This window comes from Bos mutus, chromosome 5 (genome assembly GCF_027580195.1).
Source record: "Bos mutus isolate GX-2022 chromosome 5, NWIPB_WYAK_1.1, whole genome shotgun sequence".
Lineage (NCBI taxonomy): Eukaryota > Metazoa > Chordata > Mammalia > Artiodactyla > Bovidae > Bos > Bos mutus.
Window position 1 is genome coordinate 109,992,468 of NC_091621.1, and position 140,089 is coordinate 110,132,556.

The window sequence follows — 140,089 nt, forward strand, 5'->3', positions numbered from 1 at the left end:
AATGCGTTACGCACACTGCGCATCTTCGCAATAGTGGGCCGGCTAACGACGCCAAGAATGTTACGTCGCTCTCCCCATCCCCTCCCCACCCCTAGTTCTGGTTCAGGAGGCGCGAGAACTCTACGCCCAATCCGTACTTTGTTTTTCTGCTACAGACCGCGAAGTGCGCCCGTCTCCGAAATTGACGTAAAACGCTTCCAAGAATACCCGTAGTACTCCGCGAAGCCCTCAGGCTATTCCGAGACGCTGTTTACGTATCGGCTCCGACGTACGTAGCGTTAAGCTGGAGCAGTCTCAGCGCCGGCCGCCATTTTGTGCAGTCGCTGGGAAGGAAGGAGACGCCTAAGCCGCGGCACTGCCGGGTTTGAGCGTAGCCAAACCTACCCACTGCTTTTATAACCCCGATTCTCTGTGTTTTGCTCCCGTCTCCGACGAGAGAGGCGGCGACGGTGGCGTCTGCGACGGGAGACAGCGCGTCGGAGCGAGAGAGCGCTGCGCCTGCCGCCGCCCCAACAGCGGAGGCGCCGCCGCCATCGGTCGTCACCAGACCGGAGCCGCAGGCCCTCCCGAGCCCGGCCATCCGTGCCCCGCTCCCAGATCTCTATCCGTTTGGGACCATGCGCGGAGGCGGCTTTGGGGACCGGGACCGGGATCGTGACCGTGGAGGGTAAGGGGGGAGGAGGAGAGGAAAGGCCTTGTGTGCGCGGGGGGCGGGGAGGAGGTTGCTTCCTGGGGAGACCGCAGCCTGCGGTCAAGCGGAAGACTGGGGAGCTGACTGCAGGCCTAAGAGCGAAGCTCCCGACTGGGAAGCGAGGCGACCGGGGACTTAATAGCAGTTTAGTGCGCGGGCCTCTGGTGGGCTTGGGCCCCCGGGTCGCTGGCAGGGCGGTGGGGGGAGGGGGCGGCGGCTTGGCGACGCCCCAGCCCCTGCTTGCGGACGGTCGTCGTGGCGCGGCGCGGCCGGGCCTCAGTCCCGCAGGCAGCAGGAGGGGAGCTCTGGCCGCCGCCGACCCAGCCCGGGCCTCCTCAGTTTCCCTGCTTTCGAGCCCGGCGGATTTGAGCAAGTCATTTGATCTCTCCAAGGCTAGTGTTCATCGTGAAATGCGGATGTTCTTGCTGAGAGAGAAGGATGAAGTCTCCCAGTTCACCCTGGGAAAGTCTTTTAACGGCAAATGGCTTCCCTGTTTATGGAACTGGAAACCTGGTTCGAAACTAGAGACTTTTAAGAAGCGGACTTGCAGATTTTAAAATATTTTAAAATTACGTTTAGTTGTACTTTAACTCGAAGGAAGCACATTGGAATGCCAGCGACATTTGCTGATATTATTTGCTGTCTAAAACTGTCGTTTGGCGGGAGGGAGTTTTTTGTTTGTTTTAACGTTTCTTTTTTCTTCTCTAATTGGCCTGAACCATCAACGTCTTGGTCTAACTTGAAATGTTTTGATCTAGTAATGCCACGGTTACTGGAAGTTAACAGGATTAAACGTGAAGTCCTCCCAGATACTGAGATTCAAATCTTAAGGTTCCTCTTAATCGAAAAAGTCGCTTTAAAAAAAGTTTTATCTATGGATAAAAATTTGGGGGACGCCACATCTTAATATATATAGATTTTGTGTGTGTGACCTTGGGCAAGATCCTGAACCTTTGTGAGCAGATTTTCTCTTCCGAAGGTGGGGATAGTAATTGCATTGTTCCCCAGAATTGAGATAGTAGTAGGCATCCTGTTAAAGCTGTTTTCGCCAAACATTTTTGTCTTTTGTGGTTCAAATACACAACTACCAGACCTAATAGTCACACGCTCCTCAATTATTATTTGATTTACTGTGGCTCAGCTGGTAAAGAATCCGCCTGCAATGCGGGAGACCTGGGTTTGATCCCTAGCTTGGGAAGGTCCCCTGGAGAAGGGAAAGGCTAGCACTCCAGTATTCTGGCCTGGAGAATTCCGTGGACTGTATAGTCCATGGGATCGCAAAGTCGGACACGGCTGAGCGACTTTCACTTACTAAATAAAAAGGATTATTTTGACTTACACTTTGTTCGGAAAGGAAATACTTGATTTTAGCTTTAAATTCAGAAGACTATAAGTGGAATGTTTGCTTAGTGTTTCACAGTATAGCCAAAGTTATAGTGAATTTCAATACAACCACTTAGGAAAAAGAACTTAATGTTTCCTAGTAAAATGAAAATGACCCAGAATTCCTCTCAAGCTTTATACCCTAGACTCATAGGCCTAGAAAAACCCTTGTACATGTTCTTCGGTATCCATGTTTATAACAGTGTTATCTATGACAATATTAGAAACAGCTCAAATGTCTGGATAAATTCGTCCCATAAAATACAATAAAGCAGTAAAAAAGAAAAATTTATATCAGCATGTATGATTCACAAACATAATATTAAGTAAAAATACAAGGTGTTCTAGAAGGATAACGTAAGTAAACCAACAGATGACAAAACCAGAATACAAGGGAATGGCTAAAATTCGAGGTACTCATTGGTATGGGGATTCTAAACTTGAGATAGGCACATAGAAGCTACCAAAGTACTGATAATATTATTTCTTTACCATGGATGTTTTGTATTTACCATATATATGGTTTAATAAAAGGTTTATTACTTGAAAAGCAGAAAAAGTGAATTGCTGATCCATACTTTGTTTATCCTATATTGACTCTTAAAGTATCAGATATTAAGAAAAGACAAGAAATAATGTTTCAAACAAAATGGCACTTTCATAAGTGTGCCCTAACTCCCCGTTTACTATGAAATTTTTTTTTGTTATTTGAATTGCTATTGTTCTTAACTGTACAGAGCTGAAATGTATTATTTTGAAAGGGGAATGAGTGAGGTAGTGTATGTACATGTACAGTCCAAATGCATTGTACGTGATTCTGCATGTTAATGTGTAAATCTTTGAAACTGGCATTTATTGCAAATCAAAATTAATACTCGAAACATTAAGGAGCAGCATAGTATGCAAGGGGTTAGGATATGTGGATATTTAAATGATTATACAAATGCACTCAGGTTCTACAAGAGGAAAGGCTCTCTTGGATATTGTAGTCAACCTTATAAAGGGGGTAGAAAGCGTATTTTTTAAGAATCCCATGTTTCAAATTACAGTATATCTTTAGAGAAGGATGATATGTCTTAAATAGCCAAGGCAATAGGGAAAAAGGAAAAACTTTGAAAAATAAGGGCTATCTTGAATAAGTCTTGGACATTTTTTTCAAAAGTTCTGTTTTCTTCTAGGTTGTTATTTTAAGATCTGAGTAATATTGGAGTGCAGCAGCAGCATTGAAATTGGCATTTTTTGGGAACCACATTTGTTGTTGTTCAGTCACTAAATTGTGTCTGACCCTGCAGCACTGTGGACTGCAGCACACCAGGCTTCCCTGTCCTCACTGTCTCCCAGAGTTTGCTCAGATTCAGGTCCATTGAATCAGTGGTGCTCTCCAACCATCTCATCCTCTCCCTCCCCTCTCGACTGCCTTGGATCTTTCCCAGCATTAGGGTCTTTTCTGAAGAACCACATAATTAGGCAGCCAATCTCTGAAAATTAGTATTTGGTCATTTTTCTTTGCAAGACTGACAGTTTAAAGACTTGGCTTTTTTATTTGTAGAGAACCTTATTTATTGATAGAATTGTGTTAGTTGCCTCACCTAAAAGGGAGAGAGGAGGAGGGGTCAGCCTCCAATTTGGTCTTAAGACTGAGGATGTATTGAAGGTGTTGATTGGTATTGATCAACAGTAATATGAAGGTGTTGATTGGTATTGATCAACAGTAATACAAATGGAATCTGCCAAGTTCTGTCTTTTTGAATTAAATACTTAATGGTCCCAATAAAATTACCTTCCATCAGTCTTTGTATATTTGTATTTAGAGAAATATCTAGTTGGCTCTTTAAGCCAAGAAATTTTAAGAGCATTTTGAGTTCCAGGAAATTGACATGCTTTAGAATGGTTACTACATTTACTGCCTGTTGATTAGTGGAACCACTTGCAAAATGATGTTATGAATGAGTTAGAGTAGAAAAGGAGAATTAAATTTGGTGTAATGTTTTCAGGAGTAAGGAAATGGGATGGAAACATTGTATATTTGTACACCAAAACAATGTCCTATGCCTTAGTAGGTTGAAATACAGAATTGAAGACCATCTTAATCTTAGGATTCTTTGTAGGAAACAGAACATTTCAAGTTTGGCTAATGGCCATATTTGTATTCCAGTTGAATTTGTCTGTTGTGAAAGCAAGATAAAGCAGAAAGAATGATTTTTAAATTGTTTTAAAGACCTCAGATAACTTTTTCTACCTGTCCACAGTTTTGCCCTAATTTAAACTTAATATCCTCACTTAGCTTCATTTCTGAATATTACGTAAGAGTAGCGATTTCTGTTCACTTCAGTATTTTTAGCACCACTTAAAACAGTACCTGGTTTATAGTTGATACCCAGTAACAATTTGTTGAATGAATACAATTATGCCAATTTGTGCTGTTTACTATGCCAGATACTGCTTTAAGTACTTTACACAAATATTTTTTTTGGAGGGGGTTGGTAGTATCTTAAGAGTTGCATCTTTTTACATGTTTTTATGGCACCTGAGATATTTTGCTTTAAAAATACTAATAAACTGAAAATTTTGATGTTTCTAGATTTGGAGCAAGAGGTGGTGGTGGCCTTCCCCCAAAGAAATTTGGTAATCCTGGGGAGCGTCTACGTAAAAAGAAGTGGGATTTGAGTGAGCTCCCCAAGTTTGAGAAGAATTTTTATGTTGAACATCCAGAAGTGGCAAGACTGACTCCAGTAAGTTTGAGGGGCGGTATTTATTTACCTTTTCTTCACATAACAATAATGAACCAAGTAGATAAATTACCCAAAGTTTACTCATATATAGCCAAACTTTACTCATATATTTATATACAAAGTTTACTCTTGTATTTTTTATTCTGGTGTGGTGGGGCTTTTCCTTTGGTTCTTAGGAAAGCTGATACTCATAAGAGAAAGCACTTGATTCTCATATGTTGTTGGTTATATTTCATCTTTCTGAGTTAACTGTTCTTGTGTGGAAAATGAAACTTACTGCCTGCTTTGTTGACTTAGAAAGTTGAACATACGTGAAAAGCGCTGTAAGAAATGTTAAACATATTTTCCATTGTAATTGTGAATTTGATAATTGTTATGCTATATTAGAACATAAAGTTTTGCACGTTTAGAATAAATTGGTTACTGATTTGTCTTACTTTGTTTCTTAAATAGTATGAGGTTGATGAATTACGCCGAAAGAAAGAGATTACAGTGAGAGGGGGAGATGTTTGTCCTAAACCTGTGTTTGCCTTCCATCATGCTAACTTCCCACGTAAGTGCTTTTCATTCTGGGATATTAATTGTTAATTTAGCTTGAATGGTCACTGTGGTCATAAGTTATTTAAAGGTTTTGACCCAGCTCAGGATTTTGTTGAAAAGACAAATAGAAACCTTTCACAAAAGTTCAAGTTTTTTTTTAAGGGGGTGGGGTTGTCTTTTTAATGCTCATGTGTTCTCAATTTAGAACTTTTTTTGGGTCTTTTGCAAGGTTTTTTTTTTTTAATTTGGTTTTCATCTTTCCTTGGGGTTTTGCCCTCTACGTTTTAGAAAAATAGCAAAATAAAATTGCTTTCTACCTGGATAAAATTTGGATTAGATAAACAGTATCTAATGGCTACTAGGTACCTTAGATACTTTAGACCAATGGTTTTCAAGTTTTTGAGAATAAGGGTAGATGGCTATGGCAGTAGCCTTCTTGAGAAGTAGTCAGCAGGTCAAATAACTGAATTTCAGTAACTGAAGACAAAACTACTGTTTCTCTTGGAGAGATGTAAAGCTGGATAATTCTTGCCTTTGGTGAGCTTAACAAGTTTTTGTAATTTCTTTTGGCTGTAGGTTCACTTCTTAGTTTTACCTAAAAGCAATAATATCTGTTCTTGTACAGAATACGTAATGGATGTGTTGATGGATCAGCACTTTACAGAACCAACTCCAATTCAGTGCCAGGGATTTCCCTTGGCTCTTAGTGGCCGGGATATGGTGGGCATTGCTCAGACTGGCTCTGGGAAGACGTTGGCGGTATGTAACCCGCAAGGGAAGACTTTTCATATTGTGGTAACTTATTTTACTGTTGTAAATATTACATATATTCTCAATGCTTAAAATTCTAATTCAGATAGTGGAAGTAATATTTCAGCTTTTTTAGCTATCTGAAATATTTGGAAGCATTTTATGTTCACATTTGCATTGTATATATGTGTAAGAGATGTGAATTCTGTTTTCCCTTTCCTGGTTTTACTTAGACATTATCAATTACTGTGATAACTTAGAACAGTTACTATAATGGCTTAGTTTTGGCGTAAGACTGTCCTTCTTTTCTCCTCCAGTATTTGCTACCTGCAATTGTTCATATTAACCACCAGCCTTACTTGGAAAGAGGAGATGGCCCAATTGTAAGTGTGTTTCAGTTTGTTTATACTTCAAAAAATAACTAGTTTATTATTATGTTTCAGGCACTGTACTTTACATGTGTTCTCAGATTTCATTCTCAACCCCACCTTCCATATCTGGAGGAAATATTGCCTTACTGGTAAATCTTAGGCACAAAGCAATTAAGTGACTGGCCCGGGTCAGACAGTAATTAAATTGCTGAGCTTGAATTTGAATCAGTCTTACTTTTAACTACTGTGCCTGTTACCTTCATATGTAGGCATTTTCTGTGCATTAAATGCAGATGCACTGCTTAATTGCCCGTTGATACTATGAGGGATACAAAGGTGTAAAATGAGATTCTTGATCTGTGGATATAAGTCAGGTTTGGGATGTGTATTTTTTGTGTTTAAGTAATGCTTTTGTAAATGTTTTTGAGCAGCACCATTTTCTGGTTTGATCATTTTCAGTTAATACTATTTACTGTAAGCTTTCAGTAGTGGTCTTCAAACATTTTGAATGCACTTTCTTAACATTTTTTTAATAGAGCTTGCACTCACTATATGTTTATAAGTATGTACATTATACAGTATATCTTAATGATTCACAACAAGAAGTAGTACATTAACTTTTCATTACATAATATGTAATGTATTTCATATGGCTAATGGAGTTAGCAATATTATCATTAACTAATGTCTAATGGATTGATATACCAAGTGAGAGTTATTGTTACCAGCATATATGATTCCTGTTTCAAAGTGTCTTAATTTTATTTGACAACTTCTTGTCACATTGTGTATAAATCAACCTTGTTTTTGCCAGATTTGCCTGGCCAAGAGCTTAAACTAGATGTCAGGAAAATGTCAGCTCTGCTCTTTTTTTGTTCTGGTATTTAAGTAAAGTTTGGGACTTGTTTTTGGGACTGGTTTTGTTACAGGAATATTGTAGCTACTTACTCATTTTGTGAGTTGTTTAGTTAAAACTAGGTAATACAGTCTATAAATCTACTTACGTAGCACACATTAATGAATCGTGTCAAAAGTCAACCATCATACTACATGGCAAATATTAGTTCTCAAATTGGATTGACCAAAAGATTCATTGAGGTTTTTCTGTAAGATGTTAGGGATATGATTTTTAGCCACATTACAGTGCAATATCTTAACACCTGCTGCCTTCCCAGGCCCCTACCCCAGATTAGACAATAGAGAAATAACCTTTTGCACTTTTTTTTGTTGCCCTTAAACTTGGAGTGATGTCTCAAATGATTTGTTTGCTTTAAGTGTCTAGTTCTGGCTCCTACCAGAGAGCTTGCCCAGCAAGTACAGCAAGTGGCTGATGACTATGGCAAATGTTCCAGATTGAAGAGCACTTGCATCTATGGAGGTGCTCCTAAGGGTCCCCAGATTCGAGATTTGGAGAGAGGTAGGGAAAAAAGAGCATTTAAGAATTTTTAGTTTTATTTTACCAGGTTTTGTAAATGAAATTGAAGAGGAAAATAGGGGATTCTGGCGGGGTGGGGGGGATCAGTATTTTAGTAGCTTAGAAATTCTCAAATACGGTTAAAATGCTATTTTAGGAAAGTCCAGTGTGGCTAGAGATTTAATGGGGTTTTTATACATAAATTCTTGTTACATCATGTTTTTTTCTAGGTACTTGCTGAAGTTTGAACAGCATTTAAAGAATTCTTAGTTGAATAGATCTTTGGTTTTGTTTTACAGGTGTTGAGATCTGTATAGCTACTCCTGGACGCCTGATAGATTTCCTGGAGTCAGGAAAGACAAATCTTCGCCGATGTACTTACCTTGTACTGGATGAAGCTGACAGAATGCTTGATATGGGCTTTGAGCCCCAGATTCGTAAAATTGTTGACCAAATCAGGGTGTGTAAAGCTTACATTTTTTTAATATCCTTTGCCTATAGTGGTTCCTTAATCTAAAAGAAACTCTTTCTTTTCCTGATAGCCTGATAGGCAGACATTAATGTGGAGTGCCACCTGGCCGAAAGAAGTAAGACAGCTGGCAGAGGATTTCCTTCGTGATTACACCCAGATCAACGTAGGCAATCTGGAGTTGAGTGCCAACCACAACATCCTCCAGATTGTGGATGTCTGCATGGAAAGTGAAAAAGACCACAAGTATGAGAGATTTCACTGTTTTGATAATGCTGATAAAACTTTTCCTCTAATAATCTTCTAAAATTAAAGTGTTATTCATAGAAGCCAGTATTGCCTAGCCTTGAACACATTAAAAGCATTGTTTTCCAACAATCCATTATGTATGTTTTCAGAGCATTGAGGTTAAAGGCAGGAATTCTGGATTCTTAAATTTGACTAGCTCTGATCATTCCCAGCTATATTGAAAGTAATTTGAAAAGAAGATACTAAAACTTTGAAGGGTTGAATCTGGAAACATAGCTTCTGCGTAATGTATAAGGAGGTCTTCTCTAGATGACTTCATTGTTTCGTGTTGTTTTCAGGTTAATCCAACTTATGGAGGAAATAATGGCTGAAAAGGAAAATAAAACCATAATATTTGTAGAGACGAAGAGACGCTGTGATGACCTTACTCGAAGGATGCGCAGAGATGGGTAAGTGCAGCACTGATGTAATTAATTTGCCTCGGATTTTATAATTCAGTAGGAATTTGTAAATTGGTACTGTTAATGTTGTATAGTATTTCAATAATTCCTAATATGTACTTGGCTTTTTTCTTCTGACAGTTGGCCAGCTATGTGTATACATGGAGACAAGAGTCAACCAGAAAGAGATTGGGTACTTAATGGTGAGTTCAAAACTAAGCATTGTCCTTACAGTGTATTTCAGGGATTGACAAACATTCTGCAAAGAGCCAGGTAGTAAATATTTTTGGCTTTGCAGATTTTATAGTGGTTTGTGTCACAACTGTTAGCTGCTATTGCAGCACAAATATAGCCACAGACATTATGTAAAGAGAGCCTGGCTGTGTTCCAGCAAAACTTTATTGCAGAAATGGGCTTTGTGCCACATTTGATCCTTAGACCAGAGTTTGCCTAGCTCTGCCCTGGTTTTTTGAATATTGGGAGCATTTTTGTCATCTCCACTGTACTTTTAATGTCAGTAATGCTGGGTCTTTATACTACTTTTTCACCACTTAAACCACTCTATCTAATGAGTTCTTGCCTTTATAGATACATACAGTGGCCTGGAAGCTCCTGGAAATTTTAATGGAGGCTTCATCGTGTTAACTCAGTCTCCACCTCCTCTCATGTCCTCTGAGGATTGAGAGTGGGGCTCAAAGTTCCAAACTTCTCCAATCACGGCTTGGTCTTTCTGGTGACCAGCTTCTGTCCAGGAGCTATTCTGGAGCCCATTAAGTGTCATTTTGTTAGAAGAGATCTCTTATCACCCAGGAAATTGAGGGATTTAGGAACTCTTTGTTCAGGTATCAGGGTCAAAGGCTTTTAAGTATTAGAATAAAAGATTCTCTTAGCATCTCTGTTTCATGAGGGTTTTAGGAGCTCAGTGCCAGGAACTGAGGGTAGAGACCTATAGATACACCTACATGTATGTATGAATATATATATACATGAACTGTATATTTTATTTCTATATATATATTCTATTATTTCACAGGCCAAAGCTATGGTTTCCCCTTTGATTTCATGTCTTTTAAACTTCCTCTCCCTTTCTCTATCCCTTCCCCTACCCTGACTTCTGGTTTTATTTGGGAGATTACTTTGCTGTCACAATTTAAGAGAAGAAAAATTCCGATTCATGTTAATTTTGTTGCAAACTGCCCCACCATTTTAATGTTACTTCATTGTTACGTAACTTTTTCATCTATTGCTTCTCGGCTAATGGTGAATATAATAAATATTTTCAAAAGAATGACTATTAACTTTAAAAAAGCTTGGTATGTTCTGACACCATTACTTGAAATTTTAACATAGTAGAAAAGGCCAGAGAGCTGGGAATGTTTATTTGGTCACTTTAAGATATATCACATATCTCTGATTTTATAACTTGGTTTTCATAATATCATCCTTGTTTTGCAGAGTTCCGTTCTGGAAAGGCTCCCATTCTCATTGCCACAGATGTAGCCTCCCGTGGGCTAGGTTTGTATAGATAGGTGTCTCTGTCAATGGTATATATATCTTTGGTTTAAAGATTTGCTTGTCATTTCACATTAGAGTTGCATATACATGTGTTTAGATAAATATTTAAAAGAGAAGAATTACATACAAAGTACGTGATTTCCCCCCACCCCCCACATTTTTTTTTTTTAAACCTTGGTGGGTTTTTTTGTTTGTTTTTTATTTTATTTTTATTTTCACAGTCTCTTCCTGCTCCTAACAAACAGGCTTTGGTCTGCAGCAAGGCCTAGGCATGACTATTTAAACAGTTGGAGGGAGAGGAGACATTCAGTTGAACAGCTCAACTTCTTCCTGGTTTTATTCTATTTTCTGGGTGAATAGAATGAGCCTGATTGAACCTAGCTACTAGAAGCTAGTTTCTTCAGTTACTTTTTTCCCCTCTACGAATATATCTGTGGAGGTACAATTCCATGAATGCTAATACATTCTTGGGATTTAGTAAGTCTATAAATATGATACCTTTCAGCAATTAAATCTGCTTTGCCCAATTTAATTTACTGAAGTAAAATTAACATGAGCACTCAGTTATCCCCTCTTCCCACCCATACTTATATCATTGATGTGCTTGCTGTCTTCCAATTTAAGATCTTAATCTGAAGCTGATGTTCTGGAGTTTAAACCCATTATGGTTTTATGCAGAGATATTTTGTGGTACTTTAGCCCTTTCTGAGAAAAATAGGTGTAATTCAAAACTTAATTTTAAAAAATAAGAGTATTTCTATTACAAAGATATTTTTAAATTATTGACATATTTCTTGCTGAGTAAGGCGAGAAGCAACCATATTCCCTATGATACTCAACATAAAGCAAGTATTTGAACTAGATTACAAAAGTAATGAAGGCTTTTTATACATTGCACTCAACGTATTCCCTCCTTCAGAGGTGGTGACTTGCAGCCATGACTGAAAAATTGTCTCTACCCTCTGAGGTCATGTCTGGATCTGTGCGGTTAGAACTTGGGCCTGTTGGGAGAAGAGGCTGAAGCCTGAAAGCAGTTTACATAAAAGCTTTCAGTGATGGTGGTTTTTAAACAGGCTTGCTATGTGCTGGTAGCTTCTTTGTGCATCTTGCCTAGACAATTTAAAATATTTGTTCCATGTCCCCCTGCATTTCTAAACCAAATCAATTGGCTGCCATTAGAATAACTTAGACTCTTCATCCCACCCCCACTCATCCAAGAGAGGGGAGAGGGAACGTATCTGAGTCTGTTTCTTGTTACTCAACATCAGTGCTTGTTTTGGGCCCCTTTGTTTGCTGCCTTGTAAAAATCGAAAGGGGAAACCCACCAAAATGGCAGAATGCTGACCAAGGTCCTACAAGATCCTGGAAAGTGAAGGCTTCTACCTCATAGACAGGGGTGCAATTTTCAGCTGAGTCACCAGGCCTTTTTTCACTTCCTGTCGAGCGATGGCCTCTTAAATATTCCCTTCAGGTAAGTTCTCTGATTCCCATAACTTTATAGTAGTCGTCCTCAGGAAATAATAGTCATCCTAGTCATCTTTATAATAGTCATCCTATTTATTCCCCTTCCAATGGGATATTTTTAATTTTTCCTTTTTTTTTTTTGTTTAAACTGCACACTGTTAAGCTAAAAGTGTTGAATTTATTTTGTTTTGTTTTTTAACAGAAGCTTTGATAGCAGCTGCAGATCACTCAATACATGGCCGAGGCAAATCTACATTGGCCGGAAGCAGCTCTAGATGAGCCTATTGGCTAGTCTCAGTCCCTCCCAATTAGTGATTGGAGATTCAGGCCATGTCATAGGGCTTGTCACCCAAAAAGTTCTTACCCTAGGCAGCTGGCTAAAACATTAACTTTTTGATTTCTTACTCTGCAACAGCATCTTTAAAGCCACCAAGGTAATATTGTGACAGTGCACAAATAACATCAGGGCAGGCTAGACTGGAGAAAACCAAATTCTGCACTTGCTCTTACATGCCCTTAGCCTGCTATATGTGTGCACGTACAAGACACCTTTCTAGTGTGAAGAACTTGCACCATATCTGCCCCCCATTGAACCTCTCCACAAATACTCCCAAGTGTTAGTACCTGAGCTGTTGACTCCAGTCCCCAGTGCTTTCTAGTAGGAAAGCACAAATCTGCGTCAGTGCAGTAATTCAGCCTGCTCTGCTGCCTGTGGTCATACACAATGAGACTGACTAAGGAGCATTCTAGCTCTGAAGATGCGATCGTGGAGCATAATTCCCCACTTCCCCCATCTCACATCCATCCTGGCCCTGTAAATTTTTGTTTCCCTTTTGTTACATCATCATCCCTAGCCGGAGACTCACGCTGCCCCCTGTGATAACTGCCTTCTCGTCTTTCTGGTGTGATTTCAGGACTTTAGGGGTCAGTAAAGACTGAGGAGCCTTTATTGTAATAAGAAACAGACCTAATGCCCCTTTCTTCACAGGCCTTTTAACAGCAGCTGAATTTTTTTTTTTTTTTTTTAATCATCTCCCCTTTCCCCTGAAATTAATCCAGTCTGGGCAATAGATGCAGTCTGACCCTTTGGATGTAACTTACATTTTTTTATTAATTATTTTTTTCTACAATCACCCCAATTATCCTTGGGGGAGGCGTTGGAGGACCTGAAATTTTTACCCGAACCCAGGTTCTCCGGCGCTTGGCAACCAAATGGGGCTACAGAGAAGCATCTAAGCCAGTTCACAGAGCGAGCGTGTGTGGGGACTTCTCACTGCCACGGACCCTTGATGCATGCTCCCCGCGCTCCAGTGGTCCCGTGTCAGAAGGCGGAGTTTTCGAAAGGAGGCCGCCAAAAATAAAAGGCAAAGAGACGGGATCGGCTGCAGCGGTTTCCCAAAGGAGGAGGGAGTGTGCATCGGTCTGGTAACAAACAGAGAATGTTTTTTAATTATTTATATCACAAAAATCTGTGTTTTATCTAGGATATTTTCTGAATATTCTTTGTAAAATGCAGATTTTTTTCCACAAAACATTAGGATTCTTTGTTATATTCTTAAATTTGTTTGTTTAAGTAGGTAAAAATATACATTTAGTTGGAAGCATTACACTAACATTTACATACTTAAAACTTTAGGAGGTTGTTCAATTCAATTCCCAGCAGTGGACAGAACATTAAACTTGTGTCTCAAGGTTTCATGATGTTTTCCCACACTCTTTGGCTATTTAATTTTCCAGGTTATGTAGATAATCTTTGATAATTGAAGTAAGGACTGAGTTGAAGTAACCTTGAGTTGAGAAAAAAAACTCATTTGGCAAGAGCTGGGCTTGGTAGTACAGTGAAATTTTAGTGTAATGTGCTCTTGTGGTAATTGAAAGAAGAAAGATAATTTGGATGTTTCTGCAAAGGAAAATAAGTGTATTTAACTTTGGCTCTGATCAGTTTTGTCTTTTTTAATATAAGCAAAAATTTCTTAATCTAAAAATTTTAAGTCTCCATGTAAATGTAGTAATAAAGTATATGAAGTTTTTGTTTTTTTGTTTTTTGTTTTCATTTTGCTCTGTGACTGGTTTAAAGGTAAGTTTGTTATATTACTGGTAGATTTTGCCAGGCTCTCCCAACAGAGTAGAAGTGATTTGGCCTTGTAGCTTAATGGTGGTATCACCTTAAACATTCCAGTTTTGAAAAAGATGGAACTGGAATTTGGTACAACTCCTGTCAGTAATGCTGGTTAAAATATGAAAGAGGCAGGAGTTTGAATAGTTGAATGGGATTCCCTTAGGATTTTACAGCTGATGCTTTCTCTGCATGTCCAAGCATCATTAATCCTCTTTTACTCTGTTGGGATGAGTCTTTTTTGTTCCTGTTCAGAGTGGTCACTAACTTAGTCTTCTCTCCTCTTGCTGTCATCTGCATTCGTGCTTCCCACCTGTTGTTGGCATGTCCTTTACCTTCTCTTTCCCTGCCACATCAACCTACACACTGACTCATCGTTGGCTTTGAAGATGTGGAAGATGTCAAGTTTGTGATCAACTATGACTATCCAAACAGCTCAGAGGATTATGTGCACCGTATTGGCCGAACAGCCCGTAGCACCAACAAGGGCACTGCCTACACCTTCTTTACCCCAGGGAACCTAAAGCAGGCCCGAGAGTTGATCAAAGTGCTAGAAGAGGCTAATCAGGCTATCAATCCAAAATTGATGCAGCTGGTGGACCACAGAGGAGGCGGCGGAGGAGGGGGTAAGGGTAAGTCCTGGAGTTTTCCAGGTACTGCCAAGGTATCTTTTTTGTGTTCATTGTGCCTTGTTGTTAATGCAGTGGAGGTTAATGTTACGTTGCTTAATAATTGTTCATAATCTCTTGAGTAAGACAGTAAGAGGTCCGAGTGACTGTCACAGCCTTAGGTAGTACGTTTTGAGTTTTCCATATGGAGAAATGAGTAATGTTATATAGGCATAGTTACTGGATCTGAATTGAACAGTTGTGAAATATACTAGCTAGGACCTGTGTTTCATGCCCTTTCCCTCAGCTTACTATATGTTGAAGCTCTACATCAAGATTCCCTTAGAAGTTTTTAAAAGTACAGACTTTTTTTTTAAGTGGGCTTGGAATTGAACTAGGAACCTGAACTTTTCAAAACCCTAAAGCTTGAGAGATTACTCTGATGCAGTTAAGGTCTGGAAAGTAACATTTGAGAACCAGTGTGCACTAGTAGAGGATTCCTTTTTAGTCATATGAACCTAGCTGCTTGGGGGTTTTTTGTTTTTAAATCATCCTTACCATTTTCCCTACATTTTTAAGTGTGTGTTTCTTGGTAATCCTCAAAAAAAAGGCAAAAGATGAAAAGTTGACTATCCTTTAATGTTTACTATTCTTTGAAGGTGTCATCTTAAAGAATCAAATTATATTTTTAAAGTAGTTACTTGGAAGCTGACTTAGCTAAAGATCAAGAAAGAATATTGAATACTTTCGTGTCTAGTAACATTTTTACATGTGGTTATGTTTGGATCATATATCTGGCGTTCAAAATTCTTGTGTCTTCATTAGGCGGCCGTTCTCGATACCGGACCACTTCTTCAGCCAACAATCCCAATTTGATGTATCAGGATGAGTGTGACCGGAGGCTTCGAGGGGTCAAAGATGGTGGCCGGAGAGACTCTGCAAGCTATCGGGATCGTGGTGAAACCGATAGAGCCGGTTATGCTAACGGCAGTGGCTATGGAAGTCCAAATTCTGCCTTTGGAGCACAAGCAGGCCAATACACCTATGGTCAAGGCACCTATGGGGCAGCTGCTTATGGCACCAGTGGTTACACAGCCCAAGAATATGGCGCTGGCACTTACGGGGCCAGTAGCACCACCTCAACTGGGAGAAGTTCACAGAGCTCTAGCCAGCAGTTTAGTGGGATAGGCCGGTCTGGGCAGCAGCCACAGCCACTGATGTCACAGCAGTTTGCACAACCTCCAGGAGCTACTAATATGATAGGTTACATGGGGCAGACTGCCTACCAATACCCCCCTCCTCCTCCTCCTCCCCCTCCTTCACGTAAATGAAGCCACTCAAGTGGTAGTGACTTGTGCAGACTTAACTACATTTAAAGGAACGCTATCTTTTCCTGTTTTTCTTTTCCCTTTTTCTTTCTCTTTTATAATTTTTCCCCAACCATTGTGATTTGTCTTTCATGCAAATTAGTTAGGATTCACTGCCAGGTTTCTTCTGCCTGCCAAAATGATCCAGTCTGTAATAACAGATTTTGTAAAAGTATATATATGTATGTATAGCCGACTGGAAGAGGTTTTCCCCCCAACTTCTTGCATGTTGAGGATATTTGAACTATTTTTCATCTTAAAAGAAAAAGTAAGGTATTAGGCCCTTTTGTGGGAGTTTTTTTTTTTTTTTTTTGTCCTGAGTTTGGGGTGGGGGGTGGAGGGTTGAACTCTGCAGAAGATGGCGCCTGTGCTTTAAATTGCTCTCGTACTGGGATAGAAAACCAAGAGGGAGTTCCCTACACATTTTCTGTATATTTTTTTTTTCCTTTGGTCTTTTTCAAGCTGGAACAAGGTTCCTTAGGCCTGATGAGTTGTTAAGACAGTGCTTTGCCATTGTCATTTTGGCTGATTGCTTCTTTAAGTGCATTTGATAGTTTAAAGAAAAATCCTAATTGGCTTTGTCTCCTTTACATTCTGCTTTCTCCCTTCCCAAGTACTGAAACAACTTTCTAATTGTCAGGTTAGAAATTAAATTGCTGAGATAAAGAGTTTTTTTAAGTGTATCTTTAAAAACCCAAATGTTTATTGCAGTGGTTAAATGTAGTGTCTCAGCATCTGGGTGGAAGCTGCCTGTTTTTTTTCCCCCATGACCAGGGACCATCTGAAATACATCTTCCTAACCAGACAGCTGCTGTGAGCAGAATGAACATAAATGCTCATTGGAAATTTATTAACCGGTTAAATATGCATTCACCTGCAGTGTAAGAACTATGTTTAATTATAAACAATATAGTCAGTGGGCAAATTTTCTTTTTAAACCCAGTATTTGTAGAGCTAGAGTAACAGCAACTCTTTATTGGCTACTCATCCCTTTTGGCCAAGTTATCTTGAAGGGTCTAAAGGGTTTATTGAGAAAGAACTCTTATTGTCTTCATACTGTGTTCTCTTCAGTGCTTTGTAACAGCTTTTGGATGCAAATTTTCCTCAGCATCCTTTCGCACTCAGCTTTTTACAGGTAGGTAGTGCTTAAGAAAAGTTAGAGGACTAAAGCCCAAGTCCTTTTACTTTTCCTCCACCTGAAAGGTAGGTGAGATTGTCCCTTTTGTAGTAATACCAACTGTTTTACTGAGACTTCCTATAGCAGATGGGCCTGGAAAGAAATTTCTGCTCTTGTGTTCACTGTAAAGAGGACAAGGAGATCAGACAGCTTCAGAAATCTCTTCATATCCAGTGTGGGAGTGTTAATTTTTTATTGGTGTTATCACTATTGTTGATGGTGTAGTTAAAAGGGGAAGGCTTCATTGCATTCTTTGGCTTAGGCCTGAGAGTGCTTACTGGTTTGTAAGATCAAAATATCTAAATGTTTGAGGTCTTTGTTTTCCTCTTAAAACTCTTCAGGGAGAGAGAAGGGATTGTTTCTGAGGGGTACTGGAAAGTGTGGTTGAATGTGCAACATACAGGTAGGTTGTCAGCGTAAGCTGAAATACATGCATGTGAGAACTTGACATCTTTTTTTCCCCTACTTTCCTCTTTCCTAACTTCTCTTTCTCCTCCTCATGGAAGTTGAGGCTGAGGGAGGGTGGTAGGCACAGGAGAAGCAACGGCAGCTCTTCTCTGTGCTTCACACCAAAGTGTCTCCCTGCGAGAGAAGTATGTCTCAGCACTGACGAGTCCACTGTAGATGTTTTTTTAATACACCAAAATCTGATTTAAACACAAAGGTGCCACCACGGGGGTGTCCTCTCTCATAAGTCTGAAAGCATCCCTTTGTGAGAAAGGTCTTGGGGCAAACAGGCAGTAAGTATTTGGTCTGCTTGCTTCCCTTTTTCCACCAGGGATTGTTATGATAAAGACAAAATAACAGCATATCCTGAAACTCAAAAGCTGTTGTGGCCTGAGCACAGCTAAGATCTTAGTATTACTGAGCTTTTCCTATATAGCTCCAGAGTGAAGTCTTCTGCCTTTGTGTCTGCCACTCATGATTCAGGTTCTGCCTTTGCTTCAGAACATGAGCAGAAGAATTCTCGTTTGATGCTAATAATTGCAGTCATGACAAACTCACCTAGGGGAAGGAGTTAGTTCTGCATTAAGCTGTGGGGCTGCTTCTCCCCATTGCTCCCTAACAATTCATTGTGTGGACTTCTCTCATCTAAAAGGTTGGTGGCTTTTGCTTGGGATCAGTGCTCTCTATTTATGTCCTTGCTGGTCTCTGAACACATTCCTGTTGCGTTAAGACTTGAAAGATTTGTAGATGTGTGATGTTCAGGCACAGGATGCTAAGAGCTTATGTTACTATTCTTAGTTTGTAAATTGTCCTTTTGATACCATCTTGTTTCTTTTGTAGGTATAAATAAAACACTGTTGACGATAAGGTGTGAGATTTTTATTGCTTAAAAAAAGGTGTAACCTAATGATAGTCTCTTATTTTTATTTGCTTCAAGACCATGTTCGATTGACTTGACACCTTAGCACCTAAAACTGTGAAAGGGAGGTGGGATTAATTGGTCTTAATGTGAAAAAAACTTGAGTCACAAACCATCAAGACGATACCTAGTAGGTAAAAAGCCTGGGGTGTTTGCTCACAACATTTCCCACCTGGTGGTGACACCTTTGTATCTTGACTCCCTAAGCATGATGGTCTCCTACCTGGAAAGTAAAAGTTCACCACAACAGTATACTCATTTGGGGCTTTTGACTCATACACAGTAGGGTGTATTTCCATAGGGGGATTGGCTGTTCGATAGCATGAGTCTTACTCCAGGGAACAGTAGTTGACTCCATCCATTCTAAGGTTTGCTTGATGGTTCAGTTGACATTGTGAGGATGTACCATACTTGCATGATTGGCCCATTTTAATTACCTCTATAATTTAAGGGAGATAGTGATGAGGAAATAGAAGGATCAGTGCTTTGCTAAATTCCACATGAAGTATTTCTCTGACGTCAGTTGTGTCTAAATGGCCCAGGAGAGCACGTCAGATGGTTTGCTTTGTGTCCTTGTTAGGGTGTAGAACATCTCTGATGGCCTTCAAATTGGCATTGGAAGACTTAACTTCTTTCCTTTAAGGACTAAAAGAAAATTAAGCTGAAATTAGGATTTTTCATGAAAGGACTCCTTTACAACTTTGTATGATCTTGTATCTAATGCCCTTCCCTAACCTGCAGGGAAGATGCCACTGCAGGTTAACTACAGATAGACTGACTCCCCCTTGGACACATACCACCACCCCCTCTTTTGGTAGGCCATGAATCTAGCACTTGGCCTTAATTCTGTTTCACATCTCACAGCACATCAACGGTTTTCATCAGCTACACTCTTGAGAAATGTCCCCATCTCCACTGATGACCACCTCCTGGGCAATTGGAACTGCCCCATATCTCCCTGCTTTGGCTGCCTTTTATCCTACACAGCAACTGGTTTTCATATGACCCAGTTGCTGCTATTTGTGATTAGAATGCATTGTGACTGTCTTACCCTGACTTAACAGAGACCCTACTCTGGATTGATATCTCTCACCATACTAGCCTTTTAGTCTTGTATCATGCCAGGCTGGTTTCTGCCTTGGGGCTTACAAACTTAGAAATGGATAATTGTTTGTCCTTTATTGCCCTAACCCAAGTGTCAAACGTCGTCTCACAGCTGTCTTCCCTGCACACTGTATATAAAAGTAGGATTATTGGTCTATACTTTTTCATAGCGCTTAGTTTCCTGAAAACATTTGTCTTTTGCGTTAGAATGTAAGCACCATGAAGCACACAGACTTCCCTGTGTTCACTTCCATATCCCCTCGAACACTGAGTGGATTGTTAATCCTGAGCTGGTGCCAGTGACACTGTTTTCCCAGCACCTACCTTTGGTCACATACAAGTAGAAGAAGTCACAGTAGAAGATGGTTTGTACTACCCCAGACACCACTGCAATTTGGTCATAGAAATTCTCAGTCTGGTATCGCCTGATCCAGTTAGCCAGGTAGAGGGCCCGGTATAGGCCAAGAAAGAACAGATAGTGAGTAGTAATGGTCTCGGCCTCTCCAGTCTTGCTGATCATGAAGAGCTGGGGCAGAATGGCCACTGATTCCAGGTAGATGGAGAAAGTCCAGAGGATCTGAGCCAAAGAGAAGAATCCAGAGGAGGCTGATCAAGAAGGGGCCACCTTTAGTTACCGAAACAATGTTTATTGGTGAGAATACAGTGATGCAAAACCAGTTGAAAGATAACTATTTCACCATTTTTTCAGGTTTTGTTTACTTAATAGCCGCTCCACACAGCTTGCAGGACCAGAGATTGAACCAAGGCCACAGGCAGTGAAAGATTGGAACCCCAACCATCAGATGGTCAGGGAACTCCCAGAATCATGTTCTTGACATTTTTAAATGTTTTCATCAGTGTGTCATTCAACCCCTTTCTTTGAAAGTAAAAAAATAAAAGACTCAAGTGTACTGCTTTTTCCAGAACAGTATGAATGTTGCTATGGAACAATTTTTTAATTGTTGCAGAATTCTATCATATATAAATGTTTATATGTATAACATATACATTTACATATGATAGAATTATATATATCATATCATATGATACATGATACAATTATATATGATAGAATATATAGAATGTATGTTATATATACATATAATTATATATATGTACAAATGTAAATTTATCATATATAAATTCTATCATATAAACTCGCCTTAATTGAGCCTATGGTTTCTCAAAATACAATCCATGAACATCAGTATCAGAATCTCCTCAGATGCTCATTGCCCCACAGATTCTTGAGTCAGGCCAGACCTACTGAGTTGAAAACGGTCTGGACTGTGCTTTAGTATCCATTAATCACCTGTTGAACAGAGGGTTTCAGCCTTACGTGGTACTGTGATGCCTGCTTTGTTTATGAACACGACTACTTAGACATGCCTATTTTTAAGAAGAGCACTGTGGATAGCTTATTGGTAATTTCTAAACTCATAACAAGTAACGGCCACAGTTGTAGAAGGCCAGCTCTGGTATTACCAAGGTGAGGGTTTTAGGGAATGTGTTTACGTTTGGAAATGAGTACTCTGGGTCCCTTCCCTTACCTCCAGAGGAGTGAAACTGTAGTTCTCAAGGAAGGAAAGGCCAATGACAGGGACCAGAAGAAACTCCAGGCGGAATGTATCATTCTCACTGTCAAACGTTTTCCGAAATTTCCCATAGATCATGTACACTGTGACATAGGCGCAGAGGAGAAAAACCATCTGAAAAGGGAGACAGACACATGGGAATCAATGAAGTCATTTTCCCAACCTACTTTTGGGGCTTCAAAGTTATCCTAAATTCAGTCGCTAAGTTGTGTCTAACTTTGCGACCCCATGGACTGCAGCAAGCCAGGCCTCCCTGTCCATCACCAGCTCCCGGAGTTTACTCAAACTCATGTCCATTGAGTCAGTGATGCCATCTAACCATCTCATCCTCTGTTGTCCCCTTCTTCTCCCGCCTCCAATCTTTCCCAGCATCAGGGTCTTTTCCAGTGAGTCAGTTCTTTTCATCAGGTGGCCAAAGTATTGGAGTTTCAGCTTCAGCATCAGTCCTTCCAATGAATATTCAGGACTGATTTCCTTTAGGGTGGACTGGTTGGATCGCCTTGCTGGGGACTCTCAAGAGTCTTCTTCAACACCATAGTTCAAAAGCATCAATTCTTGGGCACTCAGCTTTCTTTACAGTCCAACTCTCACATCCATATATGACTACTGGAAAAAACATAACTTTGACTACATGGACCTTTGTTGGCAAAGTAATGTCTCTGCTTTTTAATATGCTGTCTAGGTTGGTCATAGCTTTTCTTCCAAGGAGCAAGCAAGCGTCTTTTAATTTCATGGTTGCAGTCACCATCTGCAGTGATTTTGGAGCCCAAAAAGATAAAGTCTCTTATTGTTTCCATTGTTTCCCCATCTATTTGCCATGAAGTGATGGGACTGGATGCCATGATCTTAGTTTTCTGAATGCTGAGTTTTAAGCCAACTTTTTCACTCTCCTTTTTCACTTTCATCAAGAGGCTCTTTAGTTCTTCTTTAGTTCTGCCATAAGGGTGGTGTCATCTGCATATCTGAGGTTATTGATAGTTCTCCCGGCAATCTTGATTCCAGCTTGTGCTTCATCCAGCCCAGCATTTTGCATGATGTACTCTGCATATAAGTTAAATAAGCAGGGTGACAATATATAGCCGTGACATACTCCTTTCCCAATTTGGAACCAGTCTGGTGTTTCATATCCAGTTCTAACTGTTGTTTCTTGACCTGCATACAGATTTCTCAGGAGACAGGTCAGGTGGTCTGGTATTCCCATCTCTTGAAGAATTTTCCACAGTTTGTTGTGATCACACAGTCAAAGACTTTGGCATAGTCAATAAAGCAGAAGTAGGTGTTTTTCTGGAACTCTCTTGCTTTTTCAATGATCCTACAGATGTTAGCAATTTGATCTCTGGTTCCTCTGCCTTTTCTTAATCCAGTTTGAACATCTGGAAGTTCACGGTTCACATACTGCTGCCTGAGTTGGGACCTACCAAACCTGAGCACGCGTATTCTGCCTTCAGTTGGAAAAGATGAAGTGTGTTTGCAATTTCTGAATTGAATCTGAAGCTTTCTGTTAAGTGACTCCATGCTTCTAACTGGGACTGATAGTTGCTACCATGATGACCCCAAGGTGCCCAGGTGTCCTCTCACTGTGGAGCATTAGGCAAAAATAAAAGAGAGAACTGGTCTTTGTCGAGTGATTTAGCAGTAGCGTTCCAGGGCTCTTTTAAAGCCTCAAGTTCTTAGGTCTGCATCAGTGAATTGAGAGCGTACTTCTACAAAGACTAAAATTCCTTGAATCAGGTGATAATCAATGCTTCAGAAAAGTGCTCTTTTCCTAACTAGAGTAGCTGTCCTCCAGCATATAATGGTTTTATAATTGGCCTCTAACCTAGGCCAGAGGCTCTCAAACCTGAATGTGCATCAAAATATAGAGGGCTGCCCCTGCCCCTACCCTCAGGGGCAGGGGGGTTTCACTTAGTGGGTCTGAGTAGGCCTGAGAATTTTGCATTTCTAGTACGTTCCTATGTGATACTGCTGCTGGTGGTCCAGGACCACACTGGCCTAGAAAAGTGTTTGCACTTCAAAACTCAGGTTATTTCCTCAAAGCCTTTTTCTTACAGAACGAGGCACACGTGCTCTGTGTTACCATACCCCCATGTAACAAGACTCATCGCTGCTTGTGATCATATGTTCTGTAAATGTCTATGGACCAGCCTGTCTCCCCTTGGAGAGAAGATTCCCTAAGACGGTCCATGCCCTGTCTGCCTCTGAATCTAACTCAGGGCCCCAAACAAATGTTGGAATGAGTGAACGAATCAATGAAAGAGATCACTTCTTCGTTTCACACATTTGGAAACTGGCCTCTTTGAAGACTAGACCTCATTCAACCATGGCAAGGGCTGGGTCTACAGTTCCCGCCAGGACTGCCCAAGTCAAACCCTTGGGAAGAGAAATTAACTAAGCAGGCAGTGTTTGCTTACTTCCGTGTTGGATTTAAGTAAACAGCAATTTCAGGATCTCGGATTGACGTTCACACTGAGTTCAACACACCACAAGTAAGAGCATCCTCCATTCTACCAATTCTAGGAACAAGATGCCCAGAATCCCAAAAGGACATCTCTGATATGGAGAAAGAGAACTCACTTTTTAGTTAAATATCTTCTGGGAGCTAGGTATATTACATAGATTCCCATCTTATTTTCACAATAGCCCGGCAAGATAGTTAGGATTCCGCCCATGTAGCTTTTTTACCTTAAAAACAGGACTCCTATTAGACAATGTGCCCAACTAAAAACCACATATTCCAGCCTCCTTTGCAGATAAGGATGGTCAGTGACATGTAGATGGAAGTCACTGGAAAGCTCTATGAAAAGGGCTTACCCAGCTGGCAGGCACCCTATTGCTCTTTTTCCCCTTCCTCCTCCTTCCTATCCCGAATGTGATGTGATGGTAGGAGCTCTAGTACCTATTTTGTGACTCTGAGGCAACCTTAAGGATAGATATCACATTCAGGCTAGCTATATAATTTTCAAGGCTTCTTGTTAAAAAATAAGAATTTCAAAATGGCAAAAGCAAAGTATTAAACCAAGCAAAGGGCCCTTCTGAGCAACTGCATGGGTAACAAACTCAAGTACTGGTCACACTAAAGCTGGCAGAGCAGAAAAAGTTAAAAGGAGCTGCCATTGCAGGCTTAGACTACCCACTTCGAGATTTTGTGAGTGAGGTAAAAATAAATCCTAACCTTATTAAAATAACCCACATCTCTGCTACCAGCATCCAGTTACATCTCAATTTACTGACTCTGAAATCTGGGCTCTTTCCACTAAATTGTGTTGGATGATTGGTTAAAGCCTCAGAAAATGTCTCACTCCAACACAACCTCACAGCTATGACCCAGGGCTGAAAGATGTTCAGTTTCTCCTTCTGTAAAATAGGACCAAACTTCAAAGCAACAGCTTCCCACTGCAAAACGGAATCCAAACGGTTCACCTGCACCATCTGCCCTCACCCAGGCCTCTGTCGGCATCCCCACCACCAGCGGGCAGCCCTCGCCTGCTGTTCTCCCACTGAGTCTGCCTTCTGTCTGCCCTTTGAATACATCAAGCTTGTTCCTGTCTTGGGGGGGTCTTTGCACCAGCTATTCCTTCTGGTTGGAAATGTCTTCCTCTGAGCTTTGTTTCCTGTGTCATTCAAATCTCAGTTTACACATCCCCTCTTTGGAGAGGCCCTTCTTGACCACACTCTCTAAATAGCTCCCTCAGTGGAGTCACTCAGTCGTGTCCGACTCTGTGACCCCATGGACTGCAGCACGCCAGGCTTCCCTGTCCATCACCAACTCCCAGAGCTTGCTCGAACTCATGTCCATCAAGTCGGTGATGCCATCCAACCATCCCATCCTCTGTCAGCCTCTTCTTCTCCTGCCCTCAATCTTTCCCAGCATCAGGGTCTTTTCCAAATAGCTTCCTAGTCATTCTCTATCATGTAACTCTGCTTTTAAAACTTTTTGTCTTTATAATTAAAAGGAAACAGCATCCCATTTTAATTATTTGCATAGCCTTCTCCCTAGCCAGTTTTTCTTACTTGTTTCATTATCTGTCTCCCCAGTTATATTGTAGGTTCCATGAGTACGGGTGTCTTGTATTTCTCCTTCAGGTTCCTAGCTCACATGCATGCTCAGTTGCTCAGTTGTGTGCTCTTTTACCCTATGGATTGTAGCCCACCAGGCTCCTCTGTTCATGGGATTCTCCAGGCAACCTACTGGAGTAGGTTGCCATTTCCAACTCCAGGGGATCTTCCTGGAGATCAGAGATTGAACCTGTGTTTCTTGTGTCTCCTGCACTAACAGGAGGATTTTTGACCACTGAGCCACCTGGGAAGCCCTCTTAGCTCACAGTAGGTGCTCAATAAATATTTGTCAGATAAATGGACCAATAAGCTCTCTGAAAGCTCACAGCATCGTGTTTCCTTTTTTGCTTATTTTTTAACCATTGTAATAGTTTTTATTGAGTTTTTAATATACGATAACTATTGTATATTTACAGGCATTACCTTGTTTAATTTTCACAACAAAACCCTCTGAAGCAAGTATAACGATCTTCATTTTGCAGAGGAGGAAACCAAGGTACACAGAGGCCAGAAGCCTTGCCCAAGCCCAGGCCCCATAGCTACTAACAGCAAAGCCAGGAATCAAACCTAGGTCTGGCTGGTTCCCCAGCCTGAGTCCCCAAGCATAAACTGTCTCACCATCTGGGGGTGCTCAGCAGGCCCCCCACCATGGCTGCCCATCCCCTCACCTTCATTACTGTGTTGTAGATGGAGATGAAGTTGGTGAACAGGTCCAGGTACCTGGTGGTAAAGACGAGAGCGAAAAGGATCTGGCTCTTCCCAGAGATGCCTGCGGTTGGATAGGGACAAGAGACAATAAGAATCCAGGCTCCCAGGCTCACACACACTCCAGAAGCCCAGAGCCTGAGCTGGAAAGGCCTCCAGAGTGCCCGCTTAGTGGTGACACCCTGTCCAGGGCACTGGCACCCCCGAGGGTCAGGAAACACTCCTTCCCATTGATCACTTGAATCTATCCTCTCACCAGACTGTAATCTGTCACCCAGTCTCCAAATAGAGACATGGACGCCGAGTTCACATGGCCCCCGCACGTGCCTGCCTCACTTCCTGCTCTGGGGAGGGTGTAGGGGTGGTTGGAGTCGGGCTTGAGAGGAGAGGTGTCAAGGCTTCTCTTCATTCCACCTCCATCGTTCCACTGACGGGCCTCCAAGCTCCATTTTTTTTGGAACAGCTGACTGGCTCTACAAGGGGCTGACTCATCAGGGAGACCACAGCAGGTGGAGGAAGGCACAGGGCCAGGGAGCATTCTATTTCATGTTTCCAAATTTTGAGTAAAAAAAGGTTTTTTTTCTAGTTATAAAAGTTACAACTATTTTTACTCTTTGTAGAACAAAAACCAGGTAATACCCGGTCAGTCGCTAAGTTGTGTCTGACTCTTTGTGACTCTAAGGGCTGTAGCCTGCCCATCTCCTCCGTCCATAGGATCTCCCAGGCAAGAATACTGGAGTAGGCTACAGTCGCCTTCTCCAGGGGATATTCCTGACCCTGGGACTGAACCCGAGCCAAGTTGGCAGGCAGATTCTTTACCAGTGAGCCACCTGGGGAACTATACACAGAAATGTAAATTTTAAAACAGCAGTCTTCTGAGTCACAAAGCCTGCGTGTGTAACCTTCCTGATCTTTGTTGGCACACACATACACACATACACATACACAACACACCCACAACATATACAACATGTAATGGACGCTCAAACCCACAAAACTGGGTTCCTACTTACCATGCTATTTTCTCATCTGCTTTGGTCTCTTTCCTTTTTGAACTTTTTATTTTGAAATAATTTCAGATTTACAGAAGAGTTGTAGACAGTACAGAGAGGCCCCATACACCCTTCACCCGGCTTCCCCTAATGTTAACACCTTGCATGATGTCAGGCGAGCGTATGCTCCTCGGTTCTGTCTTGTCACAGAATGACGTCACAGAGTGATTGGAGTGACGGACATTAAAGCCCTCAGCATGTCACAGCTCTCGGGTCTCGAACAGACCGTGTTATAGCTCTTAGACAAATCAGTGTTAAAGCTCTGTGTTACAGCTCTATTTTATTTAGAAAATAGCAGGAAAAACCATCCTCGAGGTGTGAGGGCATGTAGACCCAAAGACGCCAAGAGAAGAGCGCCCCAGCATGCAGGAGAGAGAGAGAGACCCCCGGCCCTTTGGCTCCTCTTTTTATATGTTTTTTCTCCCCGTGGGCCTGCCCTCTGTAAATTGGGCTAGCCAGGAGTGTTGTTTGTTGTACCTGAGGTCCTCACTCCGATCCTCGGACCTTCCTTTGTTCTATTTTCATGGACTTTTCCCTTCCTTATCTTGTAGCCACTGCCATTCTGGACTCCTGTTTCCTATTCTAACTGAACATTTGCCAAAACTAAGAAACTGATATCAGTAGAGCACTATTGGGGTATCCCAATAGTGGATAGCTCCCAATAGTGAGCTGGGTAGCTCAGCTGGTAAAGAATCCACCTTCAATGCAGGAGACCCTTTCGATTCCTGGGTCAGAAAGATCCCCTGGAGAAGGGACAGACTACCCACTCCCGTATTCTTGGGCTTCTCTGGTGGCTCAGATGGTAAAGAATCTGCCTGCAATGTGGGAAACCTGGGTTCAATCCCTGGGTTGGGAAGATCCCCTGGGGGAGGGCATGGCAACCCACTCCAGTATTCCTGCATGGAGAATCCCCATGGACAGAGGAGCCTGGCGGGCTACAGTCCATAGGGTCACAAAGAGTCGGACATGACTGCATGACTAAGCACAGCACAGAGCACCGTTGACTAAACTCCAGACTTTATTCAGATTTCACGTTTGCCCATTCATGCCCTTTTCCTGTTCCATATGCCGATCCAGGATTTGAGGCTGCATTTAGCCATCATGCTCCTTGGTCAACTTTTGGCCACTTTTGATACATGGTCATGGCGGTGGTTCCAGGGTGAAGCGAGCAGCCCTGCCTCCCGTTTCTCTCACCCCGTTAAACCCACAGCGGTCTGGGTCCATCACCAACCCACTCCTATGGTCCATGATGCCCACGTTTCTGCAGCCAAACATCAACTCTGTCCTCACTCACCCAGCTCTTCAAGAGTCAGTGGGGCACTCCATCTATTCCAACCACACCCTTCTCCAGGTTTCTGCCACTGCCCACACTGCCAGCTTCTCACCTCCCCTGGCTGCTCCTCAAACCCTAATCCTCAGAGGGTGAGCTCTCTTCTCCCTCTATCCCTTTATCCCATCCCACACATGAGGGACCCTCCAGCTCCAGACTCTCCTTGGTTCTCTGACCTACATATTTCTGCCTGGCGGAGCCCACCATCTCCCCCTGAATCCCCTCCTTCTCCTATCTTCCGTCCTTCATAAATGCCACCACCATTCCCTCCATGTTCAAGCCAGAAAACCAAGAGCCATCCTTGAATCTCTTTCACCTTTGTCCCCTCATCTCTGGACTTCACTCTAAAGGTGATGGGTTGATTGGGTAGCTGGACACCCAGAAGTGACATTACCTGATTCAGGGTTTGACTCCTTTGTACACCTGATTGGTACCTTTTCTAATGATCCCTCTGGTGGGAGACATTCATTCTGGGGAAGGTGGGGGGACAATTTTAATGCCTGAGGATGAACACTGCTGAAGCCCCTCGCATTTTGGAGGGCTCTGGGTCCATGTGCCAGCTTTCCTACCAGCATGGCAAGCCTGAGTCTCACACTTGGCATCTGTAAAATGGACTGACATGAGGCCTAAATAGGATTCAATGTGGAATACAAGTGTCTTCTTGGGGGGTTGGCAGGGGGCCTGGCTGCAGGGGAAGGAGCCCTCTGGGGGAGAGGGTGGAGTCCAGGAGGCAGTAACCGGGCCAGGTCGGGCTGAGACTGTCTACACCACCTCCCAGAGCCCGCACTTAGGTCTGGCCGGTGCAGGGGGCCTCAACCGCATTCAGGAGGGTCCAGTAGGAGGCTCTACTGGGTGACACAAGGCTATCCCCCCACATAGCTTCTTTCCACTCCTCCCCTCTTTCCATCCCCAGCCTGCCAGGCCCCTGGGCTTCACTCACATTTTCCCTAGCGTTTTAGGAACCCTGGCGGTCTTCAGTGCATTGGTTTTCCACACTCTTTAAAAACCAGTGAATAATTTCCACCAAAGCAAACCACACACGGAGACCTCAGGACGGAGAGGAGAACAGGAGCCTGGACCTGGCCAGAGTCCCCTGGGGGACCCACTGACCAGGTGCAGACCTCCTACCCTTTGGCAGATAAAGACAACTGAGGCCCCAGGTCACACAAGGAGTCAGTGGCAGAGTGCGAATGGAGTGCCAGTCTCCTGCCTTTGGGGCTGGGTCGCCGGGGTGTCACCCAGGCCTGCCCCTGGGGGAGGCGCTCACCTCCTCTGTTCCCAACCAGACCTGTGCTGATCCCTCTCCACACACACAAGGGCCCTCCCGCTCATCTGCCCTTTGCTTTTCCCATTGCTGTTGTTTAGTCGCTCAGTCGTGTCTGACTCTTTGTGACCCCATGAACTGTAGCCTGCCAGGCTCATCTGTCCACGGGATTCTCCAGGCAAGAATACTGGAGTGGGTTGCCATTTCCTTCTCCAGGGGATCTTCCTGACTCAGAGATCTCCTGCATTGCAGGCAGATTCTTTACCATTGAGCCACTCAGCATCTCTGACAAACCATATAATTTAGTTGGTTGCTACCACCGTTGCTGGCTGACGGCCTCCCACCTCTAAATTCAGCCCCACCAGGCCAGGATCTCTGCCTGGGTGGCCGGCTTCTATCCCAGATGCCTGGCAGAGCAGGTGGGGAACAGCGCCCTCTCCTGGTCATGGTGGCTCACCCTGTCCAAGACCCTTCCCCGCAGGGACAGGTCCAGGCTAGATTCTGCCCCTCACTAGAGCCTCTCTCAGCATTCCTGGCCTACTTCCCCTAAGTGGGAACCTGAGAACCAACCTGTGAGTGCCTATCTCCCTGGAGACCCCAAACCCAAAAGGCCTCCAGGTCTGGAATCACTCCCTCTGCAATGACACTCACAGCACCCACCTCTTACCCCCAACCCCTTCCCTCCTGCTTCGATGCTGCTCTTTCAGCCTCTCCCACAGCTTCCAGAGTCCCCTTACAAGCCCCCTCCCCTGCTCCAAACTTTCCTTGACTCCCAGTCCCAACTCCCTAGCCTTTAGCAGACAAGGCCCTTTCACATCCGACCAATGTCCTCCGCCGGTGGACTGGTCTCCCCTCAGGACCACCCTGAAGACAGGCTGCTCCCCGTTTCCAGGACATGCCCTACCATCTGTGACACCACAAGCCTATCCTATGTGACAAGCTGCCTGTCTTCCAGGACAGCAGCACAGAGCTGCTCCCTCCATGAAGCATTCAGGGGTCCACTCCCTACCTCACTGGCCCCCACGAGGAGTCCGTGCCCTTCTCTGTAGGCCCTCACCCCAGCGCCAAGCACAGGGCAGGCGCCTCCAGGACACCAGTGGACAAAGATGGCTGCAGGCCGCTCAGACAGCCTGTTAATGCACTGGGTCTGTTTGGCCACCACCGGTCCAGCCCTGAAACTGAAACGTCTCTGACCCCCCAGCGGGGCCGCCAGACTGCTGGGCAAAAGGGGGACCCCCTTCCACCCTCTCTGGGCTTCTGCTCATGGGCAACTCTGTGCCCACGTGGGCCTAGCTGATGCCTCTCCTGCCACATCACAAGGAAAGCGCCCAGCTGGGGGGTGGGGGTGGGATGGGGGGATGTCTGGCAGGGGGCAGGGGAGAGGGGAGAGGGGGAGGGGGAGGGGGAGGGCAAGAGAAGACCCTGAGAGTCTGGAGCCCCTTCCTGTGTGTTCACCTCCTTCGCCCCGACCTCCCATTCCCCACCTGGGGCATGAGTGAGGGTAGAGGGCAGAAGGGGCCCCAAGCGGTGCTGCTCCTGGGCAGCAAAGGGGGTGTCACCTCCTCTCTATCCCCCCCTTCCAACCACCAGTGGCCATGCCAAGTGGTGGGGGAGGGAGGGAGGCAACCCTCCGTTACCTCCACGGGTCCGTTTCCTCTGATACGGTACAATTGTACATTTTCTTTGGAAGCTAAGCTGTGCGAAGACAGTTTCAAGCACCCGCAAGCCGAAGTCCCCACCCTGCAGAGACATTCAGGAGACTCTTCCCCTCCAGCCTCGCAGCAGGGGCGTGGGGCTGCCCCCTCCTCCGCCCCCGGTCCCCACCTCCCGTCCGAGACGCCCCCACCTCCCGCCCGGGACGCGCGCCCTCACCCGCGCAGCACTTGGACCTCCAAATCTTCCCCAGAAGCAGGATCATGGCCAGGAGATGGCTCAGGTCGCCGAGGATCCGAAACACGTTCATGGTCCGGCCCGCGCGCAGCCAACTCCTGGGAAACTTTTCTGGCGGGCGAGGCGGCTGCCACGTCCCCGGCCCCGGCCCCGGCCCCGGCCTGTGGGTCCTGCGCCCCCGAGCTCCGCGCTCCCGTCCGGGCGCGGCCGCTCCGCCAGCGCGCTCTTGGCCGGGCGGTGACGTGGCCGGGCCGGCGGCCGTACCAGGGATCCAGGAAGCGCCGCCGCCCAAGATCCCGCCTCCCGGCCCAGCCCAGCGCCTCGGCTCCTGGGGCGGGCCGTCCCGCGGGCCGGGGGGCTTCCGGCCTGGGCTCGCCGGCTGCCGCCCCGGGCCGCTCTGTGTCCACGGGGTGCCTGCCACGTCCCACCCCGCCGATACCCCTGAGAGGGGTCCCCCCGGAGTCCGGGCCCCTGCCTCCCCTGCTTGGAACGGAGGGTGACCGTGGGCGAGCCACTGGGCCCCTCTTTCTGCCTTGGTTCCCTCATCTGTACACAGAGCTCAGAAGACCCGTTCTGGGGTGAAGTGGGGTCCCGCGTGCCACTGCTTGGCATGGGCTTAGCAGGTTGGAAGCCCCCCAGAAACGGGTGACCCACTGCTATGGTCATCATCAGCCTGCAGTTTGAACTCCTTCCCCCTCCGGTGGGGAGAAGAGCTGGAGCCAGTTTCCCCTTCCTCTCACCTGTTCCTTTCAGGAGCCACCTTGTCCTGACCTGACCTGTTGGACAACGGTAACCAGACCCTCTGGTTGGGAGTCAGGTGGGCTTCGGTTCCAGCCAGGATGCTGAGAGACTTTCCTTCTCTTGGCCTCAGTTGTTTCATCTGTAAAATGGGATGATGGTGAGCATGGAAGAGGTCTGGTCTGTCAGGGAGATGCAGGATCCTGACTAGCGTCTCCCTCTTCTTTGTGTGACAAGATGTCAAACAGGAGCACAGGCCAGGAGAGACTCCAGAGGGCGGCGGGCCAGCAAGTTGGGAGAGGGAAGGGTGAAGGGCCGTTGGAGGGGAGGAGCCCTGTCAGTGCTGTGTGGCCTGAGCAGACCGGCCACCCTCTCTGGGCCTTGGTCTCTGCATCTGTAGTAGTGGATCACATGTGCTCCCCGCTTTTGACCCCTGTAGCCCGTTTTCCTGCTCAGAACCTCGACCTCTCCCTAAATTACTGACTTCCTCTCTGCCCCCTCCCCCATCACAGACAGCCAGAGGGGCTCTGCCCTGATTAAATGTGTCACTCCCCTACTTGTGACACTCCCACGGCCCCTTCACCATGCCTCCAGGCCACAGCAGTCCTTCAAGACTCAAAATGTGGTCCAAGGACCAGCAGCATCTGTATTGCCTGTTGGGACTGTGGAATCTCCGGCCACACCTCAGACCCACTGAATCAGAATCTGCTGTTAAACAGCAACCCTGGGTGATGTGTGTGCACACGAAAGTTCGAGAAGCACCGATCTAAGCAAAACTAAGAAGGAGGTACTATAATTCCCATTCTACACCGGGAACACTGAGGCACAGAGAGGTTAAGCAATTTGCTTAATATCACACAGACACTACATAGTGGCGCCTGGATTCCCACACACAGTCTGATTCCAGTGTTCATGCAATTAAATCCTTACATTACACTATGGGTTGTCATTGGAGGGGATGAGCCCCCTGTCACCAGAGGTAAGCAAGCAGGGTGGGGCGGGGGTGCCCATTTGTCAAGGATGCTCTGTGGGGACTCCTGCCCTGGTGAGAATAACCATCAAGTATTGAGCACTTACTGGGTACTGGGTACCAGGCATGGGTCAGGCATATTAGGTTCTCTCAGTTTGGCCTCAACAGTCACCTGAAACAGGTTTTAAAGCCTCGCTTTGCAGGTAAAGGCTATCGAGACCCAGCAAAGTGAGCTGTGTGGTCCAAGTTCCTGTGGGAGGAAGAACCAGGCACTCATCCCAGGGCTGTGACGGGTTCTGAATGGGCTGCTGTGTTCCCTGCTCCCCCCAAACCCTGCCCAGATGCCTCCCCACCCCAGAGAAGGCGGTGGCTATTTAAATACCTCAGGTGTGGCTACGGTTCTCTCTGCCCAACCAGCTGGCATCTCCTTCTAGGCGCCCACCTCCTCCCCAAGCCAGGGAAAAGCACGTGCATTTGCCATTTGGTGAAACATCTGTCCTCCTGAGAAGCAGCCCCAACTGCCAGCGGGGGCTGGAACGGGCTCGAATCCTCCTCTCTTTCTCCAGGGGGACCACAGGGGAACTGGCCCCAGCCAGAGGAAGTCTGAGGAGGGACCATCATGGTGGTGGAAGGAGAAGAACTCAGGTTGGGTGGTCCCAGGGCCAAGGGTTTGTCCTGGGCCTGCCACAGTGGCCTTGAGCCTGCCATGTCTCCTCCTTGGGCCTTCACTTTCCCATCTGTTAATGGGAATAATGAAGATAGAAGTATTGCTGACTGGGGATTCCCTGGTGGTCTGGTAGCTAAGGCTCCACACTCCCAGTGCAGGGAGCCTGGGTTCCATCCCTGGTCTGGGGTCTAGATCCCACATGCCGCAATTAAAACTCAGCACAACCAAATAAATAAAATACTAAAAAGAAGAAGAGGAAGAAGTATTGCTAACTGGTTACTTGGTCCTCCTTACAGCTAGTCTTCCCAGTTTCCCTATGAAACTGATACTCCCTATGTCTCAGGACAGGGAGCTCATCACTCCCATTTTACAGATGAGAAAACTGAGGCTCAAACTTGTCTCTTGCTCCCGCAGGTCACATAGACCTCTTCTCCCCAAAGTTCTATCACTCTGGCTTTAGTAATCGGCCCCACCTTTTTCATACCTACCCCATCTTCAAGGTGGAGCATTTTTCAAAGCTCCCCATGAAGCACAGGGAAAACCCCCTCCTCATTTTACCCCCTCTGTCTCTAGCCCATGCCGGCACTCCGACCACCTGCACCATCAGACCTATCTTTCCCGGATGCTGGGAGGTTCCTGACAAGTCCCTCACCCTCTAAGCCTCACTTTTCCTGACACCTGAAGTTTGTCTGCTCTAGGAATGAAATGGAGGGGAAGCCAAGAGGGAAATTTCCTTCAGTTCAAAGGATAATGATTCTTTTTTCCTCATGAAGAAAGCAGATTGTATGCTTTCAAAGTCAGATTTATGGGAGAGAGAATGGGGGAGTTGTTCAATGATAGAGGGAAAAATGTATATACAGATTTTTTTTTCCTTCCTGGTCCTAGCCTTTTGGTACATTGCACCACTGTATTGAATATCCTGCCAGCTGCCTCAAATTCTGTGTGGATGTAAGGTGAAAATCATGATCATGAGGATGCCTGGCCACCTAATCAGCTGCCTCTGGCTGGGTAGGACCCTGGAAAGAAGAGGAAGCTATGGGTCTGGGCTCCTGGGACTCTCTTTGAGTTCCTGGGGGCCACTATGGCTTTTCCTGTTCTTGGCAATGAGTGGGCGCTCCTCCGCCCCCAGTGGAAAGAAGGAGCTTTTCCCAAGCAGGTGTTTCAGAAGTTCCCCCCTTTCCCACTCTGCTCAATATATTTTGAGTGATGTTCTGTAGGAACTAGTGTGCGCCCCATTTTTACAGGGCGGGAAACCAAGTTTCCAAAACCTCTCCTCCACTTTCAGTCCCAAGCACATTTATTGAAGACCAGCTGTGTGCCAGGTGCCTTGCCGGCTGTTGTAGGTGTAGACCTAAGGAGCCCCTGGGGCGCCGTGGGGGACAGGCGCCTGTGCAAGGGCTGGATATGGCGCAGAGGAGAGAGTAATTACCCTGGGCTGGGGGGAGTCAGGAGGCAGAACTGCAGTTAGGAAGGCTTTCAGAGAATGCCAAAGTGGGCTCTGAAGGATGAGTAGGCGCTTGCCTTCAGGACAAAGCCAGGGGGAAGAGAGTACAGTCCCAAGTAGAAAGAACTACAGGTGCAAAGGTGCAGACATGTGTCTGATACCACTGACTCTCCCAGCATATTTTATTTGTAGCACTCTTTAAAAGGTCAATGAATGGGTTGGGGCAGGGCGTGGGAAGAGAGGGGATGGGACTTCCCCGGAGGTCAAGTGGTTAAGATTCCATGCTTTCATTGCAAGGGGCACGGGGTTCAATTCCCGGTGGGGGAACTAAGATTTTTCAAGCTCCACTATTTATGAGCTGTCTGAATTTGGGCAATTTGTTTCATTTCTCCAAGCCCTAGTGTTCTCATCGGTCATTTGAGTGTAAACCAAGTACTGACTTCAGAGGGTAAATATCAGGGTCAAAGTCAGCTAGGTTTCTAAAGCGCTTTGCAAGAAATAAACCACGCAACAAACGCCAGCCCGGAGTCCCGTTTACAGGACACCGAAGCCCAACGAGGCAAAGCAGAGCTAGGAGAAAACACGGAAATGTCATGTCCTCGGGAAGCGATCACTCCCTCTCTGGTTTATTCCCTGAGAAGTGCAAAAACGAGTATTATTGGTAACCTCTCGCCCGAGGATGCCTTCTAGGACGCTGGAAGTGTTCTGTATCTAGATCCGAGTGGTGGTTACATGGGTTTTGAGCTGTACACTTGAGATGCATGTATGACCGTTTGTTAATTACACCTAAAGTAAAAGTAAAAGAAACCAACCCTGGCCGCGATGCCCCCTTCCTTCGCCGCTGGCGACAGGTGTCTTTCGGAGAGTCCCAAGGCCAATCTCCGCGCGCCGCTCAGGCAAAGAGCTCTGAGCCGGGAGTCGTGCACCGAGCACCCGGGCCCGGGCGAGGTTCCCAAGGCAACCGCAAGCGGCTCTCGCCGCGTCTCCCGAGTGACGAGGCGCCACCGAAGGCCCGGAGCCCGGATCACGGAACGGGAGGCACGGAGCGAGGCTGGAAGGAGAGGGCGGCTGGCCAAGGGCGGAGGGGAGAGACTCCGCGCCCTTTGTCCTTGCGCTGGTATTCCGAGGGCACCCGGCAAGCTCCACTCCCCAGCCCTGGCCGTGGCCATAAACTGCTGCTTGAACTCATCCATCCCTAGGGATTCCTTCTCGGCTTTCCAGGTGGGGAGATGGAGGGCTTGACTACTCCCCTATAACATAGAGCAAATTAGGGGCAAAGCCAAGCGCGGCACCCTGGTGGCCTGCTTTCCAGCTTGTGTCTGGCAGCCAAATGGGTGGCACATAGGGCTGTGTGCCAGCATCTCCTTGGGGTCTGGTTCGACTCTGCTAGTGACGTGTTCTGTGGTCCCCTCTCTTGTCTGGGTCTCGGAGATAGGGACAATATCACCATCTCAGCATAGCTGCTACCAAGTATGTGAAATAAGGGGTGTAAAGGTGTTATAAACTCTAAAGTGCTTTGCGTGTATCAAGGACCATGACCATCGCTAACCTACTGCCTTCTGCTTATCATCACCCTAGCCCCAACCACAGCCTGGGTGACAGCCAGCTGCACGTGGAGTTGGGGCCCGGAACTCTCCATGCCCGGAGATTTCCAGTCTGCAGGTGAGAGTTCCCTGCCCCCATTTTCTGCTTCCTAAGAAATGGGCTCTGAGATCTCTCCCAGATACCAGGGATCCTTTGGTCCCCAGACTGTCCATTTAAAGGGGTTCACAGAGACATCACCCTCCACCCACCCTCCTAATCTTCCACCTTGCGGCTGGATCACAGGGGTTCTCCACTACAGGAGGACATCTGGAGGTTCCAGAACGTTTGAGGTCCCAGAGCAGAACCCGGGACTACAATCCTTAGTGCCCTTGAACGCCTCACGCCGGGCGTGTTTGGACAGTTGTGTATTCATGTGCTGTGAGGCTATAAATGTATATTTTGGTGTATATGTGTGTATGTGTACACATGTGCCCAGCGTGCATATGTTGGGGTGTGAGTGTGTGTGTGTGTGTGTACTTGGGATGTGTATTTGAGTGTGTATATGTAAATGTGTGTATTTAGGGCTGTGTGGTATGTGCTTGCAGGTGTGTGTTGTGTATTTGTGGCATATGTGTTTACCCATGCATCTATTTGTGTCTTTGATGCTATGTATGCACATTTAGGTGGACATTTGTGGGTTTTGTACTTGTGGTGTGCACAAGTGGGTGTGTGAAACTGTGAGGTCTGTGATTGTGCAAGTGTGCCGGGGGTCCTGGGTGCAGGGACTCTCTGTCCCATCTCCCTTCATCTGGGTGACCTTCTCCTAGCTAAGCACTGTGGCTGCGACCACAGGCATGCTTCTGCTTGCTCTTGTCCTTGCTGCAGACCTGTGGCTGTCCAGGTCTTGAGCTTGCCTGGGGCTTTGACCAGTACGGGCACCGGGGGCAAAGGGTAGGTGAGTGAACCTAGGGCCAGGACTCATGTGCCACCCCCTCTCTGCCTGGCCTCCTCCCCTCCCCACAGCAGGAGCAGCAGCGGGAAAGGTTGGCGGAGGGGGGCTATTTTGGGAGCGTCTCCTTAGCAACAGCTGCCACGGCCGTCTGTGGCGGTTTTTCTATAGGTGCTAAAATATTCCACCCTGGTGACTAGTGAGTGCTGGGGGGTGGGTGAGGGTGGGAGTGGAGGGTGGCAGAGACCCCTGCAGTCCTCTGTTCCCAGGGCACAGCTTGCTAGGATGAACCCCCAATGTCCCTTTCCCCACCTCTGGTCCTCACCACTCAGGACTGCTGGGGCTTTAGAGCCCTAAGACAGGCCAGCTGTGTCCTGAGGTGATTTTTTAATCTAAGCAGCTGGGCTTCCTCAGTTTACCCCATCTGTAGAATGGGCTTGTCTGACTTTAAGAAACTCTCTAGGTGAAAATTTCTGGACAATATGACTCTGCTATTTCGAGGTAGACTTTTCCCTCCCCTCCCCAGCTGTCCCAGCTGCTTGGCCCAAGTTCCCTTCCCCTCCAGTCCACCTAGCTCTCTGCACAAGCTCTCAGGGCTCCTGTTGAACCAGGGAGGCCTGGTTGGGCTCCCAGAGTGAGTCGGTTAGTGGGTGCTCTGCTGGCCTGGGATGACCTTTCCCCAGAAAATAGGAGAAGGTTCCAATCGTGGCTCAGACAGTTGCTAACACCCTGAGCAACCCCAGGCAAGCCACTTCCTCTCTCCAGGTTTCTCACCTGTGAACTCAGGGTAGTCAGAGTCTCCACCTCAGCAAGTTGTTATCAGGGTCAAATGGGAGAACAGAGAATGGGCAGGAAGCTTTGGCAAAATGTACAGGTGAATGAAGGTTTTTACTATCATTCCCATCAGACTTCAGAGCAAGTCTCACCCTTACAGAGAGCAGTTCCTGGCCACCCAGGGCCAGGCCACATGCCTCAGTTTCCCCAGTGGTAACAAGTGCTGTGTTGTAGAGCTCCTGTAAAGGTTAAATGAGACAACACTCGTGAAGGCCCAGAGCAGGGCTGGCTGATGACAGGCACTCAAAGGAGGCTTGCTTCTGCGTTCAGTTCACTCAGTCGTGTCAGACTCTTTGCGACCCCATGGACTGCAGCATGCCAGGGTTCCCTGTCCATCACCAACTGCCGGAGCTTGTTCAAACTCATGTCCACTAAGTCAGTGATGCCATCCAACCATCTCATCCTCTGTCGTCCCCTTCTCCTCCTGTCTTCAATCTTTCCTGGCATCATGACAAAGCCTATTTACCCTTTGGGACCCCAGGCCGGATTGCTCCATGACAGATTGAGGCCTCTGAGGTCCAGTGAGGACAAGCAACTTGCCCAGGGTCACCCAGCTTCTGACACCCAAGCCTACCCCCTGCAGCCTCTGTCTCTCAAGCCTCCCCCCAATTCCCCACCCCTGCCCCGGCCCTCTATGCAAAAAGGGCAAATTCTTCTTTAGTCTTTAATCATCCTCAGAATAGCCCCTTCAAGTGGATATTATCCTCCCTGCTTTACATGTGAGGACATTGAGGCCCAAAGAGGTGAGGTGAGTTGTTTAGAGTCACACGGAAGTGGGTGATGCTGAAGAGACTCTTCGCTGGGGTCTGTAAAGCTCTCCCTGCCCGGAGGTCCCCTTCCGGCCTCTCCGCACTTCCCCTCAGCCCACCCTAAGCCTCCACAGGACTCCGCTCCTTACAGGAGATGAGCAGTGGAGGCCACAGACTGCAGCCCCAGGCCTAGCAAGTGGACCATCACCAGAGGTTTCCTCTCAACCCCCGTGACTCACAGCCACCAGGCCTCCTCCTCCCCTCTCGCTGAAGTCACTACCCCTGAGTCCCCACTCTCTCCTTAAGCTGCCACCCAGAGGCCTAGCACTGGGTTCGATCCCAGGAAAACAGACGCTTTAGGTCTAAAGATACCCTTGTCCCCATCTCCCCCTCCTTCCCACTCCTCTTCCTTCCCCTGAACCCTTCACTCCCAAGGCAGCCACCAGGCTAAGCCTCTGGCCAGGTGAAGAGACCACAGGCCATTTGTCTCACCTGCGCCATCTCCCACTTTCAATTCATGAAAAGGTATGATAGCTACCAGGCACACATGGCTGCTGACCCAGCATTCAGGCTGCCTGAGTTCCCCAGCCATTCATACATCAAAGACTCATTCCCATGGGACATGGGTCCTAGTTGCCTGCCTGGGAGGGCACAGCAGGGTAATGAGGATGCGGGGCATGGGATGGGCCATGCGCTACAGAGCTCTGCATGGGGCTGAAGGGAGGACCGAGAAGGGATGGTCCTGTTTATTGAACACCTACTATGAGCTGTACATTTCTAGTGCATCCACCTCACTTGATCTGTGCCTGTGAGGTCCTCACAATGGTGAGGATGCTCAGTTTACAGACAGGTTAAATACAAAAATTTGCTCAAGCTCATGCAGCTCCTAGGTGCTGCAACCTGGGCTCAAGCCCAGGTTGGCCTGACTCCCAAGCCCACTTAACAAGAACCAAACCTGTGCCCGGTGCTGGATGAGTGAATGAAGAGGTGATGGGTGACTTCTGCTGAGGGCAGCAGGAGGCCTTCCTAGGGGAGGCTGCGTGGAAGCTGCACTGGGCAACTACAGGAATTCTCAGGGCATTTCAGGCAGGAAGAACAGCATGTGCAAAGGCAGAGAGGTGTGGAGGCATCTGGTGTGTTCTGGAATCCATAGGAACCAGGGTGTATGTGTGGGTATCTGGGGTGTGGGATAAGGTGGGACCTGTCTGTATACCACATGGAGGAGTCGGGACTGGATGCTTTCAGGTGGGGAGGGTCTGCGGGGATTGGAAACCGTCATGGTGGTCCACGTGTTCTGGTTCCCGTGGCTGGCGCAACTTCAGAGAATCGGCTTGAAGGAGGAGCCAGAGATTTCGTATTCAATAAGTTCTCAGTCTGGCTTTGGGGTGCCTCAGTCTCTCTCTCTTAACTGGGGCCAGTCAGAGATGTCCAGGCTCCCAGGGAAGTCCTTCTGGCTGTCTAACTGCAGGCATTCTCTCATCCTCCTACCCTGCCTCTTCCAACCTCCTGCATCCTGAGAGTGTTGGAGTGAGGTGACAGAAAGGCCATGGAAGTGGCTGACTAGCCAGAGACTACGAAGCGCTGTGGTCTTCGCCCCACGTCGAGTGTGGGGCCCAAACCTTGGCGCTACTCAGGGCGAGAACGCGCGATCTTCCCTTCTAGAGACACTCTGGGGTAATGGGGATGCAGAGAAAGAGAGCCTGGGGTTTGGTCCACCTCTGGGTGACCTTGGGCAAGCTTGTGACCCTCTCTGGTCCTCAGTCTCCCTGTCTGTAAAACGGGGCGGTACTACCTAGCTGATTGTGAGGGTCGTTCCAGCAGAGCCACACCTCTGTCGACGGGAGCGGGGTGTGTAGGGTCCTTAACTGCCCGTCCTTCAGGAGCGTAAGGGGACCGCAGAGAGGGGCGGCCCGGGGCCACCGAGCCGGGTACCGACCCTCTCCCACCCACAGTCCCTTCACTGCACGGAGGAACCCTCTCCACCTGCCCATAGAGGGGTGAGGGGGACGAAAAAACCCGGAAGCGGATTCTCGGAATGGGCTCCGGGAGGAGCGCTCCTGGAGCGAGGAGGAAAACCCGGGCAGGATCTCGGGCAGGAGCGGACCGCGCGGCCCCCAGCCCGGGCTCGGCCCCGGCCGGCGGGCGGTTGGGACCGGGGTGTGATGCCCGGTTAGGCGGAGGGGAAAGGGGCAGGGCCGGGCCCCGCGGGCCGCCCGGGGCTCCGGGGCTGGGAGGGTGGGGGGCGCGGCCTCCGCAGTGGGGCGCGGGTCACGTGTGAGGAGGGGCGAAAGTCTCGCAAAGCGGAGCGGGTGCCGCGAGTTGGGAGTTCTCGGCGCGCCGCGGGCGGCGGGAGCTCGGGCTCCCGGGCGGGCGGGCCGGGGACGGGGCGCAGGTGACGGGGGCCTGGGTCCGAGAGCGCGGGGGGCCGCAGCAAGAGTGGGAGGGAGAGAGACACACAGACAGAGACCCCGAGCGAGACAGAGAGAGAGACACGCAAGGGAGGGACCGGGCAGGGGTGGAGGACGGCAGGGAGCAGACTGGGAGGGCGACGGAGACGGAGACCGGGACCCGCGGGGAGAGAGACCCAGGGGGCAGCAGAGATCGGAAGGGACAGAGACCAGCGCGCGGCGGGGAGGTGGCGGCGGAGCCCTGGTCGGCCGGCCGCGGGGGTCTAGGGGCTGGAGGCCAGCGCCGCGGGGCAGGGATCGGAGCGCAAGGCGGGCGACTGCGCGGAGGGGACAGCGAGAGAACGGTGGGGGCGGCGAAGGGAAGGCGCCCGAGGCGGGGGCGCGGGGGACGCCAGCGCCATGGGTCCCCGGACCCCTGCGCTCTGAGCCCCGGCCCCGGGGCCCGACGATGCTGAAGCCGAGGCGGCGCCGAGGGCGCGGCACAGGGCAGCGCTGAAAAGTTGGGCAGCCCGCGGGGAGCGGCGCGGGACAGCCGGGAGACCGGGAGACCCGGGGACCGACGGACAGACCCACAGACAGCCGGGGAGGGGGGGGCGGGGCCGGCCCGCCGAGTTCGCGGGGAGGGGGCGCCGGGACTCCCCTCTCCCCGCCCGGGACGCCGCCCGCCCGATCGCGCCTGGGATGTAGAGCCTGCTCGCTGCCTCCCGGAGACTCGTCGGACCCTGCGCCCCGCGGTAAGCCGCGCCCGCGCTCGCCGCTGGCGTTGTCCGTCCGTCTGTCCGGCCTCGTGCGTGTCTGTGTGTCCCGGGACCTGGCGGCTCGGGCCCCGCTCGCTCTGAACCTGATCTCTAACCCGGGTTTCCGCTGCCAGGTGCGCGTTCAGCGCGGTCAGGCGATTCCCCGGGATCTGGTGAGTTTTGTCCTCTATCCGTCGTCGTCGGAAGCATCGAGGTCTGGGCGTCTGCCAGAAAACGGGGGTAGAGGTGAGGGAAAGGCGCCTTGACCTCCTGTCCCGGCCATGACCTTTCCCTGCCTCCACCCACCTCCAGTTGTCACACTGGGTTGGAGGAGTTTCGAGGCAGGTGACTTGTGGCAAGGGGGGAGGGGGGGAAGGGTCCGTCTCCTTTCCATCCCCCCAACTGCAGCCTGTTGGCAAAGGGCCCTGCCTGAACAAAATCCCACTTGTGTTTCGAGTACCTACTTTGGACCCCAAGACCCTAGGGTGGGTGGACGGGTATCCAGGGAAGAAGGCAGTTCATCTTTCACAGTGTGGGAGGCAGGCTGTGGAGAGAGGCTAGACTGCTTTTCCCTGCCCAGACGGAGAACCCCCAGGAAAGAGAGGTTTGAATGAGCCCTGGAGTAGGGAAACTTCCCTGCAACTGCGACAGTGTCCAGCATTCCCCCCACCGGCATCTCCATCACACTTCTGCCTCCAGAGCCCAGGCTCTACCATGGGGAGGGGTTGGGGGTGGGGGAGAGACAGGTGGAGGGTAGCCTGGCTAAGTTGGCAGGTGAGGGCCTCAAGAGCAGTAGGGTGTCAAGAAGCAGGTTGAGGTATTGGGGAACTAAGAGAGGGAGGCCCAAGAGCCATCCATGCAAGGTTCAGAGAGGAGCTGGGCTGCTGAGTGTGTGCATGTGTGTGTGTAAAATGTCTATTCTGCTTCTCCCCCACATCCAGTCTTGTGACCTCCAGGGCTTTGGGATTTGGGGGAGCCCTTAGCAGTATTTGGGGGCCTGAGAGCCAAACTGTGGCCCCAGCTTGGACAAAGATGGAGGGAACAAAATTTAGAAGAGAGCAGTGGGGTAAGGGCTGAGGTGCAACATGGCAGGAGCCAAGGCTATTGGCTGTTGAGCTGACCCATAGCCAAATCAGAAGGCTGAACCTAGAACATTCTACTCTGTTCTCCACTGAGAGGATGGGCTTTCTCTGGGGTTTTCCATGCCGGGCAGTGGGCCTTGTATATCCTCCATTCAGGCTCCTAGAAATCAGCTCAGCTAGCTGAGGAGCCAGCACGGTGGACAAGTCCCTCTTCTCTCTGACCCTCAGCCTCCATATCTGTGGAATGAGGACACCACTGCATGTCCCACTGACCTCCAAGTCGGGGTGGGGGGGCCTTGGCTCACATGAGCTGAGAGCTGTTCACAGGCTGGGGAACGCACTGAGCAGTTGGGAGTGAGGATTCCTTTTACCTTCGGGAAGATGAAGAGCTAATGGGGAGAGGGGAATATGGCCTGAAATAGAGCTGACCTAGAAGAGGAGTGTTCAGAATTAGAGGAGGGACTTGGGGCTTGGGAGCTAGTCCTCAGGAACCTTTGGGTTACCCTTGAATGAGAAGCTTCTCTCCCATAAAAAGTTTTGGGGGTGACTCGGAACAGACAGAGCTGGCCTTGAATTTCTGCTGGGTGACCTTGGGCCTCTTGCTTGACCTCTCTGAGCCTCAGTTTCTCCAACTGGAGAGTGGTACTGATGGTACTGCCTTCACTGGGTTGCTGAGTGATTTATAGACTATGTCAGGTGTTGGGAAGCAGCGGACACAAGCCCAGAGCATAGTAGGTTCTTAACAGACATTTGCAGAGCTGAGAATGAAGTTGCTTCAGGAGATGCTGTGAAAAAATTTCTCAGCTTAGGATCTAAGAGGGAAGGGGAGGAGGAACCGTGTAGGCTTACAGGGCGGGCTGGTTCTTAATGTGGATCTGGGGGAGGCGGGGGCGTGTGCTGTGGGGGGTGTGAGGAGGAGGGGGCCCCTCTGCGGGGACCACTGAGTCACGAGGACATGTAAGCGACATGACAACCAGCAACATGGTAACCAGGAGACTAGCGGCGGTGGGAAATGGAGCTGGAGCAGTGTGTTGTGGGGGGGTGGGGGGGCAGGCAGGACCGGCAGCACTGGGCCTGGAGGGTCCGGGGAGCAGCCAGGCTGGCCCCTCAGAGTGAGGAGGGGAGGCCCTGAGCCCAGGTTGAGCTAGGGAGGAGGTGGGGGCTGGAGTCGAAGGAGGGAGGCATTTGGGGGTCTGCTGGGCAGGGGGCCTTCTCCCGCACCTCCCAGGCTCCTCGCTCCTCTCCTCCACATCTCCACTTTTCATGCCTCTCCCCCTAGGATGCCAAATTTGGCTCACGCAATCTGTCGTCTCTCTTCTGAGATTGGCACCGGGACCAAAGCTGAGTGCATTACATCAGCGCCGCTCCCCCTGCACGAGGAGAGAAGGAGAGGGAGGGACAGAGGGCTGGGGGCAAGCGGCCAACCCTCAACTTTCTTTCCTGTCTTCCTGCTCACTCTTCCCCCTCAGTCTCAGGTGTTGAGGGCTTCTGGAAGCCGCCAAGCCGGGCCTTGAGGCAGGATGAGGGTCTAATCATGGCGATCCCTGAACAGGGCAGGAGGTCAGACCGTGTTGCTGTCCCCCTGGCAGGGTGAGGCCCGGGAGGCAGGGAGCCTGGGTTCTGGACCTCAATCTGTCATTGCTTGGCCTGTGTGACCTTGGGCAGCCCCCTGACACAACCACCCTGGGCAGAGTCTACATCTGGATAGAAAACAGTTGGCCATTTGAGATCTTGGTGACTCTCCTGAAAACAGATGCCCTTGAGTCCTGCTGCTCTCTTGGTCACAGAATAGGAGTTTTGAACTTTGGCTCTCTGTGACCTTGAGCAAGTGACTTCACTTCCCTAGGCCTCCATCTCCTCACCTGTAAAATAGGGCTGGCTGGGATAGAGCCCTCAAAAGCACTGGATGTGAAAAAGGTACTAGACACAAAAGAGGAACATGAGGGAAGAGACAAGGTCTCTGGCTTGAAACCAGACACTCGGAGACCCCATGGCTCCTGGTACGCCAGCCTGGAGGTAGGGTGCAAGCTGAGCAGCCACTGACAAGACAGGGTTTCAATTCAGACAGAAGGGTTGGCACTTACATCACTGATCTGATAGTCTTATTTATTTTGCAAAAATGAAAACTTATGCCCAGAGAGGGACGTAAACCCCACCAAGGTCACAGTGATGGTTTGGAGTTGGAAGAAGCAGAGCTGAGGCCTGAACCCAGAGCTGCTGGCTTCCAGCCCCAGCTGCAAGCAGAGAGACAGACAGGCACACACACGCCTCCTGTGGAAGGCTGAGTCCAGCCCAGACAGGACCCAGGAGCTCTAAGGAGCTCCAAGAGACCCTTGGTCCCTCCCTCCTCCCTGCCTGCTTCTTGGCTGTCCCACCCCCACCTTCTCTGACCATTAATCCCATCCCTTGCTTAGTCTATTTGAAAAGCTGTCTTTCAGACTAATTTTCAAGCCAGTTTCAGGCAGTCCCCGTCAGAGACAGGCTGGATTGGGGGTTAAGATGGAAGATTCTGGCCCCTTCTAGAAGATTCCCAGAGCTGGAGGTGCTTCTGTGGATGTTTTGTGAAGTACTGAGCTCTTCATTCCGGGAGCTATTCAGGCAGAACCAGATGAGTACCTGCCAGGGGCCTGAGCTGGTTACTCCTGCTTTTTGGGTAAGGTTGTACATCCTCATTTCCAAGATCTCCAGGGTCTCTGCTGTCCCCAGGAGGGGCTGGGAGGCAGCCCTGTCACCTACCGGCTTCCAGAAAGAAACAGCGTCGCACCAGACATCAAGCTAGGAGCCTTTGTAAAAAGCCTTCTCATTTAACCCTCCCAGCAACCCCACAATGTCGAACCGAGGTCCCCGTGTTACAGATGGGGGAGCCACGGCTCAGAGAGTCTCTGTGATTTGTCCAAGGTCACACAGCAGGGAAGTGGAGGAGCCTGGATTTGAGTGCGGGCCAGTCCGATTCTCTGGGGCTGTCCCTGGGACTTCCTTGAGGAAGAGTGGAAAATGTCCCTCCCCTGGGCTGGGGCTTGGCAAGAGATGGCGTGTCGCCTCCACAACATGACACCCCCTCAGAGATCCTCTGAGGGCTCCATTCTGAAGACATAGAAATAGACATGCGCCTAGGAAGAAAACTCATTTTACAAAGGGGAAGACGGAGGCTCAGAGACAGCAAATGGCCTGCCCAAAGGTGACTGAACAGTTAGATTTGGGCCAGGGCTCCATCCCCTGCACTGGTGGCAAGGGGGGGTCTTTGGGCTGATGGTGGAGTGAGGTCTGGGGCTGGGGGTGCAGACTGCGGGTGGTTTGGCAGAGAGCTGCGTGCGTGGTTCTGGGCTAGGGGAGCCAGCCTTGGGAACAGGGAGAAGGGAGCAGGGAGAGAAACCAATGGGGACGTCAGGTCCACCTCTGTCCTCCCTGGTCCTGACCTGGGGCTGCCCACAGCTGTCAGTGTCATACAACATGCAAGGTCTGGAGAAACCTTGGGTGGGACCTGTCTGGTGAGAGAGAGGGTCTTGGAGCCAGGAGCCACGGGTGTGGCTCCCTGTGTGACCTTAGATCAGTTCCTCACCCTCTCTGAGCTTGGTGGTCAAGAATCTGGACTGGGTGATCTGTGTCCACAAAGTAGCTGTGATTGGGCTGTCCTCTAGAAATGCTCCTCCCATTCCCACGAGGACCCTGGGCCCCCGGGCGAGGGGCAGGCAGGAATCCTGCGGATTGGCATAACCTTTAAGCCTCCTCAGCGACTCAGTCCTCCTTGGAGTGTGGGGGGGATCTCGGAGCGCAGCCCTTCTTCTCTTTTTCATCTTTATTTTTCTCCTGCTCCCTCTTCTTCTCGCTACGTGGGCTGATCGCTGCTCAAACTTTTAATTCAGATGGTAATTGAAATAATAATATGGGCTGAGGCCCCTCTGCTTGTGACGCTGCAGCTGGTGGAGCTCAGCTATGAATAGACCTTGAGTCACACACGCGCGCGCGCACACGCGCGCGCTCCTGCAGGCGCGCACACAAGGGACTGCCGGGGTGGTGGGTGGGGTGCAGCCAGGGGGCGGGAGAGCTCACGCTCCAGCTAGCTCTGGGTCTCGCCCCTCCGCCCCCGCCCCATTCCCAAGGGCCTGGGCCAGTTCTGCCCCCGCAGCCCGCCGTCTGGTCCCCATGTTGAACCTGACTTGGGCGTCGATGATTCTGACTGTTCACAGACCGGGAAACTAAGGCTCCGCGAGGGGGAGGGGCCGACTGGACACAAACGGAAAGCGACCAGACTCCGGTTTGAAACCGAAGGGGTTTGCCAGGCTCCCAGACCACTGCTTCTGTTCAGGACTCACAGGCCAGGCAAACGGGTTGGAGGAGCGCTGGGGTGCGGCCCCCAGGGCCCCCACCCATGCTTCCCCGTCTCATCCCCTCCCAACACACACACACCCCCTCTAACTCCTGCGCTCTCTGGCCCACTATCACACACACTTTCTCTCACATGCTTGCACACATTCACATCCGTTTACTCACACACTCATACATGTGAACGGCTCTGATGGATGGCAGCTGGGGTGACAGAGGTTTTCCCAGAGGTCCAGTTGCAGGAGCGGGACACGGTCCGATGTGCCAGGCTCTACACTGGACTTTATGTTTGTGATCTCACTTAATCCTCTGCAGCACCCTGTGAAGGCCATCACTCCCACTTCCCAGATGAGAAAACTGAGGCTCGGTGAAGGCAGAGTCTGCTCCAGGTCCAACAGGTGGAAAGAGCCGTGTGTTGTTTGTCCTGCTGGGAATGCACCCAGCCCGTTCTAGGTACCCTTCACCCCTCCATTTGGCCCCCGAGGGAAGGACAGTGCACCCTGTCCGGCCACGGCTCTCCTTCCTCTCCTTGCACCCATCCCCTCCCCACCCTGAGCCTGTGGCTACTTGGCCAGTCATTGACCAGCCCTACTCCAGATGCTGGGACATCTGGCCCATGAGCAGGGGGAGGCACCCATGAGGGGCACTGGCAGGTCAAGGAACGGGGCTACCAAGAAAGGTGGGCCCTGGTGGTTCAGACCCCAGCTGGAGCTGTGTGGGGAGTCGGTGTTGCCATGGTGACCCATCACCCAGCAGCTTGGGTCTAGGCCTGCTTGGGTGGGCCTTGGTGTGGGGTCCGAGGGACTTCAGAAGGGCAGGGGCAAGATGCAGTGGAGTATGGGTGCAGCTGGGCAGAAATAGCCCCTGGACAATGGAGGCCACTCTTCACCTTTACCCTGCAGCCTTGGCCTGCTCTTGTGTCTGTTTTTTCTCTAGCACTCTGCTGGGAGCCCAGAGACCACAGTGATTTGCCCAAGGTCACACAGCGAGGGTGAAAGAGTTGGGGCTGGACCAGAGCCCAGGACTCCTTCTGATTCCTTTGCCTCTCCCCTTCTAGGGCTGCCGACACCCCCTGTCTCGTGAGATGCTCCCTGTATCTACGCGGGGGATGAGCTGATCTCCTGGGGAAAACCCCTAGGTGGGAGAGAAGGGCAGGGGCAGTAGCCCCCCTTGTCACAGTGGGTGCAGCTGAGCAAAGAAGTTTGCCCAAGTCAGGTAGGCCTGGGATTGGATCACTTACTTGTTCCCAGTGACATTCACCAGGTCAACGTCCCCTGGGAACCTCTCTTTGCTCTTCTGTGTAAAGGGACAACCTCTGGTGATGGAGTGGAGTGGGGGGAGACCCTGGCTTTTTCCTTTTGCTAGCCCATCTGTTCTCGTGCCCACCCAGCCCCACCCGGGCTACTAGAATGGGAGAGGACCTTAGCAAGGCCAAGGAGGAGGGGCTGTGTCCACCAGAAGGGGCTGATTCCATTTTACTGATGGGGAGATTGAGGCCTTCCGAGGAGTGTTCACCCAACCTTGTCTCAGAAGCAGAATCGGCACCAAGTTTTACCGTCTGGCGTCTGGGACGCCCCAGTGAAGTCTCTTTCCCACCCCACCCGGCAACTTCTCCCCGACTCCCACCCCACATTCCTGTTGGAGCCTCCCTTCTCCCACTGCAGCCCTGAGAAGTTTAGCCGTCCGTCCCCAGCCTGGAAGAGCTAAGGTGTCACTCAGCCTGGGGCACAGATGGGATGGGGGTCAGAAATTTGGGAACTCCATGAGGCCACCCAAGGGAGGTGGCAGGCCCAGAGCTACAGGGGCCCTGCTGTGGGCGACATGGAGGGGGCAGACACGGCTGCAGTCACTCATGCATGGGCATCAGAGCCCCCCACACCCTTTTCAAGGGGAGCTCCCCACCTTCTGGGGCAGCCCACTTGTGTCTGGAAGGTTCAGCTAATTGCTACCTGCCTGGCCCTGTCGCCTTGGCTCTGACCCTGGGGCCCAAGGACTCCAGCCTATTTCCCTCCCAGAGGCAGACTAGCTCTCCCCTGCTCCCCCTGAGGCTGCACTCCTTTGGCCTCCGTGGTCCCTGTGGGTGAGGGACAGAAAATCTGGGTTTAAGTCCAACCGCACCCCTGAGCAGCTGTGTGGCCTTAAGCAGCCTTTCCACCCCTCCGAGCCTCCATCCCCTGACTCGTTGGGTGGGCTGGCGCCCCTGCACCTGCGGGTCACCAGGGAGATCTCGTGAGCCTGGGAGTATAACCTGGCCTGTTGTGGACATGGGCTTCTGTGTGTCCTGCCCACTCAGTGGCCACTCTTGGCAGACTTCCAGGTCCTCAGCCATCACCTTCAGGCTCTGCTGCTCTGGCCGTGTTGAGTGTCGGCACCTGATCTCTCCGCTAAGCCCTCCAGACCTGCTGGGTGGTGGGGGTGCAGGGATGGCTGAGCACCAGCGCCGGGCTGTGCAGCTGCAGATCTTGAGGCCAGCTGACCTTGGAAAGAGCCTCTGTCTGGCTGGGCCCCAGGGCCACCCCCTAGACACAGGGCAGGAGCCGGGCCACAGGGAGGAAAGGGACCCGAGTGGAGCAGAGAGCAGGCCATAGCCTCGTGCTCAAGCTGGCCCAAATCCCTGAGATAACAGGCCAGGGGACAGCGAGAACAGACAGCCAGCCCTGGGAAGGACTTCTAGTCATCAGCTGCCTTAATAGCTTGGCACAGCCTCACTCCCCACACTCGAGGGAGCTGCTGAGAAGGGGCTGAGATCCCTATAATGGGAGGTGGGCAAGCAACTGCTCTGACATCTGTTGTAGGGGACAGCAGTGGGTTCTAACCCAGAACCGGGGAAGGGATTGGACCCAGAACTGAAGGATTGGACCCAGAACTGAAGTCACTCCTGTCTGGGCCACAGCACAGTGGTCCTATGACCGTAAGGATCTGACAGTCTTGTCCAAATATTCCCCCTTCGCCTCCAACAACTCACCCCACAGTTGTGCCCCCCACTCCAAAAAAAGCCCACAATCCAAGAAGTCACTCACAGCTTCAAGATAAGCTCTAGATCCCGTCTCAGACCATTCACAGCTCCTAAGCACCACGAAGGTCTGTGCTTTTCAACCTGTGTCCAGGTCCTGACCCGTTAATGGTTGTGAAATTGAGTTTGTGGGTCTACTACTTATGTTTTTTTTAATGAAATAAAAAGATTTCAAACACTTATATGTAGTGAGGGCAAATATTACTTTGTGATGTTCCTGTGCGTGCAAGTCACTCAGTCTTGTCCAACTCTTGGGACCCCATAGACTGTAGCCCGCCAGGCTTCTCGGTCCATGGGATTCTCCAGGCAAGAATACCAGAGTGGGTTGCCATATCCTTCTCCAGGGGATCATCCTGACCCAGGGATCGAACCTAGGTCTCCTGCATTGCAGCCAGACTCTACCGACTGAGCGAATAGGGTGAGGCTCCTATTTCAGCTTTTAAAATATATGGACCGTATTGTGTAACAAGTACAGTATGTTTGCTTTTACTCTGGGTATTGATCAGAAAGTTGGAAAGCTTCTCCTCTGTGTAGAAATCTTGGAAGTGCCACTGAGAAAGACTTGAGTGTCCAGATTCTTTTTTTCTGGGATGTTTGGTTTCTGAGAATGTACTTGCCAAAAATTGCTGCTTTTCTCTCCTCAGACCTCTCTGTCTTTTTCCAGTAGCCCACTTAGCTCCAGGCCCCTGAGCCTCCTGGTTAATCATCCCACCCTGAGGCCTATGTCCCACTTGCTGCCCAGCCCAGCCCTGGTTCCCCTTTGGGGAATGTCTTTTGCTCCATGTCTTTCCGGGGACCTTCTCTCTAAGCCCTCTGGCCATGAGGACCCTCTCCTCCTGTCTGCAGATACTTGTACATAGAACTCAGCAAAGCAGAGTGCTGTTGTATTCATTTTTTTCTCTCCGCACACAGTAGGTTGCTCAATAAATGTTTATTCATTCCACAATAATTTACAGAGTGCCCTCCGAGGGAAGGCACTGGACTGTGTTGGACACACACCAGGCAGGAGTTGTTGTTGAGTCACTAAGTCGTGTCCAACTCTTTTTGACCCCATGGACTGCAGCACGCCAGGCTTTCCCATCCTTCACCATCTCCCAGAATTTGCTCAAACTCAGGAACATTGAGTCGGTGATGCCATCTAACCATCTCATCCTCTGTTGTCCCCTTCTCCTGCCTTAAATCTTTCCCAGCATCAAGGTCTTTTCCAATGAGCTGGCTCTTATATCTGGTGGCCAAAGTATTGGAGTTTCAGCTTTAGCATCAGGCAGGAGGGCGGTTGCCATTCCAGCTCAGCATGTTTTTAGGGTGATGAAGGAATGAATAAATGGAATCTGAAGTCTGGCCTCAGGAGCTAGCTCAGACAGTCTGACGGGTGAGCTTGTAGCTCTTTGCCTGCACATAGTAGGCATTCTGAGAGCGACAGTCCCTTGTGGCTGTGGATGAGCAGGACTGTTCCTACCGCTGTCTCTGGCCCTTCCGAGGCCTGTCTGCCGCTTTCTCCTGCTGGCCCTGCCTGTGGCCCATACCACCACTGCCCCCTCCTGTTCTTGGAGCTTCTCTTCTGGGCCTAGGACCTTGGGCACCCCGCTGGGAGGACACCTGGGGACACCTGCGAAGAAGCCAGTGCTCCATGAGAGCATGAGGCGCAGGCCAAGGCCCCAGACGTCCTGCCCTGCTCCAGCACCGCGGAAGGTCTCCTTCTGGTCCCCGCTCAGAGGCCACCTCCACTGAGAGGTTCTCCCTGACTCTGGTGACAAAAATAGCTCCTCCTGGTCACGTTCTGTCACATCACCCTCCTTAGGTCCTTTACGGGAATTATGACAAGCTGAAATTATCTTGGTTTTGGCAGTCGTCGGATGTTTATAAATTGTCCCGTGTGCCAGGCACTGGGGTTCGGGGTGAAGCGGAGGGCGGAGGTCCCTCAGCACTTGCAGAGACTGCGGGTGAAATAGGTTTGGATCAGACAAACGCTGTGCGGAAGATCAGGACGCAGACGGAGAGCACCTGGGGGACCTCTCAGAGGAGGCAGCCTTTGAGTCAAGACTGGAATGGTAGGAAGGTACGAGCGGGGAGTCTCGGAGGATCTTATCCAGAAGGGGCGGCCAATGTACGGACCCAAAGGGACAAGAAGGAAGACCCGCGTGGGCGTGAGGTCAGGGTGGGAGTGGAGAGGGGATATCAGAGGGCAGGAGGGCTCGGTAAGAAGCAGAGCTTCACGCTGAGGAGTGACGTGGGTCCTCAGCCCGTGCGGAGACAGGATTGCATGGGGAGTGGAGGCAGGAGGCTCAGAGAGGACCCCACGGAGTTGCCGGCGGGGGTGTGGCTGGCTGCAGGGAGGGCGCTGCAGGCTGGATGGACTCAAGGTGGGGCCGGAGTCCGGGTCTCAGTCCCTCCGTTCACCCGCTGGGGCAGCTCCTGAACTCCCGGGGGGACGGTGGGGAATGAAAATAGCAGCACCCAACTCTGGGATGTCATGAGGGTCAAAGGAGCCTCCAGGGCTTGGCCCAGAGTAAACACTTGTTTTAATCGCTCAGTCGTGTCCAACTCTTTTCGACTCCAGGGACTGCAGGCCACAGGCTCCTCTGTCCGTGGTTTCCTTCTCCAGGGAGAGTAAACACTAAATGTTGGTTATTGTGCTGTTATCCTGATGCTTGGGTTTGGGGAGGGTTGAAGGTGTGATGCCTGAGCGGCCCCCAGGAGGTCACAGACTGAGATGGGGAAGGCAGGGGAGGGGCGATCCTCCCATCTTGGCTGTGCTGGGTTCGCGATGCCTCCTGACCCTGGAGCAGGAGCGGAATCTGCTTGTTTTGGGAGGGCGATCGGGGCCAGGTGGTATCTTAAGTGGAGGCTGAGCCTGGACACTGAGTGGGTTCTGAACAGAGAGGCTGGGAGGGGGTGACCCGGAGAGAGGCCCTCAGACCTGGAAGACTTGAGGAGGGCGGCAGGGGCGAGCCAGCGGCCTCCGTGAGAACCACTGGGAAGACCATGGGCTCTCAGGAGGGGCTGTGAGGGGCTGTGGAGAGAGCTGGATGACAAGTCATCCCCTTCAAGACGCGTCTATGCACAGCTGATAACCCTTTACCCTCCAAGGTCATTTTTCATCTTTGCAACATGCCCGTGAAATGGGCGTTATCCCTCCCCTTTTTATGGAAGCAATTCAGAGAAGTTAAGACGTTTTTCCGCGGCCAGTCAGCACCTAAGTGAAGCGTTTGTTCTCTCCCCTTCCGGGATCACAGTCCCTTTCGAGGACCTTATGAATGCTATGACCCTTCTACACATGTGTACATACTAATTTGAAAGTTTTCTATGTGTCTTTTTTTTTGTTGTTGTAGGTGACACATTCAAACGGTTCTAAAATTAAAAAGACACAAACAGGAATACAGTGAGAGTTCTTCCTCCCACCCCTTCCCCAGCTACCTGCTTCCCCTCCCTGGAGGCAGCCCATGTCACCAGTTTCCTGGGTCTCCATCCACAGACAAGCCCAGACGAGTAAATATGTGTATTTATAAATTTCTTCCCTCTCCTTTTTTGTACAAATGGTAGATACTATACTCAGTGTTCCCCATGGTCGCCTTTTTTTTCACTTAAAAACACATCTTAGAGACCCACACGGCTCCTGACCGGCCTCCCCCTCCTTTTTTCCTGGCTACGTGGCACGCCATCCTGTTTGGGCAGCTTCCAGTCTGGGCCGGGCACACCCGGCACCTGGCTCCTCGAGTGCCTGACTGACTGCAGGCCCTGGTCCCAGGAGCCCACACAAGTGTCACCGGCAGTCCTGTGGCTCTCCGAAGCCACCCGGGGTGGCCTCTGCCGAATTACCCCTGGCACTCAACTCTGATCCCCTTACCCACCCCCGATACACACACCTCTTCTCAGGTTTGGCCTGTGAGCCCCGTGGAGAATCCAGGGAATCCTGTGTGAGCCAAGGGCATCAGCCCTGACTCCCACAAGTCTGAGAGACCTACCTGCCCAGCCCCAGCTCCTGGAGATGTGTTTGCTGAGCAGCCAAGGATGGGACAATGCAGAAGGGGCTGGTCATGGGGACAATGGGGGAGGGGCTGGCCAGGATCTCCACCCCTACCCTGGCTGGGGAGCTGGGGTGGGGAGGGCAGTCGTGGGCTGTCCTAAAGTCACCTCTGCTCCTGCCCCCTGCCTTCCCCTCCTCCCTCAGCTCTGCCCAGCACCTTGCCTTCTCCTCTGCCAGTGAGGAGTCTTCACCCGTTTTTGGCTGGGAAGAGAGAATGTGTCCCAATGGGGAAGGCAAGTGGGGCCACTGGCTTTGGTGGGCTGGGCTGGTCTGGTCAACTGGTCAACTCTGTTCACCTCCCTCCTTCTCCCGGCTTCAAGGGCCCCACTATCCTCACATTCCCCTCCCTCTGCCTCTTGGCCTCCATCTGCTTAGCCAGGTTCTCGCTGACGTGCAGGAGATGCTTGGGGCTGGGTCTCAAGCCCCCCTCTCTTCTCATCCAGCATTCCTGCCCAGGAGATCTCATCCACTCTCACACCTTACAACCTCCCCGAGGTGTGCCCGTCAGATGAGTCTCCTGGACTTCCCCATGTGGCCATTCCAAGGCCACTGCACACTGGGAACTGTTGCTCCTTAGACCTGGTCCTCTTTCAGCATCTCACCATCACCTATTCCTGACACCCCTCTTCCCTACCCTCCACGTAGCCCACCCCCACAGCCTGGGGGCTCTTTGTCCAGAATGTGACCTGGTCTGTTTACTTCTCTCGAGCAATACTGCCACCACCCTCGCAGCTCCAAGCCGCCCATCATCGCCCGCCTGGGCAGCAGCAGTAGCCCTGTTGCCGACCTCCAGCTTCCACTGTGCCCCCCACAGCATCCTGGCACATCTCATTCCCCAGTATGTGGCACACTGGGGCAGCGGTGGCCTCTGAGGCCAGATAAGGGCAGGGTGCCACTGGGGCCATATTGAGGATTTTTTTTTCTGAAGCCCAGTGGTGGGTACACAAGGGTCTATTATAATGACTGCTTATCCCTAGTTGTCTTAAAGATGTCATGTGAAAGTTTAAAGGATCAAACCAGGCAGAACCTGACCGCCTGCTGTTTCCCATAACCATGAGGGTGAGTTCCACAGCCCTGCACCCCTCTCCCCGGGGCCTCCTCTGGGGCAGCTCTCCTTCCTCTGGCTCACTTCACTCCTGCTCTCTGGTCTTGCTGCAGATTCTCTTTCTGGAATGTTCTACACCTACCTTTCACACAGACACACAACTCTCTGGATTGTCTTGGCTCCCACCTACTCCTCAGGTCTCAGTTTTAAATGTCATTTTCTCAACGAGGCCTTCAGGGACCCCCATCAAAGCAGGGCCCCGTTGTCTTCTTTCTCACATCGCCCCATACTTTTCCTTCAATCATCTCGCTATAATCCATGGCTGCCGCCTAGGCAAATGCTTGTTATGGGTTACGCAGAAGCTGGATGAGTCCACGCGGTGCCTGACCCGAGGCAAGTGTGCAGTAGGAGTGAGTGCCCTTGAGGGATGAGCAGGCAGCAGAGAGAGTCCCTAGAAGCCACAGCAAGGCCTTGGCTCCCCCACTAGTGAGGGAGCTGAGGTTGTTCTGGGAAAGAGAAGCCTTTGGGGATCCGCCTTCAAATTCCTATAAGGAAGAGGACAAAAGTGTTTAAGGGGCCTCTTTGGTGGGACTGTCTGGCCAACAGAAGGGGTTCCTTTGGGGGTAGGGAGCCGCCCATCAGTCATGGAAGGGGCCAGGCCTCGGCAGTTCAGCAGAGGGCATCCCTGCAGGTTAGAGCTGGGCCCTTGGATCCTCCTGCCACTTGGCCATGACTGGAAGGCCCATCTGGACATTCTGGGGAATTCGCTTTCCAACTTGCTCACCGGATGGCTGAATGGTTGGAGGGAGAGGCGGGGTGCAGAGCTGGAGGAATGAGCCAGTTCGCCCCACACTGCTCAGACCTGGCCAGGCCTGAAGTCAGGGACCCAGATCTTGGCTCCAGCTTGCCCTCTGACCCAGTTTCCCCTTTCCCGACAAGACTAAACTGGACAGAACTCAGCACGAAGAAGGGCAGGAGGGATAAATGCTTACTAAGTGGAAGAGACTTTTGATGTGACAGCGTTACTCCAAGGCCAGGAGAACAGACTGTCTAACGGATGTGCACTGGCATCGACTTCTCGGGTCCAAATCCTGGCTCTACCACTTGTGAGCTGTGTGACCTTCGGCAACTTGCGGAACCTTTCTGTGCCTTGGTTTTCTTACTTCTAAAGCAGGGACAGGGAATTTCCCGGCGGCCCAGTGGTTAGGACTCACGCTTTCACTGCAGGGGACACAGATTTGATTCCTACTTGGGGAACTAAGAGCCCGCAAGCCACAAGGTGTGGCCAAAAAAAAAATTAAAAAAATAAAGTAGGGCTAAAAATGGAAACTTCCTCTGAGGTCACGGTGAGGACGGCAGGAATTGATCAGCGTAAAGCACTCAGAACAGTGCCCGCCCAGAGCAAGTGCGTACTAACTGCTCTGTGTGGATTTTGCTCCGTCACACCGTGCCCAGTGGGGGAGGGACTGCGCGTGCAGTGGGATTTCGGGGTACCAAAGAAGGTGTGGGGGAGGAAGAGCATTTCTTGAGTCCCCACAGTGTGGCCTGCACTTTTATGACAGTTGACAATCTGCTTCTGGCCCTCAGGACACCACCCTGCAAGGTAGGCGTTCCTATGTTCCTTTGCAAGTGAAGACACTGAAGCTTAGAGGTCAAGGATCCTGCTGGTGCCAGACAGGACTGAGCCTGCTTCCCGCCCAACTCTGTGAGAGTCTGAGGCCACTGCTCTTATTCACCTGCTCCCTTGAGCTGGTGGAAGAAAAGTTGGATGGGGCCACGTGATGGTGCCGGGTGGGCTGCAGGGCAGGATGTCTGAAATCCAGGGATGGAGTTTCAGAAAAGGACTGTTTGTATCACTTATCAACCTCTTACTCTGTGCTGGGCACCTGTGCATGATCCCATTTACTCCTCAGTGAGGCATACTATTCGTCCCATTAAGGATGTGGCTCGCAGGGACCAGAGAGGTTAAATAACTTTCCCAAGATCACACAGTCGGAAAATGGCACAGAGACTCCAGAGTCAGAGTCACTGCCCTGGGAAGGGGAAGGTGTGGGATCTCAAGACTCGTCAAGAGAAGATAGTTCAACCTCTTGGGGGCCTGCAGAGCAGGACAGGGGCCTGCAGAGGGCCGTGGGCAGGACGGGACACTCTCCTACGCCCTCAGTGCCTCTTACTCTTGGAGGCACTGAGCTCAGCTGCCTGCATTAAGTCTTTTCCCTCCTCCAAATCTCTGGGTGTATATGATTACAGGACAATCCCCCAATCCCTCAACCAGACAGTCCAGGACTGAGAGGCCTCAGTCAGAGCTGGGGTAGAGGGAGGCCCTGTGCCCCTCAGAGGGCTGGGAAATGGGACAGTGGTGTTAATTCCTCCCACCTCGCCCAGGGAAATTATACCTCCCACCCCAGCCCTGCACCACCCGCATTGCCCTGTGGGTTCGCCCTCTGGAGAAGAGTCAGTCTCCCCTCCAGGTCCAAGAAGGGCTCGTGGCAGGGGGAGGCTGCTTCGACTCAGAAGCACCCGCCCCATCGCCTGCCTAATTACAGACGCTGTGCTGGGCCCTTCTCTCATTCCACTTCCTTCTTCCCCACTCCCCTGCCGCAGAGCTATTACGGTCCCCCATCTTACGAATGGAGAGAAGGAGCCCCTGGCTGGAATAGTTAGTGGTGGAGCCGGGTCTTGAAGCTGGGTTTCTGGTCTTCCAGGCCAGAGTTCTTACCTCATCCTCGTCATCATCATTTTCATCTCATCTCATTCTTTGCGTTTTACCCGCAATGCCCTGTTGACCCCTCAGCCAATGTTTTTATTATATACGTGAGGTAGGCATTGTTAGCATCATGTTCATTTTGCATATAAGCAAACTGAGGTTCACAGAGGACATGCTAGAAGGCTGACAGAACTGAGTCCAAGAGCCTAACATGCTGGTTAAAGCCCCAAATGTGAGGCTTTAACCAGCCCATATTTTCATACAGTTGAAGAGAAGTTGAGTGACGGCCAAGGGGCTGCAAGGAAGCAGGGCTGGCAGCTGGCAGTGCAGCCTCAGAAGACTTCAGAGAACAGGGGGGCTCGGGCTGAGCCTGGAGGGCTGGGGAGAGGCACGAGGGGGTCTGGGTTGCATAGGGCATCGTGAGAGATGATTGGAAGGCCAGAGGCTGGGAATCAGGGTGAGCCAGGGCCTGGAGCCAGCGGGCTTGAGTCAGAATCCTGGTTTTGCCTCGTCTGCTGTGTGACCCCCATCTCTACTCCCCCATCCCCACCCCACCCCCAGCCTGTGATTCTTCAGCTGGGAAGAGAAATAATTGCCCTGCTTGTTGCTGTGGTAGGTGCTTAATAAATACTTGTTAAATTAACAAAGAGTTGCAGTGATGCTTCAGTGAGAGAGACCAGGCAGTGCCTGGCATAGAGCTGGCACTTCCAGAGTGTTCCTTCTCTGAGGGTGGCCACCAAGAAGGATGGCAGGTTCAGCAGGGCCCACGCTGAGCTGTGTGACCGCGGGCCGGTGCCTTCACCTCCCTGTTGTCCCACTGACACCAAAGGGATGCCCGAAGTCCTGCCGTTGGGCTAGTGTGAGTCGCTCAGTCATGTTTGACTCTTTGTGACCCCATGGACTGTAGTCCACCAGTCTCCTCTGTCCATGAAATTCTCCAAGCAAGAATACTGGAGTGGGTTGCCATTTTCTTCTCCAGGGCCGTTGGGCTAAGGGCTCCCTATATCCAGGCTTCTGCCCCCCACCTCCCTCCCACATCTCGGGGCTGAGTGCACCCGCCTGCCCTGGGTCTCAGGACCCACTGCTGCTGCTGTCTGGGGCCGGAGGGCCTGCATGATCTGCCTGCAGACACCACTGTGACTCCCACGAAGGGCAGGGTGCTCGTGGGGAGACTCACCCCACAGCCTGCCTGGGCTGCTGGAGCCTGCAGGAGCTGCTGCCACTTTAGCAGCTTCTCTTTTTTTTGCAAAAGGAGTTGTGGGCAAGGAGGGAGCATTCAGTGTCATAAAATCATAAGGAAAGCCTAAGAGGACACAGGGGCCGGGTGGTCCTTCTGCCTCTCCGGACCCCCTGGCAGGCAGGGTCCAGCCCTCCTTAACTCCCTAGGAAGGGGCAGGAGAGCAAGCTGACAACCCTGCTGGTCACCTTCACTCCCTCCCAGAGGCTCAAGTGTCTGCCAGCTGCCAACTCGCGTGCTGCAGCCCTGCTCTCAGCCTCAGTTTCCCTAGTTGTCTAGGATCCAGATGTTCACCCCATAGCGAACTTAACCGCCCCACCAAAAAAGTAACTTGCACAGCATTGTCGATGCTCCACTTTGCCAAGAAAGGACATTACATTAAAAAAAAAAGCAACCAGCATTTCCCATCTCCATCATTTCCCCCAAAGCAAGAACATTCACCACGAAAGATGTTGCAGGCTGCACTCTTAGAATAAAGGACAGGAAAGGCAGGAAGCACCCAGTGGGGAGGGGATGGGCTTGTCCCAGGTCACCCAGGAAGGCAGCCAGGGGGCCAGCCCTTAGGGCCCCCATTCTGGAAATTCTGTTCTCCAGAGCGTGCTCATGAGCTACATTCGGTGCAAGTGGGTAAGACCAGCTCCCTGCCTTCCAGAAAAGTACACTTAACTGTAGCCATGGTGCAGGCACCTGAACAGCCAGGGTTCTCTTTCTCTCTCTTTTAATAAAGTATCTATATTCGGAGGGGGGTGGTACCCAATTGTCAATGCCCGTCGCCTCTCTCCCATGATCTGTGGCCCTTTCTCTTTCATACTTTTTCCCTCTGGCCCTTGTGCCTTCGCTAGGAAGACCCGTGTGACAAGTGAGGGACAGAAAAGCTGGCCATCTTCTGGCCTCAGTGATCCGCGGGCACTCTCCAAGTGTCGGACTCGTCGCTTTGCGGTGATCCTGGTGCCGGCAGCACAGCGCAACCCGTCCCCAGCTCCCACCCGGGCTCCTGCAGGGGCTGCGGTGACGGGGCAGCGGTGTATCTGGACGGGTCACTGCAGACGAGGGGCTGGGCCTCTCACCAGCCCAGGGTCTTCAGGGGCACACGCCACACACCGGCTCCCGGAGGTGGAGGGTGATGGGCCTGGGGGCAGCACCTGCTCTCGGTGTCTGCTTTCCCAGCCCCCCAGGAGTGGACGTTTCTGATCCCGAGCTGATGCACCCGGCGGGGGTGGCCCAGGGTCTAGCCTAGGGCAGGGGCTCGGGAAATGGGGTGCTGTGACCGAGAGAGGAGGCGCGGGGCCTGGAGATGAGAGTCCCCACCGGGCTACCGTGTGGGGCTGGGGCTGGAGGACCAGGCTGATGGGAGAGTGGAGCTGATGGGAGGGCGGGGCTGATAAGAGGGCGGGGCCTATGAGAGGGTGGGGCTGATGGGAGGGAGGGGCTGATAAGAGGGTGGGGGCCGATGAAGCGGGGCTGATTAGAGGGCGGGGCTGGGGCTGCGTTGAAGTGGAGGATGTGAGTGTAGAGGGTGGGGAGCATGGGGGCACGGACATGCGGAGCCTCTTCCTGGGGCTTGACTGAGACTCCTGTCACTTCCACTCAGGGATGGGAAACAGCGGGCATCGCTGGAGCTGGAGCGGGGAGCGCCCTCTCCTGCAGGACCAGAGGAATCCCCAAGGTCAGGGCCAGTCCCTTTGGGCAGCAGACAAGGCCCGCAGCTCCGCGGGCCCCTGTTGTGGCCTCGGGCAGGACTCTCACTGTCTCTGGGCCCCACCATCCTCAGCCAACAAAGCTCAGATCACTGCTCTCTGTTCCCTCTAGCTCTATTCAGCAAGGCCGCGGCCACTGGGTCCAGGGCCTGCCTGGCTGGACTGGGGCCCTCTCTTCCCACACCCCACACCCTACCCCAACCCCCTCCAGGGAGGAAGCTCCTCTTTCCAGGAGCACCTTGACCTTCCAGGAGTGGGATTGAGGTGATCACCCACGGCTGGCCCAGCTGCTCTGGGACCCTTAGCAAGTTCATTGCAGCTCTGAGCTTCCTTGCCTCAGATGTAAAATGAGGGTTTTGTTGGTTTTTTTTGGCGGGGGGGTTGCTGTGCTAAGTCTTCATTGCTGCCCGCTGCCCAGCTTTTCTCTAGCTGTGATGAGCAGGGGCTACTTCTAGTTGCAGGGCTCAGCTTCTCATTGCAGTGGCTTCTCTTGTTGCAGAGCATGGGCTCCAGGGTGCATGGGCTTCAGTAGTTGTGGCGGGGGGCTCAGTAGTTGCGGTTTCTGGGCTCTAGAGCACAGGCTCCGTAGTTGTGGTGCGGGAGCTTAGTTGCTCCGAGGCATGTGGGATCTTCCTGGACCAAGGATCGAACCTGAGTTTCCTACACTGGTAGGTGGATTCTTTACCACTGAGCCACCAGGGAAACCCCAAAATGAGGGTCTTGAAATCACTCATCTGGAAACCCTTACTTTGGGCTCTGGTTCTTTCTGTGGTGCTCATGGAGGCACTGGCAACAATGAGAGAAAGTGAAAAGGGACATATTTAGTGAAGGAAGACTTCCCTGAAAGCCATTTATAGCCTAGGAGGTACATCTGGCCCCCAATCCCTTTAGAACTACCACCTGGAGCCCTGGCCATTGGGATGCTAGGGGGGTAGCAGAGAGGGGCTGACTCTCAACTAAAACCAGGACCTCTTAAGGACTGGCATTGCCCACCCCCATTCATTACCTGTGAGATCTTCAGACCCATGGGTCTCACTGGTCCCATTTTCCAGATGAAGAAACTGAGGTTCAGAGCTGTCAAGTAACTTGCCCAAGTTACATGGTGGATCTGGGACTTCCAGGACTGGGGGGGTCCAGGGAGCTCATTTTAAGGGGGGGAAGGGAGATGAACCCAGAGTCATGGTGGGGTGACCGTGGGGATGGGGGGGGGCAGGGCTCGCTCTCCCTGGGCTGAGAGAGGGAGTTTCTCCTGGGAAGAGGCAGGCGCTGAAGCCCTTGATCTCTAAATTACAGCGTTGGCGCGCACCGGTTGCTGCGGCAACCGAGTTGTCCTGAACCGGGGAAGTGTATAAACATTGCCACAGATGCACAATTAGATCAGGAAGAAGAATAGAACAGAAAATAGAAACTTCCAGCCTTATATAATTCTGGGCCAAAACGTTACTAGGAACCCGGGCCTGGGCTCAGCCCCAGCCCTGCCAGCCAGCTGGGGCCCTGGACAACACCATCTCTCTCTTGGGGCCCCATGGAAGGCAGAGGTGATCGGGGGGGGGGGTCTGCCCTCCATGGGCCAGCTGGTACACCCACCACCCAGCAGGGTGACAGGCCGCCTCCACTGAAACAGCTGGGGATGCTGACAGGCAAATCCTACCTCTCACCAGCTTCCTCCTGCTCCCTGGGAAGCGGGAAGGAAGGCAGGAGGCACTGGCTTTCACAGAGCACCTAGTCTCCTTGGGTTCCTGTGAGGCAGAGTTTTCATCCCCATTTTACAGATGAGGAAACTGAGGCTCAGAGAGTAGAAATGAGTTGTCTGCAGTTATATACATAGCTAGGTGGTAGTAGTTTGATGCCTCCCTCCTCCCCCGCACCCTACCCCAGGTCTCCACACAGTAAACTCAGTGATAATGACAGCACCTGGGGGCTGAAGAGTTAGACCCTCCTGGATCTGGACCCGCTTACCTGCTGTGTGGCCTTGGATAGATCACTTTTCCTCTCTAAGCCCCCATTCCCTCACCTGTGATATGAAATAGGGATGCCTACCCGGGGGTCAAAACTCAGAGCTCCCCTTCCTTCCGTCTTGACCACCACTTTGGAGTCTTCATCCACCGCAGCTCCCGACAAGTCTGGGGACAGGATAGGAACTGAGGTGGGGCTGTGGGTCCCAGTGCTACCCAGAAGAAACTTCTGCATTGAAGGGACTGTCCTGAACCTGCTCTGTCCGGCATGGTAGCCAGTAGCCACACATGGCTACTGAGCCCTTGAAATGTGGCTAGTGCAACTGGGCAACTGATGCTGACATTTTATTTAATTTTAACTGAATGTAAGAGGCACAGGTGGCCAGTGGCTGCTGAACTGGACAGGACAAGGGAATGTCGAGCCCTTGAGAGACCCAAAGGCAGAGGCTGAACACAGGGAGGGGAGCGGGACCCAGAGCATTCACAACAGCCTCTGTTCAGGGCCAGTGGGATGATCGGTGGGGGGCGGTGCTGAGATGGGCATCCAGAAGCTCCTGGAAGGAAAAGGAAGAGCAATCAAAGGAGGTTCTGGCAGGGGGATGACAGGCAGAGGGTGCAGCAGGAAGGGCTGGGACTCGGACCAGAATCCCAGTGGCCTCAGCTACTGGTCCAGCAGGCCCCAACCCTGGAGCTGGGCTGGCCACAGAGGCACTTTCTCGCTGTCGTCAGAACCGTCTTAACATTCTGCCCGAGTGGTGAAGGAAACTTTGGGTCCTAGTCCAGGCTTTTTCCCTCCTGGGCATCTTTGGGCAGGTTCCTTGCCACCCTGGAACCTGGGTCCCTGGGGGCATTTGGAGAGCCGTCCCCCACAGTACCCACTCGCTCCCTGGCACCTCACGTGTCTGGCTTCTCCCCTGCAGGCCCCGCGTCTTCCCAGGTGACCACACGGCTTCAGGACATGCACGGGCACAGCCGCAACGGGCAGGCCCACGTGCCCCGGCGGAAACGCCGGAACCGCTTCGTCAAAAAGAACGGCCAATGCAACGTCTACTTCGCCAACCTGAGCAACAAGTCGCAGCGCTACATGGCGGACATCTTCACCACGTGCGTGGACACGCGCTGGCGCTACATGCTCATGATCTTCTCCGCGGCCTTCCTTGTCTCCTGGCTCTTTTTCGGCCTCCTCTTCTGGTGCATCGCCTTCTTCCACGGTGACCTGGAGGCTGGCCCGGCAGGGGCCGCGGCGGGGGCCCCAGCGGGAGGCAGTGGAGCTGCACCCGTGGCCCCTAAGCCCTGCATCATGCATGTGAATGGCTTCCTGGGCGCCTTTCTCTTCTCGGTGGAGACGCAGACGACCATTGGCTACGGGTTCCGGTGTGTGACAGAGGAGTGCCCGCTGGCGGTCATCGCCGTGGTGGTCCAGTCCATCGTGGGCTGTGTCATCGACTCCTTCATGATTGGCACCATCATGGCCAAGATGGCCCGGCCCAAGAAGCGGGCGCAGACGTTGCTGTTCAGCCACCACGCCGTCATCTCGGTGCGCGATGGCAAGCTCTGCCTCATGTGGCGCGTGGGCAACCTACGAAAGAGCCACATAGTGGAGGCCCACGTGCGGGCCCAGCTCATCAAGCCCTACATGACCCAGGAGGGCGAGTACCTGCCGCTGGATCAGCGGGACCTCAACGTGGGCTACGACATCGGCCTGGACCGTATCTTCCTGGTCTCGCCCATCATCATTGTCCACGAGATCGACGAGGACAGCCCGCTGTATGGCATGGGCAAGGAGGAGCTGGAGTCAGAGGACTTCGAGATCGTGGTCATCCTGGAGGGTATGGTGGAGGCCACGGCCATGACCACCCAGGCCCGCAGCTCCTACCTGGCCAGCGAGATCCTGTGGGGCCACCGCTTCGAGCCAGTGGTCTTCGAGGAGAAGAGCCACTACAAAGTGGACTACTCGCGCTTCCACAAGACCTACGAGGTGGCTGGCACGCCCTGCTGCTCAGCCCGGGAGCTGCAGGAGAGCAAGATCACCGTGCTGCCCGCCCCGCCGCCCCCGCCCAGTGCCTTCTGCTACGAGAACGAGCTGGCCCTCATGAGCCAGGAGGAAGAGGAGATGGAGGAGGAGGCTGCGGCCGCTGCCGCCGTGGCTGCGGGCCTGGGCCTGGAGGCGGGCTCCAAGGAGGAGGCGGGCATCATCCGGATGCTGGAGTTTGGCAGCCACCTGGATCTGGAGCGCATGCAAGCCACCCTCCCGCTGGACAACATCTCCTACCGCAGGGAGTCCGCCATCTGACCTCCGAGCCCGCCCTCTTGCTTCCCGCAGGAGCCTCACTGGGGTGGGCTGCCAGGACACCCTCTCCACACTCAGGACAGAACTCACCCTGGCTCCGGACCTTCTGGAGGGACCTGGGGGCTTCAAAGACTGGGAGAGCCCTTCCTACTGACTCCAGAACCCAAGCCTGGGAAAGGGCCAGGACACCCTTGGTCTGGTCGGCCCGATTCCCCAGCACCTACCCACTGGCGAGCTCAGGAACCCCAGACCCCTGACCCTTTCCCCACCGACCCTTCAAGGACATTCCCCCTTTGCTCTCAGAACCTTGGGGAAGGCGTCTGGACTGTTGGGGGGTGGGCATCTTGGGGTTCTGGGGTGGGCCACTGGCTAGTTTGGGAGGGTGGGAGGGGGGTTCGTTTCTTCTGCATGACTGTGGTCTGTTGCTCATGACTTTCTTTTGTAAATATCTATAAATGGAAAGATGGAGGCACCGAATCCACCTTCTGCCATGTGTACCCGCAGGACTAGGCGGTGCAGGCCCTCTCTGGGCACCCTGCCCCCTCCCCGCCCAGCTGGCTGGTCCCTCGAGGCCCTTAGAGCCAGCTGCCTTGGCCCCTGGATAGTGTTGGGTTTGGGTGCAGAAGTGGGACCCCAAGGAGCAGGATAAGGGCCGTCCCTCCCTGCGGTCCCTCTGGCCCATAGGCCCAGCCCAGATCGACAATGGAGTTTGTAACTATATATTTTTAATAAAGTATATGGTCCATTAGGGGTGGGCTGGTTGAAAACGGAGGGTTGGGAAGAAGAGACAGAGAGAAAGAGGGGCAGAGAGAGATCAGCATGATGTGTGTCTCTGTGTGGTATGTGTGTGCGTATGGGGTGTGTGTGTGTGTCATGTCTCTGTGTATGAAGTATATGTAAGTGTGGTATGCATGTGTGTGCTGCATGTGTGTGTGTATGGTGTGTGTGTATATGTATGTGTGTGTGGTATTGTATTGTATATGTGTGGTATGTATGCGTGTGTGGTGTGTATGTGTGATATGTATTTGTGTATGGTGTGTATGTATCTGTGTATTATATATGTGTGGTATGTATGTGTGTATGGTGTGTATGTATGTGTGTTATATGTATGTGTGTGTTGTATATGTGTCGTATGTATGTGTGTATGGTGTGTATGTATGTATGTGTGTGGTATTGTATTATATATGTGTGGTATGTATGCGTGTGTGGTATGTATGTGTGTATTATATATGTGTGGTATGTATGTGTGTATGGTGTGTATGTATGTGTGTGTTATATGTATGTGTGTATGGTATGTATGTGTGTGTGTTATATGTATGTGTGTTGTATATGTGTGTATGGTGTGTATGTATGCGTGTGTTATATGTATGTGTGTGGTATGTGTGTTGTGTATGTGTGTATGGTGTGTATGTGTGTGTGTGTGGTATGTATGTGTGTATTGTATAGTTGTATATGTGTGTGCCCTTTTCTGAGAGACTGACCCTTGGAGAGAACTTTGTTACCTGCTGGTCTCCTTTCTGGGAGCCGGTGGAGAGGATCCTAAATGGGCATAGAAGGCCTGAGTGGGCTTGAGTCAGACCTTTGCTATTAACAAGCTGTGTGGCTGTCAGCAAGTTGCCCACCAACTCCTGGCCTCAGTTTCACTCTCCGTAGAATGGAATGAGCCGTCCTTTCAAGGGACGATGGGCATCCTGTGTGGATGCCAGCCAGCCCTTTGTAACTCAGGGGAAATTGGCAAGGGCCTACTTGGTTTACACCCTTGAAATACACACACACACGGTGCCGGGCTGATGAGCTTGACTGCGGGACACTGCGGCCGGAAGGGCGCTGGGGGCAGCTGGGAAGCATGGTCATAGTTGGGCTTGGTCTCTCCTCACTGTGGGGCCTTGGATGGGCCTCTTCCCTTCTTCAGGCTTCGGTTAGCTTGTGCTGTGTAACAGGCCACCCTAAACATAGACAACACTGGTTTATTCTTTCTAAGGTTGTGTGGGTGGGCTGGTGGGAGCTCCTCTCCTGTTTCTGTGGGCTCACTCCAGCAGCCTTGCTTAGCATGGAGGTCAGCCAGGCCACAAGGTCCTCACTCACTCGCATGTCGGGCAGTAGGTCTCACTGCCGGCCTGGGGGCCTCGGTTCTCCTCCATTGGCCTCTCCTCCTTCAAGGCCTCTCCTCCTTCAACAGGCTACACCAGATCACTTCACGGAGTCTTGGGGCAGCAGTCGAAGAGGGTGAAGGCAGCAGCTGCAAGGTCTCTTGAGTCTAATCTTGAACTTGTATAACGTCACTTCCATGGCATTTTATTCGCTAATCCAGGTCACGATTCAAAGGGTAGGAAGTTGACTCCGTCCTCTGGGAGCACGGTCAAGTCCCTTGGCAAAAAGGCATACACACCAGGTGGACCTGTGACCATCCCTGCTAGTCTATCCCAGAATCTTTGAGTTGTATGTGCCAACTGTGTGCCCAACATTCGGGGTACAAGGAAGCAGAGGGCGCCCTCCTTGTTCCCAGGAATCTGCTACACAGATGCCCATCCTCTCAGGAAACACAGGGAACCGGAGGCAGGCTCAGCTGCTGTCAAGGGCGGTTGGCTGCTTTGTGAAGGGCCACATTTCATGTTGGCCGTTTGGGTAAATCGTGGTGCATTCCACGTGCTTTAACAGTTTAAGAAAACACCCTGGGGCCTCTTTCCTAGAAAAGGGGGCCAAGCGCCCAGAGCTCATCACAATGTCTCTTATTACCTTCATAACACCTTTCGAGGTAGGTGGGGCAAGGATTTGGTCTCAGAGAGGAAATGGAGGCCCAGAGAACTAAGGGGCTGCTCTGAACCAAGGTGAGACCTGTCAGAGGCCCAGGGGCCAGCTTCCCCTTCACTCCCATTCTTCCTGAGGTCCGGGCTAAGAGAGGGTGGAAGGGGCTTCCTCTCTTCCTCCTTTGTCCCTATCCAGATTTCCCAGAGTGCACCCATGACCTTTGGGGGCCTTGAAGGGGCCTACAGGGACCACTCAGCCAGACACAAGTGCGGCTGCTCGCCTGCCCATGTTCTCAGAAGGGCCCTTAGGTGGGCGCACCCCAGGGTCTCGCTCCCTGACCCCAGCGACATCCCTCCATCCAGCCCTGCAGGCCCTGCGGAGGACTCACTGACCTCATCCCCTCCTGCCTGCTTCATTTCAATGATGCTCTGGCACCCAGGGCAGCCAGCAGTAGCTAAAGAGGACCTCAGACTCGGGTACCTTCCGCCTGGAACACAGGGTAGAGGTCGTCCGGCCCTGCTCCCATAAGGACCAGGGGGACAGAGTGTGCGGTCCACCCTAAGCGGGCCTCTCATCCAGAGCGATAGGGGGCACTTCAAGATCCCTCCTAAACACCCTCCTCGTCACTGGTTGGCCACTTCGCTCAGACGCTCGTGACAGCGGCTCCTTAAGAAAGGCCCCTGTAGCTGTTGAGATGTGCATGTGATACAAGGTAGGCAAGTTTTGACGAGAGCCCGCAGCAAGGACTTTCGGGGGTATCAAAGTGGAGGACATGGGGTGGGGAGCACAGGGACTCGGGGGGGGGGCGGGGCGCGCAGCGGAGCCAGCCCAGAGCTCAGAGGCGAGCACACAGCTGCAGGGAGGCTCCAAGGCTGCAAGCCTGCTGCTCCATCGGTGCTGACTCACCTTGGCTCTCCCACCTGCTCCCTTCACAGCCCTCCCACCTGCCTTCCCCTCCCCTGCTCCCCAGCAAGCAGCTCCTCTGATCTCTCGCTTCACTCCTTCACTCCCAGCTCCTGGCGGCCCTGAAATGGGGGTGGGGGGAGATTGCTGAATCTGGGGGTGTAAGAACATTAGCTATCACAAGCTTGTAGTCACAGAAGGGGCCTTGGAGGCGCCGTCAAGCCCTTCCTTAGCTCCTGCCCCTCTCTCTCTCCTGTGGAGCCAGAGAGTGGGGACCCTGCCTCTCCCCTGTCTACCCTCCTTCAGTCACAGCCCTGGGAGAAAGGGGAACCAAGGTGGGGGCCAAGGCGTAAGAGGGTGCCACTCACGCAGCTGACAGCCGCCCGCATCCCAAATAAAAGCCCCACCACTGGGGCCTAATTCTTGTAGGTTCATCTTTGCTTGCTTCCTTCCTGCCAGCTTCCAAAAAAAAAAAACCAACTCATTTTCCTTATGAACTCACACTGCTTAAAGAGAAATAGAAAAGAATCTAGAAGGCATTCAACTCAGCTGTTTGACCCCGTCAAATCCTCGCCCTATCTGTGTCAGGCCTTAGTTAGCTCCCGTGGCTGTGAACCTGGCCGCTTCTTCCTGGATCTGGCTTTTCTCACTGTAGCTTTTTCTGGTGTTTATTGGTATTGGTGGATTCTACACATTTTCCTTCTTCTTTTTTTTTTTAATACAGAGTCCTTGTGGCCCAGCACTGCTGAGAAAACCCCTAGCAGGGTGAGGGTGTAGCTGATGATACTGGTGGTTTTATTTATTTGTTTATTTATTATTTTGACTGCAATGCGCAGTCTACAGGATCTTGGTTCCCTGACCAGGGATTGAACATTGGGCCTCAGCAGCGAAAGTGCAGAATCCTAACCACAGGGTATTGTTGTTGTTCAGTCGCTCAGTCATGTCTGACTCTTGGACCCATGGACTGCACCACGCCAGGCCTCCCTGTCCATCACCAGCTCCTGGAGCTTGCTCAAACTCATGGCCATCGAGTCGGTGATGCCATCCAACCATCTCATCCTCTGTCCCCATCTTCTGTCCTCAATCTTTCCCAGTCTCAGGGTCTTTTCCAATGAGTCAGTTCTTCGCATCAGGTGGTCAAAGTATTGGAGCTTCAGTTTCAGCATCAGTCCTTCCAGTGTATATACAGGGTTGATTTCCTTTAGGGTTGACTGGTTTGATCTCCTTGCAGTCCATGGGACACTCAAGAGTCTTCTCCAACACTACAGTTCAAAAGCATCAATTCTTTGGTGCTCAGCCTTCATTATGGTCCAACCCTCACATTCATACAGGACTACCGGAAAAACCAGCTTTAACTATATGGACCTTTGTTGGCAAAGTGATGTCTCTGCTTTTTAATACTCTGTCTAGGTTTGTCACAGCTTTTCTTCCAAGGCTCCCTTTCCCTCCTGTAAGTGGATGAATTCCAGTATTTCTCCAAGATACACAACGCTGTGATCAACATCTTTGTGCCTTTTTTTCGTTTGTTTTTTAACTTTTTTTTCCTTCTTGTGGCTGTTTGCTTAGGCTAAGCACTAACAGAATTCTGGACTGTGTTTGCCAGACTTTCTAAAAATGCAAACCCCCAGCACCTGAATCTTTCCACAAGGACAGTGTAGGGCTGGGGCTCCCAGGATTGGAAAGGGGAGGAGTTTCAAAACCAAGCCCCACCTCCACAAGCTCCTCAAGGGGCTCCCTGTGGATGGGGTGAGAGTAGATGTGGAAGACTGACTGGCAACGCACTCAGCGCTGGCACCGGGGCATGGAGCCGAGAGCTCTGGCATTGATGTCAATATTTATAAAGATCGTGAGTATGAGAACTAGGGGGTCCTAGCTTTGAATTCTGTCTCTACCAGTTACCAGCTGTGTGACTTTGGGCAAGTTGATTTATGTCTCTGAACCTGTTTCCTCATCTGTTAAAAAAGGCCATTCGTATCTATGTCACATGCTTTGCTGTTTGGATTAAATGAGATCTCATATGTGACCTGGTGGCTCAGAGGTTAGTGTCTGCCTGCAACGCGGGAGACCTGGGTTCGCTCCCTTGGTTGGGAAGATCCCCTGGAGAAGGAAATTGCGTCCCACTCCAGTATTCTTGCCTGGAGAATCCCATGGACGGAGGAGCCTGGTGGGCTACAGTCCACGGGGTCGCAAAGAGTTGGACAGGACTGAGCAACTTCACTTTCACTTTCTTTTCACTTTCATATGTGACCAGGCCCCGAGTGGTCTTGGGCATATTATTGGATCCAAATCATGTGAACTCCTTTCCAGGCAGGATTTTGATGAGCTGACCACACGAGACAAAGTTTGCAAAACTGACCTCTGAGCTTCCTGGCGGCCATGACTAAAGGGAAGCCTGATAGCTCATTTAGCTCTCAGTGTGTGAGGACTGGGAGGCTAGAGAAGGAGCTTGGGTTCTGACTTACCATGTGATCCTGGCTAATCTCTTCCATTTTCTGAAGCTCACTCCCCTCATCTTCACAGTTAAGACGCTGGACTTAATGACCTCCAGGGCCCTGACACATCTGACAACCTAGTGCTCTGTTCTGACATCCTTCAGGGCAGCTGGAGGTCTTGGGGACATGGTGGGGAAGGACAGAACTGACACTTGGCAAAACTGGGAGGACACCCAAGTCTAGTTTGGCCCCCTCCTCCAATTACTGGTAGCCTCCAGCACCCCCGCCCCCAAACTCACTCCACTCACTGCCTCAAATCTGTTATAAGATCCCCACATAAGCCCTTTGGGATCCCAGCCAGAGGCGTTTGCCCAGGTCCTGGCCATCAGCCCCAGCCGCTGCAGATTTCAGAGGTTCTGTGTCACTCATCCGTTTCTTCGTGGAGCAAACATTTGTTGAGCACCTGCTGCGAGCAAGGAAGAGCCTGGTCTCGGAGAAAGGATTTAGCACTGAACCAAACAGGAAAGATGGAGCTGGGGCCTGGCCCCTTTCAGCCCTGGGCTGTGGCGCTGGAAGAGAGCTCTGGGCTGGGAGTCCTGAGGCCTCTGGCCTTGGCCCTGCCACCAATGCCAAACGGGACCTTGGGCAATTCCCGACACTCCATGCTCAAGCTTGGGACACCAGTCAGGGAACCTTGGTTACAGTCGCCGTAGCTGTCCATTGCACGGCAGGTACCATAGCAACAGGGCAGGTAGGCCAGAGCCCCTGCTGGCTGAGAGCTGGCTTCAGCTCTAACAGTGCCTGCCGTGGGAAGGAAGCCAAGAGGGACCCCTGGTCCCCATGGACGGGGGGAGACAGGCCCAGGGAGGGGGGTTGAGATGCCATACAGAGAAGCAGGTGCAGAGCCCCAAATCCAGAATCAGACCCCTGACCCCCCACCTGTCACTAGGATTACCTCCTCCTGGGATGTGGCATCCCTGGAATGAGGGTCTGGAGGCCAGCACCTGTGTCTCGTGCTTCCGGGACCTTCCTTGCCTGGTAGAGCAGAGATTCAGCTGGCTATCTCCCTTCCTCAACTCTTTCCAGGCTGTCGAAGCCTCTCCTTCCTCTCCTCCTCCTGGACCTCCCTGCCAATACCTGGGCCAAGGGACCGAAGGAGGGATCCAGGAACGTGGGAGAGGGTTCAGGGAGTGTGGACAGTTTGGAGGGCATATTTTACAGCCATGCGGGAGCAGCTGTGACAGCGGTGGGGGAGGTGGAGAGACACAGACAGAGAGCCAGTGACAGAGGCAGAGACGGAGAAACATGGGGATGGTGGGCGAGGGAGGTGGCCTGCAGGAGAACGGAGGTTCTGAGCAAGCCAGAGGGAGGCAGAGGGCAACTCAGACAGCCAAGCGGAGAGCCGCCCAGAGCAAGGGAGGCAGGGAGGCGCCAGCTCGGCAGGGAGACCCTCACTCAGTCAGAGTGGAGGGCAGGGATGTGTTGGGGGTGCAGATGGTGGCCTGCCCCACACATGAGGCCTGGTGGGTCTATGGGGAAGGAGCTGGATGCTCTGGGGCCCCAAGATGGACAAACCCCAGGCCTGCATCCAGCGAGGCAGAGAGGCCAGCAGAGAGCCCCTCCCCGAGGGGCGTTCTCAGGAGAAGCCTCGGAGGGGCAGCTCCGTGGAAAAGGCCGAGGCAGCCTGACCAACAAAGCAGCTGATGAAGAGCCTGTGTACCAGTGAAGGGGCAGTTTGGGGTCCCCTGTATGGCTGGACTCCCTGCTGAGGCCCTACAGGGGCTGGACTATGAGGCCACTAAAACCCAAGCTGGAAATGACCAGAAGGCCAGAGGGGACAAAGAAACCCACTCCCAGCTGCTTCCGGGACACCAGTGCTGGGGACAGGCCTGGTGTCAACCCTCGCTTAGCAGCTGTGTGACCCCAGCCTCTTCCCTGACCGTCAAGACGGGGAACACGGATGCTGGTCCCTGAAGCCTGTAGGTGGGGTCGTGGCAACTCTGTTCCAGCCCCAGCCGTGAATCTGCCCCTCACACCCAGTGCACACACCCCCTTTACAACTTGAAGTTAATCTCAGCAACCCCTCACAATGAAATGCCCGTGCTTTACAGGTTACAGAGCCTCTTAACCTCTGATTTCTCATTTGACTGACACCCCCCATCAGCCCTGGAAGGGCAATGCTGTTATTATCCCCATTCCACAGATGAAGAGGCTCAGGGAGGCCCCGTGTCTTACCCATGGTCACGCAGCAGCTTGGGGCTCCACCCAGGCTTTCTGGCCTCGCGGTGGATGGTGTTTCAGGCCCTGAGCCAAACACAGTGGACACTGGCTTAGAGGAGAGCGAGATGGGGCGGGGGCGTGGATGTGGGGGGAGTCAGCTACTTTGAGGAGTAGGCGGGGCTGCGCCAGGAGAGGAGGAGAGTTCAGCAGATGAAGGGGTCTCTCCCTGCAGGTCGTGGGGAGACCTGGGTGGTCTAGCAGCAGAGGAGTGAGAGATGGGAGAGGCCTTTGGAGGCTGAACATGGCCGCCAGTGGGCCCGGGTGGGAAGCGGGCAGGGAGAAGGCACCGCACACCTGGGCGGGCAGGGAGAAGGCACCACAGACCCGGGCGGGCAGGGAGGCAGCCCTGAGGGGACCCGGCCTCAGTACAGCCTGTGAGCTGCTGCTGGGGCCTCCGAAGGAAGCTGGCCAGGACGATGGGACCCGATGGGGCAGCTTTCTGGGCTCAGCAACGAGATGGGCAGGAACCCCAGGCGCTGCCAGAGGAGCCTCAGCAAGGGATGGGGGTGGGGGATGGCAGGACAGGTGACTGACGGGAAAATGGGAGGCATGGCATGCGTGGCTCCAGTCCTGTCCCCGACAGATGAGCCGGGAGAGGACATGCACAGCTGAGCACGGCAAGCGGCCAAGGTGGGAACCCGCGGTGAGGATGGACAGGACTATTTCTGGCCAGGTCTCTGCAGGGGAGATGTGGGTGAGAAAGGGCCCGCAATGGCCTTGCTGCCACCCCCCTTCCCAGCAACCAAGAACCCTGGCTAGGGGCAAGCGGGGGCACAGCCTTTGGCTCAGGAAGGCCCTGGCTCTCAGTGGCATCAGGAAGGAGCAGCAGAGAGGGCAGGGATGGGATCCGGCAGGCTTGGCGAGGGGCCAGTGGCGCCCCTTCCTCTCTGGGTTGTCCTGGCCCACCTGCTTGCCCTCCCTGGGCTTCATCTGTAAAAGCGACCTGATAATAACCATTCTGCCCATTCCTCTCTCCTTGGAGACAGGTGGGCCTGACCTGAAGGGCCAGAAATGGGTTTACAGGAAGTAGCAGAGGCTAGCAGAGGCTAGGCTTGGAAAAGCCCCTCCAGCGCCCCGCCAGGCTCCCTGTCAGCCTCCCTGGGAGACACGGACCTTGAGCCCGTCTCTTCAAATGAGCAGATGGGGAGACAGGCCAGGAGAGAAGGGACTTGCCCGTGTTGTGCTGTGTCGCGCAGTCACTCAGGGCAGCCCAGGCCTGAGCCTGCTCCTCAGATCTACCTGTGAAATGGGGGGTCACAGGGGCTTCCGTCCCCGGGGGCAGCTCAGGGGGTCACCAAGCTAGCGTGGGAGAGGAGTGGACTCGCAGTCGGTGCTCAGGACATGGCTTCGCCTTCTGCGTGTTGAGGTCACGCTTGGGTACACCACTGAGGTTAGCACACAGCCTCAGGCGTCATCCGGGCCCCTGGCACTGCCGCTGAGTGGCATGGCACAAGCTACGTGGCCTCTCTGAACCTCAGTCTGTTCTTCAGAGAAATGGGGAGCATCCCAGCTCCCTCTCCCAGGGCAACCGGGAGGACAGAGAGAAGACGAATGCCTCAGGCCCCGGAGCAGCACTGTCTTCCCCTCTTCTCAGCCTGAGCCCCCCACCACCTCACACCCCACTGCCAAGGCCCACACCTACCCACTCCTGCTGGGCAGAGAGCCTGGCCTCGGAGAGACTGCGGCAACCTCTCCCGTCTGGCAGGAAAGTGATTCCAGCTCGCCTCGGGCCCCCAAAATAGAGTCCTATTTTAGCTTCTAGCTCCTCCGTGGAGAGGCCCAGAGCGCCATGCGAGGGTGTTTGGCTGCCGAGGGCATGCACCAACCTCCCTCCCCACCCCCCATCCTGCCAGGCACGGCCAAGCTGTGCCCTTGGGCCCCTCCTGCCTCCTACTAACCTCCCCCTGTCCCGGGCACCCAAGGCCCTCCACTGTGGCTGGGCTGCCTGCTCCTCCTGGCTCGGTTCCAATTATTCCAGTTTTAATTGAGGGTCTCGGTGCTGCCTGGATGCCATTTCTTCCAGAGGTGCATCATGAGAATCAGGACCTCCCTGTTCTTTGTTGTATTTTTCAAATGAGGCCCCGGGGCCTTCAGTCTGGTCCCTGTGTCCACAGTCCTATCTTAGGGGGAGCAGAAGTTCTCATGGGGGGCAAACGAGGGAGATGGGATGCTGAGTGAGCAGTGCAGACGCACAGCTTACTCAGTCAGCCCCACAGACCCCGTGGGGCTATGCAGCTTCCTGCCTCAGGGCCTTTGCATCTGCAGTTCCCCTGACCAGAGTGCCCTTCTCCTTCATCAGCAGGTGCGACTGGGTGACAGATGGCCTGTGCTCAGAGGCCACGCTTTTAGCCCCACCATGGTCACTCTGGAAGGAGATCTAAGCAGAGGGATGGCAGGAGCAAAGCATGGTCTCATGAAAGAGGGGACTGTGGCCAATGGGCAGGATGTTTAGGGTTTCTGGAGACACGAGGGAACTTCACTGTTTCCCTTGTTTTGCAGACAACAGGCACAAAGAAGTGAAATAATTTGCTCAAGATCACTTTTGAGTGAGGAAGCTGGAATCTGAGCCTGGGGTGCAGGGGTGTGTGGGGGTCTGTCTCCAGTGTCACACCCTGAACCCTCTTAACTAGCCTCTGGGCAGAGGCTCAAGAGGTTTGCTAGATGGGAAGAGGATGAAAGCCTTGATGCGATTCCGGCCAGTGGCCCCTCTCACTGCTCACCAGCTGTGCATCTTCACATATCTTGCTCAGCTCACCTGCCTCGCCTGTCAGTGTGGCGCTGAGAACTTTCCCTGTGGAGGTAGGGGCTTGGGGGACCCACATCTCAGTTCCCAGGTCTGGTGAGTGGGTGGTGGGGAGGTGGTGGAGATAGGTGGGAGGTGGGGGCAGGGTGGGGCAGGCAGAAGGCTAGAGATGGTTCAGCTGCATCCCAGTACACAAGGCCACGGGTCAGCTCCTCTGGGTTAAAAGTAACATCAGAGGCTCAAGCAACCTTTCCAGAAGCCCAGGCTCACAACTGCCCAGCAGGCAAAGCAGAGTCCCTCTTCCAATAGTTCCAGTCCTCCCAGAATCCAGCCTCACTGGCCAGGCTTGAGACACATGCCCACCTCTGAGCCCACCACTGCGGCCAGGGGCATGGACCCCTCTGACTGGTGGACATGAGTTGTGGACACAGAGAGGCTCCTTGTTTTAGTCACGGGACTGGCAACCTGGGGCGGGGGAGGGGGAAGGCAAGGCCAGAGAGGCTGAGAAGAGAGGAAGGAAGCCAGGAACCAGAGATGAAGGACAACAGCTGGGCAGGAAGAGGGCCCCCCTCTCCAGCCTCAGCTAATGTCTGGTCAGATGTGAGCACAGAACCCGGGAGTCAGGGGACAGGCTCTGCTGGCTGTGTAACCCCAGACAAACCACACCACGTCTCTGAGACTCAGCTTTCTCATCTGTAACATGGGTGCTATAGTGGTACCGACCTCATGGGCTGTTTTGGAAAGGAAGGAGATTAAGTACTTAGCTCATGGCAATTCTTTTTACCCTCATCCTTTGAAGTTCACCTTTTAATCCCTGTGCAGGTGTTGACCCTGGATCCCTATCAGATAGTTGGCAAAGCCCCTTTCTAGCCATCACCGGCAATGGTCCTGCTCCTCCGCTGGGAGGTACTGGCATCACACCTATACTGTCTTACAGGTGTTAAAACAGCCCTGGCAGCTTGAACAGCCTGCGATTCAAGGTTCCTCGTTGGGTAAGAGCCGGGACGTCACCGATACTCTTAAGCCCGAGTTCCTTCCATCACAGCAGCTGCTGGTTGACTTTCAAAATGTGAGGGAAGGAACTGGTCCTTGCCTCAGTTTCCCCTCCTGCTGCAGAGGGAACCAGAACGATCCCATCCTCCCCTCCCCGGGGAAGTGATTACTCATACGCAGTTCTCGCCTCCTCTTTGGCGGGCCCCATGCCAGCCCCAGGGGTCCCTGCACCATCCCCAGGGTCCCTGTCCCACAGCGCCGCCCCGTGGTGGCCTCAGGGACTGCAGTCTGAGTGCACCCGGAGAACTTGAACCCTCACTCCAGTCGCCACGGTGGGGGAGTCCCCGTCCATCGCTCCCCGGGTCTCTCCCTGGAGTCCTGCTCCGCCCTGTCTCCATCTCCAAACCTGTCCACATCCTTGATGCCTCGCTTCACCAACACTGAGAGGGCGCCGCACACCGGCTCAGTACACCCTCCCCCACCACCACTATTCGCGCATTCTAGGCTCAGAGGTCTACGCCCTGGAGGTGAAGCTTCCAGTGTCAAGGTCAAGCAGCGAGGAAGGGGCGGAAGGCTGGAGGCGAGATCTGAGCTCAGGTGTCTTCGTGCGCATATTTTGTTTGGGGCACCAGACCTGCTAAGTACTCTTCGCAGTCATTATCCAGTCCAGCGCTGCACCCCCTGTGGCCCCGGGCATCCAGCCTAGGTCACGACTGCGCTGTACCGTGTAATAGCCACGACCCACAGTGTCCTTGACACTTGGAGTTGAGAAGCGCTGTGAATGTGAAACACACACCCGATTTCGAGGACTTAGTACCTAAAAAAAGAAAACAAAATATCTGATTTATAATTTTTTATGATTGATTACATGTTAAGAATTATACTTTGGGTATATTGGGTTAGATAAAATATGTAATTAAAGTATTTTATTTCTATATTAAATATATTTTATGTATTAAAATAATTAAAATTTTCTGTAAAGAACAGTTCACCTGTTTCTTTTCACCTTATTATATGATTAGTACTAGAAAATTTAAATTGACAAATTGGCTTGTATTTGTGGCTCCCATATACCCACTCCAGTATTCTTGCCTGGAGAGTTCCATGGACAGGGAAGCCTGGCGTGCTGCAGTCCATGGGGTCACAAAGAGTTGGACAGGACTGAGCAACGAATACTTTCACTTATTCCATCGGACAGTACTTGATGAAAAGTGCCCACATTAGACCCCTGACACCCTGTCTGGGATGGGACCCGGGGACCTGCATGTTAACAAAGTCTCTTCAGGGGTTCTGCAGACCACCAAAGTTTTAGTTTAAGCTCCGGGCTTAGCTTCTGGCTTGTTCGTGGTTATATTTCTCAGAATCTGGCATAGGGCATGACACAGAGTTCAGTTCAGTTTAGTCACTCAGTCGTGTCCCACTCTTTGTGACCCCGTGGACTGCAGCACACCAGGCCTCCCTGTCCATCACCAACTCTCAGAGCTTGCTCAAACTCATGTCCATTGAGTCAGTGATGCCATCCAACCATCTCATCCTGCCGTCCCCTTCTCCTCAGGCCTTCAATCTTTCCCAGCATCAGGGTCTTTTCCAATAAGTCAGTTATTTGCATCAGGTGGCTAAAAGTATTGGAGTTTCAGCTTCAGCATCAGTCCTTCCAATGAATATTCAGGACTGATTTCCTTTAGGATGGACTGGTTGGATCTCCTTGCAGTCCAAGGGACTCTCAAGAGTCTTCTCCAACACCACAGTTCTAAAGCATCAGTTCTTCAGTGCTCAGCTTTCTTTATAGTCCAACTCTCACATCGATACATGACTACTGGAAAAACCATAGCTTTGATTAGATGGACCTTTGCTGGCAAGTAACGTCTCTGCGTTTTGATATGCTGTCTAGGTTGGTCATAGCTTCTCTTCCAAGGAGCAAGTGTCTTTTAATTTCATGGCTGTAGTCACCATCTGCAGTGATTTTGGAGCACCAAAAAATAAAGTTTATCACTGTTTCCATTGTTTCCCCATCTATTTGCCATGCATTGATGGGACCAGATGCCATGATCTTAGTTTTCTGAATATTGGGCTTTAAGCCAACTTTTTCACTCTCCTCTTTCACTTTCATCAAGAGGCTCTTTACTTCTTCTTCACTTTCTTCCATAAGGGTGGTGTCACCTGCGTATCTGAGGCTATTGATATTTCTCCCGGCAATCTTGATTCCAGCTTCTCCTTCATTCAGCCCGGTATTTCTCGTGATGTCCTCTGCATATAAGTTAAATAAGCAGAGTGACAATATACAGCCTTGACATACTCCTTTCCTGACTTGGAACCAGTCTGCTGTTCTGTGTCCACTTCTCACTGTTGCTTCCTGACCTGCACACAGGTTTCTCAGGAGGCAGGCCAGGGGGTCTGGTGTTCCCAGGCAGCAGGTGCTCATAAAGTGTCTGTCCCGTGCATTATCTCATCCAGTACATACAGCAGGTAAGTAGAGGAGATCAGACATTCTCAAAAAACAGTAACTATGAAGTTTTGAATATCAGTTAAAAACCCAAAATTGACTTACATGTTCTGAGAAAAAATATGTCCAATATATATATTGCTAAAGAACATTACCTAGGTAACCCCATCAAATGAAATATTTTTATATAAAGGATAAGTGGCCTGATTTCTTCAACAAACAAGTTGCAAGAAAAATAAAAGACAGTGGGAACCTATAAATTGAATGAGAGTCAGGAGACATTGACCAATGACACGCTTTCACGGTCCTTATTTAGGTCTTAACTCAAACAAACTAAAAAATTATATTTGATGATGTTAGGAAATTATTGTTACAGGATCATAATGAGACTTGGGTTTTTTAAAGTCCTTTTCTTTTAAAGATATATATACAAATATTTAAGCATTAATTTATATGACATATGAGACTTGCTTAAAAATAATATGGGATGGCAGAGCTGGTGGGGATAAATATTTATGTTGATTTGGTACATATCTAAATTGATTGATGGTTAAATGAAAGATCATTTTATAAATTCTGTACTTTTATATATGTCAAAAAGTTTCCATAATACAAATATTTTCAAAATAAGAAGTCAAATCACCTCTCACTAAGAAGAGAGAGGTAGTTTGGAAGTGATCTGGCCCAGATAAGAAGAAAAAGGGAAGTTAATAGTCCTTCTTTACCTGTAAAAAGACCAAAATCAAAAGATTGATTATTATTTAGACAGTTAAGATGAAAGCATTATTAGAAACAAGGAATATTTAACTCCAAGAAGATGTAACGATTCTAAATTCTTATGTACCTGATAACACAACCTCAAAACGTATAAAACAAGGCAAAGAGAATTAAACAAATCCATTATCAAAATTAGAGACTTTTTATCACAACTCTTTCAATGGCTGATATATCAAGAAGATAAAAGAAACACTAAGGATATGGAAGACATCTAAGAAGGTATTAAACATCATTAGCAAGCAGGGGTATTAAATTAAAGCCATACAAGTTGGAATTTTACTCCCACTAGCTTGGCAAAAATTACAAAGTTGAACAGTTCCACATTTGGCAAGGATATGGCTCAGTGGGGACTCTCTTTCCCTTTGGGTGGGAGTAAAAATTGGTTTAGTCTCCTCAGAAAATAGTTTAGCCTTGCCTGATTAAGTTGAACATGTTGCACACACAATAGGTGAACAGTTCTCATCCTAATTTTGTTATATAAGAGAACATATATATGTGACCAACCTGTAAGGAAAGTCAGAAGAGGAAGGCATGTATACCTTCCAAAGAGCACAAAGGTGTGTTTCTAAGGTGCCGGCAATTTTTATGGGTGGTGAGTACATATGTGTCTGGGCTTCCTTCATAGCTCACTTGGTAAAGAATCTGCCTGCAATTCAGGAGACCCCGGTTCAATTCCCAGGTTGGGAAGATCCTCTGGAGAAGGGATAGGCGACCCACTCCAGTATTCTTGGGCTTCCCTTGTGGCTCAGCTGGTAAAGAATCCGCCTACAATGTGGGAGACCTGGGTTGTATCCCTGGGTTGGGAAGATTTATTCCATAGACTATACAGTCCATGGGATCTCAAAGAGACAGACACAACTGAGCGACTTTCACTTTCACAATGGGTGCCTGCATTGTTTTCTTTAATTGTATATCTTTCACAAGTATATGTTACAATAAAAATGCTATCCCTATATATTTGCCTAGATCACATCTGTATGTAAATACACGAAAGTTGGAAGGAGATACCAGACTGTTCACAGCAACTCAGTGTCATGCTGAGGTGGGGGTGGGGGCGGATTCATATTTTATTCAAATATTTCTTGGTTGTTTGCATGGTTTTACAGTGTGTATGACCTAGCTGATATCAAAGACCCAATGAAAAGCAACGGAAACAAGACAATACCCAAATACAGTTAACACGTGTGCTTAGTCGCTCAGTTGTGTCCGCCTCTTGGCAACCCCATGGATTGTAGCCGCCCAAGCTCCTCTGTCCATGGGGTTTCTCCAGGCTAGAATACTCGAGTGGGTTGCCATGCCACCACACAAGGGCATTTCAGGAGGCAGGTCCATGGAATGGGAGGAGCGGTCACTTTCTGGTGAGTCATTCGATTTCCCTAAGGCTCGGTTTCCTCATCTGTAAGAGGGCCTCATGGGGTCTGGTCTCGCAGGATCTCAGGAGGACTGGGTGTGGATGAGACGGGTGAAGGGCGTGACTCAGGCCTGGGCCCACCATGGGTGTTCGGTACGCAGAAACGCACATAAGAGAGGGAACAAGTATTTTGGATTTCAGAGGAGGGAGATAGAGAGTGTGGGACTGGAAACAGACTCAGCTGGGGATGGGGAAGGCTTCTGGGGAATGTGTGTGTGCCACGCCCTGGGGGACGGGGAGAATGTGGGGATGGGGTAAAAGAATGACATATTTGGTGAATAGGGGATGAGGAGGAAGGTGCCTGCCCAGGCTGGCCAGGTCTGAGGATGGGGGCAGCAAAGAGGGAACGAGGTGGGGAGGGAAAAGGCTTCCCTCAGAATGAGAGCTAACACAGGTTTCATTTGGAACCAGAGACATCATGCAAATATATGCAAAAGACCATGCAAATTAGCCTGGCTGGTGGCCAGTGGAAGACGACCCAGCTGGTGATTTTGTTCCTATAGTGTGGCCCAGGGCCACCTGTAACAGAATCACCTGGGGAACTTATCCTAGTCCCCTGCCACCTAGACCCACCACTTCCATCCTTTGGAGTTGCAGCCCAGGCGTCTAACATGTTTAAGGGGCTCCCCTGGTGATTATTTACTTCTGAACTCATGTATTAAACATGTGCATAGTGCATTATAATTATAACACATTATTATATATGCACATTATAATAGAGAAGATAAACATTCAAACAGAAAAGTAAACCTCTTTCTCTCCTCATCCTCCACCCCCATGCCCAGAGGTAAGCACCAGCACCAGTTCCTCCGTGTCCTTCCGGAAGCTAGCCCACACATGCTCAGGTGAGTCCCTCTGACCTTTCAGATCCACAGCATCTTGGGAGTCGTAAGGTGATGTCTCTGGGTCATTCACAGACCAAACTGTCACTCACTTGTGTCTTTGTTCACCCACTCAAACTTCACTAAGAGCCTGCAGGGCCCATGCCAGGTACCACCCTGCCCCTAGGAGCTCAAACAAGATGGGGAGCCATTTGCCAAGGCAGCATTGTCCAATGGTTAGCTCCCCCCCTCAGTAGTCAAGATGCTCGTTTCAACAAGACCCTCCCTCCCTGAGCCTCCACATCCCCAACTGTGTCAGACAGTAACGGTACCTGGTACTCAGGGCAGTGATGCTGTGTGTCAAGAGTAATGATGGGAGGGACTTCCCTGGTGGTCCAGTCGTTAAGACCCCACGCTTCCAATGCAGGGGGTGTGGGTTCGATCCCTGGTCGGGGTAATAGGATTCCATGTGCCATGTGGTGTGGCCAAAAGATTTAAAAAGGGGAAAAAAAGGAGTAATGATGGGGACAGAGCAGCCTCTTTAATAAATGCTCATTTCCTTCCAGAAGACAAGTCCTTGCCGGAAGCAGACACAACGGCAACAGGGAGACTTTTCCAGCATAGACAGGCTGGGCTCCGGGCCGATAGGAAGGAATTGAGGGTGGGAAGGGGGCTTTGTTCTCTCTCTTCTGTCTCAGGCAGAGATCTCGCCAGGCTAGGGTTTGGGGTGCTCTGGGGCCTGAGAGAGCAGCTGTGAGTACAGCATCTTTTGGTCTAGCGTTCAGGGACCCCTGGTGGTAGGGGAGACAAGCGATTCACTCTGGATCTCTCTGAATCCGTCCTTACCTTCAAGGCATGCCTCCTCCAGGCTGTTCCAATCAGAAGGGGAAAGGGAGGGGTGCTCATTTCCTGCCAGGCTTACAAGCCACCTGCCGCTTGGTCTGGCACCTTCATACCTCTTAACGTCTAAATCTTCCCAACCTCCTATTTCATATCATTTCACAAGTGAGCAGCTGAGATGGCCTTCCCAGGTGGTGCTAGTGGTAAAGAAGTGAAAGTGAAAGTTGCTCAGTCGTGTCCGACTCTTTGCGACCCCACAGACTATACAGTCCATGGAATTCTCCAGGCCAGAATACTGGAGTGGGTAGCCCTTCCCTTCTCCAGGGGATCTTCCCAACCCAGGGATCGAATGCAGGTCTCCCGCATTACAGTCAGATTCTTTACCAGCTGAGCCGCAAGGGAAGCCCAAGAATACTGGAGTGGGTAGACTATCCCTTCTCCAGTGGATCTTCCCGACCAAGGTATCAAACCGGGATCGCGTGCATTGCAGACGGATTCTTTACCAACTGAGCTATGAGGGAAGCCCTGCCCATCTGCAAATGCAGGAGAAGTATGAGACACAGGTTTGATCCCTGGGTAAGGAAGATTCCCTGGAGGAGGGCATGGCAACCCACTCCAGTATTCTTACCTGGAGAGTCCCACGGACAGAGAAGCCTGGCAGGCCACAGTCCACGGGGCTGCACAGAGTCGGACATTACTGAGTGACTGAGTACACATACAGCTGAGACTTGGGGAGGTGAAGAGATATACTCAAGGCTACACAGGGAGTCAGCGGCCAACTATTTGTCTCCATAGGGGCTCTGAGCCTCCCCTGTCCTCTCCTTGGGACTCTTCCCCAAGATCCTGAGTCTTCCAAAAGTAAAGATTCAGGGCCTATCCAGGGGCTGGGATAGCTGAGTTCCTGTAGCTCAGACACTCAGCACCCAGCAATCCTGGCTGATCTGACCTCTCTCCTCACTCTAGGCCTCAGTGATCTCATCTGTCAAGTGGGTAGATTACCTCAACTGTCACAGGGAGGATGTCTGTGATTACAGTCCATCCTGGGCTCCTCCCCCTGGCTTCCCCAACTCCTCCAGCTCAGAAGGCCCCAACAGCTCAGTGCCCCCATCTGGCCTTCTCTCAGGCACCCAGCCCCACAACCCCCATCTCCTGGACCAGAATCCTGAGCTGCCCCTGGATGTTGCCCCTTCCTTGCCCTTGAATACAGTCACTAAGTTTTATAGCTTCTCCCAGCAAAGAGCTCGTGTGGCTTCCACTCTCACAAAGTTGCAAGCTCTTCAAGAGTGAGCCCCAGTCAGAGCCGTAGTTTGAGCCACTGAGTTCTGGGAACACCCCCTGGTTGCAAAGCCTTATGATTTTCGGGCTAGCACACCATTCAGGCAGATTCTTGATGGACCCCTCCAAGGCAGAGAGATGGGTCACCGGCCCTTAGGGCCACGGTTCAAATGACATCGCCTACCAGAAGCATCCCTAATTTCCCAGCTGTACGTGAACGCGTTCAGGGCACTTCTCGGGGTCGCAGTCTCAGTCAGGGAGTTTTGGGGCGGTCAGGGCCTGTTTTCTCTCTGCTCATGGCCCTCGCGTTGCCCTAGGCTTGGCCCGAACAAGCACCCGCTCTCCGCCTGACCCAGACCGAGCAACACCACCGCGACCCGCCTGCAGCGCCCGCGGTGGCCACTTGGGGGCAGCAGGTGAGCGCCCTCTGTGCCGCGCTCCTGCCCGCCGCCCGAGTTCTAGCGCGGGGAGGCAGCCTGGAATGAGGCGGGGTGGGGGGGAAAGCTTCCGGGGGTGGGCGAGGGGAAAGGCGGGTCGCGGGGTGGAGGGGACTTGGACCTGGGTCTGGCTTGGCCCTGACTCCCCCCGCGGACCCAGGCGATCTACGGAGCCTCACTTTTCCCATCAAGCAAATGGACTATGCCATCTGCAAGGGCCTTAAAAAAAAAAGTGAATATAAATTGTCTATTTATTTACTTATTTGACTGCCCTGGGTCTTAGTTGTGGCATGAAGGCTTCTTATTTGGTTTTCATTCAGGATCTAGTTCCCCGAACAGGGATCGGACCCAGACCCCTTGTACTGGGAGCAGAATCTTACCCATTGTGCCACCAAGGAAGTCCCTGCAAGGGTGTTTTTGACCCTGGTAATCCCTGACTCAGGGCTTCCCTGGTAGCTCAGTTGGTAAATAATCCGCCTGCAATGCCGGAGACCCTGTTCGACTCCTGGATCGGGAAGATCCGTTGGAGAAGGGATAGGCTACCCACTCCAGTATTCTTGGGCTTCCCTTGTGGCTCAGCTGGTAAAGAATCTGCCCGAGATGCGGTAGACCTGGGTTGGATCAATGTGGTAGACATGGGTTGGATCCCTGGGTTGGGAAGATCCCCTGGACAAGGGAAAGGCTACCCACTTCAGTATTCTGGCCTGGAGAATTCCATGGACTGTATAGTCCGTGGGGTTGCAGAGTCAGACACGATTGAGCAACTTTCAATCCCTGAGCAAGATTCAGTAACAAATGGAGAGTGCCTTTTGTGCCTGGTGTCCCTGCTCACAGAGCAGAGTCTTGTCTTGGCCTGACTGAAACCTCTCAGGCCCAGGTGGGGAAAAGGAGCCAGGAGAGGGAGGTGAGGGCCCTGAGGTCACTCCTGACTCCAAGTGCAGTGCCCTGCCTTTGGAGATCCCCATATGCAACTCGTCCCCAAAGGGGAGGGGATCTGCCTGCTGTGTCGCCAGGACAGGGCAGCTGAGCCTCCGTCTCTGCCCAGCGCTCCCTCCACTGACTCCCTGGAGGTTTAAGAACCTAGCGGCCCCACTCCTACCCCTCACCTTGACTTGAAAAAAATTAAAGTTAAACAGAACAAGAATTGGCAGTTCACGCTGTGTGTATAGCCAGAGAAAGGGGAGGCTCCACAGGCACCGTGGAAGTTCCTGGACTCAGAGAACAGCCCCCATTCACTGCCTCCTGAGGGTCTGCACCAGGAGCCTGACCTGGCTGCCAGGACTTGTTTCCACTTGACCCTCTTCGAAATGTCATCTCGGGGCCAACCTCACCCAGGTCCTTCCATCTCCCTCAAGAGGGAGGAGGAAGCCAGGGGTGGCCTCCGCAGCCCCTGAGCATGGCCCTTCTCATGAGCACAGATAGCAGCCCGGACAGGCTGAAGAAGATACTTATGTTCATGGGTCAGAGGTGGGGCCAGGACTTGAACCTCCCTCTCTCCAGGCTGGTTATACCTCTGAGCTGTCCCCTGCCCACCTCAGAACAGGAAAGGAGGGCAGAGGGGATATCTGCTGCAACTCTGCCGGGAGCCTGGCCCGGACCTTGCCTCACTGGATGTTCCAGCTGCTCTGAGAAGTGGCGCCATAGCACCTCCGGGCTTAGACATGAGCCCTGAGCCCTGGCCACCAGGAGGGAGCACAGGCTGGGGCTTGAAGCTAGGTCAGCTTGGCTCCCACCCCTAGCACTGAGGCTAGGGTCTGACCTGTCTCCTACAGGGACCCTGCAAGCTGCTTCCCCATGTGACCCGAGAAATCACCAAGGGGAACAGCGTTTTTTTTTTTTTTTTCTCTTTCAATTTTCATTAAAAAAAAAAAATGTAACTGAATTCAGGGAATCCTAGCATCTTATGGACCTCCTGCCTCAGCTGTCACACACAGCTATGCCCTCTGAGAAGACCCTCAGGTTGGTCCCCTTCTAAAAACCTCCTGGGACCCCCACAGTCTGGAAGATACTATCCGGAAGCTTTGGTCTGGCACTCAAGGCTTCCGGCCCCAGGAGACGTCTGCCATCACTCCTCTGGGGGCTGCACCAGATCCTGTACCCAGTGCACACCTCCCGGAGTGGCCCCATAGGAGCCTCTGCTTCTGGAAGTCCTGCTCCCTCCCTCATCCTGTGCCCTCACACTCCTCCCCCGGGAGCACCCTCCTCCATCCTCCAGGGATGACCTGGTTTCCTCTTCTGAGTGCCTCCTGTCTAGCTCACTGGGGAAGCTTCCCTGGAGACCCGCAGGGCAGGGCTGAGTGTCCACCAACTCCAGGCCCTTCCTGGAGCCAGTGCACAGAAGGGGCTCAGGTGGAATGTGCTGAAGGATTGGTTTAAAGCAGCTCTCCTGTCCACCCTCTTAACTCAGTGGGAGCAAGTGGGACTGGTGGAGAGTTAAGTGTCAGGAGCCCTGGGTTCCTGCCCTGAGATTTGCTTTGTGACCTCCAGGCAAGTGTCTCTCCCCTCTGGATATTGGTTACAGCCTTCTAGGAAATGTGGCCTCCTGGGAAGTCAGTTCCATGGAGCTTGCTCTGTCTGAGAGCCATAAGGGCGGGGCAGGCAGAATCATCAAGGGCCATGACCTTATTGACAGGGCCAAGGCCATCATCCCCATGGTGGAGTTTTCTAGGTGCTCACACACACACACACCCCCACCCCCACCCCAAGCTATGCCCAGCACTTAGCTGAACCCGCCCTGGGCTGTTAGAATGCCAGGGAGGGGCCAGAGCTCCATCACTGCCGCCATCATGCTCTTCATCACTACCATCATCTTCATCACCACCATCATCCCTGTCATCATCAAGAAGTTGAAAGAATTTCCTTCTCTGGAGGGCCCATCTCTGGCTGGAGACAAGCCTGCTCTCTGTACACACAGTGGGCTGGACAAGAAGACCTTTTTAGACCCTGGGAGGGGCTGGAGGGAAGCCCCTGTGAGTCTTTGTCCCCAACCTCCTCAGGGGTGAGAGGGAGGGAGGGGACCCCACTTTACGGAGGATCTGGTGTGTGCTCGGACAGGGCTCTAGCTCCTTAAGCTTCAGGGCAGAATTCTTCCCCCATCTGAAGTGGCGGCTCAGAGAGGTCAAGGTTGCACAGATGTGAGTGCACAGGGGTGGGGGTGCTCAAACTCTAGTCTTCTCAGCCTCAGTCTGGTCATCCCCCGGCCTGGTGATCCCATGTGCTGCGAGGCCATGCAGTGTGTTAGGAACCAGGCTCAGGAGACTTCCTGCCCAGGTTCAAAGCCAGCTCTGGCTCTTTCCAACCATGTGCCCTTGAGCAAGTCACTGCCCTCAACATCAGAGTTCTCCAGCCATTAACTGGGGATGCTAATAGCACCTGCTTCCAGGTTGGCATGAGGGCCGGGTCAGCCTATGGAAAGCACATAGATCAGAGCCGAGCCAGGCACATGGCCAGGCACCGATAAGCCTTGGCCAGCAGGATTAACATTTCCCTGCCAGGCAAACTCCTCTTCCTCGCCGACTACCCTCCCAGGCCAAGCTGCCCTCTCCCTCCTTGGGAGCTTTTTTCATCCTCCAAGCTGAGGGACACTTATCCCCCTGCGCCTCCTCATGGCAGCCCGTGCCCCTCCTGAGACTGGCAGGTGGCAGTGTCCTGCCAGGCTCCTGCCTGCCTCCCAGGCCCAGCCCAGGGCTAGCCCTGGCAGGTCTACTGATATTAGAATGGGTGAGTCCACATCCATTTCCTCCTCCCGCAACTGCCAGTCACCTCCTCACCTCCCAGGACTTTGTGGAATCTTCCCTGACCTTCTGCTGCCTCATCTCACAGCTCAGGCCTTGGGCTCTGCAGACCTACCCAGCCCTCCTCCCTCCACCCTTCAAACTGTCCCTACAGTCTCTCCTCTGCCCTGCACACCTTCCGACCTCAGCCCTGCCCTCCAGGAGCCTGGAGTCCTGACATCCCCTACCTGCTGGCTGTGTGATCTTAGGCAAGGCCCTGCCCCTCACTGAGCCCCAGGGATGTCAGGTCTAAAGGGAGAAGAACCCACATCTCAGTGCATTCCTATGAGATTGAAAAGAGGGGATGGGGAGCTCTTTGTAAACTGGAAAGGGTGGCGCACTTTAGAGATCTGTGTTAGTGGACATTAGGTGCTGGCTGGAATGGGATTGGAGCGGTGGGCGGCTTTGGGATATAACCCCATCGTAGGTTGGATTAGAAAGCCCCCGCCTTCTCTCAGAAGACCGAAGTGGGAGGGAGGCTTGTGTCCTGTGGCCTTAGAGTCAGAATACCTGGGGTCCCTTCTGTTGAATCATCTATTCCTGATTGGCCTGAGGCCCTGCTTTGGGCCAAGACCGGTGCCAAGTACTGGGACCAGGTGAATCCACAGGCTCTGTCCCCAAAGAGCTGAGAGCCTGAGGGGCTAACAGTTCTGGAAACCCTTCCCCATCACCAGTGTGAACCAGGGAGCCAAACAAGGAGGCGTGAATGCTGTCAAGTGGGAGGGGGATGTAGGGGGGTCCCAGAGGGGGTCCCAGAGTACTCAGCGCTGCCCAGAGTGAACCTGAAGTGGTCAGAGTCTCCATCTCCCCCAGAACTCCCTGGTAAGGTCTCAAAAAGCCTCAGAGAGGAGGCAAATCAAGTCTTGAAAGAAACTGCCATAATTCAATCAGAAGAAGAATCCCATTAATTGAGTCAGAGAACCACTTAATTGAATTTCTTTCCAAATGCAGGCCTATTCAAAAAGTCAGTGAATCCAAATGCTGCTAAATTTAAAGTAAACTCCAAGATAATTTAATAAACAGGCCAGTCCAGTCAAATCCCTGATAAATCTAGCCCGGAGTCATTCCAGTCCTATGACTGCTCATGCAAACAGCTTATCCTTTTCTTTCTTTCTTTCTTTCTTTTTTTAAAATAAAGTGTAATTCAGGCAAACAATAGTCCACTTTGGTCAAACCACCAGAAAGTTCAGGATGAAGATGGCCGGCACCAGTTAAATGAGAAATTCGTCACGCCTACTGGCCAGCTGGGGTGACATGGTGTTGGGACGGTCAGTGGGAGGGCAGGAGCCATAGATATGAGCAGGATGTTGGCTGCCCCATGCACGCCAGCCTTGTGCCCTCAGGGAGTCTTTCTCCAGCTCTAAACCTCAGTATTCACATCTGAAAAATGGGGAGGTAGCTGTGAAGATTAAAACAGGGAACCAAGGCGAGAGCACCCTTTTCCCCTCATTCCCTTCTTCACCAGGGACATTGTAGGAGAGGAACCTGCAAACTCTGTTGATCCATGGAGTTTCCCTTACTGTGAAATGGCTTCTTAAATTTTTAATTTAATATAGTTTTTGGAATGGAAAATATTTTCACATGAATCAAAATTCCAAAGTTACCAAGGAGGATACAGTAAAAGCCTCCCTCCCATGCCTTTTCCTACAGCCACCATTTCTTCTCCTGGAGAAGCCCCCAACAGCATCAGCCTCAAATATTGCCAGCCAGAGATACTCATATAATATACAAAAAGGGACTTCCCTGACGGTCCAGTGGTTAAGACCCTGTGCTCCCACTGCAAGGGGGCATGGGTTCGATCCCTGGTCAAGGAACTAAGACCCCACACATCTCAAATCATGGTTAAAAAAGGATGATGGATAGATAGATAGAAAAAGACAAATGCACGTTCTTTCTCCTCGCTGTCTTTTTACATAATAACAAACTACATACTCTTCTCGGAAACTTGTTTTTTTTTCCCCTGCTGAACAATACTTCATGTATTAATAGATCTTTCCCCATTTGTGCATAAAAATACTTCCTCATTCATTTATATGACCTCATTATGGTCCACTGGATGAATGTTCTATGATCTATTTTGCTGTTAGAGTTGCTAAGTCATGACCGACTCTCTTTCGACCCCATGGACTGCAGCCTGCCAGGCTCAGCTCCTTACTGATGGACATAAATTTCCAACACACACACATTCACAGATATAAACAAACCCCTCTTTTTTTTTTCACATAGACCATTTTTTAAAAAGTCTTTATTGAATTTTTTGGAAGGACTGATGCAAAGTTGAAGCTCCAATACTTTGGCCCCTTGATGCAAAGAACGGACTCATTGGAAAAGACCCTGATGCTGGGAAAGACTGAAGGCAAAAGCAGAAGGAGGTGGCAGAGGATCAGATGGTTAGATGGCGTCACTGACTCAAGGGACATGAATCTGAGTAAACTCTGGGAGATAGTGAAGGACAGGGGAGCCTGGTGTACTGCAGTTTAAGGGGTCACAAAGAGTGAGGTTTGACTTAAGGACTGAACAACAACAATTACAATTGAATTTGTTACAATATTGCTTCTGTTTTAGGTTTTGATTTTTTTGGCCTCCAAGCATGTAGCTCACCAATCAAGGATGGAACCCACACCTCCTGCTCTGGAAGGTGAAGTTTTAACCATTGGACCACCAGGAAAGTCCCCAAACAACCCTTTACATAAGCTAATTCCCTCCTGTGTGACAATAGAAAGGTAAATACCTGGATTTGGAATTCTGAGGGCAAAGGAAATGTGCAGTCATCATTTTGATGAGAGTCATCATTGCTCTCCTCTAGGACTGTACTTGTTTACTCTCCTAGGGATGAAGCGGTTTGTTACCCCAGAGCCTGGTCAGCAGTGTGTTAACAAAATTCTGTATCTTTCCCAACCTGATGGGTGAGAGTGGAATCTCTGTGTAGCTTTAATTTGCATTTTTCTTAGTTTGAATGAGGCCGCCATCTTTTCTAAGTTTCTGAAATCTTTGCATTTCCTTTTCTGTGAACAGTCTTTCCTTTTTCATAGTCATTTTTATGTTATATTGTTTGGGTTTTTTCCTTACTGATTTCTACGTGTTCTTCATATTTTAAAGAAAGGGTGATCCGTAAACATTTTTCTTCTGGAAACTTCCAGAGTCTATGCACATAGAAGCAAAGACATATATATTACAATGAATATTTTGAACTAGAATTTGCTGGAGGTTCTTTTCACTCAGTGGCCCAGGGGTCTGAGCTGGGGGTGGGATCCCTCCAGTCAGAACCTTGGAGCTGGAGCTGAGGATGAGGTTAGACTTTCTCCTTTCTGGGATAGAAGCTAATGACCCCCAGGTCAAGTTTCAGCAGGCTTCCTTAGGCCTTTGATGGCAGGGGACGCTACCTGGGGACAGCAGTCAGGCTTCATGGTCCCCCGAACACTCATCATCAGACTCCTGGTCCAGTGCTCTTTGCACTGTTCACTGCGTAATAACGTCTGCATACTCTCAGGACGTGCCGGGCCAAGCCACACCCTCCCTCTATTCCCTCTTGCCCAGGGCAGACGTTTGTGATCACACGTCCACAGTGAGGAATGGAGTCGTAGGCCACAGCCCAAATCACACCTCAGGCCTTACTCATAATGGTGGGCTCATTCCTCTGCCTTTACTCCCCACAACAAACTCCGACACATGCTTAAAGGCCCAGCTTAGTGATGCTTCCTCTGGGGAGACTCCATGACTCTATGGGTCTTTTTGCTTTGTTGTGCTGCGACTGCACAGCTGTGGGATCTCAGGTCCCTGAACCAGAATCGAACCCAGGCCCACAGCAGTGAAAGCACTGAGTCTTAACCACTGGACCGCCAGAGAAGTCCCATCTTTAAAATTAAAAAAAAAATTTTCTCTATAGTTCTGATCACTTTGTCTACGCCTATATTTACCAGAGCAAGAAAAAACAGTGCTTTTTAAAATTTTTATGTATTTATTTATGTTGAATTTTTTTGAGGGGGAGCATGTGCCATATGGCATATGGGATCTTAGTTCCCAGAGCAGGGATCAAACCCTTGTTCCCTGAGGTGGAAGCACGAAGTCCTAACCGCTGGACCATCAGGGAAGTGCAACACTGTTTTTTTCCCATTTCTCTGTCTTTTAGTATCTCCTGAGATGAAGTACCAAATTTTACCAAGGGCACAGTTTTGGGCCTTAGTTTCCTGATTTGAAAAGGAAGATCAGAATATAAAGCCAACAAAGGATTACTGAGAGGATTCAATGGGTCAGTTCATGTAAAGTGCTCAGCACAGCGCCAGGCATATAGTAAGGGTCTAACATGTGGGAGCTATTGGTTATCACTAACCCTGTGATCTGGGCATACCACTTCTCCTCTTTTCTTTATCTATAATCTGTAGCATGAACTAGCAGACTGAATTCATGGTCCTCAATGGATGCTAAAATCACTGGGTAAAAGTTTGATGGGGAACTCTAAAACAGAAGGATGAGATTAATGACTCCTAAAGCCACTGATCAACCTTAGCATTGCTAAATGGTGGAACACCCCAGCCTGTGGCTCCTTCTCTGATACACTGGGAGGGATACAACACCATCCATGAAACATTCTTGAGAGGATCATTGAATCCAAATCGAATCAAGCCTCAAGGGACTTCCTTGGTGGTCCGGTGGTTAAGACTCTGCCTTCTGATACAGGGGGCCTGGGTTCAATCCCTGGTTGGGGAATTAAGATCCCACACGCTACATGGCCAAAAACAAATGAATAAATAAATAAAAATTAATTAATGAAAAAAAATCAAGCTTTCAGTTTTTAGAATCTACATCTAATTACCAGTTTATGAGAAACATAGAGGATAGTGGAGCATGTTAAAAGACACCACAGGGATGCAGTCAACCAATTCTAGATGGTGGAAAACTTGGTCTGGACTATTATTCAGCCATGAAAAGGATTGATATATGTGGCCACATGGTGGAAACTTGAAAGCATGATGCCAAATGAAACCAGACACAAAAGGTCGCATATCATGTGATCCCATTTATGTAAAATAACCAAAGTAGGCAAAAGACCAAAGTGGCTGAGTGGTCACCAGGGGCTGGAGGAGCATAGAAATGGGGAGTGACTGCTGGTGGGATGGGGTTTCTTTTTCTAGGATGATAAAAGTTTTAGGGGCTTAGATAGGGATAAAGTAGTACTTGCAAAACCCTGTGAACCTACTGAAAGCCATCAAATTGTACACCTTCGAAATGATATGTGAATTACATGATATGTGAATTTTATGATAGGTGAATTACATCTCAAGGAAACAAAGAGATTTAAAAGATTTATCAAACATATATAATATGTGGGTCTTGTGTGGATTCTGATTCAAGGAAACCAACTATAAAAAGATACTTTGAAGATAAACTAGGGAAATTTGGACATGGACTGCATATTAAATGATCTAACAAAATAAATGTATTATTTTCAACAGCTGTTCTAATAGTTGTGTGTGGGCCTATGTTTTGTTTTTTAACAAATTCCTTATCTGTTAGAGATAATTATCAAAGTATTTATAGGTGAAATATGATCTCTGTATTTTTCTTTAAAAAAATGTATGTGCGGTTGGGATTGACACATACATATTACTGTATATAAAATAAGTAACTAATCAGTACCTACTGCATAGCACAGGGAACTCTACTCAGTCCTCTGTAATGGCACATATGGGAAAAGAATTTTTTAAAAGAGTGGATATATCTATATACACATAACTGATTCACTCTGCTGTACACCTAAAACTAACACAGCATTGTACATCGACTATATGCCAATAATTTTTTTTAATGTGGGGGGGTAGATAAAACAAGAATAAAAAATGTTGATATTTATTGAAAATTGGTATTGGGTATATGGGTTGATTATACTATATCCCCTCTACCTTTTAGTATTATTTAAAATTTCCATAATAAAAGATAAGGCGGTGAAAGGATTGACTTTTCTTCTCTGCATTTTGCTTACTCTCAATTTTCTGTAAAAACATAGATGCTGCTTTTATAATCAGAAGAATACATTAAGGCTATAAAATTAACTGCGGAGGCTGAAATATCTGACCTGTCAACCTCAGAGCTTGGTCTCCCCGAAGCTGTGTCTGTGCCCCACCTCTCACGCCACCCCAGGGTCCTACCAGGGTCACGCTAGCCTCGAGGCTTCCTGGTGGGAGGGAGAGACTACTCATTGCTTCTTCAGGACTATTGCAAGGATTGCATGAAAGGGGCTTATTCTAAATTATAGGAAGTGCTCAATTAATGGGAACTATTTAAGAAAGAGATAGAGGGACTTTATAAAAGTGAAATGATCCTATTAGATGAAATACCGGAAACAAGGATAAAAAACAAGCTTCATAGTGCTCCTACCCAGAAAGAACCACAGTGAACTTTTTCTTTAAGCTTTCTTTCCCATGCAGGAAATTGTGTTTGGCTTTAAAGTACAACTAAGCCTGCTGTCACCACTCACTTACAGCCTGCTTTTATTCTCTTAATATTTTAACATATTTCCTTGTATGCTTAGCTGTTTGTAAACACAACTCTTCAATGGTTGCATAATATTCGATTGTGTGTTTGTGCTGTTCACCTGAGCCGAGTGTTGGACACTTGAACTAGTTCCAAGTTCACCACAATAAGGAACACCACAGGGGACACGTATGCCTGAATGACTTCCTCAAGATAGATTTTCAGAATGAAATCACGGAGCCCAAGGGCCAGCACATTTTCAAAGGGCTTGGAGAGGTGAACCCGGTGGTGCTCTTGATTTTTGCCACCGTTTTGCTAGAATTTTCAACACTGAACTTTGCCAAATATAAACAGGCTCTGATCATACAAAGAAGATGGAAACAGTTTCTGACTATGGGTGTCAGATGGCAGGTAATTTTCCCTGATACCCAAGAGCTGGAATCACCCTTCTTGGCCGTTCACGCACACCCTTAGCAGGAGATGGGGTCAGAGGGTAGTACAGAGAGCGGGGTAGGAAATGAAGAAAATACTCGGGGGGAATCACAGGCTACCCCCGTCCCTTCGATCACTCCTTACCCCAGCTGACGTGAACCTGAAATCTGAGAACTCCGCAGTTCTGTGTTAGCAGAGGGATTTGGGGGTGGTGGTGGGACCTCCCCTCTCAGTCCGCCCACCCCCGAGGGTCGCACTTTGGAGGCACCGCTGATGGATGGCTGGGGGCCCAGTCCGAATGAGGTGTGCGTGTCGGGGGAAGTGTCCCCTCACCTCACCCCGCAAACACGAGAATCACGAATCCCCGCGGGCCTGGAAGCGGGGGAGTGGCCGGGAAGTCGGGGGCGGGACCGATCTGGTGACGTCACGGCCCCGCCCCTGGCCGGCTCCCTCCTTCCTGCGCGCGGCGCGCTCGCAGAGTCCTCACCTGGAGGGACAGGTGTGCGCATCTGGCATCGGAGGCCAGCCCACGAGTGTCAGGTGAGCGTCCGCAGGAGCTCCAACCGGGGGAGCTAAGAGGAGGGTCTGGGGTGGGAGTCTTCACTGGACCCAGAAGAGCCTGGTCTAAGAGCGGAGCTGGTCCGGCGTGCGAGGAGGTACTGGTTTCTCCCCAAACTACCTATCTCTTGTTTATAGTCACGGTGTACTGAAAGCGTAGCCTTTGGAGGGATTTGAAGGAGGGGAAGCTGACGGGGAAACAGCAGATTTCCAAATATTTCAACCACAAATTATTATTTTTTTACACGGTATCTTTTCTTTGTTGTAAAAGTAACAGACACTGATTGTTTGGCAACTGGATAAAAGTAGGAAAGAAATCACCCATGGTACTAACACACAAGCAAAACAACTGTGGCTATTTTGATGTATTTCCTTTCAATCTTTTTTCTAGAGGCAATCATTGTAATGCAACTTTATCATACTGTATTTACAGGTTTTGTGTCTTCCCTTCTTAACATTGTGTCATATGCATTTTCTTGTGTTGTTATTAGTCATTCCAATATGTATAATCATTATTTTTAATGGCTGCATAATGTTACATTTGAAGGATGGGCCGTAGTTGGGTACCATTCTGAACACTTGGAGGAAGGATTAGAAGGGGGGACAGAGATGTATAATAGAAAGAACATGGGCTCTAGGTCAAGGAGGCCTTCAACAAAGGAATCTTGGGAAAGATCTTTGCTTTCTCTAAGCATCAGTTTCCACATCTGAGAAATGGCTACATAAATCTGTTTCCCCAGGGTATTGTGAGGATTAAGTGAGCTAATTTATGTAGACAATCCCCATCTCCCACCCAGCTCCCATGGTTCCAGCAGAAAAAGGGTCCACTTGTTTGTGAGGTTGGAGGAGGGATTTGGACGAGTGGAAACTGCTCAATGAGTGGAGTAGAGGAAGAGTTGGGGATGGAGGATGGGTTCTTGGGGAAAACCTCAGAATGGAGAGGCCTCTGGGTCTGGGAAAGATGGGCATGGCCATCCACTGTGTTTGGGACAGGCACAGACAGGGCCCCTAAGGCCCTGCTGGCAACCTCCAGCCACCTCCTTGGGTTCAGCTCCTCAGCTTCTGGAAAGAGTTCAGAGTGAGCGGATTGCAAGAAAAGTAGAGTGGGCAGAGGTGGAGCTTAGTCGTCAGCCCCTTGTACAGATGAGGAAACTGAGGCTTGAGCACAGGTGATTTGTTCAGGATCCACACAGGCAGCAGTAACAGAGTACATGTGGAGTCCCAGGCTCCTAATACCCTCAGGGGCCTCCACACCAGAGACTACTCAGTGTAGGAAGAGGTGAGGGCTGAGTCACCAGCTGCACTTATACCAGGCTAAGTTGTGCTTAGAGAAAACAGATGTCTCTGTTCTGCGAGCCTCCGTTTTCTCATCTGTCAAATGGGGAGAATAACTCCTCACCTACCTACTTAGTACCCACTGCCAGGCCTGCCTATCCACAGCTAGCCAGGGCCTCCTTCCACTTTCAGGGACATAGTCTGTCTCTGGTCATACACCCTTACTCTGAGCCCCTCATCTTCTTGACCCCTAGCCATCTTCAGGGGGATGGGGTCTGGGACTTGTCAGCTTCACTAGGCTGTGGCCACACTTCAGTTAGAGTGGGAAATCCATACTCTCCGAATCATCTGTTTCCTGACCTGGGACATTCTGTTCTGTGTTTCTAATTTGGCTCTCCCATAATGTGCCCTGACAGCCCGCTCCCACTGGATGAGAAGGACTCTGAATCCTGGCAGGAACTCCTGAGGACTAAGAAAATCTTGTACTGAGGGTCTACAATCCTCTGAGGCTTTCTCTTTTCTTTATTCTTTTTTGGCCAAGCCGCGGAGCTTTCGAGATCTAAGTTCCCTGATCAGGAATCAAATCCCCCAGGGCCCAGCAGTAGACACGCAGAGTCCTAACCACTGGACCATTAGGGGAATTCCCTTGAGGCTGTCTGTTTTTGCCAGGCCTGTCACTCCAGGACAATAACGAGGGTGTCAGGGATCTCTGATGTTCTGAAGCAGAATCGGGGAAGTCGCCTTCCAATTCACAGAACTTGAGAACTAAGACTTGTTGAGAGCCTCTTGTCCTCTCAAGAGGTTTACCAGCCTCTTTTTCTAAGTGCTTTTGAGCCATACTATGAAATTGTCCCCTTATTGTTCCCATTTTACAGATGGTGAAACTGAGGCACAAAAAGTTAAATAAATTACTCACATGGAGCCAGGATTCAATCCTGGCCATGCTAACTCAAGTGTTGGTTCCCATTACCTCTGCCTCTTTAGCCTACAATGGTGTCTGATTTGATGCACACCTGTTGTCATCTTCTGCCTGGACCATCAGGGCTTTCTGGGATGTCAATATCCTGCTGATGTCCTGTTGATGTCCTTAACCCTGGTCACACTGATTTCTAATGACTCATTCTGGGTTCTGAGTCTGCAACTGACACACTCCATCAGAGCAGGGCTCATCCCAAGGCCCAGACCAAGCCTGGCTCTGCTTCCTGTAACTGAGTTGGTCATAACTGCACATATCAATATGTGTCAGGCTCTGGCTACAGACTTTTGGTCCATCACCTCTTTTAATCCACTTGAGTGCTATTACCACACCAATCCCTGAGATGATGAAATGAGGCTTCGGAAGGTTTTATAAACTCACCCTGCCACACAGCCCAGAAGTAGCTGATGGAGGACTTGAATCCAACTCGTTGAAGCAGGGTCTCTACCATCACTGCCTCTCAAGTGAGAACGCATTGCAGGGCTCCTAAACACTAATGCAGACTTTGGCTGCATACCCAGTCTGTACAGATAATTTTGAACATGGCTTTTGTATTTAAATGTATGTCTGTTTGTTACAACTTAAGTGTGTGTGTATATATATATTCTCTGTGTTAATGCATGTGTGTGTGCTATGCGCACTGTCTCTTCAGTCGTGTCTGACTCTTTGCTACCCTATGGACTGTAGCCCGCCAGGCTCCTTTGTCTATGGGATTCTCCAGGCAAGAATACTGGAGTGGGTTGCCCTCCTCCAGGGGATCTTCCTGACCCAGGGATCGAACCCCTGTCTCCTGAAGCTCCTGATTTACAAGCGGATTCTTTACTGCTGAGCCACTGGGGAAGCCCCAATGTGTGCATTATAAAACAAACATTAAATTAGAATACTTAGGAAATTCCCTGGTGATCCAGTGGTTAGGACTCCACACTTCCATTGTCAAGGGCTTAGGTTCAATCACTGGGTCAGGGAACTAAGATCCCACAAGCCACCCAGCATGGCCAAAAATAAATAAATAAAAATAAAATAGAATGTTTAGAAGGCTCAGGTGATTAAGAATACAAATTCCATTTTTTCTCTTCCCACACCCCAGTGGATCACTGCATGAACAGGTATCTACTTTGGACATAACCACCTTAGTGGGCCCCAGAATCCCCTGGATGCTTCCAGAGTGGGTGAGCAGACTCATTTAGTGGGGGCCTGAGATACGTGGGCAGGTCCAAGTTGGCCCGAGGGAGACAAAGGCAGACTGGGGCCCAGTCCCCGAGGATAGGGTGGGGCTCCAGAGTGGATCTGGGCTTCCCTGGTAGCTCAGACAGTAAAGCGTCTGTCTACAACGTGGGAGACCTGGGTTCAATCCCTGGGTTGGGAAGATCCCCTGGAGAAGGAAATGGCAATCCAGTCCAGTACTATTGCCTAGAAAATCCCATGTACAGAGGAGCCTGGTAGGCTACACAGTCCATGGGGTGGCAAAGAGTCGGACATGACTGAGCACTTTCACTTTCCAGAGTGGATCTGGGAGGGTAAACTGAGCCTTTCATAGCCTTTATGAACATTAGGTCAGATTCTCCTGGACTCTCGAGTTTTGAGCTGTGAAACAGGTGGGGTCATCTCCAGCTCCCAGGATTGTAGAATTCAACCAGGTTCAATCACGAGCGCCTAGTGCGGCCACGGGCATGTTGTGTATCCAATAAATGTCAGTTTGCTAGTTCAACTCCTCCCTCTCCTTTTCACCTATGTGTAAAACGTGAAGCTGCTCTGAGCTAACAGTGGATAAATCCCCTATTTAGCTGTTTTGGTTTGGAGACCCTGCTGACCTCCACCTTCTCCCCAGAGGGAGATTTGACTGGGTGCCATTTGACTGGTCTGCTCCCCAACCCCCAAATATCTGAGGTTCCTTCCATAGGGCATTCACCTGGGCTGTTCTTTTTTAGCTTCTGTCTCGTCGCCACCCTCAAATCCTATCCACTTTCAAGTCCCACCTCCCCCCACCCTCACCAATGGCAACTCCTGAGTCACTGAAAGGGCTGGGGCTCAGTGTGCTTAGAAGGAGACTCAGGGACTTGTCTGGATGCTCTATGTGTGCAGCACCTCACTTGAAGTTAAGAAAACCCAGAACTTCTCCTAGTACATCTCATAGAACGCCCCAGTGGAGGGCCAGGGGACGGCTGGCCACCATTTGGTGCCTCTGCCGACTGCAGGCCACGTGGATATGTCTGGCATTGTTAGTCCATCTTTTTTCTTTGGTACACCTAGCCTCCCCCCAGCGGATTTTCAACTCCTGGTGAGCAGAGTCCGGTGAGCATCTCTCAGGCCCTGAGAGAAGTTGGCATCAGGAAATGTTTGTGGACAGACATGTGACACAGTGAAGACATGATGAGTCGCAGCAACTATGCTGAGTTGAGAAGTGCTGTGGGAATTGGGATTATTAGCCATGGCAATCATCGTAATTCCCGTGGCCTGGCTAATGAGTGGTTGTGTATCCTGGGGACGGGATTCCTTGGATTCCCCGAGGATGGAAGGCGCGAGTTTTGGAGAGAGTCAACAGCAGTGTGAACAAGGGAGGTTGTGCCTTGTTCACAGGGGCCAGGTGAGCCCAGAGGGGCGGCCAGGGGACAGGCTGAGTTGTTGGAAGGAAGTGGATGAGGGTGGGGCTAGAGGCAGGGTGATGTGGTCCTTTGGTGATGCTGGGGTATTTTTAGTGCTCACTCTGCCTTTGGGACACGTGGCAGACATTCCTAACTCCTCTGGGAGTCGATTTCCCTTAAGAAGACAGCAGCATAGGAAATGCTGAGAGGGTGTGCCCTTGCCGAAGGGCGGGCTAGAGCCCACCACAAGAAGGCAGGGAGAGGGTGAGGAGAGACCACAGGCCTGTCCCTGAGGGGAGGCTGTGAGGCCACATCTGGCCCAGGGATGGAAAGTGCCCGGCCCCGCCTCCACCCCCACGACCACACACCCGGGCAGAGTTCGCTCATTGCACAAGTATTTATGGACACCCAATACCAACTAAGGGCCCACTGGAGCAGCCTGTTACAGGAGGGGTCCTTTCTCTAGGAGATTATGTTCACGAGCATTAAAAATAAACAAGCTTATGTGTTCAGCCTCCAGCAAGTTCCGTAAAGACAAGAAAGTCAGGGTGATCCAGCAAACCAGGGTGGCCTGCTTTAGATTGTGTGATCAGGGAAGGCCTCTGTGAGGAGGTGACTTTTGAGTTGGGTGTTGAATCATGAGTAGGAGGCAGTCACTGAAGACCTGGGTGGGGGAGATCATTGTAGGCAGAAGGAGCGGGAGGGTGAGGGGCCCTGAGGTGTGACAAAAAGGAAAGACAAGGAGGAGAGGGTTTCAGGGTGAGACCTGAAAGGCAAATTGGGGCCAGATCGTGGCAGGCCTGGGAGAGGACGTGGATTTCACGCGGCTAGAAGGAGCTGTGATGTATTTTCAGTAGCAGAGGGACACAACTTCAGCATTAACAGACCAGTGTAGGGTCCAAGTAATTCAAGCCAGGTTCAGAACACAGTTGGGAGGCAGAGCTGACAGGAAGTGCACGTGTTTTGAATATGGGGGTGGTGATGGGAAGAGAACCCTTTCCCACTGGGCCCAGATGTGTGTGACCTCAGGTATTTCTTAACAGAGTGCCCGGATGTGGAGTGTGTAGGCCATTCCCACCCGGTCCAGCCTTGAGTTTACGGACAGGAAGACTGAAGAAAGAGCCTTACAGGTCTCCTTGTCCAGCCCTCTGGAGGGGGGCTGTGAATTCTCCAAGGTCCCACTGAAGTTCAGGCCTCCTGGCCCCGGTCCAGGCCTCTTGCTGCCCTGCCCTGCTGCCTCTTGGCTGAAGCTGGCAGAGGAGGGAGGAATCACTGCCGGAATGACCTGACTAGTCATGACGATGTGGTGAGGTCACCCAGAAGAAGCGTGGAAAAGCAGTGGAACCTGGAGAGGGCAGGCTAGGGCAGGGCATCACTGTAGCAGCAGCCGGGGCAGGGGGGGGTGGGGCGGGCGGGGTGAGAGGGACGTCCTGGAAGGGTCTGGGGCAAAGGGCCAGGGTGAATGGAATAAGGCAGCATTTTTAGGCTAGCATGCAGGACAACCTCTGAGAGCAGAGCCTACGTGGGCCACTGACCCTCGGGGGTCTTGGGAAAGACACTAGTAGGAGGACCCCAGATGAACTTCTCCTAGAAGCAAGAACACAGATGTAGACAGAGTGGGCAGGGCCAGTGGCTCACCTGGGCCCAGCTAGGCTTGCATCCTTCCAGCCCACCCACCCCAAAGAGATTGGTGGAGGCCCCTCTAGGGGGAGGTAAGGTAAGGAAAGAAGAAGGGATCCAGGACAGGCCTGTTTGCTCCCTAACTGCTCCTCAGAGCAATCAATAGCATCAGCATCTTCCTCTTATTCTGGACTTTTTCTGCACTAAGGTGTTTCTGTGCATGCCCATCTGTATTATCTCCACTTTACAAATGAGACTCAGAGAGTTAAAGGAATCTTCCTAGGGTCACACAATTCAAAAGTATCAAAGTCAGGTTTTTAACCACTGTGGGCTACTGTCTCAGACTCCCTCTGTGACCTTGAGCAAGACTCCCTGAGCCCCAGGCTCTCTGCCTGTGAAATGATGGAGTTGGAGTAAATGAGCCCCATGAGGCCCCCTGTCTCTCCACTGGGTCCCAGAATTGATTCTCGGGTAGAGGGGCTTAGTGGTCTGATGGAGGGGGCCAGGGTCCTGTCCCGGAGCTGTGTTCTCCACCAGCCTGGGCAAGGTGATTAAGAGCATAGGCTCTGCCAGGCCACTATCTCTGCGGAGGATACACGTGAAGATTGAATGCAGGTAACAGGGCTCAGGGAGGGCCTGGCACACAGTAGGTGCTCAGTAAGTGATAGCTCTTAGTGTATTCTCAGAGCTAGTGAAGGCCGCCCTTTCACAATCCAACCATTCACTCCTTCAGCACGTATTTGTTAAATCCCTCCTGTGTTTCTGAAGGATATTAGTCTTGATCCTGGTGACCTAGTGATGCCCCCAGAGAGCTTTAACTCCCTGCCTTCTGATATTCCAGTGGGGGAGGCGGACCAAAAAAAAAAAAGCCACATCAAATAAATACCATGTAGAATAAGGTAGATAGTGATAAATTCCAGGACTCGCTGGGAAAGACCCTGATCCTAGGAAAGATTGAGGGCAGGAGGAGAAGGGGGCGACAGAGGATGAGATGGTTGGATGGCATCACCAACTCGATGGACATGAGTTTGAGCGAGCTCTGGGAGATGGTGAAGGACAGGGAAGCCTGGTGTACTGCAGTCCATGGGATCGCAAAGAGTCAGATACGTCTTAGTGACTGGACAACAAAGTGCCAGGAAACAAAACAAAGCAGAAAAGGAGAGGGAGAGGGAGGCAGTGTCTGGAGGAGGGTGGGGGGTGGGGGGTGGATCTTATATCAGGACTGGAAGGCCTCCCTGTGAAAGGGACTTGAAGGTCCTGACCTGAGCGAGGGAGGCTAATCCCTGCGGGAAACACGTCCTTGGCAGCTGGAGAGCCAGGCCTGAGATCCTGAGGCTTTGGGACAGCCTTGTGGGACAGATTGTGTAGGGTCATTTTTTTTTTAATGGTTCTTTTTTTTTTTTTAATTCCTTTTTTAAAAACAATTTTATTTATTTATTGTTGGATGTGCTGGGTCTTCCTTGCTGCGTGGGCTTTCCTCTAGTTGCAGAGAGTGAGGGTTACTCTCTAGCTGTGGTGGTGTGTGGGCTTCTCATTGCAGTGACTTCTCTTGCAGAGCACAGGGACACCTGGGCTTCAGTAGTTGCGGCTCCCCGGCTCTAGAGCACGGGCTCAAAAGTTGTGGTGCACAGGCTTAGTTGCTCTGCGGCATGTGGAATCTTCCCAGATCAGGGATCAAACTGTGTCTCCTTCATTGGTAGGTGTATTCGTTACCACTGAGCCACCAGGGAAGCCCCCATAATTCACTTTTTCAATATTTTCTTGGCCATGCAGCACAGCATGTGGGATTTCAGTTCCCTGACCAGGGATCAAACCCTCATCCCTTGCATTGCAAGCTCTTAAGTCTTAACCACTGGACCACCAGGGAAGTCCTATGTAGGGTCATTTTAAGGATCCTCCCTGCTGCGTGGTAAATCTACAGTGACCTCCCCCTGCCCCAAGATTCAGGTTGCAGGTGCCTTGGGGGTGATACTGAAATCTTTCTTCTCATCACTGGGCACCACAAGCTTCCCAGCCCAGTGCTCTGGGTTACCAGAAAAAGTTCAAGCTCTCAGGAATGGCTGCCCCTGACCCAGTACAGAGGAGCTGAAACCCAGAGCTGGACTCAGTGATTAGCTCCTCACTGACACCTACTGTCCCAGGCCTGATTGCATCTTCTCGGAGGGTGGGTTGGTGAGGGAAGGGGAGGGAGGGGGGCTAGGGGAACTCCAGCCTGACACACCCTTGGGCTTTAAAGTTGGGAGACAAGTCCTGGGAGGAACCATTGAGAATCCAGTCTGGAACCCAGCCTCAGGCCCAAAGGCTGCTAGACAGAACTCCCTTTGAATCACCTTTGAATCACCTCCCCACCTTGGCTGGGTTTTTCGGCCCCTCAGTTTTCTTCTGAGAGCTGAGAGGCAAAGTCCTTTAAAAGGACTCATGGGTGGTGTCAGAGGGGAGAAGGAAGGAGGAGAACTTGGGCCCACAGAACAGCTAATTGGAAGGGGGTGTGGGGAGCATTCTTCCGAGGAAGAGACTGGGTGGGGACTGGGGGGAGAGGCTGGGGACAGGCCTTGAGGCAAGGAGTGGGTCTGAAGACTGGTTACCAGGATCAACAGTGGTGTGTGTGTGTGGAGGGGGGTCAGTTACAGGTTTTGGAATGGGAGGGGACATGTGACAAGACTGGGAGGGGAAGCTGGGACATCTGACTGTTAATGTGTGTGTGTGTGTGTTAGTTGCTCAGTCATGTCCGACTCTTGGCAACCCCATGGACTGTAGCCCGCCAGGCTCCTCCGTCCATGGTATTCTCAGGCAAGAATACTGGAATGGGTTGCCATTTACTTCTCCAGGGGATCTTCCCGACCCAGGGATCAAACCTGTGTCTCCTGCATTACAGGCGGATGCCTTACCGTCTGAGCTACTAGAGAAGTCCCTAGTTAATGTGTACCTGGAGGCAAAGGTGAGGAGCCTCAGATTTCTCCCTGAACCAAGGAAAGGACAGAGGAGGATTCCATCTCCTCTACTGAGGATTGAGAGGGCTAAATGAGATAGTAGGTGCTGGTGGGGGGTGGGGGATTATCAGTCCCTTCTTGGAGAAAGAGGGCTGGGAAACAGGGCCATGTAGGAAGCATGGGATGGTTGGCTGGGATGGAGAGTACAGTGGTGTATCCACCCTGCTTAGTAGTGCCATGGGAGGCCCTCTGCCTGGGGACCCAGGCCTGGCACCTTGTCTTACTCAGGAGAACCTGCAGTCACAGGCAGGGTTGGCCTCCCTGGGCTCTAGAAGCAGGATTCAGGGTTGATGAGATTGGGTTGGAAAGAGATGACAACGGAAGGGCCTTGGTAGCCAAGCCTGGTGGGTGGCTTCTACAGGTCACATTGGGGGCCTCCAGGAGATGAGGGAGTCATCAAAATGGGCAAAACAAAGCTGACCTGAGGAAACCAGGGCCCTTGAGCTGTGACCAAAGGGCCCAGAGTGGCAGTTCTCCCAGTACTTCAAGAGAAGTAGGGAATACAGACCTGTCATCTAAAATCTTTCCTTTTTTAAAAAATTTATCCACTTATTTAGCTGTGCCAGGTCTTGGTTGCTGTGTGTGGGAGCTTTCATTGCAGCATGTGGGATCTAGTTCCCCAACCAGGGATTGAACCTGTGCCCTCTGCATTGGGAACATGGAGTCTTAACCACTGGACCACCAGGCAAGTCCCAGATCTTTCCATTTTAAAACTCTGGGAATCAGTTAACAAAGCAAAAGAAATAACAACAAAAAGCACCACGCAGGCCAGGCAAAGCCTACCACTTTTGACTGGTGACCCTCTCCTCTGGCAACAGTGGCACTGAGGGCAGGTCCCCAGTTGAATGTCCCAGACCTCTCCTGGAAGACTTGTCCTCGCTCTCCTGCTCTTGGAAGCGAGACTGTGATAGACTCAGTTTCCCAGGGCCCGATGGGAGAACAGAGACATATTGGGCTGTGTGGCCCTGGGCCAACCCCTTGCCCTCTCTGGACTGCGGTTTCCTGGGCTCTGAAAGAAACCAGTCTGTGGGGCTCCTGCCAGTTTGGAGACTGTGTGACTAAGTTCTCAGGCTTGAAGGAAGATGCGATTATTATTGACGTGACTCTTCCCGCCAACCATGCTTCTGGGATTGGATGCGGTGCACTCTAGCACTTTGCGTGTCCACAGCCAGAGTTGTGTGCATGAATGGTTGTGTGTCATAATTTGGAGCTTTGCATGGTACAGTGTAAATATCATTGTGTTAATAACTCTGCCCTGGAACCTTTCATCCCCTGCTCTGGAAGCCAGTAGGAAGCCTTAATTAATTCTTGGTGGCCTTGGGAGGGGTGCAGGTGAGGAAACCTAAGCCCAGAGCTGGGAGGCAACTTGGCTAAATGTGCAACACTTGGGGGACCCTGACTCAAGTGTTGGTTCCGGGTCAGGGAAGGCAGGAACCAACCCGTGCCAGGCCATTCCTGTGTGGGGTCCAGTCATTAAACGTGTGAGGACGGGATTGGGTTTGAGGTCAGCTCTGTGCCCACGAGTTTGAGCTGTGGGAAGAGGAAGAAGGCAGAAGAGAAAGGTCACTTGAGTTTTTCTATGGAGGGGAGAAAGCAGCACAGCCTTGGCTACCTCTCTGGACCTTTTGTCAATGTCCCTCCATCTCTTGCTATCTTGTCAAAAAGTTGGCCCCTGAGTCAACCTGGCCTGCGTGCTCAGCAGCACTCAGAGCCCCGAGGCGGAGTAAGCCCTCAACTCTCTAAACAATCTCCTTTTGCAGTAACTCACATAAACACCGGCCTTCGGAGGGGCCCACTGCTAGGGTGTGAGAGGAGACAGAACCCGGCAGAGGAGAGAGGACGGTCTGGGGCTAGAAGACCCCAGCTTTTGGGGCGCCTCCTCCTCCCCACCACCACCCAGGTTTTTCCACCTGTGCCCCCCACTGGATCAGTGGTGTTCGTGTCTGTGTGCGCTTCCCGGCCCCACACGGAAGACCCGGTTCCTTGGAAGGCGCTCCTCGCGAGGCTGGTGGGGGGAACCGTGTTTCCCGGCTGCGGGCCCCCAGCGTCCCCGGGATCGGGGGGTGGGGGGGCGCGGGCCCTTTAAATCCTCGGGGCGGCGGCGGCGGCGGGTCGGGGATGACATCAGCGGGCGGGCCCGGGGCTCAATGGGAGCCGGCGGGCGCGCGCCGTGCGGGAGCGCGCGAGCCGGCGGCGGGGGCGGTCGGGCAGAAGGGCCCGGAGGAGGGAGGTGGCGGCGGCGGCGGCGTTGAGAGCCAGATCCTGAACCCGGCCGGGGCGAGCGGAGCGGGGCGCGGCGGCGCGGCGGCGGCGGCGGCTGGGCCGGGAGAGGCTGGCGCGGCGGGCGGCTCTGCAAATCCTCCGGCATCCGCCCCGGCGGGCCGCCCCCGCCTGCGGCAGCCCCCCGAGCAGCGGCCCGGCACCGGCGCCTTCCCGGCGGGGTAAATATTGGGGGGCCGCGGGCCGGCGGAGGGGCGCAAACCTGGGGGGAAACGGGGCTCCCTCCGCCTCTTTGTTTTTGCGCGAGAGGGAGGGGGGGAGAGGGCGGACACACACGCGTTCGCACTCGGCTATGGGGGGGCTGCCCGGGCGCCGCCCGCTCGGCCCGGCGAGGACAAAGGCGCGGCTGGGGACGAGAAGGAGAGGAGGGTGACTATTTTGCAGGCTTGCCCAGGGGAGCCCCCCACCCCAAGTCCGGCTCGCCTCTGTCTCCCCAGCTGGACCCTTCAAGGCCCCGGCCGGCCGAGGCGGCCACCCGTGGCTGCGATTTGAGGACGCTGACGGAGGTGGGGGGGTCCGGGACTGGGGTGCCGGGGACACCCGATTCTGTTGATTCGGGATTCTCAGCCAAACCCTTGGCTTCGGTAGGCTTCACTAGCCCATTAGCAGCGCCCCCCACCCCTCCGCTCCTGGCTTGAGTGCTCCAGACCTGGGGGTCAGCAGGGCTGCTCCTGCGTGTTGGATGGGGTCGCTTTGGGGCCCTGGGGTGATGGGGTGTGTGGTCACCCAGCCACCGACTCTTGTTTTCCTTTGTGGAGAGAAAGAAAGGGGTGGGGGTTATTTATCAGATCGGATTCTCCCATTTCTGCCTGTGAGAAATCCATGTTTTGCAAGTCCCTGCGGAAGAGAAAACTATGTTTGTGCCCGGGTGTCTTTAGAGAGCAGATTCCCAAGCTCTTCACACCCAAACTCAAAGTGGGGTGAGCCCCCTCCCCAACTTTTTCTCTTAGTTTTCTTGCATATATTCTTGGAGTAGCCTTCTTTGGGGAGAAGGATTTGGGGACAGGGCCAGGGGATCCCCAGTGTCTTAAGTTGCACCCGTTCAATAAATGCCTGTGTCTTGGGGCTCCTTTGGCTGGCTGGCTGGGATGTCCCTCCAATTTTTATTTTAATGATCCAGGGAGGGAGGTGGGCAGGGAGTAAGAAGACTGCCCATGTGCCATTCAGCTTGGTAGTTTGTCTCATTTTTCTTAACCAGTTGAAACTCTGGAATCTTTACGTCCGCCTTTTTTATCCCCTTCATTTCTTCCAGCGCCACCCCCCCTTCCTCCCCCCAAAAAGAAGCAGCAAAGAACTGGAAAGCCTCTCCCATTCCCGCCTCAAGTCTTTCTGCTCTCTGGGAGGCTTTTGAGGGGGACAGGGCTGGGACACTCTAGGCTCTCCTTGAGGCCTTGGCCCCTGGAGTGTAGGAGCAACACTGGCTGGTCTGGGTGGTAGCACAGAGCTGGGTGGGGGGTGGGTTGCCTGCAGGGCTAGTGGTTTGCACCCTCTCTTCTCCCCTTTTCTGCCGACAGCCGGGTGAGTGGGGAGGGGCTGGGGGGGTCATGTGCGGTGTATTTATGTAAGACACCCAGACGGGAGGGCACGGGTATTTATATAACCCGGCGTGGGTATTTATGTAATATAGGATGCGGGTGTATTTATGTTCCTTTCCGAACCTGCGGCTTGCCCGGCTGCCATGTGTGGTCTCTGAATTGGCGTTGGCGGAAAACGGACTTGGGGGTTGGCGGTGTTTGTGTGTGTACACACCCGCGTCCCCCCACCCCACCCCATCCCCCCCCCCCCCCCCACAGCGGGGCTCCCGGTACATGTCTGCGTTTCTTTCTTCCTTTGAAGTGTCCACACAGGACGGTGTGTGTGTGAGGTGTGTGGCGGGTGAGTTTCCCACAAATGTGGAGTGGGTTCTCCTGGCCGCCCTGGCACCTCCACTGAGACTGGCCGGGGCGTGTGGGCAGAGGCCCTTGGTGGAGAGCCCGGAGTTTGGCCGGCGCGGGGTGGAGGCTCCTTCCTTGTGACCACTGCTGAAGGGCTAGCAGCGGCTCCCTGGGAACTGGCACTGGGGTGGACGTCTCTCCTGGGCAGGAGCTGTCGGCTCCTCGCCTCCACCCCGGGGGGGGCAGAGAGTGACCACGACCTTGTGGCAGAAAGCTCTCCTCCCACCTCCCCTCCCAGGTGGGTCTGGCTTTCTGGGTAGTCCTTAGTGTGGGGAAGGGGCTGAGACTTTGCCGTTTTTCCCCCTTCCTGTGCGGCCTCCTGGCCCTGGCATGAGCTGGTGGGTGGGAGGCCGCCAGGTAGGGCAGCAGGAGCCCTGTCTGGGCCTTAGGGTAGGAGACCTGCTGCTGGAGGGGAGGTGGGCAGGCTGCGTGACCTCCCTGGGCTTGAGTTCTCTGTCTGCAGAGAGCATCCCGCCTTCCTAGTTGTCTACACTGGCTGTCTTGTAGACACTCTGTGATTTTAGCCGACCCCCACACAACCTTCTCCTTATTTCATAGGCCCCCCCAGAGCAAGACCTCATCTCCCAGCCTTGGAGTTTCCTCCTCTGCTGGCCAGAACCTCGAGAGTGCCCAGACCTTTGCCCCAGGCCAGAGCAGAGGGGTCCCTCCCAGGGTGGTCCCTGCTGTTCAGAGAGCTTGGGAAAGCTTGGACACCCAGCGTGGAGCGCAACAGGGAGGGAAGTGCTCAGATAGGCACTCCCCCCAGACTCCTCCCACCCCACAGAAGCAGACGGGCGGCTCAAAACTTGGCTTTGGTCCCCTTGGTTGCTCTGCAGGGCTCTCTTAGGAGACCCTCCTCGTCTTGAAGAAAGCCAGCCCCAAACTCTCTGTCTATCCATAGAAGGCCGTGCAGAGTCCTGTTGCGGTTCTTGGTGTTGGCGAGGTTGAGAGAGGGAGAAGGCCAGAAGCTGGATGTTCAGGGGGCCCCTTTCTGGCCTTCCCCCTGAGTTAGGGCAACCTCTCTTTGTGGGGCTCAGTGCACACTTGCAGAGTCTACCTCTGGGAAGACCTGTCCAGGCTGTGGAGACCTGGCCTTCAGTTCTTGGTGCTGGAAGCCTGGGGTGGGAATGGGGTCACCGGGACCCCATCATTTCCACGTCCTAAGGGGGCTGAGGAACTCCTTTGGGGACCCTCCATTCACTCTGTCCTCCTGTCCCTGGAGGTTGGAATTAGCAGGTGGTTGCCATGGCAGCAGCCCCAAGGTGATCAGCTTCTGCATCTGCCCTCCCCATCACCCCCTCTGTCCTTGATTTTCCTTTCAGGGTCTTTGCCCATTGTGACTAGCCTGCCCTGAGAGACTCCTATTGGAGGGTCCCCAAATGCATGTCCCCTGAGGAACTGCTTGCTTTGCTCTTTCCTCCTGCCCCCTGTCTCCAACCCCCTTCTTCTGCCTGGCGACACTGACACCTGTTCTGATAGCCTCACCACCCGTGGAAGCTGTTGGGCTACCTGACACATGGTTGCCCTCAGGCAAAGTGAGGCCAAATCCCTTCCAGGCCAGCCGGATGGAGATCCCAGTGTCCCGAGTTTTTTCTTGTGGCTTTGTCAGACCTTTTTGGTGGTGGAGGGGTGGGGTCTGGGGGCTCACCCCCTTCCCAGCTCCCCTCCTCTCTGACCCTGTGTTTCTGCTTCCCTCTGCAGGAGTGAACCATGGAGCTACGTGTGGGGAATAAGTACCGCCTGGGCCGGAAGATCGGGAGCGGGTCCTTCGGAGACATCTACCTAGGTGAGTGTTTCTGGCTCCAGCTCAGTGGATCTGGAGCCCCTGGGACAGCGCTGGGGACTCGGAGGAAAGATGCCAAGATTTCACGCTCTGAAGCTAGAACCTGACTCTGGTACCGTGTTTTGATCGTTTTGTCCCAGAACCATCCCAGGTGGGGAGGAAGCCGCAGGCTGGGGGTGAGGCAGGCCGAGGGACTCCTCCTCAGTCAGGGCAGGAGGGTGGGCGGCTGGGATGTCAGTGCTGCCATTGGGTTGTAGGAGGTATTTTTAACTCTTGGTTTCTAGCTGCAGATGACCTGGGTTTCCATCTGGGCGTGGGAAAGCCCAGGCTGGGTTAGCACCCCTGTCTTGTCTCCTGGGAAAAAGGATGCTGGTGGACAGAAGTGGCCTGGGCCGCTGTTGCTTCCCCCGTTTGGCCTGCCCCGCCAGACGGCCGCCTGGAATTCAGCCCAGGAAGACTTTGGAATGATGCAGCCTCCCCACTAACCATGGGGGCGGGGGCGGGGCGGCGGCGGTGGTCTTAACTTTTTAGAATCTCTCTCCCCGGATGTGCTTCCTGTTGAAAGGCTGAGCATGGTCTCGTGTTGTTGATTGAGTAAATCACTGACATCTCATCCCTGTCCTTGACCCTGGAGAATGCCACTTTCTCAGCGGCCCTGGATCGGGGAGGGGGGCGAAATCAGGAGGCGCGACCCTTCCTTGGCAGTTGTTGGTCCAGAGAGAGAGACTGTGTTGGTCGATCGGGAGTGGGAGTTGTTAGAGTGAGGTAGCAGCCCCTGGGGTTTCTCCCCATTGCTGTCCCTGTGCTCTTGCCAGCATCTGTGCTTCAGTTTCCCTCCTGGAAAAAGAGTCGTTGGTCAGTTCTGTCCTGAGCGGAGGAAGCTGACAGGTCAGTGTGCCGGGCTTGTTGCTTCAGACCTCAGAGGGTTTCTCTTACCCAGTGGTCTGGGTCCCTGCCCTCTTGGGGTATGAGATCTGCTTCTCAGTGAGCCACTTCTTCTCCATCAAGGTCGGGGGAGACATGTATGCCCACATTCTTCAGGCAGTACTTGTGCTGGGAGCCCTGTGCGAATGTGGTCTCTGCTTACAGCCGCCTCTGGGGACAACGCCGAGCTGTTCCCGCTTTACAGATCGAGACAGGGTGGAATGGTCAGGTTGGCCACCAAGACTTCTCTCCAAAACTAGAAATGACAAGGCGCTCTCTTGGTGACAAGGTCCAGGGGTTAGGACTGCATGCTTCACTATCAAGGGCGCAGTTTCGATCCCTGCTCAGGGCACTAAGATCCCATGGGCCAGGTGGTGTGGCCAAAAAAGAAAAGAAAAAAAAACAACTAGAAAAGGCAGACTTTCTACCCATAGCCCTCCAAGGAGTAAGAGTGTAGAGGACAGAACATGGGAGGGAGCCGTCAGACCTGGCTTGGTGCGGTCGCTGAGGTCTGTGCGATGCAGCAGGTTTGTGTGATGCTGCCGCCTGGCTGACCAAGGACTTCCAGGAGGCACATGAGGAGAGCATCTTGTAGACTGGCAAGTGCCAGCCAGATGTGCACGTCACGGTCAGGTACCTAGTAGACCACCCTCCTGTAAACACTGCAGAGCCCAGGGCAGAGGAGGAGGGGACAGTGCAAGCGGGAGCTGATGGAAAGGTTTGCTCTGCCACTCTGAACTCCTCTGGGGGTGGGGAGGGGCACTGGCTTGCCTCCATGCTTTTGCCCCAGGGCTCAGCACGTGGGGGTTCAGTGAAAGCCTCTGAAATGAAGGAATGAGGAAATGAGGCTGTGACACTCAGAGGCCTGTGAAGTGGCAGGGGAGAAGAAGGATGGGATGTGGGGGGCAAGTTCAGGTCCCCGGTCTATTTCTCATGGGCTTTGACACCTGGGATAAGTCATTTTCTCTCTCTGAGCCTCAGCATTCTCATCCGTGAAAGAGGGAGGTACCCCATCTCCTTTCTGTTTGTGAAATTGGGGTGAACATAGAGGATCCGCTTATCGTGGCAGCTTCGGGCTCAGAACTGAAGCCTGGAGCCGTTGGTTCAAGGTGGCTTTTGGCAGATGCACAACACTGGGTCCCAGGCCTTCTCTGTACAGAAGGGAAACTGAGGCCCCGAGACGGAGGGCAACCCAAGGTCATTCAGAAAGCCAGTGTTCCTGGTCCTCCCTGGGACAGGACTTCTGTTTATCCAGTAATCATCTGTGTGACTTGCTCAGTTGTGCTGACTCTCTGCGACCCCATAGACTGTAGCCCACCAGGCCCCTCTGTCCATGGGATTTTCAGGCAAGAATACTAGAGTGGGTTGCCATTTCCTTCTCTAGAGGATCTTCCCAACCCAGGGACCAAACTTGGGTCCCCCGCATTGGAGGCAGATTCCTTACCATCTGAGCCACCAAGAGAAGCCTTAATTCCCAGAATTCATCTAGTTCATTTTAAAGTTTAGGTCCGAGTTCACTCCTCCAATTTACTCTGGAGTACATTCTACCGGCTCTGGGTATTGGCCTTTCTTTACCTAGTGTGTGCCCTTGGACAAGGGATGACCTCTGCCAGCCTTGGCATCTCCGTCTGCAAGGTGGGGTCGTGAGGCCACCAGGGTGGCGAGAAGCAGCGAGATCATGGCACACAGACCCTCTGCATGCGCTCAGCCCAGCAGTGGTGCTTTCTTGTGGTGTCCCCCAGCCCTCAGTCTTGGTTAGGATTTGCTACCATCAGAGGAGCTGGGTCCCCTTGGGCCTGAGCTGGGGTGGGGGCAGGGGGTGCAGGAGCCAGTTCTCCGCTGACTGTCCAGCCTTCATCGGTGCACAGGCCGTGGGGACCCTGGCCTGGTGCAATGTCCCGCCAGCTCCTTCCTGGGCCCCTTTCTCTGGCGTGGGGGTGGCAGGGATTGTAGGGCCTGCCCAGCTGGCCTCGCTGGCTCCCTTTGTTCAGAGCTCTGGCCACATTCTCATCGCTGGTGCTGGCGCCAGGGCCTGACTCCAGATGGCCTCTGCAGGTGGGGCTGGGCGCGGCCTCCAGGCCCTGCTTTCCAGGATCGACCGAGGGCAAGCACATTTGTGGATGTGGCTTCCTGGCCGGTAGTGGTCCTCTTCAGGTCCCTCCTCCCTCGCCCTTGGCATCTCAAGGGGCTGGCCAGCAGGGGTGGCCCGCTTTGCTAGTGGCCAAGCTTGTGCCACCAACTCTACCAGCTGCCGACCGACTGCCCTCAGGAACTCTCTAGACCTCTTCTTAGTCTCTGGGCCTCAGTTCCAAATGGGGAGGGGATGGCCCACTGCAGTGGGTGATTGTGGGGTGTGCGTCATCCCCACCTTCCGTCCAGCCAGGTCCCTGATTATGCCAGTGTCTGAGGGAGCCCCCATGTGAGATTGGTCATCCTCCTCCCCATCTAGAACTTGCCAAGGTCCCAGACCCTCAAGGGCTAGCCGGGGCCAAGCCCTTCTCTGTGTCCAAATTTGTTTTCCAGAGTGTTTCATCCCTGCCCCACCTCCCTGCAGAACTGCTGTATCCGACCAAGGGGCCCCCTCTGCTGCCCTCGCCTGGCGCTTTGTGCCTAGTCAAAGTTATCCATTGTCATTGCCACAGAAGGTGAGCTGAGCTCCTCCAAGGCGGGGCCGGCTCAGGGCTCAGTGTGTGTCTGTTGAGTGATGAATGAGATGCTAGGGAATTGAAATCGAGAAAAAAGCAGCAGCTCCAGAGATGAAGTTTCAGATCCTGGCTCTGCCCCAGCCGGTTCTGTGTGACCTCAGGCCAGTTACTTAACCTGTCTGAGCCTCAGGTCCACAGCTGTGAGAAGTAAGGGAGGTCAGAGAGAGGACTTGCAACTTCCTGGTAAGAGTTCAGGGGCAGTGCGGGGATCTGGTGGGGCTGGTGGGACCCGGAGGCAGCTTGGCAGTAGTAGGAGTCATACGCCTTTGCCTAACATCTTAGGTCCCTGCTCAGGGATGCTGTGCAGCGTTTGCTCATTGATTGACCTTTGGTGTCTCAGTTTCCACACGTGTCAAATAGAGATAAAGGCAGTAGTACTTGCAGGATGGTGTGTAAGGGCCCAAAGGCCCCTCCCCTTCACCCCCCCTCCCCCATCTCGGGGAGGGGCCTTCCCCGTGCACCTCTGCTCTCCGCACAATCTGCTGAATCATAAGTGCTGAAGGCCCTGCGTCGCCCAGGCCCTGCCCCCTGCCTGAGCGGGGCCACCGTCGTCTGGACAGTTGCAGCAGCCTCTGTGCAGATCCCCACCAACTTCAAGTCCTCTTCTGTCCTTCCTGATACACCAGTGGTCCCAACAAGAGGTGGGACTGCCGGATTTTATCACACGGGGGACATCAGTTTTGGTTGTTTTGGCTCAGGGTCGGGGGACTGCTGGCAGCTGGTGGGTAGAGTCGGGAATGCTGGAGAACACCCTGCAATGCGCAGGACGGCCCCACCACAGAATCACAGGGCCCTGTAATAAGGCAGCCAGGCCTGGTCCCCAGAGGCTCAGGCTGATGCCTAGGATTGTGGCACTTGAGACCCTTCCCGCCTCCTCCCCGCTCACCTCTTCCACTGTCTGCTTCGGCCCACTCGAGCACCAGCTAGCTGCACCAGAACCACCCAGAGCTCACTGCACCCCACCCGTCGGGCCTTTGCACGTGCTATGACCACTCTGGCCCAGTCCTCCTCACACCGCAGGAGCCTTTGCAGCCTTTCCTGCCACTGCTAGGCTGGTGGACTGTAGTGAGCCCCAGCCCCCACCGCCTGCATCCTTACTGTGCCCCCAGAAACACGCGAGGCTTTCCCCAGCGATGAGTGTTGATGTTTCAAAAGCACCTTAGAGTTTGCACAGTGCTTTCTCTCCTCCCATTGTGCACTGAATTTGGAGATCTGCTTTATTTTTTTAATTTTAATTTTGTATGATTCAGAAATGAAAATACACACAACCAAAGTCCAAAATACACAAGCATACTAAGGGAAAGAAGCCAGTTACAAAAGATCGCATATTGTATGATTCCATCTGTATGAAGTGGCAGGAGTAGGCATATCCATAGAGACAGAAAGTGGCTCCGTGGGTGCCTAGATTGGGGGGGTTGCTGGGGGAGGTGGGGAGTAACTACTAAGAGATACGCGTGTTTTGAGGATGGTGAAAGTATTCTAAAATTGATTGTGGTCCCGGTTGCATAACCTTGTGAATGTACCAAAAAAACCCCACTGAATCCTACACTTCAAAGTATGTGAATTTTAACAAAGGTTTTGAAAAAAAACAAGGACAACATATAACTTAGTATCAGAGAAATGTCCTTTCACTCCCCTGCCCTGCTCCAGCCTTGTGGGTTTCTCCTGTTTCTTTTCAGTGTTTCTTTATGTAGATACAACCAAACACAGATACATACTGTGTCCTCGAGCACTGAATACATACGGTTCTGTACTTCGCCTTTTCACTTCCTATATCTTTGAGATCTTTCCACTTCTGCACCGAGAGAGCTTCCTCATTCTTTCTCCATTGTGTTCCGCTTTATGGATGGGCCTTTCTTTATTTAACCAGGGCCCGCGCTGGACATTTGGGTTGTTTCCAAGCTTTTACTATTGCAAACAGCCTACAGCCCACAGCCTCATCCAGGCCTGTTTTGCCCTGTGTGTGCCTGTGTTGACTAAACTCCCCCAAGTGGAAGCCGGAGGGAGCCAGGCGGCCCTGCAGCCTGCTTCCCCAGTTCATATGGGGCCTGCCCGCTGGGGAGGGGAGCCCCCTGCCCCTGCAATGCAGGCCACCTTACATGGACTTGGTCTTTCAGGATAATATTAACTTATATTTTCTCTTACAGGAGGTTGGGTGTCTTCATGAGTAAGCCATTTTTATACTAATAATTTCTTTCTCTGTTAAGTGTGTGTTTGACTCCTTCAGCCTATTTTCTGTGGAGTTGTTGGTCTCTTTCCTGCTGATTTGTAGACGCTCAGTATAAGTGTGATATTAGTTCTTTGCCATTGATAAAAGTTACGAGTATGTACTGTAAGTCTTTGGAGTTTGTTTGTGGTGTTTTTGCCATGCGGAAGGGATTCCTCTTTTGGAGGGGAGGGAGACTTTTTTTTTATGGCTTCTGGATGTTAAGTCAGGGGTAGAAGACCTTTCAGTTCAGTTCAGTTGCTCAGTCGTATCCGACTCTTTGCAACCCCATGGACTGCAGCACACCAGGCTTCCCTGTCCATCACCAGCTCCCAGAGCATACTCAAACTCACGTCCATCGAGTTGGTGATGCCATCCAACCATCTCATCCTTTGTCATCCCCTTCTCCCGCCTTCAGTCTTTCCCAGCATCAGGGTCTTTTCAAAAGCGTCAGTTCTTCACATCAGGTGGCCAAAGTATTGGAGTTTCAGCTTCAGCATCAGTCCTTCCAATGAAAATTCAGGACTGATTTCCCTTAGGATGAACTGGTTGGATCTCCTTGCAGTCCAAGGGACTCTCAAGAGTCTTCTCCAAGACCACAGTTCAAAAGCATCAATTCTTCGGCACTCAGCTTTCTTTATAGTCCAACTCTCACATCCATACATGACTACTGGAAAAATCATAGCTTTGACTAGACTGACCTTTGTTGGCAAAATAATGTCTCTGCTTTTTAATATGTTGTCAGGTTGGTCATAGCTTTTCTTCCAAGGAGCAAGTGTCTTAATTTCATGGCTGCAGTCACCATCTGCAGTGATTTTGGAGCCCAACCGTTGTTTCCCTATCTATTTGCCTTGAAGTGATGGGACCAGATGCCATGATCTTAGTTTTCTGAATGTTGAGTTTTAACCCAACTTTTTCACTCTCCTCTTTCACTTTCATCAAGAGGCTCTTTAGTTCTTTGCTTTCTGCCATAAGGGTCACGTCATCTGCATGTCTGAAGTTACTGATATTTCTCCTGGCAATCTTGATTCCTTCTTGTACTTCATTCAGCCCGGCATTTCTCATAATGTACTCTGCATATAAGTTAAATAGGCAGGGTTACAGTATACAGTCTTGACGTACTCCTTTCCCGATTTGGAACCAGTCTGTTGTTCCATGTACACTTTTAACTGTTGCTTCTTGACCTGCATACACATTTCTCAGGAGACAGGTCAGGTGGTCTGGTATTCCCATCTCTAGAAGAATTTCCCACAGTTTGTTGTGATCCACACAGTCAAAGGCGTTGGCGTAGTCAATAAAGCAGAAGTAGATGTTTTTCTGGAATTCTCTTGCTTTTTTGATGATCCAGCAGATGTTGGCTATTTGATCTCTGGTTCCTCTGCCTTTTCTAAATCCAGCTTGAACATCTGGAAGTTCTTGGTTCACATACTGTTGAAGCCTGGCTTGGAGAATATTGAGCATTACTTTGCTAGTGTGTGAGATGAGTGCAATTGTGCAGTAGTTTGAACATTCTTTGGCATTGCCTTTCTTTGGGAAACCTTGCCTACCCCCAAATTAAAAGCAATGCTCCCTTCCTGTAACATCTCATTGTTTTATTTTTTAAATTAAATGTATAAAACATGTGCATGGTTTAAGGCACTCTTCTCACCACTAGTTGGAGGAAGACAGCTCTGTCACCCTGAAGACCCCTAGTAACCCACCCCATCCTGCCGTCTGCTTCCCCCACACGGAGGTAACCACACCCCATCCTGCCCTTTGCTTCCCCCAAACAAAGGTAAGGACTGTCTGAATCTTACATTTTAAGTTATTCCCTTTTGTTGAAGAGTTCTATCACATGTTTATATCCCTAAACTGTATATATTTCGGCATGGAATGTTTTAAAATTGAGACAGTCAGGATTGTGCTTGCATCCTTCTGTCTCTTCCTTCCTCTTTTTTTTCTCCCCCTGAAATTGAGGTGAAATTCACATGACATAAATTAATCATTTTAAAAGTATACCATTGTCTGATAGGACTGAGCAACTTCACTTTCACTTTTCACTTTCATGCATTGGAGAAGGAAATGGCAACCCACTCCAGTGTTCTTGCCTGGAGAATCCCAGGGACGGGGGAGCCTGGTGGGCTGCCATCTATGGGGTCGCACAGAGTCGGACACGACTGAAGCGACTTAGCAGCAGCAGCAGTACAATCTCAGGGGCTTCCCTGGTGGCTCAGATGGTAAAGCGTCTGCCTGCAATGCAGGAGACCTGGGTTCGATCCCTGGGTCAGGAAGATCCCCTGGAGAAGGAAATGGCATCCCACTCCAGTACTCTTGCCTGGAAAATTCCATGGATGGCGGAGCTTGGTAGGCTACAGTCCATGGGATCACATTCGGATAGGACTGAGCAGCTTCACTGACTCTAGTACAATCCCAGTGTGTGTGACCACCATCCCTGTCTAGTTCCAAAACATTTTCATCACCCAGAAGAAAACCCTGCACCTGTTAAGCAGGGTAGCCTGCCCTGTGGCCTGTCCTACTTCCCCCTGCCCCAGTCCCTGGCAGCCACCAGTCTAACCTTTGTCTCTGTGGGTTCCCCTGTTCCGGGCATTTCATATACTGGAATCAGACAGTGTTTGCCCTCTGGAGTGTGGCTGATCCACCATGCACCATGTTTGTGAGGTTCGTCAGCGTCGCAGCCTGTGTCGGTCCCCTGTTCGTTTTTAGGGACAGGCAGAGTGGCGGTCCACGGCTGCGCTGATGGGCTCTCGGGTGTCTCCACCTTCTGGCCTTTGTCAGCGGTGCTGCTCCTTGCCCTCTGCTCAGGGAGGGTTCAGGTGCAGAGAGCCACCCCCACAGCCGTCGTGCTGGCTCCCCCTGCCTGGGGCGTCCCTGGGCGCCTGCCCCACCTCGCGGCTGATTTCTGGTGCTGGACGTTGTGCTCCTTTGCTGCTGCGCAAAGGTCCTTGCTTGGCCTCCCGGCAGTCACGTTTCTGAAGGGTGTACCCTTGGGAGTGGCCTGGTTTGGCTGAGGGTCTGTGTGTGTTCAGCTTTACCAGACAGAGACCAGCCTGGCCTCCAAAGTGGTTGAGCCAACTTACACTCCAGTCTTTTTTCCCCCGTGTGATCTTCTGCTCTACTCAGGACTTGTGGTGCGTGGCGTGAGCTGTGTTGTCTTTCCTCAGATTGCCAGCTGTTCCAGGCATGTTTGTTGTGGAACCCCATCTCGGGCATCCCTGGTTTGAGGTCCTGGCTTTATCATGCCCTCCCTTCTTCCAGTGGCTGTCTCCTCCTCCGGACTTTCTGTGTTGTCTCTGTGCTGAGACTACACCATTTAGTGATGGCAGCTCTAGTACCCCTTGGCTCCCAGCAGGAGCTCGCCTCTCAGCTTAGCCCCCAGCCTTCCAGCTCAGCCTGCCCGTGGCTGCAGCTGGGGAAACTGAGGCCCGGCACAGCTTGGGTTGGAATCTTTCTCGAGACGGCCCTGCGCCTCTGCCTGTTCCCCTCCTCGGCTCTACGCCCCACTGACGGCGCCTCTCTCCAGGGAGTCGTCAATGGCTCCACTCTGCAGGACACAGCTCCCTTGAGTGGTCTGGGAACGTTTTTCGGCCCCGCCCTGACCCCCTCCCGTCTGGTCGCCTGCTGCCCCAGCCTCCAGTTCTCTGCATGGTCCGCAGCCCTTCCCTCCTTCCACCAGCACGTGCTGCAGTTCTGGTTCTCCCTTCCTGCCCACGCTGGGTCAGGGGCATGCTCTGTGCTCCCTGGTCCCTCTGCTTCCCCTGGATACAGCCTGGGGCCTCCACCACTTTTCCAGCCTCTTCCCAAGGGACACTGAGCTGCTCAGGGGCAGACATGGAGTGGTCCTGGCCTGGGGCTGCCTGGCCAGCTGAGTGTGACCTGGGTCCCTCTGCCCCTGCAGGTGCCAATATTGCCTCTGGTGAAGAAGTCGCCATCAAGCTAGAGTGTGTGAAGACGAAGCACCCCCAGCTGCACATCGAGAGCAAATTCTACAAGATGATGCAGGGGGGAGGTGAGGGCCGGAGGGGCGGTGGGTGTGGGGGTGGGAGCTCTGCACCTGTGCCTTGAGCACTTGCACGGGGAGGGGCCCAGGGACTGGTGGGCTGGGGAGTGACGGCGCCTGACTGCCCTGCCTCCATGCAGTGGGGATCCCATCCATCAAGTGGTGCGGGGCCGAGGGGGACTACAACGTGATGGTCATGGAGCTGCTGGGGCCCAGCCTCGAGGACCTCTTCAACTTCTGCTCCCGCAAGTTCAGCCTCAAGACTGTGCTGCTCCTGGCCGACCAGATGGTGAGTCCCCCAACTCCTCCCTCAGGCCGGGGGCCACTGGGTACCCAGCTGGAGGATACTGGAGCAGGAAGCAGTGACAGCGACCTGGGACTGGGACCAGGGGACCTTGACCATCAGCCATGGCTGGGAGTGGGTATTAACATATAGACTGCCAGTTTCCGCTCCAGACCTGCTCAGCTGGGCTCCCACGGAAGGCCTGGGACTCTGCCCTCGGGTGACTGAAAAGCCTGCGGTCACCCAGACCTTTGGGCCTGTTCCCATGCAGTGGCCATAGGTAAGCTGCTGGGCCTTGTCTCCTCAGGAGTGGCTCCCTTTTGTGGGGTCACTTGGGACGCCCCCTGGCCCCAGTGCCCACAGACAAACATTTCTTGCATCCTCAATCCTTTTATAAATTCAAGGGAGGAAAAAAAAAAAGTAAAGCACAGGATCCTGGCCCTGGGGGACTTTCCTGGTGGTCTAGTGGTTAAGACTCTGCTTTCAATGCAGGAGGCACAGGTTCAATCCTGGGTCAGGGAACAAAGATCCCACAATACTGCATGGCACAGCAAAAAAAAAAAAAAAAAAAAATCCTGGCCCTGGAATGGAACGTGGAGATCTTGTTCCCCAGGGTCTGTGTCTGCCCTGCAGAAAGTCCGCAGACATCCTCCAATTTTAGGCTAAATGTGTGTGCGCAGAGAGGGTTGTCAGATTCTCACAGGACGTGAAACTCAAAAAAGTCTAGGTTTTTTGAGTTTAGGAAATATTCAGAAGCTTGAGGCCCAGGGAGGGGGCCAACCTGCCAGAAGACAGATTGTGTGCATATTTATTAACATGTGTTTCTAACACATTGTTGAAAGGAAGGTCCTCTGTGTCTCCCTGACTTCGGTATCCTCCAGAAGCCAGGGGTTAAATCCTGCCTGTGTGCTTCATCTCTGTCACCCCTACCTACCAAGTTTAGGGTTCCATGTGCTCCTGTTCCCCCCAGTCTGGTTGGCAGAACAACCTCTGAAATGCCTCTCTGGTTCCTTGAGGGCCTCTTCTGTACCCTGAGGGTGTAGGGCCAGGCAGATGAGGCCTGAGTGCCTTTCTGGGCTTCCTTTCTAGAGCTTGCCATGTACTTTCCTGCCTTGCTTTCTTTCCTGTGTCACAGCAAACCCGATGAACCCCTCCATCAGAGTTTCTCTCTACTGTCGCTTCCTCCAGGAAGCCTTCCCTGACCTGCCCCTTTAAAATCATCATACATGGTGGCTGCAGACTGATCTTGCTCCCCTCCTCGTGGCAGGGGTCCCCATCCATTGGCAGGGACCACGGATGTGTTTTCCATTTGTAGGGCCCCAGCCCCCAGCCCAGGCCTGGCTCTGAGCATCTGGCGAGCCCTGCTCCCCCTGCCTCAGCACTTGCTGAGTGACTCGCTCTCCCCTCCCCCAGATCAGCCGCATTGAGTACATCCACTCCAAGAACTTCATCCACCGGGACGTCAAGCCTGACAACTTCCTCATGGGGCTGGGGAAGAAGGGCAACTTGGTGTACATCATTGACTTCGGCCTGGCCAAGAAGTACCGGGACGCCCGCACCCACCAGCACATCCCCTACCGGGAAAACAAGAACTTGACTGGCACTGCCCGCTACGCCTCCATCAACACCCACCTGGGCATCGGTGAGTGCACAAGACCTGGGAGCAGAGGGTACCTATGGGCTGCCCGCCAGGACCTTGGCTTCCTTCTGCAGCCTGGGTTTATTCCTCAGCTGGTCACATAGGCAGGTCTTCTCCTTCGCAAGAAGCACTCTTTATTTCATGCCTTAGTCATCCCCACAGCAGCCTTGGTGGGCGGGGACGTGTCCCCATTTTTACAGCTGGGAATTGCAGGCTGACCGTGTGACACAGGCACTTAAGGTCGTGCTGCTTAGCAAGTGTTAAAGTCAGGTCTGACCCAGCCCTGTCTGATGCCACTGTTTGTGCCTGATCCGTGGGGTGGGCTGGGCAGGGAGGCCCTGGGGTGCCTACTGCATAGGGACTAAATGAATGAGAGCCTGAGCTGGAGACACTAGGCCTAGGTTGAGTGAGCAAAGCCCAGCCTCAGGCCCCTGCTCTGCAGGAGGGGTAATAGTGCAGCAAGCCAGCATGTGGTGGGGTGGGGTGGGCTTGTGCTGAGTGCACAGGGAGGGTTGTTCACCCCAAAGAGCAGGTCCTGGAGAAAGGGGTCCTGGCCCCCTCAGCCAGGAGCCCAGGTGGACCCTGCCCCTCACCTTGTCCTTGACTCTGCAGAGCAAAGCCGTCGAGACGACCTGGAGAGTCTGGGCTACGTTCTCATGTACTTCAACCTGGGCTCCCTGCCCTGGCAGGGCCTCAAAGCAGCCACCAAACGCCAGAAGTACGAGCGGATCAGCGAGAAGAAGATGTCAACGCCCATCGAGGTCCTCTGCAAAGGCTACCCCTGTGAGTAGCCCGCTGGGGCAGCGTGCTTAGCCTGCCGTCCCCAAGGCCCCTTCCGAGGCCCAGCAAGGCCGCACAGAGCCCGTCTTGGGCCCACTGCCCGGCTCCACAGCATCCGTCACTCATAGCTCTGTCGTCCTCAGCCCACACTCCTGCCTCTCCTCGCAAGGGCTGAGTGTTGAGACCAACGCTGGACCTTGCTTGACACCAGCTGGGTGTCCTACATTTTAACTCACTTCCGACACTACCTCCCTGGAGGAAGCGTCAGACCCTGCAGTTAAGGGCTCAATCCTACGAGGCTGTTCCTGCCACACTTCAGATGCCAGTCACGAGTCCAGGTTGCTACCTGTGCTCCTGATCAGTTGGCTATAAATCTGAGATTTCCCTCTTCAGATTCGATTAATTTGGCTCACCAAAGTCAGGGAAATACGTTTTAACCAGCCTATGTAAGAATGTGATAAAGGATACCGACGAGCAGCCAGTTGAAGAGAGACCTGTAGAGTGAGGTCTGAGAGGGTCCTGAATGCAGGAGCTTCTTTCTTGAGTGGAGTTGGGGATGTGGTCACCAACCAGGAAGCCCTCCAGACCCCATGCTGTTGCAATATTTATGGAGGCTTCATCCCATCGGCATTGCGACCATTAACTCTGATCCCAGCCCCCTCCCTTCTCTAGGGAAGCGGGTAGGGGTGGGCCCCAGGAGTTGCAAGTTTCTGATCATGGCTTGGTCTTTCTGCTGACCCGCTGCCATCCGGGAGCCACCTGGAGTCTCCTCCGTTGAGGTCTGGACAGGATGCTCCTTGTGCTCTCACCACTTAGGAAATTACACGGGCCTTAGGAGCCCCGGGAGAGGAACCTGTGTGTGTGTGTTCTGTCGTCTCACAAGGGCCCTCTCTCACCTCTGGTTTTCAGAGGAGGAAACCCAAGTTTTTCTCCTATGGCTTAGAATTTCCATCAGGTTCTTGACTGTCTTTGGGGCTCACAGATCGTGGTAGGGAGGACATCGTCTTGACCCCTCTTAGGTCCAGAGCATCTGTAGGGGCGGGGGCTGGGTAGCACAGCGCCGTCCGGGGGGCCCCGGGAGCGCAGGCCTCATGACAGCACCTTCTGTCCCCCCGCCCCCCGCACCAGCCGAGTTCTCCACATACCTCAACTTCTGCCGTTCGCTGCGGTTTGATGACAAGCCCGACTACTCCTACCTGCGCCAGCTCTTCCGCAACCTCTTCCACCGGCAGGGCTTCTCCTACGACTACGTCTTCGACTGGAACATGCTCAAATTCGTGAGTCTCCTGAAGGCCGAGGCGGGCATGGGGGACTGGACCGGGAAGGCCAACGTGACCCTGTGGTGGGCGGGGCTCCCGGAAGCAGGGAGCTATGAGCTGGACGGCGCACGTGACCCCCACTCCAGCTTCATCCGTGCGGACAGCCTGTGCTGCCGCGGTCAGCAGGGCCCAGGTGGGGCGCCGCCTCCCAGCGGACCCGAGAGGGCCCACCTGGGCCTCCCGTCCGTCCTGGATGCCTGGGTGAGCGGGGCCCGGATGGCACTGGTGGGCCCCCCCACTGTCTTGATCCTGGCCTGCAGCGTCTTGCTCTTGGTGTCCTGCACGTGCCAGCTGGCGGCCTTTGCTGAGTCCCCCTTGGCCAGCCTGGACCCCTTCATTGTGGCTTCCTTCTCCCTGGTTGTGGCACCCTGGGTCTTGCTAGGCACCTCTCTTTTCTCTCTCTCTCTTAAGAGTTGTGGGGGTGGGGTGGGGAGAAGTGTTCAACCGCTGGGCCTGGGACTCCGGAATCTGTGACATCCTGTATCTTGTTTCACGTCTCTTCTGGAGAAGGGGGCTTCCTCGAGCCAGGCTCAGCCCCGCGACAGCGAAGCTGTTGCACTGCCCAGCCCCCGCCCCTGTCCCTGTGCTGGGCCGGCGAACCCACCTGTGTACTGGTAAGCGCCTCCAGGATCTGACTTCTCCGAGACTTACCGCTTGGCGGGGTTGGGGAGCCTAAGAGGCTGAGCCTCCGCTGTGCTCTCTCTGTCCCTTCCAGGTGCCCGGCGCCACTGGGCACCCAGGACCCTCCACATAGGCCCGTGGAGGAGGTGGAGGAGCTGCCCCCCCAAAACTACTGGCCTGTGGTCTGGGCTGCGGGGCCCCAGTTCTGACATCACCAGGTGTGCCCAAGCCCATCGGGGCCAGGCCCGAGGAGACAGCCCTTGATGTGGTGGGGGTATAGTGGAGAGGGCGTGCAGAGAAGGCCCTGCTGTGAGATTCTTGGGGACGAATCAGCTGCCTGGTGAAGAGAGCCTGAAGGAGACACCATGTTCCTTGCCCTGGAGGGCCTGGTGGCAGTGGACCCCAGGAACAGCCTTGGCCAGACCCCGCCGTCAGCCTCTGTGTTGAACCTGAGCTCATTAAACGCCCCTACCTGGAGTGCATGTCCTCCTGACTGCCTCTTTTCTTGGCGGGCACCCTTCTGCCGGATGCTCAGGACGAGGCCTTGTTCTCCAGGACCCTGGGATTGGCACTTGGTCTCTGATCCGCGCTCTCTCTGACTCTCAGACAGTGGCCTAAGGAGCGGGGCGGAGATTGGGCGGAGGATGAAAATGTCCCACAGGCTGGAGGGCCCCAAGGGTGGGAGATGGGCAGTGGCAGCCATCACCGCAGACCTTCTGTCTAGGAGCACAGCTCTCACCCCAGGGTGCTGCTTAGGGCACTGTGCCCACCCTCTCATCCATGTACAGACGTATTCATGAGTCTGGTTCAGGGCCGAGTTTGGCCCTTCCTCTTGGTACAGCTCAGAGAATGGATTTTGCAAAGTCTGGGCCTATGCCCGCCAATGTGGTAGCCACTGGCTACATGTGGCTAATTTTTCATTAAAGTTAATTAAAGCTGAAAACATACTTCCTCAGATTGTTTGCCATATTTAAAGTTCTCAGGAGCCGCAGGTGGCCAGCTAGTGGCTGCCACACCTGTCAAGGTGGATGTTAACACATCCATCATTGCAGAAAGTCCAGGGGCACCTGCAGCTCCAGATGGCTCCTCATAGAGCCTCTCATGGGACCACCCAGCCTACAAGATCTCACCTCAAGCCAGGCCGGGAGCACTCTCTCCACCCTTTGCTGGCACCCTGACCCCTTCCTGGAGTTCCCATCGAGGCAGGCCCTAGAGGCAAAAGCTGAGCAGAGGTACCAACCTCCCACACCGATCTCCGACTTGAGGGCCATTGGACTGGATAACTGGGCACCTCTGACCCCATCCCCGCTATGGTGAGCTTGACCACCTCCAGCTGCCCCTGGCGGAAGTATCTGTGGACACACCCTGGGGACCTTCCACGTTTTTACCTCAAGGCCAAGCTCCTCCCACATCACCCCTCCTGCCCTGCCTACAAGAAGCCTTCACCAGCACCTACCAGCAGACCGGACACCATGCTGGGCACCGAGGGCTGCAAACTCTTCCATGGGAAGGATCCTGTCCTTGACTGAGAACTTCCCTCCTTGGAGGGGCCACGCCGTATTGTTCAGCGTCAGGGCCCCGGAGTCCCCCGATACCTGGAACCTGGGATACTGCACAGAGCCACTGTATTCTGAAGTCCAACCAGCCAGCCGGGTGGAAACTTGACACTGCCAAGGACAGGGGTCTGCACAACACAGGGGAAGGCTCATGTGACTCGGACGTTGACCTTTTGTGTCTTCTTGTGGGCAAATAAAAGCCAAGAGACCTTCCTGGTGTGCATTTCTTGAGGCATCACTCGGGTTGGATGGAAAACGGGATGAGTGACTCAGCTCCTTCTGCTGCAGGGCCACTGTGGGCCCAAGTCTGTGGAGGGCGAGGGCTCCAGCCCTCTGCTCAGCCACAGCCCCTGGGCTGGGCACCTCTGGGGGAGTCACTTGACTTCAGTGAGCCTCAGTGTCCCCCCACCAGAGAGTGAGTTCGGACCTGCCTTGCAGGGTGGATGTGCCCCCTCCCCGAGGGACGTTTAATGAGTGGGCGTGGCAGCTCTCGTCACAGGTTTGGCCCTGCTTCTGGCTCAGTCGTTCTCTCTCCCCATCTGTTAACTGAGTGGATGGGAGCCCAGGATGAGGACCCGGGGTCAGGTGGTATCGCCCTGGTGCTTCCCGGCCTGCCTGGACAGGCTTGAGGGTGGGAGGACGGAGAGCATACACCTCTAGAATGTTCTGCCCGAGTCCTCTGGGAGCACGGCGAGCGGAGACTGGGACATAGCCCAGTTCTGCCCTGAGCTGTGCGGCCCCAGGCCTCCCGAGGCCTCTCTGGGTCCTGGTTCTTCCTGTAGGATCCAAGGATCCTCTGATCCCCCAACCGCTAGCTCCTGGAGTTGCTTTTAAGTCCAGAGCCAGCCCCCACCCCATCTCTGAAGGATAGTCAGGCCTTCTCGGCCGGTTCTCTGGGAGAGACAGGGTTGTAGGAGCCTGTGGCCCATGAGCAGGCCGCCTCCGCCCCCCCAACTCAGCCTGCAGCTCTCTCCTCCACAGATGCGGCCCCCCTCATGCCAGCCCCCTGCCCTTCCCTGTGGACGACCCCAGGACCAACTAGGTAACGCGGCCGCTGCCGCCCCCATGCCACGCTCCTCTCTCTCGGCCTTTCTCCTTTCCTCCTGCATTGGGGGTGGCAGTGGCTAGAGGGCAGAGCCCCCCAGGGGCTCACGCACCTCTTCCGCCCCCGTCTGCCTGCTGGGCCTCTTTCTTCCATGGGGCATCTAGTCCATGCCTTCTCCAGCTCCCATCCCAAGCAAGGCAGCATCTGTGTGGGTCCCTTGGGCCTCTTAGTTGTGAAACCATTGCCAGGTCCAGGGGAAGAGCAGCCCTTGGAAAAGATCCCTCTAACTGGGCCCTGAGAGGCCTGTTTGAGTCCTGGCCCTGCCTTCAGCTCGCCTTGTAACTCTTTTCTCGGCCTCTGAGCACCTGCCCTGCTGTGTTTGGAAGCGTCAGGGAACCAAGGGCCCTCTGTACATGGGGGCGGTGGGGAACCTAGGTTGGTTGGCCGTCCTGGGGCATCAGTCCTCCCAGCCCTGACTCCAGGCCCCACGAGACCAGGACAGAGTGACCTCCCTCTGCTCCCCAGGTCGAGCTTTCTCCTGGGCAGTCGTGTGGCTTTGTTTTTTATCTGTGCAGTGTGATCAGGGGGCATCTCCGGGTCTCTCGGGCTACCTGCTTTGTGGGGAGGCGGTGGGACCTGAGGGTTTCTGAGACACACACCCCCCGGCCTGCCTCCCCTGCTCTGACCCCGATGGAGTGCCGGATCCCGGAGCACCCCAACCCCCGCAGGGTTGACCAGGGTTCTCGTCTCATGCCCGCAGGGTGCAGCCCGAAACCCCGAGGACGTGGACCGGGAGCGGCGAGAACACGAGCGAGAGGAGAGGATGGGGCAGCTCCGGGGGTCGGCAACCCGGGCCCTGCCCCCTGGCCCACCCACGGGGGCCGCTGCCAACCGGCTCCGCAGTGCAGCCGAGCCTGTGGCTTCCACCCCTGCCTCCCGTATCCAGCAAGCTGGTGAGCGGGCACCTTGGGCAGTGGGCGGGGGTCTCCAGTGTCGGGGGCGCAGGGCAGCCAGGGGCCTGGGTGCTGAGGGCAGCTTCCCTCTCCCTCCTCCCCCAACCCCGACCCCCCGCCTTGCCTTCCAGGCAATACTTCTCCCAGAGCGATCTCACGGGTCGACAGAGAGAGGAAGGTGAGCATGAGGCTACACAGGGGCGCGCCTGCCAATGTCTCGTCCTCCGACCTCACTGGGCGGCAAGAGGTCTCCCGGATTTCAGCCTCACAGGTGAGCTGCCCTTGCCCCCAGCCCCTTCTGGGCCTCACCACTGCCCCAGCAAGGCGGTGGGAGTCAGGACCCAGCCCTCTGCCAGGGGCCCCAGCCCGGGTGGGTGGCAGGGAGCTCACAGCGGAGGGGGTCGTGGTCCCTGCCATCAGCACGCCCCCGCCGTCCCCACTCAGCACGGGATGGAGGGGTGGTCGGACCCCATCGGGTGGCCCCCACATAGGGGCTGTGTGTGGACTAGCAAAGTGGGGAAGGGAGGATCCCCGGGGAAGGGGTCTGGCAGAGGTGGGCGGGAGAGCCACTCTGGGCCTCCAGAGGCGGTGGTGGCACCCCAGCAGGACAGGTTGAGAGCTGGGAAGCCCACGGCCTTGAGCAGCTGCTGGGCCTCCCGGGGCAGCGTGCTTGTCTACAAGATGCGAACATCTGGGGTGCTTGAGATCACACACCCACTCCTTCCCTTGCATGAGAGGCCTGGCGGGGTGGATTTCTGTAGTGGGGAGAGACTTGCCCGCTTATCCTGCCAGCAGCTCAGCCCCTCCCACCCTTCTGCCTCCCTCCCCCCAGACAAGCGTGCCATTTGACCACCTCGGGAAGTGAGGAGGAGCCCCCATCGGACCAGTATTTGCTTAGGTGAGTCGACGTCTTCTGCAGTCGCAGCCCAGCCAGGTCTGGACCCCCACGGTCCCTGGAAGAACCCATGGTTGTGCTCTGAGCAGGCCCGGCCCATACCAGCTAATTTCTGCCAGAAAGCCCTCTCTTTGTGTGGGGCCGGCTTTCCATCCCCATGCTGCCCTAACTGTTCTGGGAAGTTGGTAGCAGGGACGGAACCCGAGGGCCCACCCTGTGACCTTCCCCAGGGCTTTCGCCCTGGTCTCAGCCTCTGGGCGGTTATGCTTCATTCATGCAAACCACTTAGAGTAAAGCCTTGAAGTCAGGAGTTTACCTGCTCTCTGAGAAGCCCCTTGGTGACCTCCGCAGCCCCAGGGCTGGGAGGGTGGGGGGCGCCCTCTGGTCAGTATGAGCCTTGATGGGACCTGTGGTTGCACGAGGCTTTGAGGCGGGGTGTTACAGCTCAGCTCACTGGGGCCCCATCTGGAACGCAGGTGTGGCAGGGACTAACTTGAGTGTGTGTGTGTGTGTGTGTGTGTTGGGGAGGGGTAGTCTGAGCTCCCTGGGGAATATGCACGTGGCTGGCAGCAGCTGACATTTCATGGGCTTGACCTCACACCAGCTGCGTGTGACCTGCTTTGTGGACGTTTATTCCGCAGGTAGCTTTGGGCCGGCATTCGGGCTTTACCTTTGTCAGCCTCACGCCCAGGAACCAGCCCCATTCATGGCAGGGTTGGGTGTTTGTATAGCTAGGAGGTGGCTGTTCACCAAAAGAGAGGAGAGAAAGTGATTGTGTCTTTTCTGTGAAAATGAAGCACCTACTGTGACTCAGACGGTCAAAAATCCGCCTGCAGTGTGGAAGACCTGGGGTTCAATCCCTGGGTTGGGTAGATCCTCGAGGAGGGCATGGCCACCCACTCCAGTGTTCTTGCCCAGAGAATCCCCATGGATGGAGGAGCCTGGCAGGCTACAGTCCATGGGGTCACAGTCGGACATGACTGAGCGGCTGAGCACACTGTGTGCTGTAGAGGGACTGACTCGGAGCCTTGGGGCCAGGGAGACCGGAGCGGAAGGTGGCTGGCGGCTGGGTGACCAGGGCAGATGCCCACCTTATCTGTCTTCTCTCTCCCCCTTTCTAGTGTCTTCACTGTATTTTCTTTAAAAAAAAACAAAAAACAAAAAACAAAAAGATGGGGAAAAGAAACCACTCAAAAGAACAAAAAGAAAAAAACCCAGCACAAAACCAACGATGGATTCTGTTTCGAATTTTTTTTTCTTTTTTTTTTTTTTTTTAATTTGCCGATGGCAAGAAGATGGGATACCCTCAGCACAGAGAATCCTGTCCCTTCACGTTCCCCGCTGCCCACAACCTCCAGGCTGCCAGAGGCTCCCAGATACCAGGCTACACTCACCGGATGCCACGGCCCCACCCAGCCACCGCCTGACTTGGCCAGGAGGGACATTTCTGCACTGGAGCTGCAGCGGGTCCTCACAGGCCCTCAGGAGGTGGCCCGAGGCGCTGGGAGGAATGGATCTGCTGGTCAGAGGCAGGTCCCGCTGGGTGTTCGTGAGCCTGGGGACCTCAGGAGATGAGTGCAGTCCCCACCCCCCACCCTGAGATGAAGGTCACCAACTTTCTGTGTTGGGCTTTTGTCAGTGCCCCCTTGAGCGTGAGAGTCCCTTCTCTGCCTCCCCACAGAGACCTTGAGGAGTGGGGTGGTGAGGCGGTGGGGCTGAGAGTCCTTGTGGGCGTGTGTGTCTGTATCTGACCTCTGTCTCCTAGGACAGCAGGTGTCCTGCCCGCCTGCCAGGCCAATTTTTCTGTTCTTATGCCCCTGACAAGGACATGGGAGTGGGCAGTGACCTCCATGTCCCTCAAGAAGGGTACAGACAGTCTTTGCCACCACCGACCCCTGAGACTGTCCTCGGCCTGTGGTCCCCCTGGTGTAGGGACAGAATCCGTGGAGACTACTTCCAGAAAGCATCTGGCTCCTGGGTTATGAATTAATTCCCTGGTTCTGACACTCACCTGGGTTCCCCCTTCCCAGTGTTCTGTCTCTGTCAGGAGGAGCCTGGGGTTCAGGGCTGGGCACTGGATTTATCCATCCCACCTAGTTAACCCTTTTTTTACTTTATTTTTGTTTGTTTTTTCTTTTTCCGTGTGTGTATTTCCTAATTTATTTACCTCTGTTTCCCCTTTTATTCTTTCTTCTTTTTTTTAATTAAAGAGCAAAGCTTTTTATTACTTTGTAATTTAAAAAACTGAAAAAAAAATACTGAAGAACTTCGGGGGGAATTTTGTACTTTTTTCCTGTGTAAATATTGGACTTTTTTGAGCTTTATTGTGGTTGTTAATTTGAAGTAATAAAGTAGAAAAGGATAAAGTGACCTGGGAAGCCCTTGGTCCACCTCTTGCTCTGGGGGCTTCTCCCCAGCAGACCTGGTGAACCGGGTATGGCTGGGGACACTCGAGCAGCGCTTGGTGCCTCCTTGGGGCTGTTTCAACACTTTGCTTCAAAAACCACACACAGGGACGTTCCTGGTGGTGCAGCGGTTAAGAACCTGCCTTGCGTGGGCTTCCGTGGTGGCTCAGTGGTCAAGAATCAGCCTGCCAGTGCAGGAAGCACAGGTTTGATCCCTGGTTCCAGGATGATCTCACATACCAAGGAGCGACTGAAACCTGTGAGCCACAACTGTTGAACCTGTGCTCTAGAGCCCAGGGGCTGCAACTCTTGAAGGCTGAATACCTATAGAGCCCGTGCTCTGCAGCAAGAGAAGCCACCACGATGAGAACCCTATGCACCACAACTAGACAGAAGCCCCAAGAGCAATGAAAACCCAGCACAGCCAAAAAGTGAATAAATAAAATCTGCCTTGCAATGCAGGGCACACGGGATCAATCCCTGGGTAGGGAACTAAGATCCCGCGTGCCACGGAGCCGAAAATACTGAAGCCCATGTGCTCTGGATCCTGTGTGCCACAACTTGGGAGTCCATGCACTGCATTAAAGATCACGCGTACTGCAACTAAGCCCCGACACAGCCGGTCAAGTCAGTTCAGTCATTCAGTTGTATCCAACTCTTTGCGACCCCATGGACTGCAGCACGCCAGCCTTCCCTGTCCATCACCAACTCCCGGAGCTTGCTCAAACTCGTGTCATCGTCGAGTCAGTGATGCCATCCAACCATCTCATCCTTTATTGTCCCCTTTTCCTCGTGCCTTCAATCTTTCCCAGCATCAGGGTCTTTTCCAGAGAGTCAATTCTTCACATCAGGTGGCTAAAGTATTGGAGCCTCAGCTTCAGCATTAGTCCTTCCAATGAATAGTCAGGACTGATGTCCTTTAATGGACTGGTTGGATCTCCTTGCAGTCCAAGGGACTCTCAAGAGTCTTCTCCAACACCACAGTTCAAAAGCATCAATTCTTTGGCGCTCAGCTTTCTTTATAGTCCAACTCTCAACATCCATGCATGACTGCTAGAAAAACCATAGCTTTGACTAGACGGACGTTTGTTGGCAAAGTAATGTCTTTGCTTTTTAATATGCTGTCTAGGTTGGTCATAGCTCTTCTTCCAAGGAGCAAGTGTCTTTTGATTTCATGGCTACAGTCACCATCTGCAGTGATTTTGGAGTCCCCCCAAAATAAAACCTGTCACCGTTTCCATTGTTTCCCCATCTATTTACCATGAAGTGATGGGATAGAATGCCATGATGTTAGTTTTCTGAATGTTCAGTTTTAAGCCCACTTTTTCACTCTCCTCTTTCATCAAGAGGCTCTTTAGTTCCTCTTCGCTTTCTGCCATAAGGGTGGTGTCATCTGCGTATCTGAGGTTATTGATTTTCTCCCAGCAATCTTGATTCCATCTTGTGCTTTAATCCAGCCTGGCATTTCTCGTGATGTACTCTGCATATAAGTTAAACAGGCAGGGTGACAATATACAGCCTTGATGTACTCCTTTCCCAATTTGGAACCAGTCTGTTCAATGTCCGGTTCTAACTGTTGCTTCTTGACCTGCATACAGATTTCTCAGGAGGCACATATGGTGGTCTGATAATCCCATCTCTTGAAGAATTTTCCACAGTTTGTTGTGATCCACACAGTCAAAGGCTCTGGTATAGTCAATAAAGCAGAAGTAGATGTTTTTCTGAAACTCTCTTGCTTTTTTGATGATCCAGCGGATGTTGGCAATTTGATCTCTGGTTCCTCTGAGTTTTCTAAATCCAGCTTGAACATCTGGAAGTTCTTGGTTCATGTACCATTAAAGCCTAGCTTGGAGAATTTTGAGCATTGCTTCGCTAGCTTGTGAGATGAGTGCAATTGTGCAGTAGTTTGAACATTCTTTGGGATTGCCTTTCTTTGGGATTGGAATGAAAACTGACCTTTTCCAACCCTGAGGCCACTGCTGAGTTTTCCAAATTTGCTGGCATATTGTGTGGCATCATCCGACACAGGTGAATATTAAAAAAGAAAAAAACTACACACAAACCACCTGGGGAACTTGTTACAATGCAGCTTCTGATTCAGGAGGGCTGGAATGGGCCTGGGGGTCCACATCCTAACACGTTCCAGGTGATGCTGCGACCCTGCTGAGTGGGGAGAGTTCAAAGCACTCTTCACAGCATTATCTTATCCACAATTCTATCCATTAATCCTGAGTTAGGTATTAACCTCTCTGCCTTCAGATGAAGGAACACCATGAAGACAGTTGTGCCATAGATGACCCTGGGTGGTCTCTTCAGCCAAGCCCAAGCTCCGATAAAGAAACAGCCCTCAGCCTCAGCGGCCTTTGTCTGACCAGCTTATCTAAGAATTGGTCTAGCAGTTCACGTTTACCCAGCACACATTACTGTCCTACGTATTCATTAACCCAAGAGCCACTATGACCATGATCTCTGCCCACAGGCAAGAACTCAACCTGAGGAGGGGATGGAGGGCTCTGAGAGCCCCCTTGTAAGTCTTGGGCATCACTCAAAATCCTCATAATTCAGGTCTCTTCCAGGGCTGGCATTCCAGTCTGGCTCAGCCCTAGTAAAGGGTCTCCTGGACCTTCCTGTGAGACTGAGGAAAAGGTGGGTCCTTAATGCCTGTGTGTGTGTTACTCACTTAGTCATGTATTGACTCTCTGTGACCCCATAGACTGTAGCCTGCCAGGCTCCTCTGTCCATGGGATTTCCCAGGCAAGAATACTGGAGTGGGTTGCCATTTCCTTCTCCAGGGGATTTTCTCAACACAGGGATTGAACCCCAGTCTCCTGCATTGCAGGCAGAATCATTACCATCTGAGACACCAGGGAAGCCTTAATTCCTCAGTTTCCAGTTCAGTCGCTCAGTTTTGTTGGACTCTGACCCCATGGACTGAGGCACGCCAGGCTACCTTATCCATCACCAACTCCCGGAGCTTGCTCAAACTCATGTCATCATCGAGTTGGTGATGCCATCCAACCATCTCATCCTCTGTCCTCTCCTCCTACTGCCTTCAATCTTTCCCAGCATCAAGGTCTTTTCTAATGACTCAATTCTTTGCATCAGGTGGCCAAAGTGTTAGAGCTTCAGCTTCAACATCGGTCCTTTCAATGAATATTCCTTTAGGAATATTAGGAAATTCCTAATTTCCTTTAGGATTGACTGGTTTGATTTCCTTGCAGTCCAAGAGTCTTGAGTCTTCTCCAACACCACAGTCCAAAAGCATCAATTCTTCAGTGCTCAGCTTTCTTTATGGTCCAACTCTCACATCCATGGGCTTCCCTTGTGGCTCAACTGATAAAGAATCTGCCTGCAATGTGGGAGACCTGGGTTCCATCCCTGGGTTGGGATCCTCTGGTGAAGAGAAAGGCTACCCACTCCAGTATTCTGGCCTGGAGAATTCCAAAGAGTCGGATGTGACTGAGACACTTTCACTTTCTCACATCCATATGTGACTACTGGAAGGACCATAGCTTTGACCATACAAACCCACCAGGAAATGCCAGAGGGTCCTGCTTTGCAGGCAGTGAACCACATGGAGACCTGCCTTGGAGTAGGGTCACTCTCAGCCCCTCCCATCTGACTTCAAACAGTAGGTGTGAAGTTAGCAACTGTGGGCCCTCAGGGGAAGTACAAGGAGCTAATCTTAAAAAAAGAGCTTTTTATTTCTATATCTTTTGCAGTGAAAGTTTTAGTTCCTGCTAATAGTAACATGCTTATTTGCTGTACCCAACAATATATGCAAGTTTTCGTTTCCCTGGTGGCTCAGGTGGTAAGGAATCTGCCAGCAATGTGGGAGACACAGGTTCGATCCCTGGGTTGGGAAGATCCCCTGAAGTAGATGGCAATCCTCTCCTTGCCATTTTTGTTACCAGTATTCTTGCCTGGCAAATCCCATGGACAGAGGAGCCTGGTGGGCTACAGTCTGTGGGGTCGCGAAGAGTCAGACACAACTGAACGAGTGACACACGCACACACTAAAAGTATATGATGTGTTAGTTGTTAAGTCTGATTCTGTGACCCCATGGACTGTAGCCCACCAGGCTCCTCTGTACATGGGATACTCCAGGGAAGAATACTGGAGTGCGTTGCCATTTCCTTCTCCAGGGGATCTTCCCCACCTAGAGATCAAACCTGAGTCTCCTGCATTAGCAGGCAGATTCTTTACCCGTGAGTCACTAGTTGGTTCAGCTGCTCAGTCGTGTCCGACTCTTTGCGACCCCATGGACTGCAGCACGCCAGGCCTCCCTGTCCATCACCAACTCCCAGAGCTTACTCAAACTCACCTCCATCGCGTCAGTGATGTCATCCAACCATCTCATCCTCTGCCGTCCCCTTCTCCTCCCGCCTTCAATCTTCCCCGGCATCAGGGTCTTTTCCAATGAGTCAGTTCTTCATATCAGGTGACCAAAGTATTGGAGTTTCAGCTTCAGCATCAGTCCTTCCATTGGATATTCAGAACTGATTTTGGAAGCCCAATACCTATGGGTAAAGAGTTTTTTACAGACTTTTTTTCCCCCTTAGATTATATTCTGAGGAAATGTGGTCAGAGCACAGTGCCTGGAAGTAACTTGAAGTCATTCTTTTCTCTGTATTCTGTGTAGTAATTAATTTCAATAATGAGTTAGTGTCCCCCCTCTCTTTTGGTTTAATTTTTTGGAGCTATTACATATATGAACATCAAGCTGTATAAGTCAATTTGTGAGACTTCCCCGGTAGTCCAGTGGTTAAAACTCTGCCTTCCAATGCAGGGGGGCGTAGGTTCAATCCCTGGTCTGGGAGCTAAGGTCCCACATGTGCAGCCAAAAGTCAAAAATAAATAAAAGTCGAATTATAGAGAGTCATTACCATCCCTGCCCCCTCCACTGTGTTCCTACCCACGATCATCACTGGTGTCTGGTTTCTCTTTCCTGTGTTTCTTATTCAGGGAGCTAATGTATATGAGAGGGGGTGGTGGCTGACAGCCTCTGAGGAAGTGATATTTAAGCTGAGGCCAGGGAATGACCAGGATGCGTCAACCAGGCAAACAGTTTATTTTTATAAAGTACGCCAAACAATTGCTCGGAAATTGTGCCCAGATTGGAGGGGGCAAGCATGCCACTTAGTGAATCATTTTTGTTCATGCAACAAACACTGGGGCTTGTGGGTGCCAGTGCTGGGCTGAGGGGGAGTGGAGTGCAGGGGTGAGGGGTGGAGAGCACAGAGTGGAACCCAGAGGGCTGGCTTGGTCCCTCTGTGACCTGGGGCATTGTCTGGCTCTCAGTTTCCTCTTCTGTAAAGTGGAGGTGCTATTACCTGCTTCAGAGGTTGTAAGATTAAATAAAACCACAGATGCTCATAAGGGCCGAGGAGGCTCCTGGTGCCAGGCCCTGTTCCCACCCTCTCTGCTCATAAGCATCCTAGGAGGCTGATGTACTCTGATGCTCGCTGAGTGCATGAGGACAGAGACACAGTGGCCCATGCTCCTAACCTTCACTCTAGCCCAGTGCTGCGTAAGTGCTCAGTAATGGTTACTGCACACTGCAAACCCGAGGTGTGACTTTGGCTTCCAAGGGCCCAAGTCAGAGGAAACACTCAAGTTAACCAATGGCTTATCCCAATCCAAAATCCAGTGTGAGATACGCAGTATGAACCAGGGACAAAGGAGGGAGGGGGTGTGTCAGGAAGGTGTTCAAAGATACCTGATCTGACCCTTGAAACGTGAGTAATTTACTGGGTGGTGATGGCCTGGGGGGTGGGGAGGAGGGATGAGGTGGGGACAGTCATTACTGCCAGAGGAAACAGCATGAACAAAGGCCCAGAGCTATGAACTAGCTCGATATATACTCAGAGATCCAAGCACAAAGGGGTAGGGAGGAGATAGCCGCCAAGGATAGAAGAGGCAGACGCCAGAACCCACCG

At 51.8% G+C, this 140,089-nt stretch overlaps 4 protein-coding genes across 15 annotated transcripts; 3 read left to right on the top strand and 1 right to left on the bottom strand.

Annotated features, from left to right (window-relative positions):
- The first annotated feature begins 294 nt into the window (after nucleotides 1-294).
- DDX17 (DEAD-box helicase 17) lies at nucleotides 295-18,600 on the top strand. 2 transcript variants are annotated; one of them, XM_005899437.3, is made up of 13 exons: nucleotides 295-667; nucleotides 4,656-4,806; nucleotides 5,260-5,359; nucleotides 5,972-6,105; nucleotides 6,414-6,479; nucleotides 7,743-7,884; nucleotides 8,181-8,341; nucleotides 8,424-8,596; nucleotides 8,938-9,048; nucleotides 9,181-9,242; nucleotides 10,495-10,554; nucleotides 14,524-14,766; nucleotides 15,568-18,600. In XM_005899437.3, exons 1-13 carry the CDS (start codon nucleotides 618-620, stop codon nucleotides 16,071-16,073), a joined length of 1,959 nt encoding a protein of 652 aa, XP_005899499.1. In that variant the 5' UTR covers nucleotides 295-617; the 3' UTR covers nucleotides 16,074-18,600. The 2 variants fall into 2 exon arrangements, with proteins under 2 accessions (XP_005899499.1, XP_005899500.1); XM_005899438.2 differs by having other exon boundaries at nucleotides 296-667; nucleotides 14,524-14,760.
- On the bottom strand, nucleotides 18,591-31,908 carry KDELR3 (KDEL endoplasmic reticulum protein retention receptor 3). The gene is made up of 5 exons (XM_070371577.1): nucleotides 31,631-31,908; nucleotides 26,076-26,176; nucleotides 21,307-21,465; nucleotides 20,081-20,333; nucleotides 18,591-19,297 (listed from the first exon to the last, which is right to left on the bottom strand). The coding sequence occupies exons 1-5, from the start codon at nucleotides 31,719-31,721 to the stop codon at nucleotides 19,257-19,259; spliced, it is 645 nt and encodes a 214-aa protein (XP_070227678.1). The 5' UTR covers nucleotides 31,722-31,908; the 3' UTR covers nucleotides 18,591-19,256.
- A 10,286-nt stretch (nucleotides 31,909-42,194) lies between these two features.
- KCNJ4 (potassium inwardly rectifying channel subfamily J member 4) lies at nucleotides 42,195-66,395 on the top strand. The gene is made up of 2 exons (XM_005899436.3): nucleotides 42,195-42,665; nucleotides 64,675-66,395. The coding sequence occupies exon 2, from the start codon at nucleotides 64,713-64,715 to the stop codon at nucleotides 66,045-66,047; it is 1,335 nt and encodes a 444-aa protein (XP_005899498.2). The 5' UTR covers nucleotides 42,195-42,665; nucleotides 64,675-64,712; the 3' UTR covers nucleotides 66,048-66,395.
- Nucleotides 66,396-108,987: 42,592 nt separating this feature from the next.
- On the top strand, nucleotides 108,988-139,035 carry CSNK1E (casein kinase 1 epsilon). 11 transcript variants are annotated; one of them, XM_070371581.1, is made up of 12 exons: nucleotides 108,995-109,265; nucleotides 112,740-112,824; nucleotides 122,552-122,662; nucleotides 122,794-122,942; nucleotides 124,350-124,578; nucleotides 125,188-125,358; nucleotides 126,484-126,632; nucleotides 129,833-129,893; nucleotides 130,657-130,849; nucleotides 130,981-131,120; nucleotides 131,682-131,747; nucleotides 132,866-139,035. In XM_070371581.1, the coding sequence occupies exons 2-11, from the start codon at nucleotides 112,749-112,751 to the stop codon at nucleotides 131,696-131,698; spliced, it is 1,296 nt and encodes a 431-aa protein (XP_070227682.1). In that variant the 5' UTR covers nucleotides 108,995-109,265; nucleotides 112,740-112,748; the 3' UTR covers nucleotides 131,699-131,747; nucleotides 132,866-139,035. The 11 variants fall into 11 exon arrangements, with proteins under 11 accessions (XP_070227679.1, XP_070227688.1, XP_070227682.1 ...); XM_070371583.1 differs by having other exon boundaries at nucleotides 133,037-139,035; XM_070371582.1 differs by having other exon boundaries at nucleotides 133,040-139,035.
- The last annotated feature ends 1,054 nt before the right edge of the window (nucleotides 139,036-140,089 follow it).

Bases quoted from the DNA above. Each gene is read 5' to 3' on its own strand.
- DDX17 (XM_005899437.3), top strand. From the start codon at position 618: ATGCGCGGAGGCGGCTTTGGGGACCGGGACCGGGATCGTGACCGTGGA. The intron at 5,360-5,971 runs GTAAGTGCTTTT...GTTCTTGTACAG, and splicing joins CCATCATGCTAACTTCCCAC to AATACGTAATGGATGTGTTG. The intron at 6,106-6,413 runs GTATGTAACCCG...TTTCTCCTCCAG, and splicing joins GCTCTGGGAAGACGTTGGCG to TATTTGCTACCTGCAATTGT.
- KDELR3 (XM_070371577.1), bottom strand. From the start codon at position 31,721: ATGAACGTGTTTCGGATCCTCGGCGACCTGAGCCATCTCCTGGCCATG. The intron at 26,177-31,630 runs GTGAGGGCGCGC...ATCCAACCGCAG, and splicing joins GAGGTCCAAGTGCTGCGCGG to GCATCTCTGGGAAGAGCCAG. The intron at 21,466-26,075 runs GTGAGGGGATGG...CTCCCTTTTCAG, and splicing joins TCTACAACACAGTAATGAAG to ATGGTTTTTCTCCTCTGCGC.
- KCNJ4 (XM_005899436.3), top strand. From the start codon at position 64,713: ATGCACGGGCACAGCCGCAACGGGCAGGCCCACGTGCCCCGGCGGAAA.
- CSNK1E (XM_070371578.1), top strand. From the start codon at position 112,749: ATGGAGCTACGTGTGGGGAATAAGTACCGCCTGGGCCGGAAGATCGGG. The intron at 112,825-122,551 runs GTGAGTGTTTCT...CTGCCCCTGCAG, and splicing joins CTTCGGAGACATCTACCTAG to GTGCCAATATTGCCTCTGGT. The intron at 122,943-124,349 runs GTGAGTCCCCCA...CCCCTCCCCCAG, and splicing joins TGCTCCTGGCCGACCAGATG to ATCAGCCGCATTGAGTACAT.